Source organism: Schistocerca cancellata, chromosome 8 (genome assembly GCF_023864275.1).
Source record: "Schistocerca cancellata isolate TAMUIC-IGC-003103 chromosome 8, iqSchCanc2.1, whole genome shotgun sequence".
Classification (NCBI taxonomy): Eukaryota; Metazoa; Arthropoda; class Insecta; order Orthoptera; family Acrididae; genus Schistocerca; species Schistocerca cancellata.
The window spans coordinates 273,035,760-273,179,938 of NC_064633.1; positions in this window are offsets into that span (position 1 = coordinate 273,035,760).

Sequence of the window (144,179 nt, forward strand, 5' to 3'; positions counted from 1 at the left end):
TCACAAATAAAAAGTGATTCTTATTAACGTTTAAAATCCCTCGAAGCGATGTAGATGACGCTGAGACAAGTAATTTAATATGAAAGACATGGGCGGTAAATGTCGGGAAATACCCCAAAAGTGGGTGACAAATGTTGAACATGTGACGTCACGAAATGACGTGCTTCTCCGCACGTGCAAACGGTTGGGCTTGTCGATCCTACCCTCGCCGGAGGGGGCAGTGCTACACATCAGTCCATTGGAGCCTCTGTTTTCGTTCTTGCATTATTCGATGTGACACGCTTGTGTTTGCGGTAATGGTAATACAAGACTACAATGAATTTGTTTACATTTACGAAAACAAAGCACCTACCGGAGTGATGTCTAGCGCTGCCTCCTACCAGCGAGAGTAGACTGACAAGCCACGTACGGCGAGGTAAGTTTTCTGATGGCGTCACATGTCTAACATTTTTCATATACTTCTGGCGTTTTTCCCGACATTTGCAGCCCCGTGTATTTTACATTAAATTACTTGTCTCAGCGTGATCTGTGTCGCTTCAGGACTTTTCAAACGTTAGTAAGAATCACCCTGCATATAAGGAACAGGTGTGGACCCGATCGCTTCCCACGCCCGGGTTCCCGGGTTCGATTCCCGGCGGGGTCAGGGATTTTCTCTGCCTCGTGATGACTGGGTGTTGTGTGATGTCCTTAGGTTAGTTAGGTTTAAGTAGTTCTAAGTTCTATGGGACTGGTGGCCATAGATGTTAAGTCCCATATTGCTCAGAGCCATTTGAACCACTTTTTGTGGACCCGACATTGACCCCTGTGGGACTCGTTTTGTGGTTTCCCCCTAATCACTGTAGGCTGAAACAGGTGTGACCAGGATACGATGTCCCTCTCGGTTTCAAAGACGAATGAAACATGGAAGGCTGCTTTTCAGAAACAGAGTGCGCACGCTAGCCTGCTGAGCTGGTCGTGAAGAGGCCAGACGACGAAATCCGGGGGCCACCGTGCTAGCAGTCCTCTTTGTTGCCGAGGGCAGGCGGGGATGGGCCGGGCCGGGCGGTCGACTCTATTTTTACGACACGGCGGCCACCGCGCCGCTCCTCCAGCGCCCCTCCAGCTTTCAGCCTCCAGCGTCACACTACTGCTGCACGGCCGGCCGGCAGGAAGCTCCGCTGGAGACCGACGCCACTGCCATCAGCCTGACCTACTGACCCCTCTACCCATTCCTGCTGGACACTCCAAACGCCAAAGTCAGCCTGCGTGGTCAATTAAAATTTGTCCGAAATAAATAAGAATTATTCTTAATTTCACTCATCGTAATCTATGTTTTTAGAAATCTTGCAAGTGTGTCGTTAATGATTTAAATAATAACACGCTGCACTATTTTCGTTATTCCATGCACCAGCAGACTTCCTATTCTTCAACGAATGAACTCGCGCATATAAAACAGCTTCGAAAATATAATTACATTACAAATGAATTAATCTATTAAATATCCGACCTTAACCATGTCAGCGAGAAAAAATTTGGTAGGTCTGAAATTATGCTTAAAGTTTTTTGAGAGTCTCATTCTCAAATACTAGATTAATAAAGTCCGAGTATTTGCGCGCGGTCAGTTACGCTGACTAAAGACAAATTCATAGTTTCTAACTGTGTTAATCTTTGACAAAACAGAATACATCTTAAAGTGTATATTATAACAGTACTTTAAATTTTTAAATTGGTTCAATAATTACGCGGAATATTTAAAATCAAATTTGATGCCCCTGGATGCCGTAAGATAGGCAACCTGCACTAGCTTTGGGTTCCGTGTTCCGGGATAGTGGCCTAGTGTAAGTGGCAGTCAAATGAAAACGAGACAGATGGAAAAACAAGTAAACTATTCCTTACATCAAAAATGAACGCCATAACCGTTAATATATTTATCCCACTGTGAGAGAAGATGGTGCCTTTACAGTAAACTATTTCCGGTTGCCTACGGAACTATGATTGTTCTCAGGTGTGAACCTTTTCATCAGAAGCAAATCGACGGCCACAAATGTCTTTCTTCAGGTCTCCAAAATACAGAAATTGGCTGGGAACAGATGACGACTGTAGAGACGATGTGTAACACCTTCCCAGGGCTCGAACGACCTTGGCAAAATGTGGGAGGGTCCACATTTTGGCAGGGTTGTTTCGTCTACACGGCAGAAGTTTCCCTGGGCAGCCATCACACGTCCTCCATACAGCACCGATCTTTCCCCATTCGATTTTTCGATTTCCATATTTTTGGAGACCCGAAAAAAAACATGGGTGGCCGTTCATTTGCTTCGGACGAAGAGGTGCACACTTGGATACAATCGTGCAGTCCTGTTTACGTAGGCAATCGCAACCATTTCTCCATGAAAGTAGTGGTCGTCTTGTGTCACAGAGGACCAAATGTGTTAACAGGTATGGCAGTACTTTTGAAATAATGAACTGGACTGGACTGATTTGGGGGAAGAGACCAAACAGTGAGGGCATCAGTCTCATTGGATTAGGGAAGGGAGTCGGCCGCGCCCTGTCAAAGGAACCACCCCGGTATTTGCTTGAAGCGATTTAGGGAAATCACGGAAAACCTAAATCAGGATGGCCGGACGCGGGATTGAACCGTCGTCCTCCCTAATGCGAGTCCAGTGTTCTAACCACTGCGCCACCTCGCTCGGTGAAATAATGAACTGTTTACTTACTTTTTTCCATATGCCAAGTTTTCATTTGACTAGCCTTATTATATAGATAACACGCCGTTATGAAGTATTTATTTCCCTTTTCAAATGCTGTCGTTTACCGTCTAGTATACTCGTCAGAAGATCAGTACAAATTTCAAAACTATACACGCAAGATATCAACATGGTGCGAAAACTGAAATCTACAGTGTAGTGATTCAGTTAAAGGCATAAGGATTACAATTACGAACAACTTGAACTGGAACCATCACACCGTCCTCTTGTGGAATACTGCTTTGCGAAGTGGGATTTGAATCAGATAGGATCGACGGAGAACATCTAAAAGTTCAAGGCTGGCAGCTCGCTTTGTACTATCACGAAATAAAGGAGAGAGCTCCACGGATAAGATATGTGAACTGCTGAGGCAATCATTAAAACAAAGGTGGTTTTCGTTGGGGCAGGATCTTCTTATGAAACTTAATCACCGACAGTCTCCTCAGAGTGTGAAAATATCTTGTTGGCGCCCACCTACATAGGGTGGAATGATCATCGTAATAAAATAAAAGAAATTAGAGCTCGCACAGAAAGATTTAAGTGTTCGTTTCTGGCCGGCCGGTGTGGTCGTGCGGTTCTAGGCGCTTCAGTCTAGAACCGCGTGACCGCTGCGGTCGCAGGTTCGAATCCTGCCTCGGGCATGTATGTGTGTGATGTCCTTAGGTTAGTTAGGTTTAAGTAGTTCTAAGTTCTAGGGGACTGATGACCACAGATGTTAAGTCCCATAGTGCTCAGAGCCATTTGAACCTTTTTTTTTTCGTTTCTCCGCGCGTTATTCGAGAGTGGAACGGTAGAGAAATTGCTTGAAGGTGGCTCGATGGACCCTTTGCCAGGCAGAATAATCATGTAGATGTAAACGTAGATACAGAAAATCTTGTGCGAGAGGGAAATCATAGACTGAGTTTTATTGGCAGAATACTTAGGAGGTACAACAATTCCACTAACGAGGTGGTCTGCACTACCCTTGTCCCTTCTATTCTGGAGTACTGCTGCGCGGTGTGGGATCCTTAACACGTAGGACTGACGGAGGACGTCGAAAAAGTTCAAAGAAAGGAAACTAGTTTCGTACTATCGCAAACTAGGGGAGAGAGTGCCACGGAAATTATAAGTGAGTTGAGGTGACAGTCATTGAAAAACTAGCGTTTTTAATTGCGACGCGACCTTTTCACGATATTTCATCCATCAACTTTCTCCTCCGAATAAGAAAATAGTTTGGTGACTACAATCTACACTAGGAGAAGTCACCATCAAGATAAAATAAAAGAAATCAGAACTAGCACTTGAAGATTTCGGTGTTAATTTTAACCACTTAGTATTCACGAGTGGAACGAACGAGAAATAATCCACGTATGATTGTAGAAACCCTCTGCCATACACTTAAGTGTGAATCGCAGAGTAGTAGTATAATATTTTCATTCAACTTTAGATTGTAAAAAAAAATTAAAAAAGTCTCTGTGACATTTAAAAACAAAAAATTACTGATTTGCTCGCGGATCTGAAAATTATTTGGACAACTTGTCATACGGCTGCGCTTCATGACAAAAGTTAAAGAAGGATATTTGCATACCGTCCCTTTTTGAAGTTTCGTACCTCAATTGGTGAAATCGGAACCCCTATAGGGTCACTTCATCGATAAATTTGTTTTTCCTGGCTCAGAAGTCAAATATCATTGAAACCTATCGAAAGAAGCAAAGCGATATCTTTGCGTTTTTAATGCACAAATCGAAATCAGTAGTCCGTATATCCTAGCTAAGTACGTTCGATGTTAGTTTGTATTCGTAAAGAAAATATTTTTTTATTCGCTTTCGGAACGTGCTCATATAGCCATGTCAATAATGAAATGTCAACTATGACGATACGAACAGAAGGACAATACAACACTCAGGCCCCGAAGGGAGAAAATCTCCGACTCGAACGGGAATCAAACCCGGGCCGCTGCCGTCAACAATACGCCGCGCAGACCGCGCAGCTATCGGGGCGAATGAAAGATAAGACTGAAGCGCTTAATTCCGTCACTGACATAAACATCGCCACAGAGATAAATTGTGACATTGTTATCCGTTGTTTCCTTTTTGCACTACGAAACTAACAGCACCATCTGTTTCTTTGGTATACTAAGCTGTCAGTAACGTAAACATCCGAACTACCAACCTAAGCAGCCTTGAAAAACTTTAAGCTACTACATCCTTTTTTTTTTCCTGATCTGATTTTGATGAAGTAAAGCCTGTATGCTGCCCCAAGCTGCGCTTCACTTACCAATGAAGATCCAATGAAAATTCGTCTAATAGTTGTGGAGATTAGAGTGTTCAAATATATGGAGAGACAGTTTTATTATTGGTACAAATATGGTAGATATAGTTTTGTTGACCCATGACATTAAAATGTATTTTCTGCGAAAAGCTGTTCCTGGAATTGAAATTTTGTTGCGATGGATTTTCGTGATTTATTTAATGTTCCAATACAAATGTATTAATTAATTCAAAATTAAGTCAAACACGGTTTTTTCTTGATTAGACGTCTATATCGGTATACGTCACACAATGCGCCCTCTGAAACAGCACAGCCCACTCCGACATGTTATCAAAATAATGCAATACAGCTTCTGCAGATCACCACGTTTAATGTGCTAATTCGATTTAATGAAACTATCCTCGGAAAGCATATTATGTCTCTTTAAACTACGACTACACCTTTCTTACAGTAAATGTTAGAACAGTGTTGCGTGTACTCAACACAGAGAACTGAACGTGTATATTGGAAACACCCTCTGAGAGCCAGGAGCATAAATATCTGCAGGTAATAGGGACCACACCTTCAGGTTGTTTTGTGGATTGTAATTTATTTGACTTTGGTGTAACATTATGTCGTCTTCAGCCCCTCCATGACAGCAAGTAAACATGGAGATATCGCATAATTGTCATTATTGATCTCATCTATCTATATCCGAATCCCGCTCCAGCTACCACCGTGTCTGGGTGTTGACGAGTCCTCTCAATTTGGCTCGGTCCTCCCACCACTTGCTGCCAGGTCACACCTCTCCTTTCTACAGATATTCTCACTCTCATTTTCCACCGTGTTCTTGGGCGCCCGCTATGTCTTTTCCCATCCATCTTTAGTTGTTCCATAATTTTGGGGAGTCTCTGCCCATGCATCCTCTTAACATGCCCATACCATTTTAATCTCTTTCTTTCAATTTCTTCTCTCATACTTTCTTGTTTAATGTCCTTTCTAATCTCTACATTCCTTACTCTGTCCATTCTTGTTTTTCCCTTAACTGCTCTGAGAAATTTCATTTCCCCAGCTTGCAGTCTGCTCCAGTCCCTTTCTGTCATTGTCCATGTTTCTCCACCATAGGTGACAATAGGGATGTAATAATTCTTGTACATAAGGAGTTTTGCTGTTTCTGAAACTTCATTATTCCAAATCCGGTGTTTTATTGTTTGGTAGAAATTGCCTCCCTTCTGTAACCTCCTATTAATTTCGTTACTTATTCTTCCATCCCTAGATATTTCACTCCCTAAATAATCACTTTGAGGGGTTCTCCATTCAAGGTAATATTTCCGTTGATCCCTTTCTCTCTTCCAAATATCATTACTTCACTCTTATCTTTATTTATTTGTAATCCATACCTTTTCATTATTTTCTTCCACGCATCAAGCTGTAACTGCACATCTACCTCTTTATCACCCCATATTACCATATCATCTGCAAAAATCATCTTTTTGTCTTTTTCTTTTACTATATCTTTAACTGCCCTATTGATTCCCTCCATCACAACATTACAAAAGTGCAGAATACTTCCTTGATTAAGTCCTTGTCTTATTTCGAAGTAAAAAAATGTAGTCATCTCATACATGGTAAAACTATCGATGACCGCTATTATGAATTTTCTTTCCTGTCTATGATGTGAATGGCGGCAGCGCATCGATTCTGGCGTATCCACACGAACACCTGGTAATAAAATGAGACCCCAGCTGTCGCCCCATGATCTACTTGAAGATGAGTGTATAGAGGTAGGAGACTAAAAATGTTCCGGCATAACCACAAGCGCCGGCAAGAAGATGAAGAATCCAAGAGTAGAAGAGCAGTGACATTAACGATAGCAGTGACTTTTGAGCGAGTGTGAATGCCTACATGGTCATTGTATGCAGTTAAGGACACTGACTGCTTGCATGTCACCCATCGCTTGCGACAACTCGTTGTAAATCCAAAGTTAAGTATTGTCAGTCTCCTTTATTGTAATAAAAACTATTAATGTGATTTGCTTGAATTGTTGAATCGCTATCCGAGAAGGCAGCATCCTTCAGGTACCCTGTAAGAGACGATTGGGCAGGACCCCACAATAAATGTATTTAATGCATCTGGTATCAAACTAACCAAAAAATTACAGGCAAAATAAAAATGTTGTCAGAACAATATGTCATGTGAAATTGAAATTTAACTGCAGCCTTTAGCAAATTTCGATTTTCAGCCACAGACATCGCAGTGTATAGGATGTCCCAGAAATGTTGTGGCCAACTTCGAAACTTGGATGGGTTGTAGAGAGTGTCTGGCTGAACAAATCGAGGATAGGAACACGTGGCCAGGAACGTCATTCAACGATACTACAGAACGTCGGAGCTATAGGCGCCGGCGCCATCTACCAGGCCACCCCTTCGGGAGCACACACGATTTTATCCGTCGGCGGAGCGTAAGCGGAACATCTCGCAATGCTGTTTCGTTAATCAGTGATCGCGATTGATTGCTGCTATCGCCATAGGAGAACATGGAGCTTGCTGCTGCTTCTATAAATGCGATGCTATGTTGCCTTGGTGGATGGCAGTTTTGGACAGTTTCTATCTACAGTTGATTTCTCCCTTGGAAACCTCTAAGAGTTCCAATGTTTTTCAGTACGCAGTTGAAAAACTGCTGACGGAAACCCTCCTCCGAAACTGTCATCCAACAAAGCAACAGAACATCGCATTCAAAGGAGACAAGGTCTGTCTACGCAGCAGCTAGCTCCAATTTCTCCACTGGTGAACGTGGCAATCAGTCCCAACCACTAAAAAACAACATTGCGAGACTTTCCGCCTACGACCTGTCAGCGTACAAGGTTCGTTTGCTGCCGAAGGGGTTGCCTAGCAGCAAGCACCGACGTCTGTAACTTCAACGCTCTGTAGCGTCGTTGGGTAACGTTTCCGGGCACGGATTCCCATCCTCGATTTGTTCAGCAAGACCCCGAAGTTTGTCCCATCGTTACTGGGACAACCTGTACAGGACTGAATAAGTTTTCCATTTCGTACATGCAATCAGTGAATGGAAATCGGGAGATAGCTGGATGACGTCACAGCGTACAGAGTATTAGTGCACAACTCACTAACATCGCTCGCTCACACATTTCATACACTGTTGACTGCAGGGACGATTATGTAGCTCTTTTTCCGTAGTGGTGGTGGTGGTGGCGGCGGAGGTAGTTGTAGTAATTTTAGTGGCGTATGTATACCCTTACGTTACGGGGCCATGTATTTTATTCTCAGTGCTCCAATGAGAGCCAGTGTATATTAGTACAGTGGGTGTCGACCCAAACCAACATTCATAGAGTCTTGAAAGCTCGATCTGCTAGATGGATCACCCCGCCGATGTTCAACAAGAAACCTGTTCGTTCGCATTAGAGGCATATCGCGCATCACGTGGGTTGTTTTCATTAGCTGGCGGGACGACAAAAGTCGTCACGTTTGTTTGCCAGCGCAGGCAGCATGGGAGATAAGTCGAGCGGCCACTTGGGCTGTTGATACAGCTGAGTAGCCAAATATTTGCGGTGCGGCGGGTGCCCGCCGTGTTCTTACAGCCCGCCTGTCGCCCTTTCGCTGGCCGCTGCCAGTCGGCAAGAACAATATTTGTTTCCTGCGTCGCCTCCGCCAGAACGCAGTACGTCACTATGCCTGCATCCGCAACGCCGCTTTCAACTGATAGGTTTCTGTTTGCTGGATGGGCGAGTGCAGAGTGTTATACAACCCACAACTTGGTGTACCACAGTGCCTTTGACACTTAACGATACGCATAAATTATCATTCGCGTGTATAGTGAGAAAATGCAAGTTTTGCCCTTTTTGTAAATGATAGGGGTATATGAATGAAAAATAGTAGCTGTCCTCTTACTGAGGAAGAGCGAACAATAAATACTGACGGGGAAAAAATCGCAACACAAAAAACTAATTAATGTACTGGAAAGGAATTTCGGGAATACATCTCTAAGCGATTAACACTGCAAGACCACAGATTAATGTAAGCACCATTGGATTGCGAACAGCTGGTACATTAATAACAGATGTAACTGCCAAAACGGTGAATGCATGCATGCAAACGTGCATGTTTACTGTCGTACAGGTAGCTGATGCCAGTTTGTGGGATGGAGTACCATGCCTGTTGGACTTGGTCTGTCAGTACAGAGACGGTCAATTCTGTTTGTGGATGTCGCTCAGGTCAAGGCAACATGTCGACACTGTACAGCATGCTGGGTTACAACAGCGGTATGTGGGCAAGCGTTATCGTGTTGGAAACATCCCCTGGAATGCTGTTCATCAATGGCAGCACATCAGGTCGAATCATGTCTGACGTACGGATTTGCGGTCAGAGTGAGCGGTATAACCACGAAGATGCTCCCTCTGTCGTACAAAATCGCACCTCAGATGATAACTCCAGGTGTAAGTCCAGTGTGTCTAGCAGGCAGACAGGTTGGTTGAAAGTTCCTTAACTGGACTCTTTTTTACCAACACATGGCCATCACTAGCACCGAGGCAGAAACAGTTTTCATCAGAAGACACAACATACCTCCACCCTGTCCTCCACTGAGCTCTCGCTTGACGCCTCTGACGCCGCAAATGGAAGTGGTCTGGAGTCAATGGAATGCACGCTACAGGTCATCTGGCCCCAAACTGTTCTTGAAGGAACCGATGTGTAACAGTTGTGTCGCCGTGGTGCCAATAGCGGTTCAAGTTGCTGCTGCAGATGCAGTAAGATGCACCTCAGCCATAAGCCGAACTCGACGATCTTCCATCACGGTACTGAAGCGCGGTCGTCCGGAACCCGGTCTTCTTGCGACAGTACATTCCCGTGACCACCTCTGACGGCAGTCATCTACAGTGACTAAATTCCTGCCAAGTCTTTTTGCAATATCTCAGAATGAACTTGCAACTTCTCGTAGTCCTATTACAACGTTAAAACACAGTGAAGTGTTGATAAATGCGTCTTTGTCGCCTTAAAGGCATTGTTGAGTAATATCAACTGACCACGTCCAATCTCAAAGGTAACCTACGCTCACGACCTTTACAGCATGTGTTTAAAGCAAATCTGATCTGCGACCCCAGAGTGGCGCTACTGGCGCCATTCTAATGAAACTGGCACGAAATCTGAACAGACATGATCTTGCAGATGTAGAAAAATGCCTACAAACTTTCGTTTATGTAGCACAACTCCTTCTTGGTGTTACAATTTTTTCCGGCAGTAGATTCTGGAACAACGCCATATGATTCATGGCAAATTCATTGTTGTTAAATTTGACAACAGAATTCAGTAATTCAAAAATAATTCCATAAGGTATAAAAACAGTATGCTTGAGCAATAAAATAAAAAAATATGTAGAAAGTGTTACGTTCTTGGTACTATAGAAACATCTCAGACAACCCATTGCCATGAACTAATGAAATACCTTAGTTTAGTCAAGTATGCAGTACGTATGATTACCGCTATAGGCGATTTAAAAATGAAGACAGTAAATTATATTCCATGTTTACAATTATTGAGGAGTTACATATTAACTTTTTTAGGGCGTGGTAAAATCAGCGTTCACACACTACTTTACATGCACGGCATCCGCAGCTGCTGAAGATCATGGTGAATGAAAGCGCCACCGACAGCTGGTAAAACGTGATTTTAATTTAACACGCTATTCGTCTCACCATTCACAGACGCATCTTCAGCTGCAACCCACGTATTTAAGAACTGAAATATAATCATAAACTGTGTTCCTACTTTGTGCTATTATATACAGATTATTTGAAAACCTACACTCACAAGAACTGTTACATTAGTCCATCATAGATAAACCCAAATTTCTCTGTCAAAGCACTGCCATTCTGAGAATACCGTCAGTATCTAAAAAACGTACACGAACGAAGGACAGTTGAGAAAATGGTCCATACACTATTCTCTAATAATGTTGCCGGGTGGATCGAATCGATACATTGGCTATTCATTACGTGTGCAAAATATGCAACAGCACAAATTTGCAGTACGGTTCATAATTATATTTCATTTCTTAAATATGTAGGTTGCACTTGAAGATGCGGCTGTGAGCCGTGAAACCGGTAGTCTGGTCAGTTACAACCACGTTTTATCAGATGCCAGCGGTTTTTCCATTCATCATCAACAAAACTAACAGTATTTTCAGAATTACGGAAAGCATGAATATAACGCTAGAAGCGAATCAGCATCTAGAAATATTTCAAGGGGTTAACGGCAGTAGAGAAAGAGTCTGATAAACAACTGCAAATCCATTTTAAGCGTACATGTCAAATATTAAATGTTGGTAATTTAGTGGACATTAAGACGGAAGTAAGTAACTTTCCCTGTTTGGCAACTCCTCAGTCACCAAAAACAATCTTCACAGAAAATCTTAATATTTTTTTGATATTTTATAATCAACTTTAGCACTGTGGCATAATAAACTCTCATCATATTAAGTAGTTTCCCTGCATCGCACTTAGGTGAAATTTCCTTCTTGTACGATTTTCCTCATCCTACACAAGTCAATCGAATAAGACTAATGTAATACAGCACAAGGTAACGTCAGTGTTTGTTCACGAGATTCTGAACACAGTAGATTGCGAAGAGCAAACTGACAATCGTGTATCATGACTTTCCGAAAGTTCTGCACCGTCACCTATTAACCAAAGATACATGATTTGCGCAGTATCGGAACCAGTACTTCATTCTCTATCACGATGACATCGAAAACTTTAGTGGTGTGTGGCGCACAGTGTGATAAATAACGCTCTTAGATTTTTCAGGCTGCTCGTAGATATTTTAGCTGAGTACAGCGAGATCAGGTTATTGGAAAATGCTTACGAAATACAGTAAGAGGTAATATCGGTAAATAGACGAATAGTTCAAAACGATGGGCGATTGGTCGCAGTAGCCACAACTATCAAGTTCAGCAGTACTAGACTGTAGTTATGTGAGGTGGAATGAGAAGAAGCATGTAGCCTTGTGGAAAGCGGAATGGAGAATTTTGAAGGAAATGTTAGTCACTCAAGAAAGAGTTTGCTTACAACGCCGATTGACTATTGTTTCTAACTCGTTCTGAATTTTCCTGCAGTTATAAGAAGAACGATACCTTTTCTGTGTACATAAATACCTAAGTATGCTGTTCACACTATTCGAAATATCATTTATACATTATTTCTAACAATAACATCAGTCATTTTAGAGTTTGTTGAGGAACTTTAAAACCTTTTAACTTTTTCATGATTTGCGTCCACTTTCTAGAAAAACACACTAGTTTCTGTCAGTTGAGAACTGTTTGACTCAAATTTTGCTGAGGAACCCAGGCCCTTTAAACAACCCCTTTGACCAAAATGTTGGTCCTGTTACTATTCCTTGAGAAACTCTTGACGTTATCTTTCTTTTTCTAATGTGGAGCCACCGTCTACAATAGCATATTAACTTCTGTTAGTTGAAACTTATTTGATCTGATTTTGGAAAGAAAAGTTTGGGCTAAGCTGTAAGTCTCATTGTCATATTAAGGCTAATTAAGTTAGTTGTAATATAATTTATTACTTACACAGTTAGATCGTAAATGCTATTTTTCAAATAGCGTGTAATTTTCTTTTGTTACCTTCCTACTTGGCCGTTATATTGACGATCTATATGTCAAGGATATGGTTTGTTTTTTAAATTTTTATCTTTGATGATAATTGGTTCACATCGTACATAAAATTTAAGGTTGTGTTTTGTTCTCAATTATCTGTTATCAATAAAAAATAAATTGAAAACTTGAACAAAATTCTTATTGGTGGCAGACAATTCAGAAGAAAACATAATCGAAAATTTTATGTACTATACAAACCTATTTTCATGAAAGACGAAAGTTTAAAAAGAAATCGTAAATCTGGCACACAGACTGATAAAATAATGACCATGTACAAATGTTATGTAATCAAAAAATTATATTATAACTAAACTGTACACTCACTCACGCACACACACACACACACACACACACACACACACACACACACACACACACAAATGGTTCAAATGGCTCTGAGTACTATGGGACTTAATATTTGAGGTCATCAGTCCCCTAGAACGTAGAACTACTTAAACCTAACTAACCTAAGCACATCACCAACATCCGTGCCCGAGGCAGGATTCCAACCTGCGACCGTAGCGGTCGAGCGGGTTTTCCAGACTGAAGCGCCTAGAACCACTCGGCACACACTATATATAGTGTGGTATATATATATATATATATATATATATATATATATATACTGGTGACAGCTTGATTATATTTCTTTACCACTTGAAAAGGAGCCATGCTCGAAACTAGTAGCAATAAATTAAAAAAGTTACATAAAAGGCAGCCCTGGTGGAATATCATTACAACGTATTTTATGTAATTTATAGCTGTATAACATTATGCACTAGATATACTAAAACAGGATTGTTCAGAGAGTCGGGAGCTGAAGGAATAGGGGCTAGCGGTGCAGTTGCGAAATTGGGCCACGCCGTGGGAATTCTGGCAGCCGGGCCAGCGGCGCACCCCCACAGTAGGTGTCCGAACGGACCCGGAATGGGAAACGGCGAAGTCATTATCAGCGGACTAATCCCGTCATTCAGCTGGAATGATCGATGGAAATCACCTCGAGCATTAATCAGGATTAGGGAGACGCTACCTAATTGAGATCTCCGGAGTGGCAACCGGGCAAGGCGGGATTCAGCAGGGACTGGGGGCGGAGCCGCTGCCGGCGCTGGGTCGCCACAATCAATTACGCCACATCTGGCACCTCCGTCCCAGGCGCAACACTACACTACACTAAACTATTCTGCGCTCCACTACCTGTCGTGTGCGGGGTGAGGGAAGAGGAGTTCACCAACCCGTGGCAGTAGGCAAAAGATAGCTTCGACTTGAGTGTAAAAATGACGTTAATGGCCTTTTAGCAAGGTATGCTTAGGAGGAAGATTCAGCCGGCCCTAGAGATGACGTTTTATGCAACTTGCAATGTTGTATCTGGCCTTCTAAAACAACATTTTCATATTATATCGCTCGCTACGCCCAGTCATTTGTCTTACAAAAAAAAAAAAAAAAAAAATACCACTATACAGAAATTCTCGACTGCACGAATTATTTCCCACATTCGACTTTCTTCGGTTGACACTGGCTGTCCTCATTATACTACCGGCTTCTTAGAGCACTTAAAAACTGTAAAATTAACGTTTGTTTAAATTTTACTGAACAATTTTGTGAGTTTTAACAGCATAAAATGAAGAATTACATCGCCGTATACGTCCAGACTTCTAACTGCGAAACCGCTGTTTGCAATGGTTAAGTTTGTATCGATTTGTCGGTGTAATTAGTTTAAGCGTAGATTTTACAGAGTCATTTTCTCTTTCACGTCCCTCAGTGGGAACATAAAAATGAATAATGTTAATAGAATACCCGCTCATGCTGGTGGAGTAATAGCGAAATCACCAAAAGAGGTCGACTATCTCGAATAGTTCGTATAGTGGGAAACTTTTGTAAATTTGTGAGAGCGAGTGCCACGAACAACATATTAAATTTCTGAACGACGAGGGATGCGTTTGAAGGTTACTTATGTGCGTCTTTAATGAATAACTTATATACAGCGACCTCCAGCGAAAACTTATCCCAGTACAAAATTTAAATACACTACTGGCCATTAAAATTGCTACACCACGAAGATAACGTGCTACAGACGCAAAATTTAACCGACAAGAAGAAAATGATTTGATATGCAAATGATTAGCTTTTCAGAGCGTTCACACAAGGTTGGCGCCGGTGGCGACACCTACAACGTGCTGACATGAGGAAAGTTTCCTACCGATTTCTCATACACAAACAGCAGTTGACCGGCGTTGTCTGGTGAAACGTTGTTGTGATGACTCGTGTAAGGAGGAGAAATGTGTACCATCACGTTTCCGACTTTTATCAAAGTCGGATTGTAGCCTATCGCGATTGCGGTTTATTGTATCGCGACATTGCTGCTCGCGTTGGTCGAGATCCAATGACTGTTAGCAGAATATGGAATCGGTGGGTTCAGGAGGGTAATGCGGAACGCCGTGCTGGATCCCAACGGCCTCGTATCACTAGCAGTCGAAATTACAGGCATCTTATCCGCATGGTTGTAACGGATCGTGCAGCCACGTCTCGATCCCTGAGTCAACAGATGGCGACGTTTGCAAGACAACAGCCATCTGCACGAACAGTTCGACGACGTCTGCAGCAGCATGGACTGTCAGCTCTTAGACCATGGCTGCGGTTACCCTTGATGCTGCATCACAGACAGGAGCGCCTGCGATGGTGTACTCAACGACGAACCTGGGTGCACGAATGGCAAAAGGTCATTTTTTCGGATGAATCCAGGTTCTGTTTACAGCATCATGATGGTCGCATCCGTGTTTGGCGATATCGCGGTGAACGCACATTGGAAGCGTGTATTCTTTATCGCCTTACTGGCGTATCACCCAGCGTGATGGTGTGTGGTGCCATTGGTGACGCGTCTCGATCACCTCTTGTACGCACTGACTGCACTTTGAACAGTGGACGTTACATTTCAGATGTGTTACGACCCGTGGTTCCACCGTGCATTGTATCCCTGCGAAACCCTACATTTCAGCAGGATACTGCACGACCGCATGTTGCAGGTCCTGTACGGGCCTTTCTGGATACAAAAAATGGTCGACTGCTGCCCTGGCCAGCACATTGTCCAGATCTCTCACCAATTGAAAACGTCTGGTCAATGGTGGCCGAGCAACTGGCTGGTCACAATACGCCAGTCACTATTGTTGATGAACTGTGGTGTCGTGTTGAAGCTGCATGGGCAGCTGTACCTGTACACGCCATTGAAACTCTGTTTGACTCAATGCCCAGGCGTATCAAGGCCGTTATTACGGCCAGAGGTGCTTGTTCTGGGTACTGATTTCTCAGAATCTATGCACTCAAATTGCGTGAAAATGTAATCACATGTCAGTTCTAGTATAATATATTTGTCCAATAAGTACCCGTTTATCATCTGCATTTCTTCTTGGTGTAGCAATTTTAATGGCCAGTAGTGTACACTACATTTGATACTTAAGGTCCCATTCGGTTTCTTTCTGTAGGACTAACATTTGAGCGTAGCGTGTGAGAGATTATGAAAATCTCGCGGGTGTTTTTTGAAGGCCAGATATAACATTGCGCTTTGTATAAAACGACACTGGTAGGGGCAGCTGAATCAGCCTGTGTACTGGACGTCACATCTGGTGAAGCACGCTCTAGGAATTTTAACAGTAAATCACACTGTGATGCGGAACGCCTCTCTTGTAGCGTCTGCCACTGGGGTTGGCTGAGCATTTCCGTGACGTTTTCAGGCTTACTAAACGAAACTGTTACGAAACGCGCTGCTCTTCGTTGGATCTTCATTATTTTTCATACCCTTTCTGGTAGAAGTCCCAACCTGACGAGCAACACTCAAGAATTGGTCGAGCGAGGGTTTTGTAAGATACCTCCTTCGTGGGTAGGGTACACATTGTGAAAATTATTACGATGAATTTCAGCGTGCTATCTGTCTTACATGCGATTGGTTTTATACGGTCCTTCCAATTTAAATCACTCCGCACACATACTCGTAGATATTTTACGGATATGACTGCTTCGAGTAATTGTGCTGCAATCGTATTATCATACAGTACGCATTTATGCGCAACACTTTTGACTTTGATCATCAGCTGTCAATCCCTGCACCAAGCGTCTGCACGTTTTCGTGCATTTCGCTACAATTTTCTAGCGTTGTGACTTCTCATTTATATACAGGATGAATCAAGAACCCAACAGACAAACTTCCAGAGGCGGTAATATGGAGCAAAACAAGAAAAAAATCTCTAGTCAACACGGGCTCTAAAATGCATACGTTAAGAGATAAGAACAGTTGCTCATCTTCGCTACTGTGAAACATCTCTCTTCTATTAGACAAGCTCTTAAGGTATGCACTTCAGAGTTTATATTTACCGATCATCTCTTTCTTGTTTTGGACCATATTAGCACTTCTGAAAATCTGTCGTTGGATTTCTTATTCTCCCTGTGTATTGTGAAGCGTAATAGTCCTGTAATATTAATTTGGATTACACACGAAGTTACTTTTACTTCTCTCCGTTGAGTGTGACTATCGTGTTCTGTTTGCTACCTCTTCTTAAATCTAATCACACAGGTGGTCTCTTATTCCACACATTAGTATTTTATTCGTTAAGACGTAGTGCGGAAGTGTATCTTGTAACTTAGCTGCGAAATTTGTACGTCGGTAAGAACATCATCACCTCCTTTTCGCCGGCCGCAGTGACCGAGAGGTTCTAGGCGCTACATTATGGAACCGCGCGACCGCTACGGTCGCAGGTTCGAATGCTGCCTCGGGCATGGATGTGTGTGATGTCCTTAGGTTAGTTAGGTTTAAGTAGTTCTAAGTTCAAGGGACTGATGAGCTCAGAAGTTAAGTCCCATGGTGCTCAGAGCCATTTTGAACCTCCTCTTCTCTTCCCCAGAAGAGCCCTGTATGTAGAACTGATGATACAGAGAAAGCGTCTAATGAACAACAAACGCTCAGAAAAAAAAGAGTCATTCTCCATCTAACATTACAAGCAACCCCTACCTTTAGATGGCTTGAGTAAAAAGCGAACATATGTACATACCAGTTGGTTATAAATAAAGGGCATCTATCCACAGAGCTGCAGTATGGGCTGCAATTATCGTATGGCAGCGAAACTTGGTAGATATATTAATGCAATTTACGGTCGAAAAAAATTAGTTCCAATTTTGACCATCAGGAGCAAATATGGCGTTGTTAATCACGTCGCTTTAGGGATGTAGAATCGACGTCTCCGGTGCTTATACTGAACAAATTGTGTAAGTGGCTGTTAATAATAAAATCAACATTATGTTTTTCTGACTTGTTTGACCTTTTCTGCCCACGTCCCGTTCCCAATCCATTATGTACGGAGATATTTTTATATGTCAAAAAATTGTCAGTGGGAATCGAGATTGAAACCGACGTAGCATTCCTAAGTGCACTGGGGACTCCTTCCAAAAGGCTTTCAGGGCTTTGCGTCAATCGGGTTATGAACCGCTAGAGTACGGTACGGGAGAGTGGTATTTCAAGTCTGCTGTAACAACTAGACGGACAGTTACCGCATGTTAATGACCGCCCTCAAATCCTGGCATAACACGAGAGAAAGCGTAAATATTTCCATTTTCTAGTAACGCGGCGCTGTACCGCTCCCATCCGTCACTGGCAACACAACCTGCAGCGCGTTCTCTTTATTGCCCGTCAGCTGCGTGTTAGGGGGTCATCAAGTACTCTATAATGTCAGCTCGCGCAGCACAAGTGACAAGCCGTTAAGGGCGGAGGGGGAGTGGGGGGAGGTACATGTAAACAAGTACAGACAACTAACTGCGCTACACCTGCTGCACTGGCCGCGCGCCAGCAGCCAGCCAAAATACCACCGCGTTTCTCCCTCCCCCACTCCCTTCCCACCACCATCCCAGCCCAATGCGCATATCAAAGAGCAGCAGCCAAGCGAAGGTGAAGCGTGGACATAAATTGTGAAATAAGTAAGAGCGATGTTCCATGCGATATGGAATGTAACTGCCTGTCGACCCATTAGGCACGGCGGTGCGAAATATAGTGGAAGCAAATTACTTTAGCCAAGCCACAGCGGCGGAGCGCTACCGCGGTTCCCTTACTCCGCATCACCCACCCATCCTCGCGCCAGTACTGCAGCGCTGGTAACTGCACATCGCTGCAGGCGCCGTGTGTCATCCGTGACACAATTTCGGAGCGGCCTCGGGGCGACATCGGGCCATTCGGAACCCACTCCCTCCCGTTCGCTTCTCCAATGTCCCGCGTTGGCCACTTGCAGCGCAGGCGTCACGCATCCTATACAATATGCAATTCTGCCTGCAGCGGCAGAGCCTCGTTTTCGATGGCGGTGGTCTCATTTCGGCGACTGATGCGATATTAACAGCAACGTGTCGCTGTGCAGCGTATCGCCGTTGTGCCCTAATGGCTCTGGGGACTCTGTGTGTGAACAGCAGCGGCATATATTCTCACCGCTTCACTGTCTTGCAGTGAAAGTGTCGCCCAACAGGTCAGGACAAAATGGAGGTATTACAAGTATAAAGGAAATGAAGTTAGCGTTTAGGTAAAACTGCATGGCAGATATCGTTCTGGGTTTCGAACCCGGAAACGGAAGCCCCTTTTACAATAGCGAATTTACTGTCTGCATAGTATTCAAATGGTTCAAATGGCTCTAAGCATTATGGGACTTAACATCGGAGGTCATCAGTCCCCTAGCCTTAGAACTATTTAAACCTAACCATCCTAAGGACATCACACACATGCATGCCCTAAGCAGGATTCGAAACTGCGACCGCAGCAACAGCGCCGTTCCGAACTCAAGCGCCTAGAACCACTCGGCCACAGCGGCCGGCGAATAGTCTTCTCGGGCAAATGATATTGCAGCGGTTCTGGGGATTCTTTTCTGTACGTTTCTGTACTGAGTCTCACCTGTCATCAGTGGACTGTTTTGTGTACACATCAGCGCCAAAATTGTGCGTGAAGTGACGAAACTGAGGTTACGAGCGGCCATCTCGTTTATGCAAAAACTGAAGCCGGCCACGGTGGCCGTGCGGCTCTAGGCGCTGCAGTCCGAGCCGCGGGACTGCTACGGTCGGAGGTTCGAATCCTGCCTCGGGCATGGATGTGTGTGATGTCCTTAGGTTAGTAAGTTTTATGTAGTTCTACGTTCTAGGGGACTGATGACCTCATAAGTTAAGTCCCATAGTCCTCAGAGCCATTTGAACCATTTGAGATGTCGTTCTGGGTTTCATATCCGGAAATTGAAGCCCCTTTTAGAATAGCGAATTTACTGTCTGAATAGTCTTCAAATGGTTCAAATGGCTCTAAGCACTATGGGACTTAACATCGGAGGTCATCAGTCCCCTAGACTTAGAATTATTTAAACCTAACTAACCTAAGGACATCACACATATTCATGCCCGAGGCAGGATTCGAACCTGCGACTGTAGCAGTAACGCGGTTTCGGACTGCAGGGCCTAGAACCACTCGGCCACAGCGGCCGCTGAATAGTCTTCTCGGGCAAATGATATTGCAGCGCTTCTGGGGATTTTTTTCTGTTCGTTTCTGTACTGAGTCTCACTTGTCATCAGTAGACGGTTTTGTCTACACATCAGCGCCAAAACTGTACGTGAAATGACGAAAGTGAGGTTACGAACGACCATCCTTTTTAAACAAAAACTGAAATGTACTGGGTATATTTCCTATGGATAATAGGGCATATTTTATCTTATATTTCGACAGATATTTTTAGTTTCGTCTTTGCAACATTTAATTGGTGTCATCCCAAACAGATTCTGCTCATCACGTCTTTCATACGACGCCAAGCGCCGACGGAAAATGTCAGTATGTTTCCCGTTCCAAACTAAATGATTATTTAATCATAGTTTTACGTGACTATTCGATAGAGCGCTACCAGATTTGTCTAGTGCGATGTTTGTTTTACTGATACGTATCAACAGGAACAGTAAAAGACGAAATATAACTAGTAGTCCAGTAGCGACTGAGCAGCGCGCTGCTCCATTGCGGTAACAGTCAGCGCGGACCAGGCGGTTCTGTTGCTGCTGCAGTACTGGTTATTCTTGGTGTTTTGCCGTCCCTCTTAATACATATAAGTAAAACGAATATTGCGCTAGACTAATTTGGGACCGCTCTGTCGAATGGGCATGTAAAATTCCGTTTTAAAAATCATTTTATTCTTAACGGGAAAAACAGAGCCTTTCTATTGACTTTGAGCATTGCATGAAAGATATGAGGAGCGGTATATGTTTGAAATGACTCCAGCTACACGGTGCAAAAACAAAATTACAAATATCTGCCGGAATACCGGAAAAATTGCGCCTGGCGACTCTAATGAGAGATACCATGTACAGACAGTATGAAGGAACAAGAAATGATAATAGAGTTTATTAATGACCAAAGCAAAATTCAGAGTGGACGCTTTTGACAGAGGTCTTCTCCCCGTTCCTGAGAACTGGAAGCACAGATAATGTCTTCAAAGCATTTCAAATTACCCACGTTTATCTGTTCGGAAAAATATAAACTCGCAAACACGTCGAACAATATTTTAAAAAAGCACCATTTTACTTTATCCCTTGCCACCTTATTTTCTTTGTAAGTGGCAAATCACATTTCAAACTATATTTCTCGTCAAATAGATCTAACTGTTTAAACAGTTTCCATTAAAAACCGCTTATGTATTTGCTTTCTAATTTACGTACTGCTTAGATTTCTTCTTTGTACAGTTATTGTGAAACGTAATTATGTTTTTGTCTTTACGAGTTTTGTCTTTCTAATGGCAAACCACACTAAGCAAAGCACCACGACCAAGTACAACCTTTGCATTGGGTCGCGAAAACAAAGCAAGCAATAAAATTAAGATTGAGAAGACAGAAAATGACAAAATTCATTACTATAGCAGGAACGAGCAGGGCGATAATCGTCTAACTCTCGATGTTAGAGGGTGACGCCACAGTCCTGTGTTTCAGCACAATATCCCCTGCCTGCAGCATACTGATGACCATAGATGTTAAGTCACATAGTGCTCAGAGCCATTTGAGCCTCAGTTCAAATTCCACACTCGTCACAATCAACTGGGCAGTGACATTACCGTCTCAGTTGCGATATGAATGGCGCCTGATTTGCGTACAAATACGTGAACACGCACACACGAGTAGTCAGTTTTCACAAGAAAGTCGTTTGGTAAAATGATATTTATCTTACGCAGGGAATGACGTTACGGCTGACCTATCAAGGCACGAATTGCGAACCGCTCTCAAATTTTTAGCTCTGCTAGTCCATCTCTCCTACTTCACTGAAGCTCTCCCGCATACCTTCATGGGTTGGCTCTCGTGGGAGAATAGAGTGCCAGACCAGTGATGTAAGTAAAAGAGATGCTATGTCCTTTGAACAGCAGGAGAGAGCCAAAAGATAAGAGTAAATCGTTGCAAATAATGTCTAATGTCCCTGACCAGAACAGGAAGAACGTTATTCACGAGAAAAGCGCTACTAAGGACTTAACAGCTTTTCAAATTGTAAGTCACAACAGGATACTTCATCTGTTCGCAACAGTACGATTTCAAGACGGTGTTCCAGGCTGAATATCTTTGTATATATATAATTCTACTGTACGTGTGTATGTCACTGAACTCCTCTTAAGCGGCTGGACCGATTTGAATGAATTTTTTTGTATGCGTTTGGGCGGCGCCCTGGTTGGTTTAGATTCACAAATCAGCCCGGCAGATAGCGCTACAGTCGGTACCTAGGTTATTTATCTATACTGCAACTAAACGGCTGGATCGACATGAATGAATTTTTGTGTATGCATTCAAGTGGGGGCCTGGAAAATTTATATTCTTAAATCAGCACTGTAGGTGGCGTTGCATTTTTGAGTGCAATATTGAGCGTACTGCGCGCCACAGGCTAACCAGCCAATCAGAAGCGACGCGGTAGCCGGCGCAGCGGCTAAGTCCGCTTCAGGGTCACATTCCTAGCGAGCAAGCAAGTGAGGCCTAGCCACCAAGTTATAAGTGAATAGTGTTTTTAGTCTTTAAAAAAAAAATCTCACGGGATAGATAAGGATGGTTCTCGGGTAAATGGATCAATCTTTATTGTCTATAATACAACATACAATCACCAATTATTCTTATTTTACAGTTTCCATTGCCAACTTTAGCCCATATAAACAGGTACTCGTCAGCATTTAATTTCTTCTTTCTTCTTGTACTCAACACAAATGGCATACTGGGAGCAAGCGTACCATATGGAACTTTAGCCAAGAGTCCTGTTGTCTCTGCTATACTCCACGTTCTCCAACAGAGAATATTTGCATCTGGAAATGCTTCAAGGCCACCATAATCACAGTGATTGCCCCACACTACAGCAAGTGTGAGCCATGTACTACCTCCAAACAGAGCCTGTACATCACATGTAAAGTTCAGACGGAGGCCTCGAAACACATTCGGACCTCCAATTAATTGTTGCTTATTGAACTGTCCAGCCAGATCAATGTCTATTGCCTTCAAAGCACGATACACAGGAACGCTGTGCCGCAAGCGACGTCGCCAAGCACGTCGCCGAGGCATTGAGATATAAGTTACGTGCATAGGATTTCGTTTATTTTTCGACATTTTAATTTGAGTGTACTATATTATGTGTGTTTCGTTATTTTGACATTTTAATTTTTTTGTATGGTGTCTTTTGATATTTCAGGTGTCGCATTTCAGTGAATATTAAGTGTATTATATCTACATATAGGTTACGTATATAAAGCAATGCCACGTCTTCGTGGACGAGGAGGAAATATTGGTCGACGGACTCGGCATTCACAATTAGTCCAGAGCCATCGGTTAAGTAGATCAGCAGAAGATCAATTGACGGACAGTGAAAATTTAAAAAAACAGGCTGCAATTAGACGTGCTAATGAAAGTCAAAAGCAACGCAACGAACGCCTTCGAGCTAATGCATTGTGACAAAGACTGGCCCGTTAACGAGTCACCGACACATTCAGAACACGTGAACAACAGCGTTTGCAAGTGTATCGCGCATTGACACATGCATCACTTCTTCATTTTGCGTTTGAATATGAGTCGGACATCGACTATTCGTGACATTCACAAATTGTAATCCGTCCTATGAACAAACAATGCCAACACTGTCATGCCCTCAAATACAAAGGTGAATCGGCCGATTTCTGCTGCGCGTCTGGAAAAGTTACATTGCCACCATTGAATTCGCCGCCAGAACTATTGAAAACACTGTTGGCTAGAGCTACATCTCAGTCTAAATTGTTTTTGCGTAAAATTTGCAAGTTCAATTCGTGGTTTCAAGTGACATCATTTGGAACAACAAAAATCGTTCAGAATGAGGATGGTCGCAATTTTCATTCAACGTTTAATATTCAGGGTCAAGTGTATCAACAAATTGGTTCTTTAATGCCGATGCCTGATACCGATTCTAAATTTCTGCAAATCTACTTCATGGGTGATGAGGAGCAGCAAATAAACGCACGCTGCCAGTACAACCATATCGAGCAGATGGAGGAGCGAGAAATTGTGGTTATTTTAGAACGGTTTTTACAGAATCACAACCAGTTGATCCAGTTGTTCAATACTGTTTCAAACAGATTGCAAAACGACAACTACACAGCAAAGTACCATCTGGATAGCACGCAGGCCGATATAATGCACCGACCATTAATGAAGTTGCCGTTGTTATGTTTGGCGACACATTTGAAAGTCGAGATATACGAATCCTTCTCTGCCTCGTGATGACTGGGTGTTGTGTGATGTCCTTAGGTTAGTTAGGTTTAAGTAGTTCTAAGTTCTAGGGGACTGATGACCATAGATGTTAAGTCCCATAGTGCTCAGAGCCATTTGAACCATTTTGAACACTTCAGTTTAACATGTTGCTGGGCGCTGATGACCACGCTGTTGAGCGCCCGTAAACCTTAAACACACACATACAACATGTTGCATGTCTGTACAGCAATCTGTTCACGGGGTGAACCAAAGCACAACCAAAAAAGTTTGAGTGGCTGTTCAGGGTACTGTTGAGTACTTTGGTATATGCGACTGTCTCACTGGGCACATTTTCTTTACTAAATAACTTCTGTAAACGTAAAAAGAAGTGACGAGAGGCAAGAAACACAAAATAAGAACAGCTTTTGTTTAGTTACCGTGAGGACAGTAACTTCTACACTCTGACAACAGATCACATTTACAGAAGGTATTCGACATTTGCCGCGATATGTAGCACTGCCACCTACCGGCGTGTGTAGAATCGACAAGCTCAACAGCTGCACGTGCGCCGAGGTACGTCATCTGATGACGTCACATGTTCGACATTTGTCATCCACTCTTGGTGTATTTCCCGACATTTGCGGCCTAATGGGTCTTAAATTACTTGTCGCAGCGGCATCAACGTCGCTTCAGGTATTTTTAGACTTTGATACGAATCACCTTGTATGTTAAGATCCTTATGTTTTCATATTGTATTACAAATGTGGAATAAAATGAGGATGAGATACAATAAAGACTGTATAAGTTACACCAATTGTTGTTGTTGTTGTTGTTGTGGTTTTCAGTCCAGAGACTGGTTTGATGCAGCTCTCCATGCTACTCTGTCCTGTGCAAGCTTCTTCGTCACCCAGTACCTACTGCAATCTACATCCTTCTGAATCTCCCTCTACGATGTTTACCCTCCACACTGCCCTCCAATACTAAATTGGCGATCCCCTGATGCCTCAGAATATGCCCTACCAAACGATCCCTTCTTCTAGTCAACTTGTGCCACAAATTTCTCTTCTCTCCAATTCTATTCAATAGCTCCTCAGTAGTTATGTGATCTACCCATCTAATCATCAGCATTCTTCTGCAGCACCACATTTCGAAAGCTTTTTATCTCTTCTTGTCTAAAGTATTTATCGTCCACGTCTCACTGCCACACTTGGCCACACTCCATACAAATACTTTCAGAAATGACTTCCTGAGACTTAAATCTATGCTCGATGTTAACAATTTTCTCTTCTTCAGAAACGCATTCCTTGCCATCCTCTCTACTTCGACCATCAGCAGTTATTTTGCTCTCCAAACAGAAAAACTCATTTACTACTTTAAGGGTCTCATTTACTACTTTAAGGGTCTCTCTAACCTAATTCCCGCAGCATCGACCGGCTTAATTCAACTACATTCCATTATCCTCGTTTTGCTTTTGTTGACGTTCGTCTCATATCCTCCTTTCAAGACACTGTCCATTCCGTTCAAGTGCTCTCCCAAGTCCTTTGCTGTCTCTGACAGAATTACAATGTTATCGGCGAACCTTTAAGATTTTATTTCTTCTCCATGTATTTTAATTCCTATTCCGAATTTTTCTTTTGTTTCCTTTACTGTTTGCTCAATGTACAGATTGAATAACACCAATTATGGAAAAGAAATTTTGACCGCATATCAGTGAAGTAAATTAAGATGTTGGTTCATGATGAGAAACTCCTCACCCACTCTAAAATAATAACAGACATTTCTCCACTTGCACAGGATTCGAGGATTACTATTTTAGGGATGTGATATAAGTTGTAACGTGGACGAGGATGTATGATAAGTAAAACATTCCGAAACAGAATGCGTAAGGAAACAAAAATTTTATAAACCAAGTATACACCTGTATTGCTGTATATTATAGGAGTGAGTCATGGATACCTGAAGACGTGATATAAGGAAACTATCTCTTACCAGAGAAGTATATATAAGAAATGTGGATACTAGGTATCAGCTAGATATCTAATGGTGGAACTCCGAAATCGGTGCCACTGTGTGACCCTCGCGGCCGAGACGCAGGCGTCACCAACGGTTTCCCTGGCATCTGCTCCACGCTGCTACCTTCCCTTCAGCCTGTGCCTTCCTTGAAAAGAAGCAGAGCGGAGGAAGGAGGAGCTGGCTGCGAAGGAAAGGGTGGGAGCCGCAGAGGCCGCGGCGGGGGACGCGCCGGAAATGAGATGACATCTAAAGGAGGCGTGCCGAGCCCGGGGTCTGCCCGCGCCCGCTAAATGATGTGCCCTTCCCGGCAGACGTCGCGGACACGCCGCGCTTCCTCCAGCCCCTGGGTCGGCCTAAAGAAGCGGAGATACGCGCGCCGTCGAAAATACCAGCGCCGAGACGCGCAAAAAGTCTCCACTGAAAACAGCGTCAGTAATACGAATGCAGTGGAACAGTTCTCCTACTACTAACATCAGTGAAAACTGATAGTAAACTAAGGGTTTATAAATTAACTAGACTTTTCCCCACGGCGTCGTCCGCCTATGGGTTTTACACATGCACTTAACACCCGTTGAACTGCCGGCCGGAGTGGCCGAGTTGTTCTAGGCGCTTCAGTCCGGAACCGCGCAACTGCTACGGTCGCAGGTTCGAATCCTGCCTCAGGCATGGATGTGTGTGATGTCCTTAGGTTAGTTAGGCTGAAGTAGTTCTAAGCTCTAGGGGACTGATGATCTCAGATGTTAAGTCCCATAGTGCTCAGAACCATTTTTGAACACCTCGATCTCCCCCCCCCCCCCCCCTACACTCTGTGTCCACGTCTTCCTCCTCCTGTCTGTCCCCCTCATCCTCCCACATCTATCTCTTCCTCCACACTCCCTCCACCTCTTCATCTCTCCCTCCTTTACTCTTTGCCCATTTGCTTAAACCTCTCTCTCTGTTCATACGCCGGTCGTTGTGGCCGAGTGGTTCTAGGCGCTTCAGTCCGGAACCGCGCTGCTGCTAGGGTCGCAGGTTCGAATCCTGCCTTGGGCATGGATGTGTGTGATGTGCATAGGTTAGTTAGGTTAGTTAGGTTTAAGTTGTCTAGGGGACTGATGACCTCAGGGGACTGATGACCTCAGATGTTAAGTCCCATAGTGCTTAGAGCCCTTTGAACCATTTTTCTGTTCGTTCCTTCGTCCTCCCTCTGTCTGACAATATCCTTCTCCCCACACTCCCTTTCAGTCTTGGCCTTCCCCTCTTCCTTTTCCACTTGCCCACTACCCCTCTACAACTTCCACCTGCCTCATGCATCTTCCCCTCCTCCTTCTCTCTCTCTCTCTCTCTCTCTCTTTCTATTTCCTCCTCCTTTCAGTTCAGCATGTCCCCAGCCATACTCATTGTAGCCTCTGCAAGGCAGTTCAATAAAGCAGGCCAATATCACTCCCCGAACATGCCCACCTCAGGGGCCCGAAAATCATTTATTTGCACCTTGCTTACAGGCCCCCACAGTGCTGATGATACTCTTGAGGCTTGCTGTTTCTGTGCCATATTTCGTTTGGATTGGAAGGAGATCTCAGACAGATGTACACTCCTTTCCTCTCTCTCTCTCTCTCTCTCTCTCTGCTTTATGTGCACGTTACAGACATTAACAAAGTAACTCATGGGTGATGGAGTGTAGTCAAATTAAATTAGGTGATGCTGAGGGAGTTTCATAGTGAATGAGACACTAAAATTAGTAGATGAGTCTTGCTATTTTAGCAGCTCCAGTGCGCTTGTTAGTCATATTTGCATAATCAAGTCCTCTGTCATTCAATGATGTTTCAGTAGAGGACATGAGCAAGTGGCCCAGATCTTGAGTTGTTTCGCACTTTCAGGACATGTCTCCACCAGCTCAAATGATGTCCTACTTTTGCATGCTGGTGCCGGCCGTTGTGACCGAGCAGTTCTAGGCGCTCAGTCTAGAACCGCGCGACTGCTACTGTCGCAGGTTCGAATCCTGCCTCGGGCATGGATGTGTGTGATGTCCTTAGATTAGTTAGGCTGAAGTAGTTCTAAGTTCTAGGCTACTGATGACCTCAGATGTTAAGTCCCGTAGTGCTCAGAGCCATTTGAACCATTTTTTTGCGTGTTGGTCTTGCAGTGGGGCCACGCCCCCTACGACGACTGAGTTATTCTAGATCAGGACAATACAGGTTGTTTTTTGGATCTAGCTCTTCCTTTGCAGCAATATCAGGTGGCAGATTTCTTTTCTGTTTGGTGATGTAGTTGGATTCTGGTGTTCCCTAGAGGATGCCTCCTAACAATTTAGCTCTTTTTAGATTTCAGTCGACAGGCTACAGCTTGATGATCCTCCGGTGGATAATCTGAATTATTGACCTGTTTGCTCTTCCTGCATCAGCAGCAACCACTTTTATGGTAATGAGGGGAGCTATTTCAGCAGTCAGGTAGAGATTGTTGGCTTCATACGTCGTGACAGGATTCAGAAGACAGTCCCACTGACTGCAATGTTAACCAGCATGGTTTGAGCAGAGGCACCCCACATAGCGGGGCATACTCTGAAGCTGCCACAATGAAAGCAACAGTAGAAGTTCTCAGAAGGTGGTTCCATCCACTGACCTTCATCCTGGTGTTATGGAAATATTTATGAAGGACAGTGTACAGTCAAGAGTAATACACATATATACTGATGTTGGACAATGTTGAAGTTGTTTGCCTTGATAGGTGACGATCTTTCCACATCGATCTTCCCTGTTTTGGAACTAAAACGCACTTACCTAAATGTTACTGGTATTTGGCTATACATGATTAACTTCATACTGAAGACCAAGCGATCATATTTCGTTCCACCTATTCAAATGTCTTCCCTCGGACAACCACTGCTCTATAATCAACAAAAGTGAAATACCTAGAGTGTTCTGAAATGGACAGACCATTGGACTAAATATTAAAACGCACTGGAGCGATCACACTGACTTGAGGTTGGCCTTTCTTTTGCATGCGTCATCTGCTCTCCTTCCTGTGAATAAAAACGAATTAAATCGTTTTGCTTGTCTGGCATTCTTAGTACGAAATTACTGTGCTTGCAGGGATTAAGTTGAGATCTAATATTAAAAGTAATTAGTTTAAACTTAACATTTGCAAAAGTCTTTTTTTCCCCTTCAGTGCGCTTAAATTAATGATGTTAAGGAAACAGCCGACCTAGTGAGTGCTATAATAGCCCAGCCAATGACGAGCAAAACAGATCGAATATGGGAAATAATTCCTGTAATCGCAAATATTTGTACACTGGTAGGAGGGAAGCCATGAACAACATAGTAACAATTCTGACGTGTGGGGGTGAGTGTGGGGGTGGAGGGACGTTTGTAACCCACATTTGACGTTTTTCTTGAATAACTGGAAAATGGCGGCTTCTAACGGAAACGTTTTGCAATACAAAATTGATCTACATTTAATATTTAATATGCTAAAAAATAATATGATTAATTTTTTCTCTCTAGGACCAAAAGTTTGCACACAGAATATTGAAAGTCTAATATTGAAAGTCTTGTTTACCACGCATGTGCCGTAGCTTAGGTGGCTTTCGTACTCCACTTTGTTGTAGTTTCCCGACTTCATGGACAAGTGTCCTGTGTCAAACTGTGTATCTTGATTTTGTCTATACGTACAGGACGATACAGCTGCCCCTAACTATGGGTCTTATGCAACACTCAACACCTCCAAATGTCGTGTGCACGATTTTCACATTCTCTCCCTCGTTATGTGCATCCTACAATACCACCCAACAGAAACAATGCATGGGACCTTTTTGTAGGGAATTTAATGTAGTTAAATGTTGTACTGGGACATATTTTTGCAAGAGGCCTTAGTTTTAGAGTTACTACCGGAAAATGCACAAAAGAGACCTTCAAACACGTGTTTCTTGAATAACCTGAAAACTAGCCTCTAACGAATATGTGATTGCAAAATTTGACTACCTTAAATTTTCTACAAAAGGGTCCTGTACACTTTTTTTTCTGTAGGACTAATGTTTTGCATTTAGCGAGCAGGAGAATATGCAAATGCCGGCCGGGATGGTTCTAGGCGCTACAGCCTGGAACCGCGCGACCGCCACGGTCGCAGGTTCGAATCCTGCCTTGGGCATGGATGTGTGTGATGTCCTTAGGTTAGTTAGCTTTAAGTAGCTCTAAGTTCTACGGGACTGATGACCTCAGAAGTTAAGTCCCATAGTGCTCAGAGCCATTTGAAAACTAGAAACAGTAAATCGATAACACATTACTACAGAGAATTTTATTTTTTTTCTTAATACGAGCAGTTACATTTCGTTTTTGACAGGCTTGATATTCTCAGTTGGTCAACATGTCTTTGATTAATCTGTGTGTTCGATCTCGATTTCCACTAAGGAACGTCGAAGTCCACATAACTGTGCTACATATGAAAATGGGAGTATGTCAAGAAAAGTCCGAAATGGAGTTAATTGCACCACTGCGTGCCGAAGCAAGCCAACTTTTTTCCAGTAAATAAAGCTAGGTAATTCGTATCTTCACTCCAAGTGCGGTCATGCAACTACGTAAAACGATGTATAATACAATGTTGCAGACGATGTTTGGGTAACTTCAAAATTTAAGCTTATTCTTTTCCTCTGGCATCGCAGAAACATTTTCTGTCCAAGGGTACGTTTCACTGGATAGTTTCTGCGATCGCAGTAGATGAATAGAAAAGAACCGATTAACTATTTTCAGGTGTAAATTATTATTTAGAGAAACCTTAAGAAAGCGAATATGATTAGTTTTGAAAGGCTGTTGGCTTACCGCATCACCCATGTACGCTCATCTCTCCCACGGTCTTCCCTCACCCCCTCCCTTTCCCTCTTTCCTTTCTTCCAATTCACGGAGCCTCCCACCCCCTCATCCTCGCCACGCCTCCTTCCGGCGGTTGCCCACTGCGAACAATGAACTGACTGGATAATTTCGACAGCCGATGGGCGTTGGAGAGAACTCCTGTAATTATTGCTCCTGTGGTAACAGCTGTTGTTTCGCCGCTCCACGTAAATTCAAAAGGCCTTTACTACAGTCAGCATCGCGCATTCGAAACGGTTGTTCAGTTTTCTCAATTCCGTAGTTATAATTCAGTCTCTCTTCATCTATCGACGATTAATTACGACGCCAAAAGCATTAAACACGCTTATTGCAACAAAGATATAGTGTGTCGTCTAACCAGCACTACAGGGTTATTACCAATGATTGAAGCGATTTCACAGCTCTACAATAACTTTATTATTTGAGATATTTTCACAATGCTTTGCACTCGCATACAAAAACTCAAAAAGTTTTTTTAGGCCTTCACAAATGTTCGATATGTGCCCCTTTAGTGATTCGGCAGACATCAAGCCGATAATCAAGTTCCTACCACAGTCAGCGCAGCATGTCCCCATCAATGAGTTCGAAAGCGCTGTTGATGCGAGCTCGCAGTTCTGGCACGTTTCTTCGTAGAGGAGGTTTAAACACTGAATCTTTCACATCAGTATGCGTGAAACTTGCCCTCACGCGTTCAACCGTTTCTTCACTCACTGCAGGCCGACCCGTTGATTTCCCCTTACAGAGGCATCCAGAAGCTTTAAACTGCGCTTAACATCGCCGAATGGAGTTAGCAGTTGGTGGATCTTTGTTGAACTTCGTCCTGAAGTGTCGTTGCACTGTTACGACTGACTGATGTGAGTGCATTTCAAGCACGACATACGCTTTCTCGGCTCCTGTCGCCATTTTGTCTCACTGCGCTCTCGAGCGCTCTGGCGGCAGAAACCTGAAGTGCGGCTTCAGCCGAACAAAACTTTATGAGTTTTTCTACGTATCTGTAGTGTGTCGTGACCATATGTCAATGAATGGAGCTACAGTGAATTTATGAAATCGCTTCAATCATTTGTAATAGCCCTGTAGATTTTCGGATATAAAGGGCGTTGTTTCCGTACATTTTCGTTTGTTACTGTTTCCATTTCTTACTGAGACGGGAGTTAATCCTACAATTTAAACGTAGCTGCATTAATATTTGTCATTGTAACCTACAATTTAATGGAAGACTCTGACATGAATCTTATGGTTTACAAGTGTTTCTATGATGGTATAACGTGGGAATGAAGGTTGAGACAGTTTCCAGCAAGTATTGTTGAAGCATGAAACGCTGTTCAAATAAAACAATTATTTCATGAAACCAGTGAAACTTGAACTGGTGTTTAAAAAAAAGTAATGCTAGAAAACCGCAGATAGCTGCTGATACAATAATTTCTTAATTACTATCTGTTTCAGTCTTATGATTATCTTCAGGTAATAAAAACATTTGCAACAGTCCATATGGCAACGTTCTTACTGTGGCGTCAAATGAAAGACATTTTTGTTTACGTGCAGTAAATGCTAAAATAAATTATGCATTCAATAGTAAATATGTACTAACACAAGCGAAAAATCATTGCATACGCTCACAATCAGGTTTCAGTTTTTCGTGCGAATACGCTCGACCATAGCATGCATTATGACACATGAAGGTTATCATAAAACTGAAACTGGTAATAAATAAAGCATTATTTGATCAGCAACTCATTTTAAAACTCTTTTGTCAACTTCTTGCTAGCTGTGTGCCACCACATGCACAAAAATGTTTCGACTGGTAGCCACTTTAAATGTAAGTCGCTCCACATTTTTGTCGAAATAATTACGTCGACGCTAATGAACCTTGAAAGATATTGGTGTGTGTGTGTGTGAGGCAAAGGCGTCTGGTATAGCAACAAACTAACTTTTTGTGGTGCAATATGTAGGTACTTCTATGTACAAAAATGTAAAATTCAGTCCAGTTGCCGTAATGGTGACTTGTGTGACACATGTGTCACCTGAATGTATGCTGGAATTGTAATTCTTCTTCGGCATGTAATAACTACGTCACAATGTATGTCATATGCTGATTAAGGTGTTCGTTCGTTCCAGTGGATAAAAATGAAAAACGAAGGAGAATTCCGCAGTACGTTAAACGTTAAGCGAGCAGTAAACATAAATTTATAATTTGACCATTACTGGAAGATCTATGAAATCTATCGATAACCATCGACCATAATGCTGAGATGTCGATGCTGAAATAAAAATCGGCACGGATGATTTATCAACGAAGCAAATCCTTAATTCAGATCCCTAATACAAGCATTCTCGTGTGGTACTTTCTGCCGTTTTATACCCTTTCACTCGGGTGGAGATCATGCGCTTTCGTCGAGATTATGGTATAACTGACTAGTGGATATGCTTAGAGTCCACAGTGGAAAATCACAGATAGTCACTTTACCACAGAAAAGCGAAAAATTTATTAATTCTCTTGGGACATTACAGCTGGTGGTTTTTCCAACAGTGAGGTGTAAGGAAGGGACCTCTAGACGTACGTATCTCCTATTTTTTCTACACGAGTAACACATGTTATGACTCTTGCATTCCGTTTCGGAAGTTTTTACTTTTGAATTCCTTTGTTGTAACATAGTTCACACCCGTTTATTTGTTCTTTTCATTCCTGTGAGAGGTATTTGCAGCATCTCGCCTGCCCTCACTATTCACTAAGTTTACATTCGACGATAACACATTCTTATCACATGACTCATAATTTATGACCAATGTATAGCATGACAACTGCCAAGACTACAGAAGGAGAACAGGGATGTGAGTGACCGGAAGGAAAGTTCATAACTTTGTGAAAAAAAAGTGGAGCACGAATATCCCGCTTTGCAGTCCAACATCGTGACCACACAATCACGAAGCCATGGTTCGTCCAATGCGGGTCGATCTTGCACATATTTAGCTTGGACAGTTCACTGTTGCTATTTTGCTTTTTTTCACAGTTCAGTTGAAAGGGTACAGTACCGCTCGACATTGAAAATAGGTACAACATTCTTCGTTATTCTTGTCAGTACAACACATTTTTTCTAATAATAACTCAATTTCAATTAATACAGCGAAGCCGGATACCAGTGTGGGAAAGAATGACAATTTATTTATTTAATTGATCACATGTGCACTCCCACAAAATAAATCCCTACATCCAGTTTGGTGAGATCTGTGAAATGAATGAATGTATGGTCGTCTGCTAACCGCAGATAGTGAATGTGAATATATGATCATCTTTGAGACGATCCTTTGGTCACCTTTGGTGGAAGCAATGAGATGAAATTTACCTGAGCTTTGAGCGCCTGAAATGTGGCTGACCAATATGGTAGCAAGGTGCTCCCCCACGTCGGCAGAGGTGAGAGAGGACCTGAAGAACGGCCATATTTCAGCACTCTGCCGCTAGATCTAGTGTTGGTAAGACCTGTCTTAGGTGTGCTCCGTAAAGACAAAAGAGTGGAGACGTGGTATGCATGTGAAATACTTAAGAGTAGTTTAGAATAATGATTTCTCTATTTCAGGAACTTTTGTGGGGAGAATTAAATGTCAGGCAGGTAATATTAAGGGGATCGTAGTAATCTTCGGAAGTGACCAACGGTCACAATGAAACCACGTGTAGCAATAAGTTGAAATACTTCCGAGTGCTTAAGTTAAGCTGAATTACTAGCGTGTGTACTATAAGTTGGAAATATTTAAGAAATGGCGTATGCAGGACTTGAAATTAGAGACGAGTACTTCCACGTGATGAGTACTGTGTGAGTCTCAATTTGTGTATGAGACAAAGAATAGTGAGAAGTACTCGTCCATGGTATCAGTTGAGGACTCGCGTGTGTGATGAATATGTTCTTAATATTACTTTGCGTGTTATGTTTCTGTGTGACGCTTGATTCAAACTATAATACTCTGAGAGAGAAGCAAGGTGAGTCAGCTGTCTAGCCAGCAACGCCACTTGGCTTGCATTGCACAGGAAGACGTACATATATCCTCCAGAGTTCGTAGAAGGAAAGAAAAGTTACGAAGTGGGGCAGTGTCGTGTGAAACTGGTATGAATACTAATTGAAGTGGGAAAGCTGAAAGTGATAATGTTGTGACTATTCCTTGTGTTGTATTCCATGTTGCAGTGTAATGTATTTCATGAAATTTAAGTATGTGTGGTTGGCATGGGAGAGTGACAAGATAGTTTCAGAGGCAGTGGGTTATGCATGTTCTTTTTTGTACCGCTCGGTCTGGAGGGAATTTTCGTAATGATGGGTGTGAGAGTCGAAGTGTGAGATATAGCAAAAGATCCACCATCCTATCCAGAAAGTGCACTGTAGCGTTAAATAATTACGAGATTATAAGATAGAGAATCATCAATGTAAATCCATGCCCACTGGGCGGAAGTTTTCATGTGTTATTATTGTAGGTTATAGAATTTGTGTGTTTATGTTATAGAATTTATTAGAATAAATAAGATAGTGAAAAGAAAAAGATTGGTGGCCTTTTCCTTCGAATTGTATGTTGTGATGATAGCCAGAATTTATAATGTGTGCGCCATTCATATTCAGTGCGATGGCCACGTGTTGATCAAAGCCGTTAAATAAGGAAGAAAATGAGGTATTGCCAGTGCGTAGTGAACAGAGTTCTGTAAATTACTAATAGTCAGATGTGCGTTTCCGTTGCGTAATATTCAAACAGGAGAATAACTTGTAACTTAATTGTGAGTACTAGAGTTCATGTTACTCGATAAATAAGAATGAATCCACTCGCTTGGCAGACCACTCATCTTGCAGGCCTGAATGCTTGATGCCACAGTATGAGCAAGGCATGTGGGTGCCTCTCGCAGTAAACCTTTTCCCATTTTTCATGCTCGACGTGTGTTCAATTTTTGATGGACTATCAAAATGGTTGAAATAGCTCTAAGCACTATGGGACTAAACATCTGAGGTCATCAGTCCCCTAGACTTAGAACTATTTAAACCTAACTAACCTCGGCCACCGCGGCCGGCGATGAGCTATCCACTGGGCCATTTTACCACTAAATCTGAGGAGAGTGTGATGGGGAGTTTCAATTGTCAGATTTATCAACGTGTTTTGTCATCGATATTTGAACAACTTCAAGTGGGTTCCCTTCGCCGTGTGTACAGTATTAACAGTGTTCAACTAAACCCTAATATTTGTATGAATGTTATCTGTTCTTTTCCACATGCCCGAAAGAACAGACATGATGCATCCATGTAATTCATGCGCCTTGATGGGCAATGGGTCCACCACAGTCAATGCGGATGCACAATTAAGTTCAACCTCATGCAGGTATGTCAAAGCATGAAAGACAAGGACGGGAACTGTGGGTATGTGGCGCTAGGTGGGAGTGTGGGTCGGCCAGTAGGCGTTTAGAGATAGGCTGCGCAGTTATGGTAAACAATGTGGCCGTATGGCGCAATAGTTAACGCGACTGCCTAGAAAGCAGGAAGTCTCGGGTTCGAATCCCGGTCCAACACCCATTATCGCTCATCGCTGCTAATGCTGCATGAAGTCCTAAAGCACCTAATATTAATAATCCCTTCCATTCCCTTCCATTCTCCACCCTATCCTTTTCCTTCAGATTACATAATGTGAATCCCAGTAGTGTCTGAATGAACCCTATGGACGTTAAGATGACATAATAAGTAACCCACACTTAAAAAAAAAAAGTGGGTAGTCTGTCAGTTGAACGTCTACTTTCAATATGCGCTTGTATCACAAAAAGCACAAACTGAATCGTACTTATTTAGGACAGAACTCATCCTGCTTCAATGTATACCTAGCATGAGGTATGCATACAATAACTGTGAACGTCTTTTTCCACTCATTTCTTATTTCGGAAAATTATTCGAATACTGAAGTACACTTTACTACCTTACAGCATCAAAAGCGTAACGTCTATTTTGTTTTAACTTCAGAGTGAGTTTATAGATCTCGCGTCCCATTTGGTTTAGTTTATATTTATGTGCAAAAACCAGGAAGACGGATCTTAAAGGATGATTAGCACATGTAATTTCGTACAAAAATGCATAGTAGACAAGTAGGTAAAACTTTTCAAGGTTCATGCTTTTGAGTATCTTAGTCATACAGAATACAAACGGAACTTGGATACTGTGTGTTTGAAGGCACTGCAGTGATATGTGAAATTTTTCATATAATCTTATCACAATACATAACAAATGTTCTTCGCTTCGTTTTGGAATAGTTGCTTCCGTAAGAGATTGCATCTTTCATGTCGCCAGCATTACTGCTAAGCATGGGCAAGGCATTACAATTACAGTCGTGTCTTGTAAGACGACTCAGAATAAGAGAGAACTACAGAAGCCATTAGTAACGAATTTCTTTGTACACTGCGTCGCGAGAAACCGAGCACATAAGCTTTCATCTAACTTTCTCGTTCTTCGGTGACGTCAGCTGGCCGTTTTAGGCAAGCAGGTTGGACAGCCAACGCACGGACAGTCCTGTTTCTGTTCTCAGCGACCGCACAGCCATTGCAGTTCTGCTCCGTATTCTGCAGGTGCATTATGTTACAAAGGTCACTTTAGGTTTCTTTAGCCTGTAAGTGTAGTAGTAGCAGCAGCATTTGTTTTTGTTGTTTTATTCATTCTTGAACAATTTCCCCAAGGATGCTGGACATGTCGTGGGGTTAAGCATAAAGCACACAATTCTTAGACATAGCAATTTACGTACTTACAGACAGCTGGTCGCGGCCCTATAGTAGGAACCAGTCTAGTGTTTGCTCGAAGTAATTTATAAGAATCACAGGAAATCTAAATCTCGACAGCTAGATGCCCGGTCTGCACTAGAAGACTGTTTAGAGTATAAGTCTGCCGAGAGAGCGGTCTCCACGGCTTCCTGAATGAAATCCGATATTCTCACATCTTTCTAACTTAGAGTTACAGGTAAACTTTTCCGCTATCCTTTTTTCGGAATACTGTTACCTTCGCCCATGCTGTGATGTGAACTTCACATGCACAGTTGTATTAATTAAACTTTCACTACTTGAGCTAGTATGGACGGGAAGATATTTAGCGTGTTGGTACCCAACTTTATAGAATTGATATTCAGACTGTGCACTGAAGGATTTGCGTTGTTTTTAGTGTTAGTGTCACGATTTGCCGTTAAGCGCCCGACATAGGGTTGAAACACAAGCATCAGTGTGCACTGCAGTTGCAGACAGTCAACATGCGTCTGGACTAGGCGAGCGGGCCTTTACTCGTGAAGCTGCTCCATCAAAACAACACCGATAGTGCTGCTGCTCATGGCGAGTATCGACACTAAATGGAATACGGAGAGGTCTTCTTTCCGCACCGGGGTTGAAGAACATGATTCCGAAGTTCGAATTAATTGATGATTTGGGTATTACTACTGGTAAAGGCCGACGTCCAATAGCGTCACAAATTGTTGAGAATGCCTGCCGCAATGTGCGATATTTAATCAGTACAATACTTGTGTCCGGCGTTCGAAATCTGCTGCGAACATTTATGAAATGGAAATGGAGTTTCTAGTGAGGGTTCTCGCTGTTGTAGATTCTGATGGTGGTCACAACGAGCAACGTTTGTATCCTGGAACGTAAATATGGTGCCCAATTAGAAAAAGTTACCCTCACATATAGAAATTAAATTGAATTTCTTTCAATAGCTTGTTCGGTATTTCCCTTCTGCATGTGCTTTGAAATGTATCCCCAAAATGAAAGGCCTCTGAAGTAGCGAAAGGGTAATTACAATGAACTGACAAAGAAACTGGTATAGGCATGCGTATTCAAATACACAGATATGTAACAGGCAGAATACGGCACTGCGGTCGGTAACGCCTATAGAAACAACAAGTGTCAGGCGCAGTTGTAACACCGGTTACTGCTACTACAATGGCAGCTTATCAAGATTTAAGTGAAGTTGACATGGTGTTATAGTCGGCGAACGAGCGATGAGACACAGCACCTCCGAGGTAGCGATGAAGTGGGGATTTTCCCTTACGAACATTTCACGAGTGTACCGTGAGTATAAGGAATCTGGTAAAACATCAAACCTCAGACATCGCTGCGGCCTGAAAAAGATCCTGCAAGAACGGAACAAGCGACGACTGAAGAGAATCGTTAAAAGTGACAGAAGTGCAACACTTCCGCAAATTGCTGCAGATTTCAATGCTGGGCCATCAACAAGCGTCAGCGTGCTAACCATTCAATCAAAAATTGTCGATATGGGCTTTGTGAGCCGAAGGCCGACTCGTGTACCCTTGATGACTGCACGACACAAAGCTATACGCCTCGCCTGGGCCCATAAACACCTTTATTGGACTGTTGATGACTGGAAACATGATGCCTGGTCGAAAGAGTCTCGTTTCAAATTGTATCGATCGGATGGACGCGTATGGGTATGGAGAGAACCTCATGAATTCATGGACCCTGTATGCGAGCAGGGGACTGTTCAAGCTGGTTGAGGATCTGTAATGGTGAGGGGCGTGTGCAGCTGGAATGATATGGGCCCCTGATACGTCTAGATACGACTCTGACAGGTGACACGTACGTAAGCATCATGTCTGATCACCTCGATCCATTCACGTCTGTTGTGCATTCCGGCGGACTTGAGCAATTCCAGCAGGACAATGCGACAACCCACACGTCCATAATTGCTACAGAGAGGCTCCAAGAACACTCTTCTGAGTTTAAACACTTCCGGTGGCCACCAAACTCCCCAGACACGAACATTATTGAGCATATCTGGGATGCCTTGCAATGTGCTGTTCAGAAGAGATCTTCACCCCCCACCCTGTAGTCTTACGGGTTTATTGAGTCATGGTGTCAATTCCCTCCAGCAATACTTCAGACATTAGTCGATTCCGTGCCACGTCGTGATGCGGCACTTCTGCGTGCTAGCGGGGGCCCTACACGATATTAGGCAGGCGTACCAGTTTCTTTGGCTCTTCAGTGCACACAGGGACATTTCAACTCTTCTAAAGCTTCTCAAGTCGACTGTTGGCTTAGACTCTTCGGGAAGGATGAGCTGCCGTTTCTGCACATTCAGAAACCTCATTGAGGGCGTCGCCAGCAGAGTTCAAGTCATCGTAAAGGCGAAGGGTGGACTCATCTCATATTAATGTCTACGAATAGATGTCCAGATGCCTTCGATCAGATATTGTAGGCACTGGCCCAAAAACATGATTTTTTCGACATTATCCACTAAAACGAACGAACACGGAAAGAAGCATGTGACATAGATTGTGACGTAGTTATTCCATGCGCTAAGATGTGTTACAATTACATTACAGATTCGTGTGAAACGTATCATACCCAAGTCGTCATTGCTGCAACTGGACTGAATTTTGCATTCGTCTACACAGGAATACGTAGATACTGCAGCACAAAAACTTAGTATTTTGTTATACCAGACTGCTTTGCCTCACATTCAAGCACACCAATGTCTGCCATGGTTCACTCACGTGGACTTAAATATTTCGATTCACAATAACGTAAGTGTTAAAAATAACAATGAATGAAGTATCATCAATCCCTAACACACCTCATCAGTGAAAACTACCTTCCTACACTGCCCCGATGGCCGTGCGGTTCTAGGCGCTACAGTCTGGAACCGAGCGACCGCTACGGTCGCAGATTCGAATCCTGCCTCGGGCATGGATGTGTGTGATGTCCTTAGGTTACTTATGTTTAAGTAGTTCTAAGTGCTAGGCGACTGATGACCTCAGAAGTTATGTCCCATAGTGCTCAGAGCCATTTGAACCATTTTTACACTGCCCCGACTTTTCTTAATCACCTTTATTGTTAATACAGACCGTTTGAAAAATATTTGCAAGCGTTTATTATTATTCTTAATAACTGACTTTCCAGTAAAAAAGGAAAAGAATAAAATTACTGGAGAACTGACAAAACACAAACATGTGTAAAGCTTAGTTGTGGATATGTTGGTTTCTTTTGTATAAATACTTATATTTAGGTGCATCAGAAGTACTCTGACATATGATAAATGAAATAACATATTTACATAATTTGAAATACAATTTTTAGCAGTTTAAACAAATCATTCAAAATAATACGTTTTCACACATGTAAACCACGAAAGCATGAACGGAATGACCAACGAAAGGCATTAGTCCACACTTAGCTACAATAATAGCCAATATTTGCTCCCCACCCAATCCACGACTACCTCTGACAGTTTGCAGATTTGTTGCACTGGCGTGGTTATGGGACATGTTTAAAGAACGGCTGGTAAATTATTCACAGTTGTAACACGTAGCCTGTTAACTCTTTTTGCAACATCAAATGTCGATATTTTGTCTTTAACGATGTTGAAATATCACTTTTAAATCACCAACATCTATATTTGGTAAATACCGATGATCGTCGAATATCGCTAGCCTAAATGCTAGGGTAGTCCAGCTAAGGAAAACAATCCTGGAAGAACGTTTGGAAGTCCATCTGAGCAGTCAAAGTCAGCTAAACATCACCTCCGATGCGAGTGTTACACTATTTGTAGAATTGTGTGAAACACCACATATTTCACATATTTTCATCAGCCGCAATTTACAGGTTTCGGAGTTATGAAGGAGAAATTTTCAGAAGAGCAATTAACGTCTGTGGCTCCATGGTGCCTGCTACTTCACCGCTACCGCCTACAGGCACGGTGTTATATGGTCTGATGGTTGTCACATTTTGACTGAGAACAGTTACCATTGTCTAACTATTTTATTGCGGTCAAGACAGTTCTTAATTCAATTTTAAGAAATTTTCAAAATTCACTTCAACGACTTTAAAATACAACGATGTGAGTGTTGGTCGGTACCTACTTGCATAAACCGTAACGGAGACGGCCAACTGACCGCTAGGCTACTCAGGGCTCGACAGTTCTCGACACACGGGATGGGTAAAAGGAAATGCTTTCAGGGTGTTGGACCACGTTCAAAGTGGTGACGTGGCTCTCACTGAGTGACGACCAAAGAAATTAATTCGCTCTGGGTCACGGACTGTAACAGGAAACAGCTTTTAGTCGCCGCGTGGAACGGAGCAGAGCGGAGAGGGAGGCTGGAAGCAGGCGCCTTAGCGCAGCACCTGCAGAAATAGACGCGCTCAGCCGTTGCCCTGCCGTTACCCTCGGGACTGGCGTGTAAATAAAAAAAACACGCGTAAACAGAGTCTGGCGAGCCCGCAGCAGCGGTTCCTGTCTCACTGCCCGCCTCAGAATAACGACCGGCCAGGCCCTCGTCGGCGACAACAAGCGCGGGCCCTGTCAACGAGGGATGTCTGACCGCTCGTCTGGCACTCTCTCAAGTGCAGTTACGCGGCCAGGGCACACCACGTAGGGTGGGAATGTTCACGTCTCAGCGGTGTCGACGACATTAAAGACGAGACAACGGCTCCTTTGTGTACAAATGAGGGAGCAGACCCGTCACCACAAGCTTAACTGTAGCACAAAACGAAAAAAATCAAATTTTTGTATGCTCAGACGCGAAATAAATCTCACTTCTATCTCAGTTAATGGACATGCGTCGATCTGCGTCTGGCACTATGTCCTTTTTCTTTTACAATGGGTGCTTTACGAAATTAATAAAAATGTTCTCATGTGTGCTTTCAATAGTTGAAACATACAATGTCACCATTCGGAACACATTCTTGTTTGCTGCAGACATCACACACATCCATGATGCCCGAGGCAGGATTCGAACCTGCGACCGTAGAGGTCATGCGATTCCAGACTGACGCGCGTACAACCGCTCGGCCACACTGGCCGGCAGTTAGCAAAATCTGCTGACTACTAGTCGCTGGGAACAGCCAAACATCATACGAAAGACAGCAAGGCGGTTGAGGTGCCCGGAGGGAGTTGAGAGCTGGTAGAAGTACGTGAGCAGCTGACAGTATACGCAGTAGGAGATATCATCTTCTGTCAACATAGCTGCTGAAACCTCCGGTGACATAACACGGGCCGCTATAATTCGATTTTTGACCAGTCCAACATACGCGTTTTCAGTATGCTCACGGAAAGTACATAAACAAATGGCCAAGTTGGCACCCAGGAGTGCAGTAATTGGAGCTAGTGGGGCGGCTGGGCATATCGGCTGAACGGCCGGTTGCGGGCAGCGAGGCGGCACCAAACAAGGCGGCCTGGGTAATGAGGTGTGCGCCGCCGGCCGTAATGAATTCATTAGCCGCGTGAGCCTGCGACCGGCCACCAGCGGCCACCAGCTACCGGCCGCCGGCTCCCCAAGCGCCGCCCACGGGGCGCGTGCGACCGGGCCATTCCGGGGGCCCGCCAGCACACGTCATACTCGCCTCCCCCTCACTCGACACACGCAATGACACAACACTTCTCAACCGGTCGGAACTGAGCCCGAAAGGCGAACGTACACCGCCACTTCTACTGCATGCAACCAGCAAAACTGCTACCAACAATATGTGAGTGTGGGATTGATCTGAGATGTACCCTTTACCCTGTGGCTCCTGCAAGATGCAATTTACACTCCCACACTACTAGAGAAGTCAGACAGACGCTCCTAACGTTCTAAAGAGAAATGCCTGAAAAACTTTCAGCAATAAATATCTTCTGGAGTCGTCTGCTGTAAGGAAATGACACAAAAATTCACAAAATTTATTACGTAACTGGTGGGATACTTTGGGTACTGAAGTAGTGCTAGTTAGTGTAAGAAAAACATGAAACTAACGAAAGTTATTATTTATTTTGCAAAAATTCTGAGGAATCACAATGGCACTTTTGGTTATGAACTTAACACATTATTTCCAGGTTCTTTTCGGAATGTGAAGTTTCCTCTGAAGGATAGGATTCGCTAATGAAATTTCTATACAAAGTTTAAGATTGTTATTGACTTGGCAAAATAGCTGAGAGCCGCACCTACTCAACTTGAATAATTATCTGTTAGAATGTTGCTAGGTACAGTCGAGGCTGTCACGTGTGAAATGCAGTGAAGGGTACTGTTGTGGAGGAAATATGGGACTCGCAATAGCTTTAGCGCACAATACTGTAAGCTGCGATGACTGCTGACTGCGCAGCTCGCTGCTGACAAATAAGATAACTCTCGTTCTATCTGGATTGACCTTCGCCAATCAAACTCTCCCTATGCCATGATGAAGTCAAGGACTCCTATTCGCCCCTAGTCTAACTATTGGTGTGGTACACCGGTCAGATAACCAGTCCACCGCGATGCCACTCAAAAATTCGCTCGCAGGTGTTTAACTATAACTCTGTCCGTTCACACCGCACAATAAGTGTGGTGGCCAACACAGTGAACAACGCTTAATCACACGGACTCAATATAGAGTCGCACTTCGATTCGCTCTCGACATAGGTGCTCTCCCAGTGAAGTACTGAGGAGAGACTTGTTTCTCGCTCTTTGAGTACACGTACGAGCGCTCACACTCTCGTTACGTGTTCTCGCTCCAAGAGCGACAACGGAACGGCCCCTCTCCACGCCATTACTCCTTCAGCTCAAGGCGTCAGAAATATCATCTGCCAATCAGCATCGCTCTTCTAAAACAGGAGAATGGCGTTTCGTTTAAGGCGACCAATCCGGAAAAATGTAGTATCGGCGTTTGGCGTTTGCTGTCTCCCTGTGAAAATCTCTGAAACTGCGTGCTATGTGTAAAGAATGAGTAGGATGGCCGCTCCCACACAATGTAGCGGAATTTGCTTTTAAGCCGAACACAGGGTCGTTCTTTCACTCGGGCAAACGCTGTCTGCTCTATGGGCGGTCACCGGCCGACGTAGATGGGTTGGGACCGGCCTCCTGGCGTGCGGTTGCCTCTCTCGAACTAAAAGCTCCCGTGACGGTCGTGTCTGGAATGTATGTGTGTACGCCAGCCTCGAGTATTTCAACCACGGTGCGCACTTGCGATTTATTAGTTATTTGCATATTGTTTACATGAATTCATGCAACATTGACTTTATCTTATCGAGTTTGGGTTCGAATGAAGCGTCTTGATGTGCGGAATATGATTATGGGGGCGAAATATGTAAGCAATGAAGGTCAGGAGACCAGACGTCTTACAAATATTGGGACACGGATGATTTGGTCGCTCCACCGTGCATATGCCATCAGAAAGTGAGCAAGATGATATAGTGGTGGGTCTGAAAAGGAATGAATAAAATATAATACTGTTGAGTGGATGTATACAGTTAATCGCCTAGAACTTGCTCCCATTTTACACTGACGAAAAGTTCGCCCCTGGTTGCTGAGTGGTCAGCGCGACAGAGTGTCAATCCTAAGGGCCCGGATTCGATTCCCGGCTGGGTCAGAGATTTTCTCCGCTCAGGGACTGGGTGTTGTGTTATCTTTATCATCAGTATTTCATCCCCATCGACGCGAAAGTCGCCGAAGTGGCGTCAAGACGAAAGACTTGCACCCGGCGAACGATCTACCCGACGGGAGGCCCTAGTCACATGCCATTTATATTTCACTGACGAAAAAAAAATCTCAACACCAAAAAACAAATAACGTAGAGTAATGAAATTTCAGGAATACATTTGTCTTGGTAACGTCCTTGAGCGAGTAACGTCGTAGGATCACAGGCGCGAGATAGGCCACTGCAAATGTGAAATGCGGGTACTTTAACAGCTGCCAAAATGTCGAACGCAAGCATGCATACGTGCATACATTTTCTTGTACAGTTGCCGGATGTCAGTTTGGGGAGTTCGATACCAATTGCCCTTTGTTGCTCAGCAGAGAGACGCTTAATGCCGGTTGTTGATAGTGCTGGAGTTATCGTCCGATGATGTCGCATATGTGCTCATTTGGAGACGGATCTGGTGATCGAGGAGGCCAAAACATCCTGTCCACACTCCGTAGAGCATGTTGGGCTACAAAAGCGGTAGGTGAGCGAGCGTTATCCTGTTGGAAAACATCTGCTGGAATGCTGTTCATGAATGGCAGCGAGCAGGTCGAATCACCAGACTGACGTACAAATTAGCAGTCAAGTTGTGTGGGATAACCACGAGAGCACACAAAATCGCATCCCACACAGTAACCCCAAATACAGGTCTGGTGTGACCACGCTGTAGACAGGCTGGATGCAGGTGGTCACCTGGCGTCCTTCTAACCAACAAATGGCCATAAATGCCAACGAGGCAGAACCGGCTTTCGTTAGGAGGCACAACAGACCTCAACTTCCAATGAGCTCTCGCTTGACACCACTACAGTCGCAAAATCCGGTGGTTTGGGGTCAGCGGAATTCGAGCTACGGGGCGTCTGGCTCTGAGCTGTCCTTGAAGTAACAATTGTAACAGTTCGTTCCGTCACTGTGGTGCCAGCTGCTGCTCGTATTGCTACTGCAGACATAGGACGATGCGCTACGGCCATTCACCGGACATGATGGTCTTAAAGTAGTACTACACCGCCATCCGGAGCACAGTCTTCTTGCTACCTTACCTTCCCGTGCTCACCGCTGCCAGCAGTCACTTACAGTGGTCACGTTCCCGCCAAGACTTTCTGCAACATCGCGGAAGGGACACACAGCTTCTCGTAACCCTATTACAAAACACTGTTCAAAGTCAGTGATTCGTTGATGACGGCGTAATAGTTGGCTTAAAGGTATTCTTGACCAACATCTACTCACTACCTCCTATCTCACAAGTAACAAACGGTCATGGCCGGTACAGCGCGTATTTAAAGCCAACGTGACTTGTATCCTCGTAGTGGTGCCACTAACCTTACTCTTAACCGATTGGCGCAAAATTTCAACAAGTATCATCCTTTTGATATACAAACATTTCTACCAACTTTCGTTTATCTCGCACAGCTCCTTCTTGGCGTTACAATTCTTTTTCCCGTCAGTATGTTTCGGGAACGGCTCACTACACCATAATAAGGTTCTTGGTAAACAATAGTCTTCAATCTCACAAGGAGATCACATGGAAATCGGATTTTTGTATTTTTTTATGTTTATGGTACGTGAAGTTCAGAACTCGAGTATAAAACTCCCAAAGCCGTTCGATACAACTTTCAAATGCTTTTACAAAATCGACTTCGAAGTTTTCCGATCGTCTTCAGTACTCTAAAGCACGATCTTTCTTTCGGTGGACCGCTTGCATCTGTAGTAGAATGCTCCCCTGCCCTGAGTGTGGCCTGGGTTCGATTCCCAGCTGTGGTAATTTTTTAAACAGAGGGGCATTTCCAAGAAGAGTAAAAATACATAAAGATAAAACTTTATTCATTTTTCGTAAATTGTAAACTACCTTTACCAACAATCTTTCATAAAAGATCAGTAAGTAAGATTTTTCGATGAATACTGGATTGTGTGTGCAATACATAAGTAGAAAAAAGATGTGCATCTTTCATAATAATGGCAGTTAGGTATGTGTTCTGTGGCATATACTTAGTGATGTTCACATTTCAATAACGTAAGCATTCGAACCGAACGGGAAAAATCGAAAAGAAGAATAAAGACCAAAATTAGATTCGAACGAGCAATTATCAGTGAATGTTACCACATTTTCTTTATCTTTATATATTTTACTCTTCATGGAAAAGCTCTCAGCTTTATATATTTTACTCTTCATGGAAAAGCTCGCTCAACATGCACCTTTGTCTAAAAATTTGAATCAGATAGGTTTGTAGATCAGACCACCCACCTGGCAGGCGAGCACTCTACCACAATTACTTTTTGTTTACACAGTTTTAATTATTATTCAGTGTAACTTACATAATTATTATGTAACATAAAGCATCCTGGTCTTTAACAGGACATTTATAGGACATTTCTTCCTCCATTCCCCGTCAGGGATCCGTCCCTGTAGTTTGTCGGCTTTACTGATTTTCACCCCGTACAAACTGATTTGCGTACGAGGAAAATAAAATACTCTTTATTGCCGCCTAGGATTTCATATATTGGCCAACAATCGAAAGCTGCACGTAACTGACTGCAGTTGCTGTCGTAGCTCGAAATTACATGGCGAGCGAACTACTGAACCATCGATCAGAACAATATTACATGTAGTACATTCTCAGACTGCGTCTAATAAGCACGCATGCTTGCTCGTGGATCCGATTACCCTCTAAGTAGGCGCTGCACAGTAGAGTTGTGGCCACGCCACAAGTTCACCGCTCCACCGCGTGTTTCTGGAGCGCAGCCTCAGTGGCTGAGCTGCCGCCCGCCTCCGGCTGTTTGGGTTATGGCGGCGTCGCGGCGGCCGCCGGCGCCGGAAGCTCGACGCCCACTTCCGGTCTGCCGCCCACCCCACGCACCCCGGCAGTGGCAGAGGTGGCTCCCAGGGAAGCCGTGTTCACCACCAGTCAACCACAAGAAGACAGCTCCGCGAGTATGGCTCAGTAATAAAATATCTTACGAAAATACCAAGCGTGTCCTAAAACGAAGCACCCATGGGCTACAAGATATAATTTTACTGAGTGGTTATAATTAAACTTTCCCTATTTAACGCTTTATGACACAGAAACTAATTACCGTACGAGTACCAAACTTGATAGCATTAATGCCCAGAGTGTGGGGTGCATGCTTTCCATGTGTCACAGCGCCACTATCCAGTTCCAATTATGAAACCAGTACAGTGATCAGCCATCGTGATTCATAATCTCACACTCCTCACCAGTAGTAGTGCACTTGCTGACGTGTCAACATGAGCGTGGACAAAAGGAGCAAGGCATTACTGGTGAAGCTCTACTATAAAAACAATAGTAATGCTGCAGCTGCACTTCGAGAATATCACCGACTGAAAGTATTACGGAACTTTCCTCTTCCTTCACCCGCTGTGCGGAGCATGATAAGAAGTACTGGAGAACTGGGCGTCGCTCCGGGAAGATACCGACGATCGGGTGCACCACAGTGGTGGATGAAATCGCTTTTGCTACGGCAGGCAACCCTGTGCGCAATTTTCGATCGTCAGGCAGTGCGCGTGATGTGTCACGACAGTTGAACAACCCGTGGTCCATTGTACGGAAGGTGCTTCAAAACATACTCAAATGCTATCCGTACAAGATCCATATCGTACAGCAGCTTGCACCGTAGGACACACAACGACGTGTTGACTTCGCTCTCCGCTTTCTAGCAAGGACTAAAGTTGACGAGGGCTTGCCCTGGACCATCCTATTTACAGACGAAGCTCATTTTTCAGTGACGGGTGAGATGAACAAACAGAATTGCCGAGTGTGGGGATCTTCACCTCCAGTCACTGTGCACGAAGTTCCTCTGTAATGTCTGGCTTCATGGCTGCGTACATCATTGGCCCATTCTCTTTTGAACATGTTTGTGCTCAAGGACTAAAGACGGGCAGTGTGGCTGCTCAGAGTTACTGCGATATGCATCGTCAGCACATACCCATCCTGATAGAGAGAGACGCACTAAACTCAACATTTTTCATGCAAAGTGAGCCCCCAACGCACCTCGCTCGTGAAGTTCACCTGCTTCTCCAAAACACATTTGAAAACGGTCGAATTATAAGATGATCGTTTCCAAATGCTTGGCAGGCAAGATCAACTGATCTCACTCCCTGTGATTTCTAGTTGCGGGGCTACTTGAAGGACAGGATTTACCAGGGAAACACATACACATGTGCTGATCTGAAGCGCAGCATATCAGGCAAGGTTGCCAGCATACCTACAGACATGCTTCGTTCTGCTGCGCAGAATGCAATCGTGCGATTTCAAACCTTCTGGACACCGGTGCGCGCCATATTGAGACCCTTTTGTAGCAGTAATGGTGCCGGTATGTAATGGTATGATTTATCGTAGCAGCACATTAAAAGTGTTTCAACTGGATTCATTCTGCATTATTTCTCTTCCCCATGTCCTTGACATTAGTGTTACCAAGTTTGGTGCTCGTACAGTAATTACTATCCGCGTTATAACTTGTTAAATAGGGAAAGTTTAATTACGACTACCAGTATAAAATTCTCTCGAACTTCCATTGGCTAAAAGAACACAAGCTTTCGGCCGAGTACTCCTTGTCCACTGTCGACTGACTTGACAATGGCCGAGGAGCACTCGGCCGAAACCTAGTGAAGTTTTAACCACTCGGCGGAAATGGAAACTCGACTGAATTTTGACAGCATATATCACCATGGAAACACGCATTTGCGGATATTAAAAATGATGGTAATGTTAATACCAGTAATAATCAATCTCTCTTCTTTTTAACCAGATGACAGTCGCAAGTTTTACTCACACAGTTGCCGATTTCAGTCACAAACTTCAAATCTAATGTTGCGGTACAAGATCATATATAATCTCACACGTCCATCAGTCTTACGTAGTTTCTTATTCTGCAACACTAGAGCTGAAAGATGACTGTAGACTGTGGTTCAAACCGACAGGTGGTTGATTGATGAATGTACTAGAAGTTGCCGTAATGACGTTTGGCTTAAACCTCCTGTTGCTCCAATAATACTTATAGGTTAATAATAGGTCAAATGAATGTTCTTAGTTGTGTACAGTATGACAGTATCATTATTGGAGCAATATTATGTTGACCTGTGGTTGCCTTGTGGCTACGTAAAAGAAGGAAACGAAGAATTGCATCAGTTACTATATAATCCAAAATGCAGTTATGTCGTAGCTCACAAAACTGTTAATCAGTTTCACTACATGTGAATACTGCATCATTCGACAAAAACGCGTGAGTTGTAAACAGCTAATATTCACAGATCTGACTTAGAAACTATTGAAAACTTATTTTTTTTGTGACTTCAGATCTTCATCGATTCATCTAACATCTAACATACACACATCAAAAAAAGTTTTGCATCATCCTGGTTCCCAGAACTGCTGAAGATAGATGTTGACTGTGGATATTGTATCACATACAAAGTCCTTTTGACTGTTCAGAGATGTCACTGAACCCGTCCACAGATGTAAGCAACCATGCATGAGCAGCGCCTGTTAGACAGAGGGGGTCCGACAGGTTGGTGGAATTGGTACGTTGGGACGTTCCTCTCGAAACAACTGGATTCTCATAGTGCTTTAATAAAAACTTTTTGATGGTTGAAACTAGCTTATTTAAGTGTGGGAATTCGAGACGTATCATCTCAGGTACACGATTCACGGCATGGGCAAGACATGTGATATGAAGCAAGGCTGGGTAAAATACTTTCAACAATTTAACAGCAGCAATAATGTATGCGGCTGCAGCAGTGTAGGTTACAAGTACTTTACTTTCATCTAGATTATTGGGGAAATGTAATTTGAGGGCTTTACTAACAAAGTGAGCAACTGTTTACTGGTTAGTCATTTTACCTGCTGGCTGCAGTTAAGATGAGGTACACAGCGATTGTCATTAAAATTTACGTACACAGCATGTTGTTCTCAATGGAGAGACGTCTACAGACGTTAAAGTAACATGTGGCGTGCCACAGGGAAGTGTTATGGGACCATTGCTTTTCACAATATATATAAATGACCTAGTAGATAGTGTCGAAAGTTCCAAGTGGCTTTTCGCGGATGATGCTGTAGTATACAGAGAAGTTGCAGCATTAAAAAATTGTAGCGAAATACAGGAAGATTTGCAGCGGATAGGCACTTGGTGCAGGGAGTGGCAACTGACCCTTAACATAGATAAATGTAATGTATTGCGAATACATAGGAAGAAGGATTCTTTATTGTATGATTATATGATAGTGAAACACACACTGATAGCAGTTACTTCTGTAAAATACCTGGGAGTATGCGTGCGGAACGATTTGAAGTGGAATGATCATATAAAATTAACTGTTGGTAAGGCGGGTACCAGGTTGAGATTCATTGGGATAGTCCTTAGAAAATGTAGTCCATCAACAAAGGAGGTGGCTTACAAAACACTCGTTCGACCTATACTTGAGTATTGCTAATCAGTGTGGGATCCGTACCAGATCGGGTTGATAGAGAAGATCCAAAGAAGAGCGGCGCGTTTCGTGACAGGGTTATTTGGTAACCTTGATAGCGTTACGGAGATGTTTACCAAACTCAAGTGGCAGACTCTGCAAGACAGGCGCTCTGCATCGCGGTGTAGCTTGCTGGCCAGGTTTCGAGAGGGTGCGTTTCTCGATGAGGTATCGAATATATTGCTTCCCCCTACTTATACCTCCCGAGGAGATCACGAATGTAAAATTAGAGAGATTCGAGCGCGCACGGAGGCTTTCCGGCAGTCGTTCTTCCGGCGAACCATACGCGACTGAAACAAAAAAGGGAGGTAATGACAGTGGCACGTAAAGTGCCCTTCGCCACACACCGTTGGGTGGCTTTCGTAGTATAAATGTAGATGTAGATGTTCTAACCTGAAATTAGGTATTTTTAGAGGCTATAAAACTAGCGTTTTCCATCATAAATTGGCGCAATTCATTTACGTGCAACTGATATTGCCTTTATTTAATGAGGAACAATTTAGGTTTTTATCTAAAATCCGAGGTCTAATCATTACATTTCACTGACTGATTACTGCTTACTCACTGGCTGCAACTGACACACAATGTTTATTACACAACTGTTCACACAAATGTGTAACTAGGCGTTTCGTAGGGCGCAGGTGCTACCAGTCTGCGATTACAATCTTTCACATTCCCCTGTGATTGAGCCGTAAATTTCATTTGATTCGCACGATCCGTTTACGGCCTGAGGCGGGCGAGCACGTTTGGACTGCAGTGCCGCTGTGTCCACCGCCGGGCGGCAGCGCGGGCAGCTTGTGTGCGCAGTAGCCGCCGCATGGCGCCAGGTGCTGCCATTTCTCACCTACCCTGGCCAGCCCAGCACGAGCTGCTTGATCGCCGATTTGTCACGCCCAACGGAACTGCGCCACCTGCGTCCGGACAGCCACCGTGCACGGTCGCAGCTCGTACCACGGAACTTGTCCCACAAGGATTTTAGCAGGTCGACAGTGCAAAGTCGCATCGCCAATACTCCTGATGGTGTTCTCTGCACACGCTAACCACCAAATCGTCAACGCTAATCCTTGTACCGCGTAGGTAAAGTACTCTACAGGGTGAAAAGTATTTGAACCGACAAACTCTGGGAGGTTGTAGGGGACAACAAAACAAATATTTTTCCCTATTGTCATTTTTTCGCCGGCCGGTGTGGCCGTGCGGTTCTAAGCGCTTCAGTTTGGAACCGCGTGACCGCTACGGTCGCAGGTTCGAATCCTGCCTCGGGCATGGATGTGTGTGATGTCCTTAGGTTAGTTAGGTTTAAGTAGTTCTAAGTTATAGGGGACTGATGACCTCAGTAGTTAAGAGCCATTTGAACCATTTTGTCATTTTTTCCTATGAGGAGTAGTTAAACCGTTAGAGATAGATTTCTCTGGCAGCAAATTAATTAAACCAACAAACACTTTTCCATTTTTTTATGACCAAGAGAAAACACATTAACACAACCCAATTTGAATTACAGTAGATTTTCCAAAATGCCTCCATTGACATGTAAACAAAATTTACACCGTCGGATCATGTTCTGTCTGACACGGGCAAAAGCCCCAGGAGTATCTTGATTGTTCCTGCTGCTGCTACTATTCGGGTTACCAGATCCTCTTCTGATGCAACAGGAGTTGTGTAAACAAGGTTGCGCATCTGTCCCCACACAAAAAAGTCCAGAGGGGACATATCTGGGGATCGAGCAGTTCACGGTACAGGACCACCTCTGCCAATCCACGTTTTTGGGAACCGTCGGTCCAGGAATCGACGCACACGACGACTGAAATGTGCTGGCGCCCCGTCATGTTGGAGCCACATGCGTTGTCTTGTAGGGAGCGGGACATCTTCCAGCAAGTCTGGAAATGCTCTGTCGAGAAAATTGTACTAGTGCCTGCCATTTAATGGTCTAGGTAGCGGATGCGGCCCAATTGAACAGTCTCCAACAACACCGACTCACACATTAACGAAGAACCGCACTTGTTGTTGTACAATCCGCTGTGCGGCTCGTCCGTTGTGGTGTGCTACGTAGTACGCACCAACCGCATCAGTGTACTCACTCCAGGCGCATCGCTCCATTAGTAAACAGAGACAATGCACTACTACACTGGTGGACAGCAGTTGCCAACAACTGAAGAGCATAATGCGCCCTCTAACAACTAAAGATCGTAATACGGCCTCTAACAACTAACGAGCGTAATACAGCCTCCACCGGTTTAAATAATCCTTATAGGAAAAAATGACATTAGGGAACATATTTGTTTTGATGTCCCCTACAACCTCCCAGAGTTTGTCGGTTTAATTACTTTTCACCCTGTATATTTAACAAATGAGCGCAGAAAACTGTGCTTAGTAACGAAGCACAAGACTGGAGGAAAAAACTACTGCAAACTCGAGAGAAAAAGAGAAAAGAATGACCTTCCTCAGAGTTCATTCCTGGGTCGGCTGTTACTACTCATTAATATTGTGTCCTTAAATATTTTATTTTTTGTGTGAATGATTTCCTCCCCCTCAACTTTGGGGACAAACACAGTCTACCCACAACATGCATGTGATCGCGCTAGTCCTGTTCGGTACAAATCCGCTCGAACTAAAAAATGTGGTTATCACTTTTAATGGTTCATGTAGACTCATTACTGGATGTCTGAAGCTTATATCGCCCGATCATCTCCACAATTTAGCTGGAATTGCTCCTCAAAACATTATGTATGAGCTAGCTGCATGCAGAGAAAGGTATACACTATTTCCAATAAGCACCTATTATGTGATCATCATCATTCTCCACTACTGACATAGTGAAAAGTTTCATTAGGGCAACAGATAACGCTGGCCAACAGATGTGGTCCTCATCATCTACGTGGAAAATGAGTTCTGGGCACCCGTGCATGACACCATCGGAAAATCTAGCTGCTGGTTTCACTGAAGAATGACCCATGTGGAAAACTCTGAACAGCTCAAAGCAGAGGTTACAAAGTAAAACGACAATCTGTGGAAAGGGATTATTCAGCATCATCAGCCCTTTCTGGTTAAGGAGCTCATTAAGATACGGAGCACTTACATCAATCTGCACTATGTCCTGCGAGATACATCATCAATGATGACCTGATGTCTGCAAGTTCTGAAACCGTAGAGATTGCCAAATACTGGACTACAGGTGCTTAGGTTATCATCTTTGTATTTATTGCTGTTGTTTTTACTTTCCTTTACTGTATTCGTCAAATTTCAAATCAGAATTACTTTATAAGTGACCGATACACAGGAGTTTACCAATGTACACTACGTACTGCAATACGTAACATTTCCTTCAAATTTTTACACTAAATATTAGTTTTAACTGATATTATGTGTTTACGAGTATATGTTTATATCTTGTATGCTGAAGTTCTGTGCCTTTGATAGCATCAAATAAATAAATAAATAAATAAGTTTTCTCACAATGGACTCAACACTAATACTAAATGTATTAATATGTCGAACATCATATTCAAATCGCTAAGGTCAACGACACGGGATTCGACAACGTTTACATACCATCCCACCTTGAGAATATAAAAGCAATATAATACTGCCTGATGAAGTAGATTTCAAATAGTCAATAGCAGTTCCGAAGTTAACTTGTATATTTGTAGTACAAAAGCAGTCAGTGCCTTTTTTTTCCAAAGGAAACTTGGAGGTAACGTTATTGGTTTGCCAAAACTCGATTCAGTTACGTATCCAATGACAGAAACTGCCAGACACTTACAAAACGCTGGCTTTAAAAGCAAGCTGAAAATGTTCGTTCATAAGCGGGATCAAGTGTGAGAAATAAATATTTATGCAAAGAGATGTAGAAGCAAACTTCATAATTATTTTTTATTTGACACCGTACAGAAAACCATTGTTTTTATGCAAGAATCGTGATACTTTGTTGCCGCCCTTTAGGATACAATGGGTATTGTTTCAGTGCCTGGCTACGAACACTTGTCACATCCTTAACGCGGTCACTTCTGCACTTGAAAATCAGTCTGGAGTTTGCATTTAATGTGTTAAGAGGTCTCTACCTGGAGAAAACATTTTCATTCAAGGGACTAATTGACCTACTTTGATAGTTATCTGTAGTGATTAATGCTATACTGTTCCCGTGTCAGCATCGGAATACGATCATGACAAAATATCAGGAAACGACATTTTTATTTATACCACCAAAAAAAGCTGCTAAAACTTTTACTATGTGCAACTACACGCATCAAAAAAAGTTTTACATCACCCTGGTTCCCAGAACTTCTGAAGATAGACGTTGACTGAGGATATTGTATATGGACACAGTCTCTTTGATTGTTCAGAGATTTCACCAAACCCGCCCAGAGACGTAAACAACCACGCATGACCAGAGCCTATTATATGGAGGGAGTCAGACAGCCGATCAATTCCAGTCATTCCACCAGGAAGGAGGTACACGGCTCGTGTTGTCTATAGTTCAGCCATGCTTATACGGTCAATAGCGCGGTTCGATGGCGTCCGCATTGTTACTTTGTGTCAAGAAGGGCTCTCAACGAGGGAAGTGTCCAGGTGTCTCGGAGTGAACCGAAGCTATGTTGTTCGAACATGGAGGAGATACAGATAGACAGGAACTGTCGATGATATGCCTCGCTCAGGGCAAGGGCTGCTATTGCAGTGGATGACCGCTACCTACGAAATATGGCTCGGAGGAACCCTGACAGCAACGCCACCATGTTGAATAATGCTTTTCGTGCAGTCACAGGACGTCGTGTTACAACTCAAACTGCGCACAATAGGCTGCATGATGCGCAACTTCATTCCCGACATCCATGGCGAAGTCCATCTTTGCAACCACGACACAATGCAGCGCAGTACAGATGGGCCCAACAACATGCCGAATGGGCCGCTCAGGAATAGCATTACGTTCTATTCACCGATGAGTGTCGCATATGCCTTCATCCAGATAATCGTCGGAGACGTGTTTGGAGGCAACTCGGTCAGGCTGAACGCCTTAGACACACTGGCCAGCGAGTGCAACAAGGTGGAGGTTCCCTGCTGTTTTTGGGGTGCATTATGTGGGGCCGACGTGCGCCGCTGGTGAATGGAAGGCACCATAACGACTGTACGATATGTGAATCCCATCCTGCGACCGATAGTGCAACCGTATCGGCAGCATATTGGCGAGGCATTCGTCTTCATGGACGACAATTCGCGCCCCCATCGTGCACATCTTGTGAATAACTTCCTACAGGATAACGACATCGCTCGAATAGAATGGCTAGCATGTTCTCCAGATATGAACCCTATCGAACACGCCTGGGATAGATTGAAAAGGGCTGTTTATGGTGGACGTGACTCACCAACCACTCGAAGGGATCTTCACCAAATCGCCGTTGAGGAGGGGACAATCTGGATCAACAGCGCTTTGATGAGCTTTCAGATAGTATGCCACGACGAATACAGGCTTGCATCAATGCTAGAGGATGTGCTTCTGGGTATTAGAGGTACCAGTGTGTACAGCAACCTGGACCACCATCTCTGAAGGTCTCACTGTTCGGTGGTACAACACGCAATGTGTGGTTTTCCTGAGCAAAAAAAGAGATTGGAAATGATGTTTATTTTGATCTCTATTCCAGTTTTCTGTACAGGTTTCCAAACTGTTTTTTGATGCATGTAGTATGGACAATTTATGTCATTATATATCAGACAGTTTGTATCATTTAACAATTATACACCGTTCCATATTTTAAAGTTTGCTAGATGATGAGATGAACTGTCCAAACTGGTTGTAACACAGGTTTTGTTGGTGTACGTGAAGTGTCATTTACCAAAGCAGTGGGACGTCAGGTAAGGGAAACCTGCAAATATTCATGGCTGTAGGATTCTACCCCTCTCCCCTCTCGCTCCCTCCCACTCCCTTTCTCTCTCTCTCTCTCTCTCTCTCTCTCTCTCACACACACACACACAACACACACACAAGCCGGCCGGTGTGGCCGTGCGGTTTAGACGCTTCAGTCTGGAGCCGCGTGACCGCTACGGTCGCAGGTTCGAATCCTGCCTCGGGCATGGATGTGTGTGATGTGCTTAGGTTTAATTAGTTCTAAGTTCTAGGCGACTGATGACCTCAGAAGTTAAGTCGCATAGTGCTCAGAACCATTTGAACCACACACACAATGCACCGCAACACAAAAAAATGTTGCAGTCTTATGAAGTCACTGGCGGTTTTCCAAGTAAAAATGAAGTGGATATGGAACAAATGATGTCTACTGAAAGTCATTATTTATTTTATTGTTACTTGGTGACACTGCAAACTACGAGAAACGGTTATAAAACAGCAGCTTCTATTACACATCTTTCCAAGTGCTCCCATCAAGAAACTGGAGCACGATTAAACCACTGGCACTCTTCGTTTTGGGATGCTTCCGCTTCAGCATCACTAACCTTACCATGAACCTACTATCACGGTTCAACACGGAGCAAAATAGGTGCTGTTTTTTTCTAAAGTGAATTCAGGGGCAACTTCATGCAACTAGCAATGAACAACAATAATGTTCTTTACATTATTTTTGAGTATCATTTCCTTAAAGCGCACTAAAAAACTTCTTTGTTATTCTGTTTCGTAACCATACAAACGAAATAAATACCTTCATACCTCATCTCTCATCCCTAGAAACGTAAATATTCGAATTTAGAATGTTTACAAGACGCTGGATTTCATAGAAAACTAATGATACATAAACCCCAGAAGAAAAATAAAACGAAAATCGCCAATGCAAACAGCCAGTGAATCATAAAGCACTACGCCAATAAATGCAAAAAAAGGCATTATTAAAGCCGTTAATTCGTTCGTCGTAACACTAGACAGGATATTACCACGGAAGTCAATTGCACAAGCAGTAATACGACCTTGTCCCCTTTGATCTTTCCACTGAACGTGCGGGGGCGAGCATTCCGGACAATAGGCATAAATTATTTAATGGGAGGCCTAACGGCTTTGCTAACGACCTGGAACGCCCTCGCTGCTCCCTGCTCGCATGTTGAGGAATCGTAGAGGCAGAAGACGGGAAATGCGAATCAAATCACGCCACTGGTGTTTGGAGGAGAGGTTATTGGCAACGTTTTTCATTGTGATGAGATTTCGGACTTCCTGCAGGTGATCTAATAGTGTTTGTTGAACCTCCAATATTGGAGACAAAAAGGGAAAGAGAGTTGTTATAAGTCTTTCTCAACCGAACTGCACTGCAAATACAGTAAGAAAATCATGTATCGTAGTTTACTTGACGAAATTACCTTTCGGAATCTGAAAACGAAGAATTAGAACACATGTAACGAAGCGCATTAAGTGAAGGGAACAATTTCGCTCTTTCCCATCTCCGTATTCTGCTCCTCACCTCTGTAGTGACTGATTATAACCTATACTATATTACTCACGCTGGATCTTGTCAAACCCCGTCGCCGTCAAGTATTGTTGGTGATGAACGTAAACAGCCACCAAAATTCTGAAAAGTTTTACTCTAATGCGATTACCGAATTCGGGCCATTATGATCTTCAGATGACTAACTTTTTTCATTACAGTATCGCATTCACCAGCAGCTTAGCATCCGATCCCGTGCTGCTTAATAATGTTTGAGTATTTAGTGTAACTGTTGTGTACATAGTTCCGCGTAGTCAGCGCGTACACAACTTTCCCACTAGAGCACGCCCCGCTGGGCACAACAGCGCAGGCGCAGCGCTCGTCCGTCTCCGCACTACGAGATGGCGCTGCCATAGAGACGGACCAAATTCTGCTTCCGCCGATCCGCGTATTCATATGTAACGCAGCCAGTGAGATTGCTGCTAACGTAGAACCTTTTCTCCTCGCGGATCACACTCGCGCAGTGATACATGAACGCGCAAGGTATTATAACGAGTGTACAGACCTCCGATTAGTCAGCCTGCATTTGTCTGCCCCAGTCTGCATTAGTCTGTACCAGTCTGTACGAGTTCTAAAATTGTCTGTAGCAGTCTATAGTCAAGTTTCAGTCAGCGCCTAATAAGATTACCATATTACTGTATATAGCCATGAAGATAAATGTATAGACACTTTTGTCAAGTATCAGAGATATATGTGAGAACAAGATTATCGTACCAGTACCAAAGGAGCTTCAGATTGTCAATTGTAAATAGCGTCCAGAACCAAGTTAAGTAATTTTTATGCTTGTTATTATTTTAATAAATGTGTGTGAAAATTAATCAAGTTCTGTTTAAATTTGGTCACCGTCAATCTGCTACTCTAAGCGTGCCAGTGGAATCTCTATCGTCTAGCCTAACGGCAGAAGGTAAACACGCCACGATAAGAACACGAGACATATTGCTGACACTCGCCTACTACGTTAGAGCGACAAGTCAAATAATCTGATAGTGTTTGTACTGAAGGTCTTACAGTACGCACACCACAGTAACTTTATATGTTATGTGGAGAGCAAAAACTTATTTAATAGCCTGTACTTGCTAAGAGATAAATGAAAGAGTTCTATAGCCTTCCATACGTTTTGGTGGATGGCGCTCGTCTTGTCATTTTCGTTATCCACTTTCAGGATTACGAAGAAAGTAGTGAAGCGTAAACAGCACATGGAACAGGAATACTTATACCTCAAATCAGTTGCAGCCTCAAAGGTGGGTTTTTAAATGCAATGTCCGTGAATCAAAAGTTTCACAAATTTCCGAACAATAAAATTGTCAACTAGTTTAAGCTAAGCAAAGAATACATGTGGAAGGCGCAGCAGGTTAATAACAGAAAAAAGGCTTTTTTTAATAACTAGTGTTGGAGTTTTGAGAAAACATGGTACAGTCAACATACTCCTAGGAGTCACGAGTAACACTGCTGCAAGGCGGTAGCAGTCAGCGCGGGCCAGGGCGGTGCTGTCTCTGCTGGAGGAATGGTTATTCTTCGTGTTTTACCGTCCCTGTTTATACATATCGATTACACGAATATCGCTGTAGGCGTATTTTGCACCGGTCTATAGAATAAGAACGTAAAATTCCGCTTTAAAAATCATTTTGTTTGTAACGGGGAAACAAACCGATGCTTTCCGTTGGCACCTGACGTCACACGAAATACGTTTTGAGCAGTGTGTTGTTGATCTGAATCCAGATACACAATGAAAAAGCGAAATTACGAACATCTGTAGAAACACCGGAGAAAGTGGCTCTTAAGGGAGACTTCCGGTATATATACATGGACGGTTCAAATGGCTCTGAGCACTATGGGACTTAACATCTGTGGTCATCAGTCCCCTAGATCTTAGAACTACTTAAACCTAACTAACCTAAGGACGTCACACACATCCATGCCCGAGGCAGGATTCGAACCCGCGACCGTAGCAGTCGCGCGGCTCCGGACTGCGCGCCTAGAACCGCTAGACCACAGCGGCCGGCACATGGACGGTGAACCACAACTCCATCTGCAAGTTTTCATACGTGATTCTCTTTCAAATTCTGAAGGTGGCAGGGGTAAAATACAGGGAGCGAAAGGCTATTTACAATTTGTACAGAAAACAGATGGTAGTTATAAGAGTCGAGGGAAATGAAAGGGAAGCAGTAGTTGGGAAGGGAGTGAGACAGTGTTGTAGCCTCTCCCCGATGCTATTCATTCTATATATTGAGCAAGCAGTAAAGGAAACGAAAGAAAAGTTCGGAGTAGGTATTAGAATCCATGGAGAAGAAATAAAAACTTCGAGGTTCCCCGATGACATTGTAATTCTGTCAGAGACAGCAAAGGACTTGGAATAGCAGTTGAACGGAATGGACAGGGTTTTGAAAGGAAAGTATAAGATGAACATCAACAAGAGCAAAACGAGGATAATGGAATGTAGTCGAATTAAGTCGGGTGATGCCGAGGGAATTAGATTAGGAAATGAGACACTTAAAGTAGTAAAGGAGTTTTGCTATTTGGGGAGCAAAATAACTGATGATGGTCGAAGTAGAGAGCATATAAAATGTAGACTGGCAATGGCAAGGAAAGCGTTTCTGAAGAAGAGAAATTTGTTAACATCGAGTATAGATTTAAGTGTCAGGAATTCGTTTCTGAAAGTATTTGTATGGAGTGTAGCCATGTATGGAAGTGAAACATGGACGATAAATAGTTTGGAGAAGAAGAGCATAGAAGCTTTCGAAATGTGGCGCTACAGAAGAATGCTGAAGATTAGATGGATAGATCACATAACTAATGAGGAGGTATTGAATAGAATTGGAGAGAAGAGGAGTTTGTGGCACAACTTGACTAGAAGAAGGGATCGGTTGGTAGGACATGTTCTGAGGCATCAAGGCATCACCAATTTAGTGCTGGAGGGCAGCGTGGAGGGTAAAAATCGTAGAGGGTGACCAAGAGATGAATGCGCTAAGCAGACTCAGAAGGATGTAGGCTGCAGTAGGTACTGGGAGATGAAGAGGCTTGCACAGGATAGAGTAGCATGGAGAGCTTCATCAAACCAGTCTCAGGACTGAAGACCACAACAAACAAACTTAGGGAGAAAACAACAACAAAATTGCATAGTGAACATGAACTCTAAGACACATATGTTAGTACCCATGAGCTCCTGTTCGTATTCGATCTTCGCTTTCCATGTTTTCAGAGGAGGTAGTACTGGCAAGGAAAAAAAAATCAGTATACATGGGTTCTACATTCAAGCGCCAAAGGAACTGGTATAGGCTTGCGTATTCAAATACAGAGATCTGTAAACAGGCAGAATACGACACTGCGGTCGGCTACGCCTGTATAAGACAACAAATGTCTGGGGAAGTTGTTAGACCGGTTACTGCTGCTACAATGGCAGGTTCAAGATTTAAGTGAGTTTGAACGTGGTGCTATAGTCGTCACACGAGCGATGGGACACAGCATCTACGGGGTAGCGATGAAGTGGGCATTTTGCTGTACGGCCAATTCACGAATGTGCCGTGAATATCAGCAATCCGGTAAAAAAAAACCAAATCTCTGACATCGCTGCGGCCGGAAAACGATCCTACTAGAACGGGACAAACGATGACTGAAGACGTGACGGAAGTGCAACCCTTCCGCAAATTGCTGCAGATTTCAATGTTGGGCCATCAACAAGCGTCAGTGTGCGAACCATTCAACGAAACATCATCGATGTGGGCTTTCGGAGCCGAAGGCCCACTTGTGTACCTTTCTTGAGTGCTCGACACAAAGCTTTACGCCCCGCCTGGGCCCATCATCACCGATATTGGACTGTTGACGACTGGAAACATGCTGTCTGGTCGGACGAGTCTCGTTTCAAATTGTATCTAGAGGATAGACGTGTACGGGTATGGAGACAACCTCATGAATCCATGGACCCTGCGTGTCATCAGGGTATGGGTCAAGCTGGAGGAGGCTCTGTAATGGTGTGGGACGTGTGTAGTTGGAGTGGTACGGAGCCCCTGATACGTCTAGATGCGACTCTGACAGGGGACACGTACGTTAGCATCCCGTCTGACCACCTGCATCCATTCGTGCGTATCGTGCATTCTGACGGACTTGGCCAATTCCAGCAAGACAACGCGATATCCCACACGTCCAGAATTGCTACAAAGTGGCTCCAGGAACACTGTTCTGAGTTTAAACATTTCCGATGGCCACCAAACTCCCCAGACAAGAACATTATTGTGTACATCTGGGATGCCTTGCAACGTGCTGTTCAGAAGAGATCTCCACCCCATCGTACACTTACGGATTTATGAACAGCCCTGTAGGATTCATGGTGTCAGTTCCCTCCAGCACTACTTCAGACATTACTAGAATACATGCCATGTTGTGTTGCGGCACTTCTACGTGCTAGCGCGGGCCCTACAAGATGTTAGGCAGGTGTACCAGTTTCTTTGGCTCTTCAGTGTAAAACGCATAGCTTAAGACCTATAAGAACTAGTTCAATAAACGCAATGTGTTTCACAGTAGCGAAGATGAACAAATGCTTATGGTTCTTCAGCCCGTGTTTACCAGACATCATCTTGTTTTGTTTCATACTACGACCTCTCAAAATATGGAGAACAAAGAGCTTTCAACAGAAGAGATGAGTGTCACAAAAGCGAAGATAAAAAAGTTGTCACATCTCTCTCAAGTTATGCGTCTTAAAGCCAGTATTTAACGTACTTTTTTCCTTGTTTGGGTCCTCACCTCCATCTACGAAAGTTTGTCGCTGGAATTCTCATTCGCTGTGTATACGCATTTGCAGTTTATTAGGTTTTGTACCGCTGTCGGTTGTCCATCCGCGTGCAGTCGTTTACGTATCTCGACCTCGCCGTGATCTTCAGGTGACAGCTGTACAATTCGTCAGTCAAGACGACAGTATGTTTCTTTCTTGAAGAGTTGTGATATGCAAGCGTCTGCGCCCGGCTAGACACACGAGAGCAACACAAGCAGCTGTTTCGCCGGGAAAGCTTAAGATCGTACAATTTAAGAGTTAGTTGAGGGCATTAAAGTACTAAAAACTGTGAGGAGTATGGACGAAATACACTGGCTCACTATGAGAGTATAGACTTAATAACTTAAGATTATAAACTGTTGAAATGCCCATATATGCCATTGTTGTAATACTAGTAATGTATTTTGCGTTTTAGACACGAGTTTCCGCATATTACATTCACATGCTATAGCGGAAAACGCCATGGGCTGTTTCCATCCGTTCGCATGGGGCGTTACATTAAATAATAAGTTTCCGCTTAACGTCTGATGAATTTGGCTTTTCTTCTAAATCAATTACGTGTAGAGTTACAGAAGATACACTTGTCAGCCGGCCGCTCTGGTCGAGCGGTTCTAGGCGCTTCATTACGAAATCGCGCTGCTGCTACAGTCGCAGGTTCGAATCCTGCCTCGGGCGTGGATGTGTGTGATGTCCTTAGGTTAGTGAGGTTTAAGTAGTTCTAAGACCAGGGGACTGATAACCTCAGTTGTTAAGTTCCATAGTACTTACAAGGGAACCTCCCCATCGCACCCCCCTCAGATTTAGTTATAAGTTGGCACAGTGGATAGGCCTTGAAAAACTGAACACAGATCAATCGAGAAAACAGGAAGAAGTTGTGTGGAACTATGAAAAAAATAAGCAAAATATAGAAACGAAGTAGCCCATGCGCAAGATAAGCAACATCAAGGGTAATATGAGCGCAGGAGCGCCGTGGTCCCGTGGTTAGCGCGAGCAGCTGCGGAACGAGAGGTCCTTGGTTCAAGTCTTCCCTCGAGTGAAACGTTTCCTATCTTTATTTTCGCAAAGTTATGATCTGTCCGTTCGTTCATTGACGTCTTTGTTCACTGTAATAAGTTTAGTGTTTGTGTTTTGCGACCGCACCACAAAACCGTGCGATTAGTAGACGAAAGGACGTGCCTCTCCAATGGGAACCGAAAACATTTGACCGCAAGGTCATAGGTCAACTGATTCCTCCACAGGACAAAACGTCTGATATATCCTATACGACATTGGTGACGGCATGTGCGTCACATGACAGGAATATGTTGTTGACCCACCTAACTTGTACACTTGGCGAATGGCTAAAAATATTCTTCTACCTTGCCCGATTTAGGTTTTCTTGTGGATGTGATAATTACTCCCGAAAAAGTGATGAAAACATAAGAGTTTGTCTCACAAACTGCAACAAATGAATGCAACTGCCAGACAGGGAGCCTCTTTAGCAGGAATACTCTCTCTTCCGTGCGCTGTCGTGTGTTTCGATGTTTGCTTAGGTGTAGCGTCCCCATACTACGGCGCAGTTACCTCGCATCGGACGGACGGACGGGCAGATAATAATTGTCTGAAAATAAAAAATTAAAATTTACACGTGACGGAAGACTTGAACCAAGGACCTCTTACTCCGCAGCTTCTCACTCTAACCACGGGACTACGGCGCCCCTCTGCCCATACGGTCCTTGATGTTGCTTATGTTGCGCATGGACTACTCCGTTTGTATATTTTGCTTATTTTTTTCATAGTTCCACACAATTCTTCCTGTTTTCTCGATTGGTCTGTGTTCAGTTTTTCAAGGCCTATCCACTGTGCCAACTTATAACTAAATCTGAGGGGGGTGCGATGGGGAGGTTCCCTTGTTAGGGCCATTTTGAACACTTGTCAGATGTAGCATAAAACATGTAAATAGTGATATCTGCGATATGAGCCGTATCAGTGGCTGCTCCACAGTAGAGACGGGTGACCAGCTTCTAGAGATGTACAGGCAGTGGAACCGTAGCCACTACGCGCTACAGCGGCTATCAGACTAGGCACTCGGGCCGTTCAATTAACTATTCGCTGTGGTATCCGAAGCATGTCGCCTCACTAAATCGCGCAGGGGCGGTCTAGATTGCACCGTCCTAATTTCCCACAAACAAACGCAAATTGGTCACGGTGATTAGCTCTACTGGTCGTTTAGAGCTATGCAGGTAACTCGTCGAATAATAATGCTTCAAACCGCAGTAAACCTGGGGGATTTCCCATCAGTCACAGGGTTTGAAGGAAAGGGAAGAGAAGTCAACAGCAACACTAATTACACAAAAGCTTAACTGAACAAATGTCGTTGTCATTAACGTGCCTAAATCGTCGGATGCAAAAGTAATTTCATGAGAATAGGAATAAAAGTTTTCACGGTGTGTGTGAATGAACAGATGGACATCGTCGGAAGTTCCGTAAAGGCTGGATCTTCGTGGCAGATTAACTCTGTCTCTTGAGACATTCGTCTTTCGTAGGCAGGTGCACTACCGACAGAGCTATCCGAGCACGACTCACACAAAAGGTCCGGGATTCGATTCCCACCCAACATGCAGTTTTAGTCCGCCATGAAGCTTCAAATGAGCGCATGTTTCACTCCAGAGTGGAAATTAGGGCTGGTTCGGTACGTTCCTTCACGGACAATGCTGATGTGTGTAGGAAGATTGATACACTAGGAGATTGTAGCGTAAGGCAGTACGCGCGTTTGATGCAGAACCAATTTCAAAATAAATGAGTGTAATGTGCAGTGAAATAAACAGGGGAAAAGTTCCATTATTTTTGATCACGGTACTGGCGATAAAGACGTTGGAAGCAGCAGCAGTCCTCAAATATCTGTGAGAATTACTTCAAAGGTATCTAAGGTGGAATGTCCATGTAATATTAGCTACAGGAAAAGATGCCAGACACTGACCCGCTAGAAAATTCTTAAGAAAACATTTTTCAGTGGTAGAAGAGGTAGATTATGAATCCTGATTCGGCTGAATATTGAGCACACTTCGTCATTCTACGATCCTTATCCGTCAAGGTTAATAGAGGAGATTAGAGTAAGATTAGTGCGATTCGGCACGGGTTAGTTTAATAAGCGCCAGAGCTTTACGGAATCTCTCATTCAACTTTAGCGGCAGACGCTAGAAGAGAGGCGTTGAGCGTGGGTTGTGCCTCACGGAGGTAATAAAAAGTTGAAATTCTGAGAGCTCATCATCCAAGAAGAATCAAGGAACGTATTGCTCTCTCCGACGTATTCACTGATGAATAAGTATGACGAAAAAATAATAGAAATTCGGGTTCATGCGTGGGCTGACAGTCTCTTCCAACGCAATTCTCGCGATTGCAACAAGAACTGGTGCAATCATAATGCTATCAGGAGAGACATCCGCTTCACACGGAAAGGCTACCTCCAGAAGACAGAAATAGATGACACAAGTAAAAAGTTTTTTTAAAGTAAATGGAAACATTTAAGTCATTTTTTGTTCTAATTTTGTCTAAATCAGGCAGCAATAGTATTTCTTTTTCTAAATTTCGCCCACACTTTTGGTTAATAGAAAAGAAAGATATTTTACCTCCCAATATTTGTTGTTGTTCTCGCAAATTATGTTTTAACATCACAGAAACCGACAATCGACCTCACATATTTAGATTTCTATTTACTTTATACAAAAGTTAAACCTTTTCTGCCAACATTTATTACATTTTATTTGTATATTTTATAAACATGTATTAAATTAAAAAAAAATTAAATGTCAATGATTCTCTGTGAATAAAGTTCTAAACCCATTCAGATCGAGAAAGAAGAAACGACCAGAATAAAGTTACATGTGTCTGTTATTACTGTTGCATGTTCAGAGGACATACATTTGGCCGAGCCATGTAAATAATTATTGTCAGCTACAACGTGCAAACGTCCTTGGGATGGAAGACATATTTTACCGGTTCTCTGATCAAGCCATTTCCGAGTAGAACGTTTGGTGACCGGTGATTAACAGATTCTAGTGAACTGCAATTTGTAATTTTTAAGTGGGATTTACAGCTGCAGTTGTCAGCTTGTTTTGCATACGTAGAATTCTCGCATAGGAGGGTAAGCTTATCTATACGTACCTAATACTTCTCCGGAACGGCCCCGAATAGCAAAATGAGTTCAGGGCTAACTTTGCATAGGTGTAAAGTTAAAAATCAGGACAATCAGGATAGTTCAGAACGGATTAATCTCGTTGTATAAAAGTTTAATGCCAGTTCTGGAAGTATTAGTCTGTATTCGTGGAAACTTATCGAATGGTTCGGCACAATGTATTTTGTACTTGGCAGTGAATCTTTAGTCGTGTTTAAGGAAAGAAAGTCAATAGAAACTTGACGGCGGTACTTGGCTGTGTGCTCTTCGCTGATTTGGTTTTCAGAGTGCAGCGTAATGAGGACTATAAACGACGTTTCTTGGAGTACGACTATAGGAGTTTCCTGACCATGAAAGTATCAAATGAATGGCATTTCAACAGCGGCTACGTTGACCTTAGACTATTACGAGGAAAGAAAATCTAGGAATGCTTCAGTCTGACACAATTACTGACTCTAAACCAACTACAATTATTACTGTTGATCAATTAATTCACAGGTGCATAACAGGAAAAAGGAATGCCTCATGCGGAGAAAGATAAAAATACAGCCGTATTCTGTCATTTCAACCTACTTAGCGAGCGAGAAGCATGTATGACATCGTTACCTCATCTAGAACACCCGAACGTAAATTCACTTTGACAGGTTAGATTGTAAAAAATAACAGGATAGAGTCTTTGCGTGAATGAATTTAACCGCGCAAATATCTAACAAAACAACGTGTCGTATCACTGCAGAGCGTTGTATGATCAGCATGACGTATTAAAGACTGTGCTTAAGATAAATTTTTATTTTATATTTTTACAATGCTGCAGTATATTAGGACTAAGCACAAAAACAAAAAAATAATGAAAGTTTTAATTTTACCTGCTATGAGGTCTTAGTTATTTCAATGGTTATGTAAGTTAGCTTCAATCGCAGTTTTAGTTAATGCTCTAAGACTTAATAAACATAAGGGTCGTTTCGGAATCTGGTGCCCAATCTACAGGCAAACACCATATTCCACGCCATAGTCCATAAAATGAATATAAAGGCAGTCCAGTTATTATTATTATTATTATAGTATTTATCTTCGTCTTACTTGACAGTACCAGTACGCAAACAAGCTAGATGAAGAAAGTTGCACTGATTGCTCTGATATGTGATGGAATAAACGAAATATTTTCATTCATTTTCCTGTAACGTGCGAGGCTTGAAATGAATTTGCCTGAGTGTATGAAGTATATCCCAAAACGCAGTTTTCGTTTCATGATATGAAGAGCATTAAAAAACATTATGGTTGAAAGTAAAACAGATGTTCATTTCACTGGATCCTAAGTCAATTACAAGCATTCACAGCTAAAGCATTTGTGCGAAATAGAAAAAAAAACCTTCACTGTTTCATCTGAATTTGGTAAAATCACTCAAAATAGATTACTTAAATCGATGCACAGTTTAGTTTTGTCGTCTTGACAGTTGAGGTGAAAAAAAGATTCCAACTAACTCCGACACCCGTTGTAATTTTTACTGTACTAATCCCACAACTTCTTTTAAACACATATATCAATAGTCAGAAATAATGGCACCCATAGTGCTTGGCACTACAATTAGCAATTTGATGGCAGCATATTCTGACCGATGTCATCGTTAATTATGAGAAAGGTAAGATCAAATTTACACAAACATTATCATGTTAAAGAACAAAAGACGAGAAACATTAACAGCTCTTGAGTCAAAAATTAAGGTCTTCCAACAAGCTGACGAAGACTACTTGTTTACCTCCTTGAAAAACTACACAGTATTACGCAAAACTGATGTTGGCTTTGGTAGTCTAGTTAAGAGCATAATATTAGGCGAATTTATCTAACATAATTCCTTCAGAGATTTTATGTTGCTCTTGGAGTACCGCTCGTTTCGTCATGGTACGCGTGATCTCAGAAACACTCTATCAGTCTGATCTGAAGTCGTAATGAATGCTGTTGAAAGTAGCAATGGCCAGAGCGATCTTCTGCTCTAACCCAACATTATCTCACGCTCAGTAAACATTCCATGTCTTGTGTCCGTACTATTTAGAGTTCTGCTTCTTGAGTGCTTACTGATTAGGTCGTTCTGACTAACGGAGTGTGATGAACAGAACGGATGTGCCACACATGTTACCAGCTATTCACGGTCTGGTTGTCTTCAGCCGCGACCACAAAGCAGGTCGCTGCGGTTGTGGAGGCTTGGAGTGTGTACGCTGCACTGAATCACCGAGAAAAGCGTCACTGCGCGTGATTAACCGCCACGCAGGCAGGAAGTTGCTGTGAATCAGCCCTTTGATGTCTGAATTCAAAACGAGACCTCGTTCGTAGAGGACAAAGACATTTTGTTTCTGAGCTCACGGAGATTTCCGTCACAGTTTTACATCCCTGTTCGTTTGCTGCACGTGCCATAAACACAAAGTATTTACTTTAAGAGATTCAAGAATAAAACAGTCACGTGTTTAGCGTCAGAAATCAAAATTAGCACCTACATCAATTTTCCATGTACACTACTAATCAAGTCTGAAGCTTGTATTGCTACGATTTGGATTTATTTAACAAAAAGCGTATCATATATGTAGAGGTCGTCGGTAGAAAGTGTTAACTCCTAAATTTGTAAGAATTAGTGGGACCACGTCATTTGTCGTTTTTCCGAATGCATCACTTTCTGGTAACAAACAGTTGCTTGTATACCTCAAGACACTGTCTACTATATGAGTGGTTTCGCCTTTTCGAATGTGTGTTCTTGATTTTCAGTTTAATCAAACAGAAGACATGCAGTTGCTCAAGAAACTTTTTCCGTCCTCTACTTCATACGGCCAACTGAAAAGGATGAGATTGTAAAAAGAGTTTGGTGGAGTTAAAAACAAATACATAATGCAGTTGAGATGATTTTATGGAGACAATGATACATTCGTAAATGTATATAGACATGCACCCAAGAACCACCGCAAACAAATTAACGCAAAATGATACATACGATATGGTTTGGCGTTCTGAGTTGCGTTTTTCAACGGTTGACATAGCCGATAGAACAGCTTCCTAATCAAGGACATGGCGTTTTGCTTCTGCAGTTCTCTCGCACTCGTGGTACTTCTGCATCCCTCCTGATACTGAGTGACTTCGCTCAATGATTTAGACACGATGTCTCTGAAGCAGCAGTATGTAAACTGCCGTGCATTCACACTGGTACGGTTTTCTTAGAACTTCCTCGTTGACATTAACAGCAGACTGCAGGCTATTTCTATCGCCACCAATATAAATTTCACTTAAGGCCCGCGAAGAAAAGACATGAGAAACTAGGGCTCGTATAGAGGCACATAGAAAGTCGTTTATCCCTCACTCCACTTGCAAGACGGACATGAAAGGGAACGACTACTAATAGTGTAAGGTACCATTCGCCATGCACCATGCGATATCTAGTACAGATGTAGAAGGAAAAGCAGGGATGGATGGTTCCTTAAACAAATAATGCTCCAAGCTGACTTTGTACTACATTTCTAACGACATCGACTTTAACGAGAAGTAAAACTGTAAACTGACTCATATTTCCATTCAGAAAATTTCTTTTAATTACTTCGGGTTATCTTTCAGCATATAAATTGAACAGCAGTCATAATAAAGTGCAGTGCTGTCCTACACACATGCCCTCGAATTTCTACATGTATTACAAACACATGCAGGTATTTCCATTCTTTTGACAGTTTTAACAATCTCGTTTCACCACACATTGAAAAATACACTCTTAAGTGATCAATGTAAACTGTATTCATCTTTTTAAATTCTCTCAAGTAATAAGTGCACAAGCAAACCTGCTCTCGATACTCAAGTGATGATATTGGACGCGTTATGAATGTTTGTTCCTTTTTATTTATTTTTCGTTGGTTAGCCTGCTTTATCGTAATAAGCGTTAAAATATGGCAATATTTGTCACTGCCCCTTATGCAAGGAAAAGGTACCTGTAGTATTTTAAAGCAGCTGAAAAGACAGGTCTACAAATATCGTTTGAAACATAGAATAAATGACCAATGAAAGTAACTCACCAAAAATTATAAAAACGAAGTATCAATTTTAAATGTATCCCAGAAATCCTCTATGGGTCGGAAGCACTACTTTATCTGGATGCAAAACGCTTCAGAAGATTTGGTAAAGACAGAATGAAAAATATTGCAAGAAATATTACGTCCATTGTAGAACAGAGATGACAGTGGAGTCTTGAGGCCAGATAATGAAATACACTCATTCTGCCTTAAAGTAACAGAAGAGATCAGGAAAAGATGTGTTGCACTCTATGCCTATCTATATATAATGAAGACAGATTACCAAAGAAGATGCACACTTTCTCCCAAAAGAAATGGGTGGGGAAGGGTGGGAGAGGAAGACAAAATAGGACTTAGGTGAACTGCGTATTGAGCAGAAGACCCTACTTAACAGAGATAAATTTAGACTAGAGGTCAAGAAATTCAAAGGTTTGCAAGGAAGATACAGCAAACACAAACAAATTGAGTGAAATGATCAGATGAGACGAAAAGAGCTCATTGTGAGAAAAGAATTTTGTACAAGATGAAGGAAATAAGAAATAAATAATGATCTGTGTGTAGTCCTCAGATAGACCAAATAAACAAAGAAAAAATCTTCTGAATGAGACTGAATGTAAAAATTCCCATGAACATTTTTAAGATTTTTTGATTTGCTATCTGTTGCATCTTTTGATGTCTTAGGGACTCAAATCACATTAGATAGAAGAAATGAATGACTGTTCCCAGCACTATGAAACATTCAGATATGCATGAGAAACAGGAAAATATGTGCTAATGACAATATGTACATAATAATACCATCTGGTAGCTGAATACTATAGCTACAAGTCTATTTACTGCTCGCTAACAAGAGGCAGCAGTAAGCAATAAGAGCCACAAAAAGAAATAATAGGCCTTTCAAAGATGTGTAGATAACATGTGTTTATGTTAATGGCATTTTATGTATTTTTTGGTTATTTAACATAAATATATTTGGCAAACATAATGAATTATCTAACAATTTGAGCATATCGTTTTTAATTCGAGAGAGAGAGTTTTGTGAAAAAATCTAGTTTCGTTAATGTACCAGTAGTCTATATTCTTAGCAAGACAGCCAAGAATGATTAGGATAAAATGTGACTTTGAGTTTGTTTTTGGAATACAGAGACCTGATACCGTTCTTATAAGACAATGTGACGCCACGTGACGGGACATATCATAACTAGTTGGCTTTTCTAACAATAGAATTAATTTGTGTGTGTGTAAATCATTCTTACAAGCTTTTGTGCCAGATATCCAAAGCTGTCAGTCATAAACAACAACAAGGATTCTATGGAAGCTGTGAGTGTTGGAGAACAAATAAACGAAACTGGAAAATGAGAAACACAGTGATGCAGTAGATGAAGTAACAGAAAAGGAGAACGGCCTGTAATAGACAATGTTGCTAACAAAACTAAAGTAGAAATAAATGATGAGAAAACTGATTTGACGACCCAAATTAACAATGTGTGTAGGTTATTGTTGACAGGGGAGGCTAAAATGAAAATAGGGCCGAAAAATTTGGAGTAAGGGTAAGCCGTTTAGAGGCAGAGTTAAAGAATTGGGAAATCGGGCAGAAAAATTTGGAAAAGACCATGAAATGAGCGAAGATTACTGTAAGCAAAATCTGAGGTAAGTGAGGGAATAATTTGCTGTCAGGAACGAGGTATTAAAATGATGTATCTCTGGAAAGTTAGAAACTTCTAAAAATGAAGATATACTCTATTTTGAAGCTTGTGGCGAGAGGAAGAATGAAACTACAGAAAAATGTAATGAACTTATCAGGGAACACACATGTACAGAAAATTAGAATGTAAAAGAGGTCGAAGAATTAAAGCAAGTCATAATAAAATGTAAGGCAGAATGGAGAATCTGGAAAGAAAATCACAGGAAGAGGTTAGTCAGATAACTGCAATTACAGAAATCAAATTTAACAACCTAGACTTTGATCCAAAAGGTAATTTACACCTACAGCTTTTGCAAATGGCTTGCAGAATAGACTTACTTCAGAATGTACTGGAAGGGACAAAATAAGACGAACAGGTATTTCACTGAAAGGTGGTAGTGTAGAATGATGATACAATATACTGGAAATATGTGATATTTTCAGGAATTTTCAGTGGTTTATCTAGAAAAGTTGTGGTCCGAGGAGAAGCAAATAAATATAAAGAAAAATTTTATGAGGGCACCTGGGTACGTTAGACAAAGGGAAATGAATATGAAAAAAAAATTTTTTTGAGGATTTGACTAATGGTTTGAAGTATTTAGATCGGTCCCTTTAGGAAAGTGATGTTATTGATACCCTAACGGCAAAGTTTCGTAGAAGTAAAACGTATTTCATGTTAATTAACAATTTCTCAAAACAGTAGATGAAGTTGATAAATGGGACATTGATAACACCAGTTATGACTATACACCAAGTGGGGCAAATCAAGACAATAGAAAACAGAGGCAACAAATGGGATGTGTTGTTTATGAAGGTAGAGGTAGAGGAATAGGGAGAGTATCTTCTTGGTGGACTGAATCAGCATGGGGGCGAGGGCTCACTTTAGGAAAACAAAACTCAGTGAAGAGAGCCTGTGCTGAGGTGGGTTCTAACACAGGTATAATTACAGGCATTATGTCAGGCCTTATGATGGATGAGTGAATTATATGACATAAAACAGCAACAAAAAAGTGAAAGAAAATCTTTTGATAGATAAAGAGGGTTAAAAATATATGAAAATCTTTGTAAAGAACACCTTATTGAGGGAAAGGAAGAGAACAGTGATCATGAATATGACAGGAGAGAGAAAAGTAGTAGTATAGTGAAAATAGTAAAAGAATACAGAAGGCCGTGATAGTGAGGGTAGTTTGGCAAAGGTACTTTACACAAAAGATAACTGTAAGTTACAAGAGCACGGCACGGCAGAAGGACCAGACTAGAAGAAAAGAACTACATAGAGACCAAAAAGACCTAACGTATAGTTATGGCCAACATTAACGTATTTGTTTCCAGTATAAATAGTAATAAAATCTTTTTCCTCCATTTCCCAGAATTTTTATTTTTCAGTGTACAGAGACCATTTTCTGCTGATTTGTAGATAAGAAGATGAAATCTGCTACAGACTTTGCAAATACTGTACCATAACTTCCTGTGGTTCATAATTTTTCAAAGTGCATTATTGTCGAATTTATTTAAATTTTTGTGAAATATAAATTGCTATGTAGCATGCACAAAAATTTAAAAAAATTGTTGCTAGCGTTCTAAGACTGATATTAAAAAAGTGGTTATAATGGCTCTGAGCACTATGGAACTTAACATCTGAGGTCATCAGTGCCCTAAAACTTAGAACTACTTAAACCTAACTAACCTAAGGACATCACACACATTCATGCCCGCGGCAAGATTCGAACCTGCGACCGTAGCAGCAGCGCCTAGAACCGCTCGGCCACAGCGGCCGGTGACTGATATTAAAAAGCTGGTACGCGGATTAGGTTATGTAATTCCTGAGAATAACCCACCAAATTTTGAAAGTCGTAAGCGTAATTATCTTTGAGATAATGTTCCTCAAGTGATAGCATGTGTACCCAGCGACTTACTGATCAAATTAACTGACAATAAAACCTGAAAAATTCAGATTATAGACAGTAACATAATTACAACAAGTGTTAGGTTTGGTACAATTATTTCTCAAACAGTAAAAGTTACATTAGCTCATATGTACCCGTGTATTTTCTCGCACGTCCCTCCGCAACTGCTCCTAATATTTTCTGAACAGCCGGGATTCCAACCTCAGACTTTGTATTGTGGCCTGACGTGTACCTGCAAAGCCAGCGACGTAACCCAATAACCGCATGCCCCATGGAACAGGACTGTGTCGGGCGCAGTGCCGTATTAGTCCGCGCGGGATGACCGTCCACCGCTGTCACAGTGGTGGGGCAGAGCCACGTACCCTACGCCCCCCGCCGCTGTTTTGTATGCGGCGCCTGGGACACTGTGAACCCGCCCGACGGCCACGCCAGACCTGGCAACGCGACAGCCGCCCCCGCCTAATGAATCGGCCCCAAATCGCGGGGGCGGAGCCGACTTTCCAAAGAATTTATTTCGGACGTGTCTGGCATGTATACGAGCACCGCCGGCCACTTCTGCCGCTGCCGATGTTCGTGGCTGCCACGCTGATAACACGCGCCGTGCGAAATCGAACACGCTTCCGGTGGAGTTTTTTTAAATTGTTTTCTCCGTGGTGGCCGGCACCAAGAAATGAATAACAGTCTGAACTTCTATTTGGTAAGCTACTGTGGCCTCCGCTGTAGTATAGTTGCTTTATCGGATCCTGTTGCGACAATACGTACCTAGCCACGCAGAAACTCTCCGATAATGTCTCGGCGCCAGCAATGCTTGGGTAATCGATTCGGCAAAGGACAATTAAGGCCACTTAAAGACATCAAGACACCAGGCTCGTCGGAATTCCAGTTAAATTTTACACCGAACGCGCCACATATTTATCGAGAATTTGCTGCCCAACGAATAGCTCCGTGAGACTGGAATAGCGGCAGGTCACTCCTGTTTACAAAAATGGTAATGGATCGGATGCACACAATTACAGAAAAATATCATTGATGTCCATTGTTACAAAATTCTACGGCGTATTCTAACCCCACACATCTACCCCTACATCTATATCCATACTCCGCAAGCCACCTGACGGTGTGCGGCGGAGGGTACCTTAAGTACCTCTATCGGTTCTCCCTTCTATTCCAGTCTTGTATTGTTCGTGGAAAGAAGGCTTGTCGGTATGCCTCTGTGTGGGCTCTAATCTCTCTGATTTTATCCTCATGGTCTCTACATTGATATTCAATTACCATTCCCTGCACCATGCGTCAATTCGCTGCAGATCCTCCTGCATTTCAGTACAATTTTCCATTGTTACAATCTCTCGATATACCACAGCAACATCCGCAAAAAGCCTCAGTGAACTTCCGATGTCATCCACAAGGTCATTTATGTATATTGTGAATAGCAACGGTCCTACGACACTCCCCTGCGGCACACCTGATATCACTCTTACTTCAGAAGACTTCTCTCCTTTGAGAATGACATGCTGCGTTCTGTTATCTAGGAATTCTTCAATCCAATCACACAATTGGTCTGATAGTCCATATGCTCTTACTTTGTTCATTAAACGACTGTGGGGAACTGTATCGAACGCGTGGTTCAATAATAAAACTAGTGTTTATGAAAGAATCAGGAGAAAACGCTCTTGCGATACACACTTCCCAAGTGGTAGATACACGTGAGGAGGTAGCCTACATTCTGCCTTCCTCGATTTCCTTAAGGCGTTCGACACTATACTACATCGTCGCCTTCTAACCAAAGTACCATCGTACAAAGTATCTCTTCAAATGTATGTATGCCTCGAGCAGAATATGACTGATACAACGAGTAAGTTATACTGCTCGTTAAAAGTTCCACAGAAACGAAAGCTCTCTCGAAATGTGCTCCAAAGAAGTGAAAGAGAACTTCGAAAGACTTTGCCATACATTATCAATGCATCATACAAAATCAGCAGCATTGTAACATTGAAATTTCCTGGCAGATTAAAACTGTGTTCCGGACCGACACTCGAACTCCCGAATTTTGCCTTTCATAGTGAAGTTCTGTACCGACCGATCTTCTCAAGCACGACTAACTACCCGTCCTCACAGCTTTACTTCCGCCAGTACCTCACCTCCCGCTTGGATAGTCTGTAGAACAATTCTCCACAAAAGGCAAACGCCCCGACTTCGAATCTCGGTCCAGCTCACAAGCGCAACGGTCGGCTACCGCAGCAGAGTTAAGCGGCGCCTGCAACTTAGTGCCGGCGCGTTCCGCCAGCCGGCGCTAGAGACGGTCCCGCCAAAAATTCAATCAGCCGCGAAACACGCACGCGCACGAGCCTTTTTCCGGCGCGGATGGTCACACTACGATATCACCTTCCACCAGTCAGGGATCGCCAACGGCCGCCAATCATCACTCCGGAATCAGCGGAGGGAGACTGGAGCCGCCGTGTTAAATAGACACAGTCCCTTTGACTATTCAGAGATGTCACTAAACCCGCCCAAATATGTAAGCAACCATGCATGAGCAGCGCCTATTAGACGGAGGGGGTCCGACAGCCGATCACTTACAGTCATTCCACCAGGAGCCGGTCGTAGTGGCCGTGCGGTTCTAGGCGTTACAGTCTGGAGCCGAGCGACCGCTACGGTCGCAGGTTCGAATCCTGCCTCCGGCATGGATGTGCGTGATGTCCTTAGGTTAATTAGGTTTAATTAGTTCTAAGTTCTAGGCGAGTGATGACCTCAGAAGTTAAGTCGCATAGTGCTCAGAGCCATTTGAGCCAAGCCATTCCACCAGGAAGGTGGTACACGGCTCCTGTTGTCTGAAATTCAACCATGCCTAGACAGTCAATGCCGCAGTTCGATCGGGTCCACACTGTTACTTTGTGCCAGGAAAGACTCTCGCAAGGGAAATGTCCAGGCTTCTCGGAGTGCACCAAAGCGATGTTGTTCGAACATGGAGGAGATACAGAGAGACAGCAACTGTCGATGACATGCCTCACACAGGTCGCCCAAGCGCCACTACTGCAGTGTATGACAGCCACCTACAGATTATGGCTCGGAGGAACCCTGTCAGCAACGCTACCATATTGAATAATGCTTTTCGTGCAGTCACAGCACGTTGTGTTACGACTCAGCCTATGATGCGCAACTGACACTCCTGACTTCCATGGCGAGGTACATCTTGGCAGCCACGACACCATGCAGGGCAGTAGAGATGGGCCCAACAACATGCCCAATGAACCGCATCACGTCCACTTCACCGATGAGTGTCTCATATGCCTTCAAGCAGACAACCGTCGGAGACGTGTTTGGAGGTAACCCCGTCAGGCTGAACGTCTTAGACACACAGTCTAGCGAATGCAGTAAGGTAGAGATTTCCTGCTATTTTGAGATGGCATTAAGTGGGGCCGACGTACGCCGCTAGTGGTCATGGAAGGCGCCGTAACGGCTGTACTATACGTGAATGACATCCGATAGCGCAACCAAATCGGCAGCATACTGGCGAGGCATGCGTCTTCATGGACGACAATTCGTGGCCCATCGTGCACGTCTTGTGAATGACTTCCTCCAGGATAACGATATCGCTCGACTAGAGTGGCCAGCATGTTCTCCAAACATGAACCCTGTCGAACATGCCTGGGATAGATTGAAAAGGGCTGTTAATGGACGACGTGACCCACCAACCACTCTGAGGGATCTACGCCGAATCGCCGTTGAGGAGTGGGACAATCTGGACCAACAGTGTCTTGATGAACTTGTGGATAGTATCCTACGACGAATACAGGCATGCATCAATGCTAGAGGACGTGCTACTGGGTATTTGAGGTCGCGGTGTACAGCAATCTGAACCACCACCTCTGAAGGTCTCGCTGATGGCGGTACAACATGCAATGTGTGGTTTTCATGGACAATAAAAAGGACGGAAACGTGTTTATGTTGATATCTATTCCAATTTTCTGCACAGGTTCCGGAACTCTCGGAACTGAAGTGATGCAATTTTTTTTTCTATGTTTGTATAAAGAGCAGGAAAATCGAAACAGAACAGATTACGGTAAGCCAAGAATGCCTACAATGGCACTCATTTTCACATAAATAGCCAATTCTAACTGGAAACCGTGCACCAGAGACGTATCTGTGACGTAGACAAAGTTCTGTTTCGTTTAGGCGTCTTTCCGCGCAGCCAGCTTGATAGCTGCCACGCGATGGGTGCTAATCGCATTATTACACTGTAACTATCCAGCGCAGTTCACGAGCCGGTGATTCGCGCCAAACAGACACAGTGAACGCAGCGCTGATGACAGCACCGGTGTTGACGGATTAATCTCAAGTCAACACGTTCCCACCGCGCCCTGTTCTGTTTGTTCCGTAGAGTAGCGACAAGCGCTGAAGCGATTTGTCCACACACGAGAGAAGAGACAAGCGTCACGCACCGTACAAACACTGGTACAGGTGTTCTTGCAAAAGCAATTTGCCAAAGGTGGTAACGTTGACTCGTCACAAGCTGGTTCACACCATCAAAGCGGATGAAAGCTTGTCACGTTTGAAAACTACTCTGATTACTATTAAAATGACACAGTTACCGTTTGTTATGTTTTAGACACGATACTTCAAGAAGCTATGCAGCCTTCGAAAATTTACCCCGCTACGAAACATTCATCTTCTACGAATGCTTTATATTTGAGGAATGTTCGAACATATCATAGTAGAACACTCATGAAGCCTACCGACACTACAAAGTACATCAATCTCTTTTATCATGCTCCTGGCTTACAAAATACTGAAACAAGGTGATTATGGTAAGGGAGTTCTAAATAAGATTACTGAAACGATGTGATGTTCCCTAGTTACCGCTATGAGAAGATCAGATAGTTCAGTATGTTATTTAATCAAATTTTATTTAGGTAAGTCTCAGTATTATCATGGGAACGACAACAAACAGATTTTGGCGTCGTTTCCTCTCAGTAGCTGCACGAAGCAGTGTTTCCGATAAGCTCACACTATCTGGTATTCGTAAGTTCCAAAAACATGAAATATTGTATTGCTTGAGATATGAATTTTTACCTACAGAGGAAGAAAAAGTGACGAATATCACGAAACAAAAGTATCGCATCTAGTGACCAAGCGAAATATTAACAGTGCTGAACATAATTACTCAGGCCTTCAAAAATAAGGGCATTCAGATGACAACTCTGTCATCATTCAGATGATCGCAAGTTTCAGTAAATGCTCGACATTAAAAATCTCAGAAAATGCTCGTGTTCATTTCTGCCACGGACCGAGCAAAAGGTTAGGAAACGGTGGCTTAACTGAGAGCAACCCGGTTCGCATGATGGCTTAAAAGTAGACTGGCTGTCCCGATTTCGGCTCACGGAAGTCACAGTTTTAATGTTTTGATTCTGCGACGCTGATAGTCCAGCGAGTAACTGGAATGGAAAACTGCGCCTTGTCACGAATGAAAATCGTCAATCAAACAGCCTTTAATGATTAGACCAGAATAAATGTCAGGAAGCTTCCGTCGCTGCGGAATTTACTTCTGTTCCGAGGACTTGGCGCTGTTTTTTGCTGGGAGTTTCGTTCTCATTCTCCTACGGACTGCGGCAGTTACCTGCACAAGCATGGACTACGATTTAACGAGAGAACGTCGCCTGATGAATTCTACAGCACACAGCTCACCAGATTGCTGGCGTACATCACGTTAACATCAACATCCTGCGAAGTATTGTGTTACGTCAGTGTCGGAGTAGTAGCTCCCGTTTGTCAATGTATTCAACGAAGATTTAATAATTGTCACAATGCGACAACACACGATTAGGTGATACTTCCCTGGAGTACTTACACACAACGTAACATGAGGTTCTTAAAATCAACCAGGGTAGCTGGTAGGGTTAAGCTTTGCGTCGCCTCTGAGGCTACTTGTGCGTATGTCAGACATGTGAAAATAACATGTTCAGGACTGTCTACCTCTCCTTCACAATCACAAACTGGAGTAGACCTAATCCACATACGGTGCAGATTTATGTGGTAGGGTCCATGGCCTGTCAAACGTGCTCCACGCCTCTTCTAGGTTTCAAATATTTAAGCTGCATTCTCTCTTTGACTGATGGTAAATAGTCATATACTCTACGTGCTATATTGACAAATCCCTATCTGATTGCCAGATTTATAAGGTAACTACTCATTTTCTCTTATATTCAGACAGACAATTCCCTTGATTGTTTATCCACTCTCATTAAGTCCTGTTTCCTAAGCCAGTAGAAGCGGCCTTCACCTTCCAATTAACCCTTTCAGATCCTCTGGCTACAATTGTGTACATTAACTTTTATTGTGTCTTAGCTGTAAAGAAAAGTATTTTTACCAACGGACACCTGAGGTACACGTTTGTGAACGTTCAACCTTTTCATCATACACAAGTGCTGCCAACTGTTGGGCGTAACCATGAAAATATCAGCATGTCGTTGTATCAGTGTTCAGCAGCTCGTGAACACCGGAATGAACTGACGTGTTTGGTTCGCTATATTATAATTGAATACTGTTATTTTACATGGTAAATATTGAATGATCATTTTGCTGTTTATTACAATAGATAATACCTCGTAATTAGTTATTTTACTCCATAAAACGAAGACAAGTGTACGGACTATGTTTTGAAAACTGGAATATATTTTGATATACATCTTGCATTTAAAGTCACTAAAAAATAAACAAACAGCATTACCACATAAAGAAAAAATATCCTTCCTCTAGAAAAAAATTCAGGCCTGAAAAGGTTAAAATAAATTGCACATAAACCCATTATTAGCACCAAACGACCAGTCGGAGTGGTGCCAAACGCTCCATCGGATCTGACGACTATGTTTCTTTGCACAATTTTAAAAGGGTGCATACAGTTACCGCACAAAAAATTGAGGATACATTTTGTCCCTTAAAAAATATAAAAAATAATTCGATGAAACGTGTTGTGTAAAGAAATATGCATTCAGGTGACGAGAAAGTCTGACGCGTGGATAAATAACTAACTTGTAAAAGTTTTAATTAACAAGTGAAATTTATCCTTACAATAATGATTATATTAATGGTTTCCTTGAAAACTCAACAAGTAAGTAATTTCTTGAATTTATTCAATGTGAGTTTTATAGCTCTATAATACATAGGTAGAAAATTCATTGCCAACGAGCTCGCCCCAGTGGTAACACATGTTCCCGTCAGATACCCAGAGATAAGCACTGTCGGGCTTGGCTAGCACACGGATGGGTAACCGTCCGGTCTGCCGAGTTCTGTTGGCAAGCGGGGTGCACTCAGCCCTTGTGAAGCAAATTGAGGAGCTCCTTGACTGAGAAACAGCGGCTATGGTCACGAAAACTGACAACGGTCAGGAGGGCGGTGTGCTGACCACACGCCCTTCCATATCCACATACAATGATGCCTACACGCTGAGGATGACACTGTAATCGGACAGAACAGTTAGTGTCCTCCGAGACCTGTTAGTACGGAGTTTAGTTTAGTCTCTAGAGCATTCAAATACGATTTGTAATCATTAGCATAAATTCTTGTGTATATTGTAGATCGTAATAACTAGAGTATCCTCTGAAAATTACATGATGGTTCGTGCATTAGACAAAAAGCTAACAGGGAAACCATTTTGCAAATATAAGAACGGAGAAAATCAGCTACGAAACTTGAAAAAAGCTTTCCTGTGCCTTATGGTGGCCTTTGTAAACTAAAACTGCCCACGTGAGTAGTATACGACTCATTTTTCTTCTGTTCTTGCTTCATTTTGCGTTTTCAGCCTCTCTCCTGCTTTACTTTTTTCTCTGCTCGATCATTCTATCCTTTTTAGGAATATTTTATTCTCCACGTTTCTTCTTTCTTCGAACAATTCATCATAATTCGACTCATTAGTATTTTAAAGCTCTCGTTAACTTTCAGTCTGCCATCCATTCCATCATCGAAAGTAGTCATTTCATCAAAAGTCCCTATTTCAAAAATTCTTTCATAGCAGATATCCTTTGAATATATCCTCCAAATTTTGGAATGGAACGACTCATTGGCATTTTCAGTGAATCCCCCCAAACAAATAAGTTTAAATCTGTACCATAAATAACATTTGCACTATTTGCTACAGATTCTGTAGGACGAAAATACGTTTTCACTTTTTTCGTCGTAGAACTTGATGTATGGGGTCGATTATCATGATTTTTCTGTAAACTATCTTTTTTTTGTCGGTTTATAAGACGTTTTGAACTTTCATGTTTCAAAATAAAAAACGGTTGCTCGGAAACTGCACCAAAACAGCCGTAGAAACTAGTGTGCCCACTCAACAACACAACAAAACACAATGAAGCGACAAACAGTTCTAAGGTGAACACTTGAAGGATTGGACAAATATAAGACCGCTATTACAGTGCCGTTCTGTAACACAGAACTATGAAAAATGCATGCCAAAGTACACATGACAAAAAACTAACTAACTAATTAGTAACTAATGGATGAAATGGGTATTTAACTTTCAAATGTCACAGGTTCACCAGCATACATATACCTCTGTAAGTCGGTGACGTATAAAGATTTTGTGTTGAAACGTTCACATATCTAAAAGAATGTAAAATTTTGGACAGCAAATTTTGGAAGCTGAACTTTTTGGGCGCACATAAGGGATAGTGAAAGGGCGTTTACAGCTGGTACAAACACCAGACGGCAGTTATAAGAATCTAGAGGCAAGAAAGGGAGGCAGTGGTTGAGATGGGAGTGAGATAGTGTTCTAGCCTATCCTCGATGTGGTTCATTCTGTACACTGAACAAGCAGTAAAGGAAACCAAAGAAAAATTTGGTATAGGAGTTAAAGTTCAGGGAGTAGAAGTAAAAACTTTGAGTTTTGTCGGTAACACTGAAATTCTGTCAGAGACAGCAATGAATTGGAAGAGCAGTTGAACGAAATGGGTAATGTCTTAAAACGAGGATATAAGATGGAGGTCAACAAAAGCAAAACAAGGGTAACGGAATGTCAGAGAATTAAATAGCGCGATGCTGAGGGTTAGATTATGAAACGAGACACTTAAAGTACTAGATGAGTTTTGCTGTTTCGGCGGTAAAGTAACTGATTAAGGGCGAAGTAGAGAGGATGTAAACTGTAGATTGGGAACGGCAAGAAAAGCGCTTCTAAAGAAGAGAAATTTGTTACCATTGTGTATAGATTCAGTTGTTAGGAAGTCTTTTCTGAAGGTATTTGTCTGGATTGTAGCCACGCATGGATGTGAAACATGGACGATGAACAGTTCAGACAATAGTCAAATAAAGGTTTTTAAAATGCGGTATTGTAGAACAATGCTGAAGATTCGACGGGTAGATGCGTAACTAATGGAGAGATACTGAATAGAATTGGGAAGAAAAAAAAAAAATGTGGCACAACTTGACTAAAGGAATCGATCAGTTGATAGGACACTTTCTGAGACATGAAGTGATCAACAGTTTTGTACTGAAGTGTGGGGGGAGGGGGGTGGAAGGTAAAAATCGTACAGGGAGAACAAGAGATGAATACAGGGCCGGCCGGAGTGGCCGAGTGGTTCTAGGCGCTACAGTCTGGAACCGCGCGACCGCTACGGTCGCAAGTTCGAATCCTGCCTCGGGCATGGAGGTGTGATGCCCTTAGGTTAGTTCGGTTTAAGTAGTTCTAAGTTCTAGGGGACCGATGACCTCAGAAGTTAGATCCCATAGTGCTCAGAGCCATTTGAACAATAAAAATGGTTCAAATGGCTCTGAGCACTATGGGACTTAACATATATGCTCATCAGTCCCCTAGAACTTAGAACTACTTAAACCTAACTAACCTAAGGACATCACACAACACCCAGTCATCACGAGGCAGAGAAAATCCCTGATCCCGCCGGGAATCGAACCCGGGCGTGGGAAGCGAGAACGCTACCGCACGACCACGAGCTGCGGACATTTGAACAATACAGTAAGCAGATTCAGAAGGATGTAAGTTGTAGTAATTATTCGGAGATGAGGCTTGCACAAGCTAGAATAGCATGGAGATCAACATCAAACTAGTCTCCGGAATGAAGACCGCAACAACAACAACAACAACAACAAATACTACTACTACTACTACTGTATTTGCTCTTTGGAGGGCCGCGGACGGCCTTACCAGTTTAAGTTTGTGGGACTACGCTCTGGTCGCGTATCCCAGAACTTAAGCAAGTGAGTTATTGTGGTAGGTGCTTTAAGCTGGAGATGAAACAGTCATAAAGTATCCCAGACCAATCTCTGTAAACCTGTCGGTTTAGTGGTTTTTCGTCGTGTGCAGGCAAGGTGTTGTCCTGTTTACTATGTAATACCAACGATTTCACCGTTATAGCGAACGATTACGAACAAAAGCTCGCGGACGGGGCGCAGCGAGTGAATAAGCCTCCGCGGAGATTCCAGCGCCGCCGCGGCAGCCTCGCACCGCACAGCGCTGGCGCCGGTGGCGCCGCGACGCCTTGCGCCCCCACCGGATATCCGTGCAATTAGGTCGCCGCGCCTCGCCTCAGACGCCGCCTTCCCAGCCGACTCCTGCCCAAGGGACGCCACCGCCAGAACAACGCCGGCCTGTCCCGCAGTCCCGCCTTGGCGTTAATTAAAATCTCAAACAGCGCGCGCGTCCAGATCAAAGGCCAGGAACTGGCGTAATAAGGACGGACACCGCCAGGACGTGGCTCCCGCCAGTTACCGACTGGAGTCGCCCCCGTTCGCGTGTATGTTGTGTGGGAGGGTGAGAGGCGTGGCACGTGGCAATACGAGAGGGGGTGGAGCTATAATTTTCAGCCCATCAGGCGAAAATGCCGATAGCTTTCAACAAGACGGCGCGAAACAGTGCCGTCAAGTGGGATGAAGCTGACCGATTTTGGACTTCGAACTTAAATAATTCCGAAACAAATGAAAGTCATATACAGTGTGTCCCAGTTAGCCGTGCCACCTCATATATCTACATCTAAATTCATATTTATACTCCGCAAGCCACCCAACGGTGTGTGGCGGAGACCACTTTACGTGTCACTGTCATTACCTTTTTCCTGTTCCAGTTGCGTATGGTTCGCGGGAAGAACGACTGCCGCAAAGCCTCCGTACGCGCTCGAATCTCTTCTCGGGATGTATAAGTTGGGGGAAGCAATATATTCGATACCTCATCGAGAAACGCACCCTCTCGAAACCTGGCGAGCAAGCTACACCGCGATGCAGAGCGCCTCTCTTGCAGAGTCTGCCACTTGAGTTTGCAAAACGTCTCCGTATCGCTATCACACTTACCAAATAACCCTGTGATGAAACGCGCCGCTCTTCTCTGGATCTCCGTCAACCCGACCTGGTACGGATCCCATACTGATGAGCTATACTCAAGTATAGGTCGAACGAGTGTCTTGTAAGCCACCTCCTTTGTTGATGGATTACATTTTCTAAGAACTCTCCCAATGAATCACAATCTGGCACCCGCCTTACCAACAGTTAATTTTATATGATCATTCCACTTCAAATCGTTCCGTAGGCATACTCCAAGATATTTTACAGAAGTAACTGCTACGAGTGTTTGTTCCGCTATCATATAATCGTACAATAAAGGATACAGGGTGTTCGGAAATTCCCGTTACAAACTCCTAAGATTTGTAAAGGGGAGTAAGTACATAACATTTTAAACAGGAACCCATGTTCAGAATCGTGTATTTCCCATGCAATAGCCGTTTAATAACACGTTTGCTAAAAGGTTTTCAACAAGTTAGTCATGGTGAGGGGTGCTTGCGTCGGACTGGCTGATGTCAATTCACGTCTGTCCTATCTCTCTGCCCTGATTCTAGCCTCATTCACATGTCTGTGAGTGTTAGAGCAACATGGCTGAGCACACTTTTCTAGAATACACCGACATGATCATTTATGTGTCGAATCTCACGGTAATGGAAGAGCTGCTTTCGCCTTTGTCAAGATCGTCCGACTCATCGCATACTCTTTTCGCCACGGTTACTCAACGGCTTCGAGAAAGGAGTACCTTCACAGTCAACAGGCGTAACCGTGGTAGTTCGCAATTGCGCGTGCAATGGTTGTTGCTCGCAGCACCATCAGGTATACTGTGGGTGAACAACTATATCCACACAATCTCCAACACTCCATACCACTTCTGACACTAACAGACATATGAATGAGACTAGAACTAGGTGAGAGACATAGGATGGACGTCAAATGGCATCAACCAATCAGACATAAGCACCCCCCCCCCCCCCGACCCCACGTGGCCTCCTGAAAAGCCAACCTAAGAAACATGTTTTCAAACGGCTTCAGCACGGAAACAGATCGATTACAGTTACAACTTCATATTTAAAAAATCATCTACTGAGCAGAAGGAGTTGTCACTCAGAAATTCTTTTAATTTGTTTTTAAATGCTGGTTGGCTATCTGTCAGACTTTTAATGCTATTTGACAAATGACCAAAGATTTTTGTGGCAGAATAATCCAGTCTTCTCCGTCCAAAGTCAGATATAACACAGAATAGTGAAGATCATTCTTTCTTCTAATTTGTAACTACGCACTTAGCTATTATTTCTGAATTGGAATGGGTTATTAATAACAAATTTCATATATGTATTGCGAAGGTACGGTGGATATTCCGAGTTCCTTAAAAAAGTGTCTGCAAGGTGATCTTGGGCTCCAGTTATTATTCTGGTTACACGCTTTTGTGCAATGAATACTTTCTGTCTTAGTGATGAATTACCCCAAAATATGATGCCATGTGGAAGCAGTGAATGAAGATAGGCGTAGTAGGCTAATGTAGTGATATATTTATCATCAAAGTTTGCAATAACCGTAACAGCAGGAAAATCAATAACTGACATCCAGTTGAAAGAACCACGTAATACTACACATAAACACGCACACACACACACACACACACACACACACACACACACACACACACACACACACACACACCCGCGCGCGCGCGCGTGTGTGTTTTTGAGTTTCTAAATTTTTCTCACTATGATAAATTTTAAAATATATGGCAATTCTTACTCTCTCCATAGTCGTCTCTACTTACAAGTGCTGAAAGCTTATATGCACCTACATTTACCTTTTCCATATCTGCGACTATATGGTGTTCAGACAGTCATCGAATATCTATAACACCCTTAGTTTCTAAATCTTCTAAACAAGAAAGAAGGTCATCTACTTTGTTTTCTAAACCCCTGATAAATGGCTCTGAGCACTATGCGACTTAACTTCTGAGGTCATCAGTCGCCTAGAACTTAGAACTAATTAAACCTAACTAACCTAAGGACATCACACACATCCATGCCCGAGGCAGGATTCGAACCTGCGACCGTAGCGGTCACGCGGTTCTAGACTGAAGCGCCTTTAACCGCACGGCCACACCGGCCGGCAAACCCCTGATATCCTGATGCGATATATTAACATTATTTTTCAATGTGCTTTTACGAGAATTTTGTAATTTACGAATGTTATTTTTAAGTGTTCTCGTATCAGAATCATGTGATATTTTAACATCTCTAGTACGTGCCTGTCTGAGCTACTCATTAAGCTTAATTTGATTCAAAGTCGAATCACTGGACACTGATCTTAGCCTAAAGAATAGATTCCATGAGTTTCAGTGGGCTCTCCCCCCCCCTTAAATATTTTGCTGTCACCTCGACGAATTTAACTTTCCCTTCCCCACTGAGATGCAGGAAATCTCTTGTGAAGTCCCACCTACCAATAGGATTGACGGGAACCAAACCTATAGATGCCACAGTGACCTCCCGAAGCAGGTGATCTAGCTCCATATTGACCCTCCTAGCAGAACTGTTCAATTGAGGTCGATCATACCACATGAAAGCAGGAACCAAGTCAACATTTGTATGGTTCGTTGCAGATGCTATTATTACTAGGTCAAACTCAATATTGTTGCCCTGATCCCTGTCAATACTGTTTCCTGATCCACCCACTTTTCACAACATAAACCTGCTTTGTACTGCTCCATGATCCTGCACGGGTTGCTATTCAAACTATTATGTGCTCATTCGCCTGTACAAGTCCTAGAAGTTTGTTATGGGAATTTCCGAACGCCCTGTATTTCCCATAAGAAAGAAAATGTGAAAAATGCAGTTGGCCTTGAATGCACCGACGTCATGGTCTCACACAATGGGCAGAAATTCACAATCCCTACAAATAAACAAACATCAGAATCAACACAAAGTACTTTTATTTCAACGGCACATGTATGTCTTTTGTATGGACATGAAAACTACGAGCATGATTAGTGACGGCAGACTTTATTTCACTGTATTAAACCTCATATCTTACGGAAAACGTACACTTTCAAAGGTGGCAAGAGCGCCACTGTTTCTGCTGTTATGCGCAGAGCAAGGTTTGCCTACCAGCAGTGTTCAAGACTGTGCAGGCAACCCTCATTACGGCAATACAATGTTAAGACGGCACGGTTTCCATGATTAAAGTCTAAGTATTTCACAAGGTATACGGTTCAGAACAGTGAAATGAAGTCTGCCATCGCTAACTGTACCTCTAGTTTTGATTCGGTAGGAAAAGCATATCTGTCAGAGAAATGTAAATTTGTGTTGAAAATGATGGTTCTTTACTGCAGGGAATGTGCATTCCTGCCGACTGTGTGAGCCCTTGATGTAGATGCAACCCTGATCAATTGTACTTTTCATATACTTTTTTTTTCGGAAGTATGTGAGATTACAAAGTTAGGTGGGACACTCTATACTATTTTGCAAACATTCGATATGCGAACCATGGGTCACCCGGCAAACGTCAATACGGTAATCGAATTCTTGCCACACCTGTCCCAGAATGGCATCGTCGACTGTGTCAGTCGCTTCCCGTGTTCTTCCCCGCAGCTCTGCTGTATCACATGGTATAGGCGGTTTTGTGGCGGGGTTCGTAGCGACAAACACTTCGCTGTGAAACGGCTTACGAAGTCACCGCCACACTTTTAATAGCGGGCCGACCGGTCCGCTGGAACAGTGAACAGAAAGATGAAAACCCAAACACTCTGATTAAATAAAAGTCGGTACTTATCTTTATTAACGAAGATACAGAAAAACAGTAGTGAACTCCGTGTCTACAGAAATCTGTCTAGTTAGAGTCGGAGCGGCTAGGTCAGCGTCGGCTGACGACAAACAACAACTCTGCTGCGATGAACACACTACTGACTAGCAAGTACACAAATCGGTGGCGAGTATACCACTGAGCGGCGAATACAGAACTGTCCTAGCGCTCGCGACTCCAGCGCTTAAGAAGCCAGAAGCCAGCGGTGGCGCGCGCAGACTTGCGGCGATTTCCTGTATCGCTGGCGCTGCTTATGCGGACGGCGTCCGGACTTTGATGCTGCCAAACTTTTGGCAGCGGGCTCGGTTGGCATTATTGGCTAGGATATAACAGGCGGTATTTACACCAGATCTTTTGTGTTTCCTCACAGAAGAAAGTCACACGGAGTGAGATCTGGTGATCGCGGAGGCCATTTCATGAAACAGCTGTTTCCCTTTGTAGCACGGCCGTCATGTTTGCGACTAGCGCTAACTATCGGCCGATTGCGAAACTACGCTGTGGCGGTATACACGAAAAAAAAAACCTTTAAGGTGTCTCTTCAAAGTGACATATGTATGATATCTATACAATAAATGGTTCCTGTGTAATAAATACTTGAAAGTGTTCCGGACTTGATGTATACCTATATAACTGTGGTCTTCACCCGGGTGTAAAGTAAACCGTTTATCCGTTATGTGATAACGGTGGATAGTTTATGACTGTATGGTTACTTAAATTGTTCCGTAACGTTATCAGTAAATGAATCAAAAACTGGTATAATAATTGAATTGTAATACTAATTTCAGAGTAACATACAAATAAAATTTGAAGACGGTTAAATGTGATCATAAATTTGCTTTATGAAATTCTGAAGAAACACACACACTCCTTCTTTAGCAATAAAAACTGGCTGACCACATTGTGTTTTAGCACGACGACCACGAATCCTGTTTATCAGGTTTCCTTTGGGGATATTATCGACTTGGCTGGTCTCGTTGATGCTTATTTTCCCATTTAAAAATTCTGTGAATCACACTTCCAAAACATTCAGGCCATATTCCTTTATTTCCACCGATTAGCATAAGTAAACATGCTCCATTTTCACACAGACAACTCTCACCATCTCAGCTGTATGATACAAAAAATCGAAGTGCGACCTACCTCACAAATTCATAAGTTAACAGACAGATACTTGCAACAACGACTTCGATCACGCCACCACTAGATTATTGAAGGCAATTGTAGCCGCATGAATCGTGTCACATTGTTTCTGCGTTCATTAGGCCATATTCTTGCGGCATTCACGAATTTTTAGTCATAAAAGAACCGTTCTAGAAAAGACCGTCAGAGCCATCTAGGTTCCATCAAGAATTGTATAAATTAATTTTTGGTATTGCTCTTGTGTGTTGTGAAGGATCAATGCACAATATATATAAGACTTACAAACATGAGTGTTTTTGTCAGTCACAGGAATGAAGATTATAGTTCATAAAAGACTTAAGAAATTCAGTCCTCCTCAAACGATCAGTATTAAGACACAGGTTCCTAATACTGTACATTTAGCCACTGCCATGAATTATGAACTTTCGAACAATAAATTTAATAATTCAAATGAAAGAACTTTCATTTTCAATGTGTAGGTATTTTTTTTTTAATTTTTCGGTCACCCTCATCCCACCAGTCAACATTACTCCATTTGACGGTACCCTAAATATGGTCAGACTAACCGCCATTTTTTTTTTTAAATTTAAAATGTGACCCCATCTTTAATGGCAGAGCACACCGAGAAGGTATGCAGCGCCAAACCACGGTTGTTATTGCACATGCGAACTATTTTTGATCGTTTCAGAGATTTTCACTAGCTCTCAAAAAAGAACAGGAGAGAAAGAAAAACCAGGCCTTCAAATATCTCACTGAAAAGTAAAACATAGCGGGTATTTCCCAATTACGATTAACGCGGTTGTCACTGGGTCGGTACGATCCATGATGCGATTAGCAATAAGACGCACAAGCAACGCGCACTGGTGTAGCGCATAGAAACGCAGCTGAAGCAACGTAACTGCTTCACGCTGGAACGATGACGGTACAACGCCAATACGATCCTTTGTCGTATCGACAGGCGCAACGCAGAGTGCTGGTTGCTTCTTGCAATTATATCGTACGATGCAAATGTTAATTCATCTGATTTGCCTAAAAAATGGATGTACATGCAGTAATGCTACATCCCTATATGAAGTTAATTTCTCAGTGAAACTTTCACTTTTCGCATAAAAAACCGGGAGTCACTGTTTTGAGATTCGTGGATATTCTCTGCTAAGCAATCTCTCTCATTCGATTTTGAGGAAAATATTTGGGAAGAAATTTACTTATTTGCATCTTATAGTCTGATATCATAGCTACTAATGAACTCGTTTTCTTTTCGCTACTGCCTATAGTTACTGTGAAACTTCGAAATTATGTGAAACACCATGGAAAGTTTGCAGCAAAAAATTTAGTCGCTGGTCAGTTTACGTTGGTGCATTACAGGTCATGCAAAGTTGTGTACCAGACGTAGCTAACATACAGGATTTGTTTCTAATGTTGGAAGGACAGTAAATACGCGAAACATTTGGAAGCTGGCCACGAAGGGGTAGGCAGTGCGGCGCCAGGCATGAGACTGGTGCCGCCTGCTGTGTCTTCTTTTTTTTTTTTTTTTTTTTTTTTTTTTTTTTTTTTTTTTTTTTTTTTTTTGTCGCTCCTGCAGGAACACTAGAGTCGCACGGGCAACGGTCGCATCGCACGACTTTTGTAGCAACGTATAGTGTCGTATATCGCATCGACTCTGGGAGAACCACTCCTTGCAGGGTTGTAGGTGGGTACTTAGTAGGTAAGATTTTGATAAGGAACGCATATCCGGAACTGTAAAGTGTGAAGATCGGATCACTTTCAAATCTCGCGCTTCACGGCACGCACACAGGGGAGACAATGAGTTCTGACTTGTTTCGAGTACTTGCGGTCGGTTTCTCAGGTGACAAAAGACGTCCTCTTTAAAGTTGAGAGTGTGGCGCGCCCACAGTCAACCCTCCCCGCTGCGAAGGTGACAGTTCCTCGCGGCCGTTGCTGTAGTCAGACCGAAATGGTATGTGATGGACTGACGCGATCCAGAAAAAGCTCTCGATACATGCGTTGTGTGTCTCTACCATTTCCGTAAATTATCAATATATCTGTGTACTCTTCAAACGTGTGTGACGCCGTCCTGTACTGTTTTTGACGTCCTCACTGCACAGTGACGGACCGACAAGTGAGCAAACGCTAAGGCAATGGTTGTACGTAGAGGGTACAGTACGTCAGGAGCTGGCGGCGGAATCCTCTTCACACTTCGTGTGCGTACCACGAAGAGGAAGATTTGAAAGCGATTCGAATTTCAAACTTATTTTATATGATAACGGTACTTTTTCGGATGTGAGTTCCTCTTAAAAACGTTACCTACTGACTACCCTCCACAGGCCCTGGAAGCAGGTAATAGGAACTGTGAAAAGGCCTTTATAACAAATAAATTACGTGAACAGTTTGTGAGTAAAAATAACAACCTTACAGATAAGTAGTCGCGTTGAGTAGTTGTCATTCACAAAAACTTGAGTGAAAGCTACTAGTTGTCGGACGAACAGTAGACCAGCTCTGCTGCAATTTCTACAGACATTCAGCCGGAGCTATGTAAAATTACAGAGGGGTGCGCAAATGTGTGTTTGTGTGTGTGTGTGTGTGTGTGTGTGTGTGTGTGTGGTGTGTGGGTGGGTGTCTGCACTCTAGTTGGTCGGTTGAGGGTTCCCCACAGTCGTTTAATGAACAAAGTAAGAGCATACGGACTATCAGACCAATTGTATGATTGGATTGAAGAGTTCCTAGATAACAGAACGCAGCATGTCATTCTCAATGGAGAGAAGTCTTCCGAAGTAAGAGTGATTTCAGGTGTGCCGCAGGCGAGTGTCGTAGGACCGTTGCTATTCAAAATATATATAAATGACCTTGTGGATGACATCGGAAGTTCACTGAGGCTTTTTGCGGATGATGCAATGGTATATCGAGAGGTTGTAACAATGGAAAATTGTACTGAAATGCAGGAGGATCTGCAACGAATTGACGCATGGTGCAGGGAATGGCAATTGAATCTCAATGTAGACAAGTGTAATGTTCTGTGAATACATAGGAAGAAAGATCCCTTATCATCTAGCTATAATATAGCAGGTCAGCAACTGGAAGCAGTTAATTCCATAAACTATCTGGGAGTACGCATTAGGAGTGATTTAAAATGGAATGATCATATAAAGTTGATCGTCGGTAAAGCAGATGTCAGACAGATTCATTGAAGAATCCTAAGGAAATGCAATCCGAAAACAAAGAAAGTAGGTTACAGTACGCTTGTTCGCCCACTGCTTGAATACTGCTCAGCAGTGTGGGATCCGTATCAGATAGGGTTGATAGAAGAGAGAGAGAAGATCCAACGGAGAGCAGCGCGCTTCGTTACAGGATCATTTAATAATCGCGAAGGCGTTACGGAGATGATAGATAAACTCCAGTCGAAGACTCTGCAGGAGAGACGCTCAGTAGCTAGGCACGGCCTTTTGTTGAAGTTTCGAGAACATACCTTCACCGAGAAGTCAAGCAGTATATTGCTCCCTCCTACGTATATCTCGGGAAGAGACCATGAGGATAAAGTCAGAGAGATTGGAGCCCACACAGAGGCATACCGACAATCCTTCTTTCCACGAACAATACGAGACTGGAATAGAAGGGATAACCGATAGAGGTACTCAAGGTACCCTCCGCCACACACCGTCAGGTGGCTTGCGGAGTATGGATGTAGATGTAGATGTAGAAGGGAGCAAATAGCGAGGTCGTCGGTTCCAGTGGATTAGGGAAGGATGGGAAGGGAGTCGGCTGTGTCCTTCCAAAGCAACCGCCCCGGCATATATTTGAAGATATTTACGAAAATCACGGAAAACCTAAATCAGGATGGCCGGACGCGGGTTTGAGCCGTCGTCCTCCCGAATGCGAGTCAAGTCTGCTAACCACTGCGCCACCTCGCTCGGTAATCTAGTTCGAAAAAAGATTCGTCCGAAAACTAGCAAAGTTTTCAGACTTCCTTAACTGCTTGTCGAAGAGTCAACGCCCCTGCCAATAGACGAATCATTATTTCTACTCCCAAACTACTCATATCCTTCCAGAGCTTTCAATCGTCATGAAATGTAAAAAACATACTCCAAATTTAATTAATGTACGTAAAGGAAAAATTTAAAAGCTTCAGTAAATTTAAATATCTTGTTAAGGTAAAACAGAAGAACAGCAAATGCTAAGAAACTCAGCGCAAGGGAGATATAAATGGACTTTTAATAGACAAAAGATGTGTACACTAAGAAATAGTGTCTCAATCAAAGTTACAGAACTATCTTACAATAACAAAACTAGAACCTTTTGAGCATCCGAATGACTGTATATCACTAAAGGAGGAGAAATGGAAAACATACGAAGGAAAGTCCTAAGAATAATATTGGATTCAGTAAAATACAACGGTGAACACTTAAACAGAAGTAATGAACATCTGTTCAAGAAAACTAAACGTAATGATGAGAAACAGTAGAATAATGTTTTATGGCCGTCTGATTTGTACGAATGAAAACAAGATACGCAAGAAAATTTCTGAACCTGTCAAACGGACAAGAAATCAGAAGTGATTCGAAAAGAGGTTAAACAGAGGAAAATGAAATGCAGAACAGAGTTACGTTTCCAAACTAGGTTTCTTATTCCTATGTTCAGAGAAAGCCAAAAGAGAAAACTCGTGCAATGTCGTGAGAAGTTTGGGAACAACAGCACTCAAATTAATGGAAAAACTGTTTTTATTAGACGTAGGCGTTTGTGTACTCAATAGGAGGCGAAGATTGAGTAAAAAATATCTGTACTACAAAAAACTATAATTGTGCTTTCGCAATAGCTTAAGCACCCGAGTCAAACTCAACGCCTCTGAGAAATCGGGGGTTATGCACATTTTTGTGATGGGGTAATTTGCTTACACATCACAAGCTTCACATAATATTACAGGTTGGAACATCTACGACTGTACTCTCATATTATTGTTGAATACCAACAAGTGACTTCTTATCATCTGCTAGTTACTATAACAAAATTCAACATTTCCAGATTTTGTCCTAGTGCTGTATACCACTCGGAGAGGGGGGGGGGATGCAAACTAACAAAATAAAGATACATATTTGAACAGCAACATGACCTTTTGAAAAGCTACAACAATGAGCAGAGGCAGGAACAGTCAATGCGATACAATCGATGTTATTTGCTATCTGTCCGGTGTATGAATTTACTATAGAATAGCATCACGTCCTTGTTAACGACCCTTTACAGTTAGGGGCGATAAGACTGCCATAATGTGGAATGAGATATATAAAACAACCGTTTAAAAATAACACGCTATTGGCTACTACGTCGTACAGTTACCTCATTACCTTTCAAAAATTGCCCTGTGGTTAAGGCCTTGAGTTTACCTTTGGGAGAAGTGGGGTTCAGATACCTGCCTGGGTATCCAGATTTTGTTTTTTCCGCAGTTTACCGGAGATGACTAAAGAAACGTAGCGGAATGGTTCCTCTGAAGAGGGCATACTCTATCCTATTTCTCACTCATGTCCTATACAAGTGAGTGCTCCCTCTCCAACTAACTCGTCAGCAACGAGACATTAAGCCCTTATATATCTTTCTTTCTTAAGGTACTCATCACACATTAATTTTACTCTCATTCTTTACAATCAATCAATCAATCTCTCTCTCTCTCTCTCTCTCTCTCTCTCTTGTGCACGCACACACACACACACACACACACACACACGCGCGCGCGCGCGTGCGAACATTTTCGAAACTGGTTTCTCCAATTATGCGCACGCACTAACAGCACATTCAGTATTTACATCAATCTTCAAGGGGGGGGGGGGGGGGGGTAGACTGCGTCAACCTGCAGCTTTTCAGTTCACAGTGGTAGCGACGCTTCACCAAAATCAAAAGAGATATGCAAATGCAGAACGATTCAAAGCTGTAGGTGTATCGTCGAAAGTAAAATGAAACTTTCGTTGTTTGATGATTGACGATCTGCACACTTCGAGTATGAGCTACTTTACCCACTTTCGTGTTTTCCGATCAAAATGATTAAAGGAGATAACGCACTAAGTGATTTGTACCCTAACCCTCTTTTCCGATATCGCAAGGCACGTTTCAGTTATAATAAATTAGATCAACCGAAAGGGGTAAATGCAGTGCTAAACGTCTGCCCGATATCTAACCTTGACCTAACAACCATATATCGATCACAAAACATGAGAAAGAAACGAATGTGTATTAACGTGGCACGAAATTAGGACCACAAGCTTTTCAGACAATGCGACAAAGATAACGGGCTCCACACAGGGAATGAAAAAGCCCGCTCGGCAACGGACATAATCAGTAAACCCGACAGAGATTAATATCTTTGAATGAATGTCATACACAACGGTGGCTTCCAAAAGAGAATGAAGCATGAAAACTAGGAACTATCTGAAACCTGCAGGAATTAATGACAGTTCTAGAACTAAGATAAGGAAATCAGATTTATGGGGCAAGCACACGCAGTTTACGAGCAATAGAGACGACCAACTACAACTTGGAGCGAGACAAAATACTCGGCAGTGTATCTCTGTGGCATACACTGAAGTACTTTTAGAGCAGAGAGGAAGCATATATAGACAAAATATAATTGCTCATACGTGAATAAGTGCTATAAGTACTGTTTCTATGCGTCGTCTTCCAGAGGAAAGGAGATAATTGTTCCTGGCTGTATTAATATATCATTCGTAATTCACACTGCTGACTCAGTTCCGAAATCGTTAGCAGCATCAACTAAATTTGCAGAATACTTTTATGCAGTAAGATGCAACACTTGCGTCTTAAATATCTCGTTGGGCTTTAAGTGTTTCGCCGAAAGAGCTGCAACATCAGAGGCTCTGCCTTACATTGAAATATCGACAATTTCACCTCTTAATTGTAGAATAATAAGTACGTTCACACGCGATTATCAGTACACTCTAGTGATTTCCGCTACTCAAACTATGGAACTGATTGATGACGTTTTGTCCGTGCTCGTTTAACCTCAGAGCAGCTATAATTAGTACAAAAATAGAACTGATTGTAATTAGTACGAAAACGTCAATAATGTGGGTGAACACCCAATGTACTCCTGAATTTAGCCTTTGACAAGTGGAAATCACTTATTGTCGGACTGAAAGAGAATCTCAATAAACATACATCTCGTCATAATCCTCCTCGTTTAATAATGTCCTAGCTAGACAATTAATACACCATTCTTTTAGTAATCCTTTCTTTCCAAGCAAAGAGTGCATTAAATTGGTAACAATCCATATCCGTTTATAGATGTAACTGCAATGCCAGCGATATAATTGAATATGCTTTCTTTGAGCATTTTGTAACTGCGTTTGGAAAAAATATGTATCTCTTTTCAAAGTGGGTGACGCAATCTGAGCGTATTTTCGAAATAAATACAAAAGGAGAAAATAACAGAACATAACGGCTCCTTGACGACGATCCCATTAATGACGTAGCACACACTCTCAGCAGGGGAGAAAATCGGCTGTGCCCCTCCAAAGCCATCATCTGGCTTATACGGCAGAGCGAACTCATCTGAGTCTATGAACAGGAATTTGAACGGCGGTCATCTCGAATACAAGTCCAGTGTCGTAACACTCAGCCACTTCGCTCTGTCAACTAGTTCGAGATATCACTGACCCATATCGGGATTAAAAACCTGTGGAGTCCCGCGATTATTCGAGTTCTTGTTATCAAACAGATTTTAGGACTGGGATGTAACAGTACGACTGACTTAACGAGACAAATCTGCTAAGTGGTCTGTAACTGCGCAAGAGAAAGAAAGCCATTCATGGTTCGATTACCTATAATAGCCTACATTTCTTGTTGCCCATGTTTAATAAATGCATAATGTAACATTTTATCCCTAAGTCGGAATCTCTGTAAGATGAAGCCTCATTAGGCTATTATTAGGAATGCGACGAATATAACAACAGCAACTCCCATCAATAAGCTAGAAACTGACATGTTAATGCGTACGACACAGGTACATTTATCCGGATACGTTATACTTTTATAAGCTAATTTAAATTGGTCTTGAGTATTGGAGAACGACTCTTGATAAGGGAGATCAAATGTTACGTAAGAACCGACTCTTTTCTCCTTAAATTCATGACTTATTTCCGTGTTTTTCTAAGGGTGTTATACAAGAAGGTATGAGATCACAGCTATAATGTCACGGCTATTCTTACACACTGGGTACAAAAGCGAAACACGTAACGGTTGATGCAATCGTTGCATTCGCTTCGTAGTCCAAACTACAGAGTTGAAAGGCCATGAATACGGGCAAACTTATCTTTCAGTTTAATCAGATTAATTATAATATATGTGGACACATACTTCGTCTTTTCCTTCTGAAGCAATTACTCACTAGTGTAAGAAGTATACGAGACTCATCATCTGCAGTCTTTGAAGAATGTAGTTGCATAAAACGGAATGTTGCGCACACGTACCACACCTTCGATTACATAAATATGTACCTAAAGCATACAGAATATTCTCTTACTTAGCACTAATACAATTCCAAAATTGTGCGCATCGCATCCACAACGTATCACTTGGATCATGTGCTCCAGGAAGCTCTAATTTGTTTCTGTCCATAGATACGAAACGAAAAAGTTTCACTTAGAGTGAACCTGCGCCTCGTGCTCCACATCGAACGTAAATGTATTTTCTGTTTGGTAAAAGCTAGGGCTTCTGTAGATATGATAAAAATTGTGTTCTGGTTGCAGTGTATAGTATTTCGAAACTGCATTCATCAAGAAAGGTCACCAAATTTGTTTCACCAAACCGATATGTCGCAAAGTTTAAGGTACTTGGAATTTTAGGTAGATTGTAACAAACAGGAGCTACAAGAATGAGTTCACAGAAAGTAAAACCGTATTTTAATAGATATTTCGAAATTTCACTGATAAAGAAAGGTAAGAAAATTCGCTCAATAGAGAGATGTGCCGCAGTGGTCTAGACACTTAACATTTTGCTCCGTTCTGTTACACCAATGAGAAGCACACAAAGGACTACCACTGCCTAATGAATACCAGTAATGATAACATAAACGCGCCTGGAGATACAGCAGTTCATAGGCCGGTAGTTTTTTTTCCCCCTGCAAACCAGAACGTTCTTCTTCATCTACATGTCATGCGAAGTATTCAAGCTGATTTTCTTAAACAACAAAATTTCACCTCATTATGCTGGTCATGCTCTGTAATCATGCCTAGCTCGAGACATGAACTACATCATGAACTGGCCACGTCGACCTACAAAAGCGCCACATCATTAACCCCATCCACAAAACTGTGGAAAGAATAAAATTTACAGGTCTGTCGACATTTTCGAAATGAACCGGCAGTACTAATGAACAAGAACGATAGATAATCACGGAACATGCAAAATGAGCAACGCAACAGCGAATCGCGACAACCTGCTGATGCCACGTAAACAAACAGCGTTCGCAAGCGGTTCCCTTATATTCCCTCACAGACGATTAGCATTCCAAACCGGCACTCGACTACAGTTCGGGTGGAGCGCAGCCGCCAGTTGAGAACGCCAGCGCTGCTCCCCGCGTGCTTAATTCTTGAACAGCGGAGGCCCGGCGGCTGGGTGCCGGGCGGCGAGGCGGTGCTCTTTGAGTCATCAGCCAGCGCCGACTGGGAACGTTACGCGCGCCCCCTGGCTGGCTGCTGCCGCTCCGAGTCCGACGTCGGCGGCAGCCAGACGCCGCGCCACCAACGAGGCGGCTCCGTACGCGGAAACAGAAGCGAAATTTAACGGCCTACGTGACAAGAAATGAAAGCCAGGAGGGCAGAAAGAACCTGTCGCCTAATGTATCAACAACACAATGCCTGTCCTGTACGAAGGGAAGAACACAAGTTTACAATGTGAATGAGAGCACGTAGCTGGCTTACGTTACCACCTACATGTAACAAAACTTCCGTTGTAACATGAATCAAAACATGAGCGTTGTTCTCGCCAGATCACAGTGAAAACAATAAGGAAGAACGAACAAATATTATAATGTGTGAAGAGGACTGTCTGCTGAGCAAGTGCACTACTTTTAGCAGGCGACGTAATTCAGAAAAAAGCTCATGAACTCCCTACTGGACTAACAGAAATGATGTAGTGAAAAAAGTCGAAAAACAATTACAATAACGACTTTTCCTTACGTCACCGAGAAAGAAATGCAAGGACAAATGATACTGACTGATCGAAACACTCAAGCACCCAATCGCTGTCAACAAGACGGACGCAACTATATAAAAAAAAGAGCAAAATATTCCCAACAAAAAGTAAATTATTCGATTCTAGCTTTTGGAAGAGTACACCAACGATGGCTAGCTAACCCAGCAAGATTCGGAGAAAATAAACCTTCTTATTGATTACGGTATCTGTGCGAGCTAAGTAAACATCTTTTACAGAAAGTGCGCTAATATTTGACGAATAAATGCACCAAAGTGTCAGGTTTACAGCAACTGTATCAAATAAACGTGCCCGCATAAGGCCACTATTGACAACGTGGCAACATAGTTCTCCCGCCACATTTTACGCCAGGGTATGTTGGAGTTCAGTGGTGATAGGTCTATTTCAAAATGGTACGTCTTTTTGGGAATGACACTTAAAACATGCAGAGACGACCAGACAAAGTTCTTTGCTCCGTTTTCTACTTCCTTTTTTGTGTTGTTACCGTATCATAACTTTTGAGCAAAACATGCAATTTTTTTATAAAACAAGCATGTTCACTCCCATATTAGTGATAAAACAAAATAATACTGCCCTGCGTCTCTTCATCTTTGGACGACTTTTGAGAGTGAAGAGTAGAAGACATCTTATACACAATGCGATTAGGACAGTGCCTACGGCGATGCTGCACAGTGCAGCGTCATCTTAATCCTTTTAGAGTTCCAATGAAACACAAGAGGTACCAGCTAACTGCTACCTTAACAAAATTCGTAGGTCGTCAGTTAGTAACTCTAGCAATTCACGCCTGCAAAGCTAGAAGTAGGAGAAAAAGAAATCACAGATTTCATAAATACGGAAAGACGTTCACCAACATACCTTGGCAGATCATTTCCATTTCCAGCCACTCCACTGTGTTAAAATTCTCCGAACGGCAACAAGCACATTTCTGTCGGGCCACCAAAGATCTTCTTTCTTATATCAACATTGCACGAAGTAAAGTTGCGACACAAAAACACATGGCATTATAGTTAAGAATTTTGTCTTTTTAATTTCCTTCACTTGCACACGTGATATCGGCTACAAAAATACGGCAACGTTATCCCCTAGCAACGCATATAAAAAAAATATCGCAAAGAACGCACGCACACACAGACGAAGACAGCTCACTGTCACACTGCATCCCGGAGAAGAGACGCATTCGCTGCTACTGTTTCGCCGGCGGCCGTAGGCGGACGCATCGTGGTGCCGGTCCCCGGCGCCTGCTCTAACAATGTGTCGGCGGCCACTGGATCGGTCACTTGCTACGACTCCGCACGCCTCCCAGCCTCAGCGTTCACTTGCGCTCTCGGTGGAAGCCGGAGCGCGACTGAGGATCGCCGGCTGCGCGCACCCGATGGCTCTTCCCCCCCCCTCCCCCCCCACCCTTACCCCTTCGCTGCCCCTCCCGAGCTTATTCCCCACCACGCCTCCGCCACCCCACGCCGGCGGCACCAGCGCTCCAGCCCCCACCGACGCCTATACCAATAGCTCGCCCTTCGGTGCCGCCGTCCGGTCGGCGGCAGCGGCGGCGGCGTCTCGCCAGTAACTGCTGTGACCACTGACGAATACATCTACATGACTACTCTGCAATTCACATTTAAGTGCTTGGCAGAGGGTTCATCGAACCACAATCATACTATCTCTCTACCATTCCACTCCCGAACAGCGCGCGGGAAAAACGAACACATAAACCTTTCTGTTCGAGCTCTGATTTCTCTTATTTTATTTTGATGATCATTCCTACCTATATAGGTTGGGCTCAACAAAATATTTTCGCATTCGGAAGAGAAAGTTGGTGACTGAAATTTCGTAAATATATCTCGCCGCGACAAAAAACGTCTTTGCTTTAATGACTTCCATCTCAACTCGCGTATCATATCTGCCACACTCTCTCCCCTATTACGTGATAATACAAAACGAGCTGCCCTTTTTTCACCCTTTCGATGTCCTCCGTCAATCCCACCTGGTAAGGATCCCACACCGCGCAGCAATATTCTAACAGAGGACGAACGAGTGTAGTGTAAGCTGTCTCTTTAGTGGACTTGTTGCATCTTCTAAGTGTCCTGCCAATGAAACGCAACCTTTGGCTCGCCTTCCCCACAATATTATCTATGTGGTCTTTCCAACTGAAATTGTTCGTAATTTTAACACCCAGGTATTTAGTTGAATTGACAGCCTTGAGAATTGTACTAATTATCGAGTAATCGAATTCCAACGGATTTCTTTTGGGACTCACACTTTTCGTTATTTAGCGCCAACTGCCACCTGCCACACCGTACAGCAATCTTTTCTAAATCGCTTTGCAACTGATACTGGTCTTCGGATGACCTTACTAGACGGTAAATTACAGCATCATCTGCGAACAACCTAAGAGAAATGCTCACATTGTCACCCAGGTCATTTATATAGATCAGGAACAGCAGAGGTCCCAGGACGCTTCCCTGGGGAACACCTGATATCACTTCAGTTTTACTCGATGATTTGCCGTCAATTACTACGAACTGCGAGCTTCCTGACAGGAAATCACGAATCCAGTCCACAACTGAGACGATACCCCATAGGCCCGCAGCTTGATTAGAAATCACTTGTGAGGAACGGTGTCAAAAGCCTTCCGGAAATCCAGAAATACGGAATCAACCTGAGATCCCCTGTCGATAGCGGCCATTACTTCGTGCGAATAAAGAGCTAGCTGCGAAAAGATCTTGCTACGAATGGAACAACTTCTAGCAGAGCTAGCTGCGATTGTTGGAGAGTAAAACAACACAATCGATTGATGGATTAGTTTATTCACTTCTCGCTACTGGTGTACGAGCACGCCATCCGGGGGAAGCTAGTTCAAATTCTGGTAGTCGGTCATCGGAATTTGCCCAGCATGCTTTTGGTGGCGGCGCATACTTCCTGTTCATTACACTATATGCCAGTATATATGGGTACTAGAGGTTAGAAGTTATCTCTCCATACTCGTACTAAACTTGCCAGTGTTCTTGGGACGTCATCTCCGAACACGCCGTCTTCATACGCTCGGAGGGTTGATTCTATAGAGCTGCGCTGTATCAAAACTTCGATTCGGTAGTTTTGACACAGTACATAAACGACGAAGCGAATGGCAGAATTACTAGTGGTATTGGTAGCATTATCTGGGAAAGAATCATAAATGATTGTGTGAGCGAGGAACAGGGAGCCAGAGAATTCCCTTTGTTTTACGTTTGCTTGTTTTGCATGTAATTACAACCGCACATCGTTCATTGTCAGTGCATTTTATAAGTAATAAAAATTAGCTGATCGCTTAACTTCTGCTCGTTTATGTAACAAAAGCAGTCACTGCTGATGGAATTACAGCTTACATGCACTACCAGAACAAAGGTCTACATAATTATTGTTGTTATTTTGTGATCAAAGGCAAGAGTTTCCAGTAATTACTGATATCTGCGAAAGTTGTTTAGCAATAACAAAAACATGTTTCATATAAGCTCGACTAAGTACGATCAATTTTTCACATAATGAGATTTTCACTCTGCAACGTAGTGTGCGCTGATATGAAACTTCCTGTTAGATTAAAACTGTATGCCGGACCGAGACTCGAACTCGGAGCCTTTGCCTTTCGCGGGCAAGGGCTCTACCAACTGAGCTACCGAACCACGACTCACGCCCGGTCTCACAGCTTTACTTCTGCCAGTACCTCGTCTCCTACCTTCCAAACTTAACAGAAGCTCTCCTGATGACCTTGCAGAACTGTGAGGACGGGGCGTGAGTCGTGCTTGGGTAGCTCTGTTGGCAGAGAACTTGCCAGCGAAAGGCAAATGTCCCGAGTTCGAGTCTCGGTCCGGCACACAGTTTTAATCTGCCAGGAAGTTTCAATTTTTCACACGTTTCTGTTTTACATTTTGTTTCTAATTTTACCTTTTTTAGCAAATTGCGTTTTCTCGCACTGTATGATAAATCTGTGATGTTTTATTTTTACAATATCCCTCTGTTTCAGGTCAGAAATCTACAATTATTGAATAAAACCGGAATTGTACACTGACAGTTTAAATATGGTCATAAATACTGTTTACTTTTTAGTAGTCCGCCTACGGTAGCTGAATGGTCAGTGCGACAGAATGTCAGTCCTACGGGCCCAGCTTCGATTCCCGGCTGGGTCGGAGATTTTCTCCGCTCAGGGATTGGGTATTGTGTTGTCCTAATCATCATCATTTCATCCCCATCTAGACGCAAGTCGCTGAACTGGCATCAAATCGAAAGACTTGCACCCGGCGAACGGTCTACCAGACTGGATGCCCTAGCCACACGACATTTTCATCTTACTTTTTTGTAACAGAGAGAAGGATAACTATAGAGAACAAAAATTTTCCACAGTTTAAATGGTCCTTTATAAATCCTCATTCAATTTTTATACAGTTCACCTCTTCCGGTTTGTAGGAGGATCTAATGAGGCCCTGATCGCATGCACAAACAAACCGCTTGAAACGAGTTAATGTCTACTGGAATACAACACAACTAACGCACAATTAACGCGGTAACGACGGTAACTGAGCGCAGCCACTACAAAAACTATCTTAGTCACGCTTACTTACGGCAGTCTACGGTAGTTTTACAACACTAGTCGACTCACCAGTCGCCGGCCGAGGCGGCCGAGCTGTTCTAGGCGCTTCAGTCTGGTACGCGCGACCGCTAAGGTCGCAGGTTCGAATCCTGCCTCGGGCATGGATGTGTGTGATGTCCTTAGGTTAGTTACGTTTAAGTAGTTCTAAGTTCTAGTGGACTGATGACCTCAGCTGTTAAGTCTCATAGTGCTCAGAGCCATTTGAGCTGACTCTCCAGTCCGCCGCTGCCCATTTAACTGGAAACTCGTCACTTGAGTCTGTTATTGCGTACAACGAACTGTATCAGCATCGAAAGGAGAGCGAGTACACTAATTTCCAATTACAGCCAATAACTCGCGACATTGGCGCTACATATGCAACTGTGGGTCACGATGATTATTGTATGCTAGTCTGTATAATTCGTTCTAAGACATTTATTTTACTATTTAATGTCTACTGAGATAATGTCTAACAATTACGTTGACATACAAACATTTTCGAAACATTAACGAGGCTGCGACGGCAGTAGCAGAAGAAAATAGGACACGAGGATGTAGCGTGTTCTCTAAATGATTATTTGCAATAAATTTACAGAGGTATTGAGAAAAGTTAGAGAAATGAGCGATAAGCTACACAGTTCGCTATTAGCCCGTGTACAGTAACTCACATGGCCAAAAGAAAATATAAATACTATGTTATTTGGGCACAGGGACATAATAATGACGTTATTCTGTGCCTTGTTTTCATTTGACGTAGCACGTATATTTTTTCTAGTGGAGTAGTGTAATAAAGAAAAATAGTAACACCGAACTTTCACAGGCATCATTCTTCACCTTTGAACCGCATTTGGAACTGTGTACACTGCATTCTCTGAATTTTAATCTTAAGCTTTCCATAGGCTCTCAAAATAAAGCTTCGTTAGACGCCGTCTGATTCCGACAATCGGTCATTTTCGCTTTGTCAGTGTAACACTACAATCGTAAGATCGCGCACTCAAAATCCGTAATAAGTTAGGACTAGCTTTACACTCCTGCAGATTTCAGTAAGAGATAAGGCGTCGACAAATAGGAAGCAACGCGAGTGCCATCGTTCTCAGCTTCGTCGTACTCGCGAAACTGCAGGGGGATGCAAGTAGCCAGAACAGCACTGACGTAAAAGCGGCGCCTTGATTTCTTATGTATGCAACCCTCAATAACCGAGTCGCACGCGCTCCTTTTCAGATCTCTTGTTGAGTACTGGAATGAACGCTTCTATGTCTAAAGTAAAGTAAAGCTGTCCTCAATCCAACGATTGGTTTGAATACCTCTGTGCTTTACTAGGTCGGGTCTTCGCCCCATCCCCCTCCCTAAACGAACTGACTTCCCGATCCACTTGTGAACTGACCTACAGTTAACAGGAGAGTCTGAATCACGAAGCGTTTATCAGATATCAGAATACAAACAGTCATCGGAACAGAAAGAAGTGCTGGAAAGAAGAAAAGAACCCAGGAAACTTGGTACTGCCCCCAAAATGTTTAAGTTTGCAATCTGACAGTTACTCATTCACCTAGTAAGAAAGTTTTGTAAACCACTGGAGAGGGTGCTTTTTTCTATCCCACTGTATTTTGAAGATCCTTCTGGAGGGATAGAGTCTGGATTGTTGCTTCTGGACTGCTTTAGCAGCTGTAGGGTGATGGTTGGGGATCGAATCAGGCGTGATACTGTACTGTACATGTATCATATCGACATGCACCGGAAAAGATGTTATATGAGGATAACTGAACCTGAAACAGAACCTCACAACTACTCAAAAAAAAAAAAAAAATACAGTAACAAAACATTTTTGTGCAACAACATTAGTTTTAAAGTTTATCTAAAATGGTCTGCTAACTTGACAAGCAAGCTAACAAAAACATCGTTCCAGATGAAAACCTAAATAATGTAAAGAAAAAAATGGTTCAAATGGCTCTGAGCACTATGGGACTTAACATCTATGGTCATCAGTCCCCTAGAACTTAGAACTACTTAAACCTAACTAACCTAAGGACAGCACACAACACCCAGCCATCACGAGGCAGAGAAAATCCCTGACCCCGCCGGGAATCGAACCCGGGAACCCGGGCGTGGGAAGCGAGAACGCTACCGCACGACCACGAGATACGGGCTAAATAACGTAAAGAAAGTCCTACAAATGTAACGATCAGCGAAGGTAACAGTCACAATGGAATCCGAATGTTTTTAAGCCTAATTTTCCTTCCAATATTTATTCTTAAAATTTGTTTCTATTTTAAAAAACGTAAATAAACATAGCTATTTATGATGAAATAAATGTACCGGATCTTACTTCGGCAATAAAAAGATTATTTCAGTTCCGGCAACTATAGACATAATTTATTTCAGAACACGAATGAATCGTATATAGAACAGAAAATTTCACGCGTTTTGCTGTTGCGTTCTAGAGGCAAGGCTCAAATACGCATATTGCGTGGAAACGGTTGTGCGTGCTGGCACTTAAATCGTGCGTCGGTGTCGACGGTTTTGTTTGACGGCTGCTTAGGTGCCGGAACCTCAGGTCAGAGTTGACGGCTCGACCTTAGCTGAGCAAGCACGAAAGAGGGTTTCCGCCTGTTGTATGTGCACAGAAAACCGTGAACACGACATCCTGAACGCTATTCTGAAATCCCGACCGACGAATAGGAAAGCTGCTTGTACGCCAGAACGGGTTTCGTGATCGCATGTCTACCAGGCAGAGAGAAAGAGAGAGAGAGAGAGAGAGAGAGAGAGAGAGAGGGAAGATGGCCAAACTTTGGAACCCTAGTGGAGCTCCTAATCCAATTACGGCGTTTCGTGTTTTCTTTAACGCAGCTACACAGAGGCAGGATGTGCTGCTACCTGAAGGGAAATTGCACAAAAACTTACTTCGTTCACTCGAGTCTTGAAAGAGAGCGGTTGAAAGGTAGCGAGAAATTAATGTATAGCGAGGACAAGAGAAACAACTTGGGCGAGGGGGTGAGGTGATGCGGGGAGGAGGGGCGGGGGAGGGGGAGGGACAGACAGAAGGTTCCGTTCTGTCGTCGAACTTAATAGCGAGGGGTCGATGACGCAGCAGTGAGCAAGCTATTAATATCTTACGCCGCTCGGAACTAGGCTACAGAAAGTTTTCAGATGGAACTTTGGTTTATTTATAGCAAAGACGAAGAGCATCAGATTCTTCTTAACCTTCCCAAAATGGCGACAGACTGATTGGAATGGCATGTTTCTTCTCTACATGTAATCTCTTGTGTAAGGCGACACACAAGCTCAGGAACAGATCTGAAATTGAGAAACTTTTTCCATCTCCTTCTAAGCTGCAGGGAGCCAACAGTTTGCAGCTTTGTAAAATGTATATGTCGATCCATATGTCCATGCTCTACTCCATGGAGGTATTTTTAAACATTGCGTTTTTATATAACACAATAACAGAGATGTAATTAACAATGAAACGGAGATGTCGCTTACTCTACAATTGCATGAGGTAATTGGTGCTATTCAAATTCCTGTCAGAATTATTTAAACACTTTTTTTGTCAATATTTCGATTCTTCAATGAGCTGCCAAACCAGGAAGAACTAAATTATTATAATACTTGTTCAGAAAATCGATAATAGCTTAATGTAAAATGTACTGCGGCCTTTGAAGATTATTCCGTGAATTCAATGTTTCTCTTTTTTTGGGATTGCAGCATGGTCATCATTAGTTTCTCCTTACAATATTTCATCCTTTAGTCTTCCACTCGCTTTAAAGTCGAACCAGTAACTATACTCTTAGATTGTGATTAATTATTCGAGGGACCTTTATATGGAGTACATTGCATATTAATCATCAAGTTTTATAGACAGCTGACAGGATACATGTTACGGCCACGAACATTTATAATGAGTAAATAATTCATACGTACTTCATAGTAAAATACACTACTGGCCATTAAAATTGCTACACCACGAAGATGACGTGCTACAGACCCGAAATTTAACCCCCAGGAAGAATATGCTGTGACATGCAAATGATTAGCTTTTCAGAGCATTCATACAAGGTTGGCGCCGGTGGCGACATCTACAACATGCTAACATGAGGAAAGTTTCCAACTGATTGCACATACAGAAACAGCACTTGACCGGCGTTGCCTGATGAAACGTTGTTGTGATGCCTCGTGTAAGGAGGAGAAATGTGTACCATCACGTTTCCGACTTTGATTAAGGTCGGAATTTAGCCTATCGCAATTGCTGTTTATCGTATGGCGACATTGCTGCTCGCGTTGGTCGAGATCCAATGACTGTTAGCAGAATATGGAAGCGGTGGGTTCAGGAGGGTAATACGGAACGCCGTGCTGGATCCAAACGGCCTCGTATCGCTAGCAAACGAGATGACAGGCATCTTATCCGCATGGTTGTAACGGATCGTGCAGCAACGTCTCGATCCCAGAGTCAACAGATGGGGACGTTTGCAAGACAACAGCCATCTGCACGAACAGTTTGACGACGTCTGCAGCAGCATGGACTATGAGCTCGGAGACCATGGCTGCGGTTACCCTTGATGCTGCATTACAGACAGGAGCGCCTGCGATGGTGTACTCAACGACGAACCTGGGTGCACGAATAGCAAAACGTCATTTTTTCGGATGAATCCAGGTTCTGTTTACAGCATAATAATGGTCGCATCCATGTTTGGCGACATCGCGGTGAACGCACATTGGAAGCGTGTATTCGTCACAGCCATACTGGCGTATCACCTGGCATGATGGTATGGGGTGCCATTGGTTACACGTCTCGGTCACCTCTTGTTCGCATTGACGGCACTTTGAACAGTGGACGTTACGGCCCGTGGCTCTACCCTTCATTCGATCCTTGTGAAACCCTGCATTTCAGCACGATAATGCACGACCACATGTCGCAGGTCCTGTACGCGCCTCTCTGGATACAGAAAATGTTCGACTGATGCCCTGGCCAGCACATTCTCCAGATCTCCCACCAATTGAAAACGTCCGGTCAATGATGGCCGAGCAATTGGCTTGTCACAATACGCCAGTCACTACTCTTGATGAACTGTGGTATCGTGTTGAAGCTGCATGGGCAGCTATACCAGTACACGCCATCCAAGCTCTGTTCGACTCAATGCCCAGGCGTATCAAGGCCGTTTTTACTGCCAGAGGTGGTTGTTCTGGGTACTGATTTCTCAGGATCTATGCACCCAACTTGCGTGAAAATGTAATAACATGTCAGTTCTAGTATAATATATTTGTCCAATGAATGCCCGTTTATAATCTGCATTTCTTCTTGGTGTACCAGTTTTAATGGCCAGTAGTGTATATTCTCAGTAATTTCTTCCTCAAATGAAGGTCGATGATTCGATTTGTGAGGGTGCGCTGAAAAGTAATGCCTCTGAATTTTTCATTGTGTTCTCAGTATCGATTGATGTATTACATTTCATGCATGTTACTCACTCGACTTTCCCACTTTCCTGGTGTACGTTGCAGTCCTCTGCCGCTAGAGGGCTCCGAATTGTGTCGTGTAACACGGCAATGTGTAACGTAACTATGTCGGTGCGTGAGAAACAGCGTGCTATAATTGAGTTTATAAATGCAGAAAACGTGCCTTCAACTGAAATCCATAGAAGAACGAAAGTTCTGTACGGTGATAAATGTATCGACATCAGTAATGTGTGACGTTGGTTTTTCATGGTCACAATGAAGGAAACAGGGGTACCAATGTGTGTGACAGATCTCGGAGTGGACGATCGCGTACGGCAATCGTCGAGAGTAATCGAAAACGTGTTGAGGAACTCAGCGGAAAAAAATCGTCGGATAACATTGACATAGCTGTCATGTAAGTGTGACATAGCGCGAGAGCGTGTATGGGCCATTATTGTAGATCTGTGATACAGCAAATTACGCTCACAGTGGATGTCTCGAAAGCTCACTCCAGACTTAAAACAGAGAAGATTGGGCGTCTGTAAAGAATTTATTTTGAGTTTCGAACGTGAGGGTGATGTATTCCTTATCAACACTGTGACAGGCGATGTACGCAGGGGTCACCACTTCGACCCAGTAAACAAGAGAGCATCAATGGAGTTCCGCCACAAAGGATCATAGACGCCAAAGAAGTTCAATACAATACGATCAACAGGCAATGGCATGCTCACAGTCTTCTGGGATGCTCAAGATGTGGTGCTTTTGTATTTCATGGTTCAAATGGCTCTGAGCACTATGGGACTTAACATCTGAGGTCATCAGTCCCCTAGACTTAGAACTACTTGAACCAAACTAATTTAAGGACATCACACACATCCATGCCCGAGGCAGGATTCGAGCCTGCGACCGTAGCAGCAGCGCGGCTCCGGACTGAAGCGCCTAGAACCGCTCGGCCAGAGTGGCTGGCTTGGAATTCATGCCTAATGGATCGGCCATAAACTTTGAAAAGTAATGCGAGACCCTCAACACTGAAAGCGCGAAGTCGAAGAGTTCGTCTACAGATGAAGCACCCTCTCCTCCAGACAATGCCAGACCACACACAAGCGCTGCCGCATCTGCAACTGTCCGATGCCTTGGGTTCACCGTCATCGATCATCCTCCGTTCAGTCCCGACTTTACCCCATCCGATTTTCATAAATTTCCAAATCTTAAAGCATACCTTCAAGATTTCACTTTGATAGTGTCGATGCGGTGCAAGCAGAAGTGAGGTTCTGGTCTAGTCAACAAAGTGAAACATTTTACAGCGACAGTATAAAGCAACTGGTCTTTCATTGGAAGAAATGTGTTCGTCGCACGGTGACTACCTTGAGAAATAAACACGTAGACTTGAAGAACGAGGGAACATAATTTTAATAAAGTTTGGTTTATTTAAGAAGCTTTAAGGGTTTTCACATTAAAAAAAATCGGAGGCGTTGAGGCGTTTGCTTTCATCACGTCTTGGAAGTAGACTTCTTTTGCAAGGAATGCTCACTTTGCCTGTGATGCCTGTTTTTATGGTCTCTTTGCTTCACCCGTCACGAGAAGTACCTGAAATAATTCTAACAAATAATGGGAGAACGTGGGATTTTTGTGTTGCTATTAGATGAAGAAGAGGGACTGAAGCAGAGGAAGTTGTTCAAAGCCGCATCAAACCAGTCTGAAGACTGGTGACTAGAAAAGCAATCCGGATAAATGCGAAAGGCACTCTCGCACCCACAGTTCCGTAGAAACTTAATTATGTATGCAGATAGTTCATATATCCGCGGAATCGAGAATCACGATGATTTTTGCACGTTACCAAGATCTCTCTCCTGGGAATTCCAAGACTTTAGAGTAGTCACATAACAAAAGACGAAAGGATATTTTTTGTGGTATGATTACAGATTTTTAGGATTCTTTCCTTTACTTTACAATGTGACATAAATTTCAGCTTTATACGTTTACCCACTCCCGAGAAAAAGGGATCTTAATAGGCAGACAGACAAAGCCAGATAACAAATAAAAAACATTTTTTTCTTGTGATATACTTACAAGTTAACAGTTTTCAGATTTTCTTGCTTAGTTTCACTGTGAAATCTTGCTGCTTTCCAAATTTCATGGTTAGGTGAAGGCGGAGTATTTTACAGGTTTCGATGAGTGATAATCATTTTGCGGTTAAAGTTCTTTCCTTGTCCCTGTGCTGCAAATACCAAAGAAACTTGTGAACAAATGGTTCAAATGGCTCTGAGCACTATGGGACTTAACTTCTGAGGTCATCAGTCCCCTAGAACTTAGAACTACTTAAACCTAACTAACTTAAGGACATCACGCACATCCATGCCCGAGGCAGGATTCGAACCTGCGACCGTAGCGGTCGCGTGGTTCCAGACTTTATCGCCTAGAACCGCTCCGACGTTCCGGCCGGCAAAACTTGTGAACACCAGAAGGTAATAATTAGGTAATAAATAAAACCCACTTAACTTGCGGAAACTTCTCCGAAACATGTATAGGTAGTAAAACAAGAAAAATCGTGTTTGCGCAGCGCAGAACCACATTTCCTTGCTTGATGAGTGCGTTTGCGAGCATCGAAATATGTAACGTAAATGGCCGTATATTTTTATAGCATTGACGTAGAAGCTTAAATGTTTTATACCGATAAGGGACCGTAGATCGTAGTACGTGGCACAAATTTAAACAGATTAGCTCGATCAGCAAGGCATTGCAGTAGGTTTATATCCACACTGACACACTTGTAACGCTGCATGCAGTTAGGATTACTAATAAGTAGGTAGTAATGTATGATGTTGTTGTTGTTGTTGTTGTGGTCTTCAGTCCTGAGACTGGTTCGATGAAGCTCTCCATGCTACTCTATCCTGTGCAACCTTCTTCATCTCCCAGTACCTACTGCAGCCTATATCCTTCTGAATCTGCTTAGTGTCTTCATTTCTTGGTCTCCCTCTACGATTTTTACCGTACACGCTGCCCCTAAGTACCAAATTGGTGATCCCTTGATGCCTCAGAACATGTCCTACCAACCGATCCCTTCTTCTAGTCAAGTTGTGCCACAAACTCCTGTTCTCCCCTATTCTATTCAATACCTCCTCATTAGTTATGTGATCTGCCCATCTAATCTTCAGCATTCTTCTGTAGCACCACATTCCGAAAGCTTCTATTCTCTTCTTGTCTAAACTATTTATCGTCCATATTTCACTTCCATACATGGCTACACTCCATACAAATATTTTCAGAAACGACTTCCTGACACTTAAATCAATACTCGATGCTAACAAATTTCCTTTCTCCATAAACGCTTTCCTTGCCATTGCCAGTCTACGTTTTATATCCTCTCTACACCGACCACGTTTTATATCCTCTCTACATCGACCATCATCAGTTATTTTGCTCCCCAAATAGCAAAACTTCTTTACTACTTTAAGTGTCTCATTTCCTAATCTAATTCCCTCAGCATCACCCGACTTAATTCGACTACATTCCATTATCCTCGTTTTGCTTTTGTTGATGTTCATCTTATACCCTCCTTTCAAGACAGTGTCCATTCCGTTCAACTGCTCTTCCAAGTCCTTTGCTGTCTCTGACAAAATTACAATGTCATCGGCAAACCTCGAAGTTTTTATTTCTTCTCCATGGATTTTAATACCTACTCCGAACTTCTCTTTTGTTTCCTTTACTGCTTGCTCAATATACAGATTGAATAACATCGGGGAGAGGCTACAACCCTGTCTCACTCCCTTCCCAACCACTGCTTCCTTTTCATGCCCCTCGACTCTTATAACTGCCATCTGCTTTCTGTACAAATTGTAAATAGCCTTTCGCCCCATGTATTTTACCCCTGCCACCTTCAGAATTTGAAAGAGAGTATTCCAGTCAACATTGTCAAAAGCTGTCTCTAAGTCTACAAGTGCTAGAAACGTAGGTTTGGATTTCCTTAATCTTTCTTCTAAAATAAGTCCTAGGGTCAGTATTGCCTCACGTGTTCCAACATTTCTACGGAATCCAAACTGAACTTCCCCGAGGTCGGCTTATACTAGTTTTTTCATTCGTCTGTAAAGAATTCGCTTTAGTATTTTGCAGCTGTCACTTATTAAACTGATAGTTCGGTAACTTTCACATCTGTCAACACCTGCTTTCTTTGGGATTGGAATTATTATATTCTTCTTGAAGTCTGAGGGAATTTCGCCTGTCTCATACATCTTGCTCACCAGATGGTAGAGTTTTGTCAGGACTGACTCTCCCAAGGCTCTCTGTAGTTCTAATGGAATGTTGTCTATTCCAGGGGCCTTGTTTCGACTTAGGTCTTTCAGTGTTCTGTCAAACTCTTCATGCAGTATCATATCTCCCATTTCATCTTCATCTACCTCCTCTTTCATTTCCATAATATTGTCCTCAAGAACATCGCCCCTGTATAGACCCTCTATATACTTCTTTCACCTTTCTGCTTTCTCTTCTTTGCTTAGAACTGGGTTTCCATCTGTGCTCTTGATATTCATGCAAGTGGTTCTCTTTTCTCCAAAGGTCTCTTTAATTTTCCTATAGACAGTATCTATCTTACCCCTCCTGAGATAAGTCTCTACATCACGGCCGGCTAGAAATTTTGCACGCGTGCGGTCCTCTTGCACATGTGCAACTTCCGGGTCACAGCGTTCACGCCGCAGCCGTCAGCGTTCATGTAGTGCATGTTTCTACCCACAGATGTCGCTTTATCCACTTGCTGGGATACTCTGTACTGGCGCATTCTAGTGCTCTTTCCACAGCTTGCAAGCCGACCGTGGGAAGGTATTTCGCGTATTAAACATTTAAAATAATGTCACAGTCTACTCATTGAGACGTCTACTTTTATGTTAACAGTTTAACCCAGTAAGACAAGTAATACAGTTAACAACCGTGGTTTATTATTAAGGCAGTTTCACTGACGGCACGTAAATACGAGTAATGTTTTTGATCTAGTATTTAAGAAAGAGAGCACTTAGCGACTTCCAACGAACCTTATTCATGATTTCAAATAACATTAAACTAATGCAAGGTTTCCTATAACTAATTCTCGGTGCCCTCAGTTACACCCACGTAATTTCTGTCTCACTGACCACTGAACAGAATGATAACCGCAGACCTCTCGATGATCACCTGTTATTTCAATACCATTATTGCTACATCTTTCATCAGTTCCGTCTGAAATCTGCATAATAACCGACAATTAGATGAATGTTACGTTTTATCGACTTAAGATGAGTGTAGCCCTTCAGACATTAAAAACAAAACGGTAAATGTAAGTACACATTGGAACAATCGGTTTAATGACCAACTTCCCTGATAATAATATAACATGGAGCAGAATGAGGCACTAATGTACAGTTAGTAAACAATAATGTTTAATTATGGAAGGAATAAATCCAAACACGTTTATCACTGGTCATGAGAAATGATAATCGAGTTGATGTGTCTCATCCATTTTCTTAAGGACATTTAATTTTGCTTGCCGTTCTTCACTGTTGAGTACACTACACTCGTCTTTGTGATATGTATTGTAGTGTCTTTCAATTGAAAACTTACGCTGGCCGCCTATTATTCGTCGCCACAGCAAACACTGAGTTTTCGCCAACGGCTACAAAAAAGAATTGCAGTTCCCAGTCATCTTTAAACGACTGAGAACATAGATCTCCCGTCCTTTGCTTTTTCACAGTACCTGCCATTTCTCAGTACTTCTCGGTTAAGGTTACGGTTACCAGGGTAAACGAGACTGGGTATGTTGTGCTCTTTCTTGTACCACATAAACAGGGAAGTGGAGCCGCCACCGTTCATTTAGGACACATGTCTGATAACAGATGTCGCTGTCGCACACGTGCGCACATGTGGAGCACTTCCGCACGTCTGCACACTGTGCAGCGTTTGGCCGGCCCTGCTCTACATCCTTACATTTGTCCTCTAGCCATCCCTGCTTAGCCACTTTGCTCTTCCTGTCGATCTCATTTTTGCCTGCTTCACTTACTGCATTTTTGTATTTTCTCCTTTCATCAATTAAATTCAGTATCTCTTCTGTTACCCAAGGATTTGTACTAGCCCTCGTCTTTTTACCTACTCGATCCTCTGCTGCCTTCACTAGTTCATTCCTCAAAGCTACCCATTCGTCTTCTACTGTATTTCTTTCGCCCATTCCTGTCAATATTTCCCTGTCTGTAGCCTACAAATTTACAAATTAACTGTAATAGCTGCAAATAACATGCACCATTGGATCACTTAGGACCCACTAATCATTAAGGTGGTGGGTTATATTGCATAAGTATTACGTATTGGAAATAAAGATTTTTCGTTAAAGAAATCATACGTCTACCGATTCCTGAGAAAAGGGAGAAAGGGTTTTTAACGGACGGGCAGACAGACGGGCGGACAAGGGTTCCGTTTTTACCGATTGAGGTGGAAGTTGAGCAGAGAACTGCTTTGGAGTCACTCGCAGCGCGGTGGGAGGATGAAACGGTGCATGCGAGATGCGAGCAGGAGACCGTGCGGGTACGCCGGCTAGGGGAGCGCCGATGCTACGGGCCGGCGCGCCGACTGGACCTTGAAACCTGAGGATACGGGGACCCAGACGAGCCCAGATTCCTCGTGCCGCCACAATGGGAGACGGGGCGGCGCGGGGCACACAAAGCGGCCTGGCTGCAGGGGAGAGAGCTGGGTCCGGCCTGCTGGCGAGCTTTCAATGCCGCCAGAACGCTACACGCGTCCTCCCGCGCCGTGATTCCGATAAAAAGGAGCAAGCGGGCGGCGCAACGGCACGGCGTGGCACGGCCGCTACACCTCCTCCCACCCCTCCCCCCCTCTCCTGCTCCTTGGCAAGCTGTAGGGTGGCGGGGGGAGGGGGAGAGGAAGGGGAGAGTGGCGGTGTTGTTGCACGCCGGCACCCTGAATGGATGTTTTCTTTAGCCGGAGGCAGCACCCTCTTAAGAGGTGGCGTTCGCGGTGCCCTTCGATCGAATATCGCCGCTGCGCCTCCGCGATCTCGCCACTTTGCCGTACCGGCTCGGGGGAGGTCGCGCCCGCAGAATAAATCTACATCTACATCTGTACTCCGAACACCACTATCAATTGGGAACTACACATCATAATACGCGTCAGGATTTCTTTCCATTCGCTTATAGAGAGCGAGAAGAACGACTGCTGTAATTACTTTATGCGTCCTGCACTGCAAAAGTGCCAGAAATAAAAGAACACTCTACATCTAATATACAGCGTGAGTCACCTAACATTACCGCTGGATATATTTCGTAAACCACGTCACATACTGACGAATCGATTCCACAGACCGAACGTGAGGAGAGGGGCTAGTGTAATTGGTTAATACAAACCATAAAATAAAATGCACGGAAGTATGTTTTTTAACACAAACCTACGTTTTTTTTAAATGGAACTCCGTTAGTTTTGTTAGCACATCTGAACATATAAACAAATACGTAATCAGTGCCGTTTGTTGCATTGTAAAATGTTAATTACGTCCGGAGATATTGTAACCTAAAGTTGAAGCTTGAGTACCACTCCTCCGCTGTTCGATCGTGTGTATCGGAGAGCACCAAATTACGTAGGGATCCAAAGGGAACGGTGATGGACCTTAGGGTACAGAAGAGACTGGAACAGCACATTACGTCCACATACTAACACCTTTTTATTGGTCTTTTTCACTGACGCACATGTACATTACCATGAGGGATGATGTACACGTACACTCGTGGTATCCGCTTTCAATTACGGAGTGGAATAGAGTGTGTCCCGACATGTCAGGCCAATAGATGTTCAATGTGGTGGCCATCATTTGCTGCACACAATTGCAATCTCTGGCTTAATGAATGTCGTACACGCCACAGTACATCTGGTGTAATGTCGCCGCAGGCTGCCACAATACGTTGTTTCATATCCTCTGGGGTAGTAGGCACATCACGGTACACATTCTCCTTTAACGTACTCCACAGGAAGAAGTCCAGAGGTGTAAGATCAGGAGAACGGGCTGGCCAATTTATGCGTCCTCCACGTCCTATGAAACGCCCGTCGAACATCCTGTCAAGGGTCAGCCTAGTGTTAATCGGGAATGTGCAGATGCACCATCATGCCGATACCACATACGTCGACGCGTTTCCAGTGGGACATTTTCGAGCAACGTTGGCAGATCATTCTGTAGAAACGCGGTGTATGTTGCAGCTGATTGGGCCCCTGCAATGAAGTGAGGACCAATGAGGTGGTCGCCAATGATTCCGCACCATACATTTACAGTCCACGGTCGCTGTCGCTCTGCCTGTCTGAGCCAGCGAGGATTGTCCACGGACCAGTAATGCATGTTCCGTAGATTCACTGCCCCGTGGTTTGTGAAACCCGCTTCATCGGTAAACAGGTAGAACTGCAACGCATTCTCTGTTAATGCCCATTGACAGAATTGCACTCGATGATTAAAGTCATCACCATGTAATTGCTGATGTAGCGACACATGAAACGGGTGAAAGCGGTGACGATGCAGTATGCGCATGACACTACTTTGACCCAGTCCACCGGCTCTCGCAATGTCCCGTTTACTCATGTGTGGGTTCATGGCAACAGCAGCTAACACGCAAACTGCACCCGCTTCTCCTCTGACGGGCTTGTTACGGACCCGTTTGCGTGCTACGACCATACCTGTTGCATACAGTTGGCGGTAGATGTTTTGCAATGTGCGGCACATTGGACGCTCTCTGTCCGGGTACCGTTCTGCATACACTCTGCAGGCTTCAGCTGCATTTCGTCGACACTCGCCATAGATGAGCATCATCTTTTCAGAGTTCGAATACACCATGGTCACAGTTCCTACAACACTACACTATCACAGACGTCTGGTAACAAGGTGTACTACAGTTGGTCTGCGTGCGGAGACGAATGCAGAATAACAATAGCAGCAAGCGCTACATGCGGACACTGCGACAGCTAGACCAAACCACAACAGTGCACTACAGCCACACTCGTAAACACGGTCGTCATCGTAAACATGTCCCTGCAGATGCTGCTCGCCGACCGTGGCCCGTGTTTGTTACAACACGCAACTGAACGTCGGAGGTTTCAAGCGTCAACTTTAGGTTACAATATCTCCGGATGTAATTAACATTTTACAATGCAACAAACGGAACTGATTACGTATTTGTTTATATGTTCAGATGTGCTAACAAAACTAACGTGGTTTCATTTAAAAAAAACGTTGGTTTGTGTTAAAAAACATACTTCCGTGCATTTTTGTATGGTTTGTATTAAACAATTACACTAGCCCCTCTCCTCACGTTCGATCTGTGGAATCGGTTCGTCAGTATTGGATGTGGTTTACGAAATATATCCAGCGGTAACGTTAGGTGACTCACCCTGTATACTCTGCAATCCACCATACGGTGCGTGGCGGAGGGTACGTCGTACCACAATTAGCATCTTCTCTCCCTGTTCCACTCCCAAACAGAACGAGGGAAAAATGACTGCCTATATGCCTCTGTTCGAGCCCTAATCTCTCTTATCTTATCTTTGTGGTCTTTCCGCGAAATTTAAGTTGTCGGCAGTAAAATTGTACTGCAGTCAGCCTCAAATGCTGGTTCTCTAAATTTCCTATTGTAAGTAATTGTTTATGTTTTCTTATTGGCAACGTTACATAGCGTTCTGTATGAAAATCGCTGGCTGTGCTGTGTGCAATCTGTGGCTAGTTTGCATTGTTGTCTGCCATTGTAGTGTTGGGCAGCGGCAGCTGGATGTGAACAGCGCGTAGCGTTGCGCAGTGGTGGTGGTGGTTAGTGTTTAACGTCTCGTCGACAACGAGGTCATGAGAGACGGAGCGCAAGCTCGGGTTAGGGAAGGATTGGGAAGGAAATCGGCCGTGTCCTTTCAAAGGAACCATCCCGGCATTTGCCTGAAACGATTTAGGGAAATCACGGAAAACCTAAATCAGGATGGCCGGAGACGGGATTGAACCGTCGTCCTCCCGAATCCGAGTCCAGTGTGCTAACCACTGCGCCACCTCGCTCGGTGGTTGCGCAGTTGGAGGTGAGCTGCCAGCAGTGGTGGATGTGGGGAGAGAGATGGCGGAGTTTTGAAATTTGTAAAACTGGATGTCATGAACTACTATATATATTATGATGTTAAGATAAATACATTGTTTGTTCTCTATTAACATCTTTCAATTGCTAACTATGCCTATCAGTAGTTAGTGCCTTCTGTAGTTTGAATCTTTTATTTAGCTGGCAGTAGTGGCGCTCGCTGTATTGCAGTAGCTTGAGTAACGAAGATTTTTGTGAGGTAAGTGATTTGTGAAAGGTACAGGTTAATGTTAGTCAGGGCCATTCCTTTGTAGGGATATCTGAAAGTCAGATTGCGTTGCGCTAAAAAAATATTGTGTGTCAGTTTAAGCACAGTCCTGTATAAATTGTTCTAAGGGGAAGTTTCATACTCTGTAGCGATTCACGAAAAGAACGCTTCCTTTCCTCCAGAGACTCCCACCCGAGTTCTTGAAGCATTTCCGTAACACTCGCGTGATGATCAAACCTACCAGTAACAAATCTAGCAGCCCGCCTCTGAATTCCTTCTAGGTCCTCCCTCAATCCGACCTGATAGGGATCCCAAACGCTCGAGCAGTACTCAAGAATAGGTCGTATCAGGGTTTTATAAGCGGTCTCCTTTACAGATGAACCACATCTTCCCAAAATTCTACCAATGAACCGAAGACGACTATCCGCCTTCCCCACAACTGCCATTACTTGCTTGTCCCACTTTATATCGCTCTGCAATGTTACGCCCAAATATTTAATCGACGTGACTGTGTCAAGCGCTACACTACTAATGGAGTATTCAAACATTACGGGAGTCTTTTTCCTATTCGTCTGTTTTAATTTACATTTATCTATATTTAGAGTTAGCTGTCATTCTTTACACCAATCAAAAATCCTGTCCAAGCCATCTTGTATCCTCCTACAGTCACTCAACGACGACACCTTCCCGTACACCACAGCATCATCAGCAAACAGCCGCACATTGCTATCCACCCTATCCAAAAGGTCATTTATGTAGATAGAAAACGACAGCGAACCCACCACACTTCCCTGAAGCACTCCAGATGATACCCTCACCTCACTGGCCATTGATAAACACCAATCAAAGTCTCCTCACCACGTCCTTAATGACCAAACACAAGCCCATTGCTCACCCTTACTAAAGGAAGCAGCAGTGTGTTAATAAGAGGGGCGTTCAATTGGTAAGGAAATTTCGGTTGAAAAAAAAAATGAAATGAAATGCGGAATTTCTTGTGGGGCACTGCAGAACTTCAGCTCCTATAGTTTCATGGAGATTCGACAAGTGGCGTCTCTAGTGATGGTGCGTTCCAAGCAGAGAGTTGTTATTGAGTTTTCTTTGGCGGAGCACCGTATCATCGCACACATTTATAGGCGCTTGCAGAATTTTTAAGGAGACCTGGTAGGAACAAAAGCACGGTGAGTCGCTGGGCGAGGTGTCTGTCATAACTGCAACAAGGTCGCACAAACCTTTCCAATCTCCCGCGTGCTGTCTGGCCACACACAGCTGCGACTTCTGAATTGTTGGATCTCGAAGAAACGACTTTAGTATGTTCGTCGCCACAAAAATGCAAGCGCACTGCTCCATAACAACGCAAGGCCTCACACAATTCCGCGTAGCCGACATGATCTTACAAAATTTGAACTGACTGTTCTGCCTCACCCACCCTGCAGCTCCGATCTCACACCTTCCGACTTCCACCTGTTCGGCCCAATTGAGGATGCACTCCACAGGGTGCAACGTGGATCATGGGGAGGTTATTGGTGCAGCAATATATTGACTCCGACGTCGACTAATAGAATGGTACCACGCGGCATACAGGCTCCCCAGTAAGGTGGTGTAAGACCGTCGCACTGAACAGAGATTATGTTAAAAAATAGAGTTTTTTAGCCAAAGGAGTAGGGAAGAACTTGTATTGGAAACCTGAATAAAACGACCCAGAAAAAAAGTTATGCATTACTTATTCAACGCTGCTCTTATTTCTCTCAGCATTAGCTAATGCGCTTACTATAACTGTTCCACACCATTATTCCATCAACTCGTTTCTTCCTTCTGCGCTTTTTCAGCCTGTTCATCACATTCGCCAGTTTGTCCTTATACTGTGCCGTTTATAGGCGCCTCCAGAATTTTTACGGAGACCTGGCAGTCAGAATTTGGCTGATACAGTCATTTACTTTCAACGTTTGAATATACTGTAATGGCCGGCCGGAGTGGCCGAGCGGTTCTAAGCGCTACAGTCTGGAACCGCGAGACCGCTACGGTCGCAGCTTAGGATCCTGCCTGGGGCGTGGATGTGTGTTATGTCCTTAGGTTAGTTAGGTTTAAGTAGTTCTAAGTTCTAGGGGACTGATGACCTCAGCAGTTAAGTTCCATAGTGCTCAGAGCCATTTATACTGTAAAATTTATTTGCTCAGAGCCTCTTGGGGAATTTCATAATGCTTGTGTTGTATCGATACAACCGTCAAATGTCACACATCTCTGAAAAACAATCTTCGTACGGCTATGAAATGTCACTGAAGTTTTGTGGACTATCTGTTTAGTAACGATAGCCTAGGAATCGCAAGCCCTGTTCATAACAAACTATAACATAAGTACTATTGCGGCATATTAATACAGTGTATTCAAGTTTATAATACGCCCGTCTACACCGGTCAGCCAAAAAATTATGACCACCTAACTAATAGCTACTGTATCCACTTTTGGCACGGATAACAGCGGCGATGAGTTCAAAAAATGTTCAAATGTATGTGAAATCTTATGGGACTTAAATTCTAAGGTCATCAATCCCTAATCTTACACACTACTTAACCTAAATTATCCTAAGGACAAACATACACACCCATGCCCGAGGGAGGACTCGGACCTCCGCCGGGGCCAGCCGCACAGTCCGTGACTGCAGCGCCTTAGACCACTAGCGGCGATGTGTCGTGGCATGGAAGCAATAGGGCCTTGGTAGGTAGCTGGAGGGAGTAGGCACCAAATCTACACGTACAAGTCACCTGATTCCCTTAAAATCCAAGGATAGGGCCGATGAGCTCTGATGCAATGTTCAGTAACATTCAAGATGCATCAGATTGGGTTCAGATCTGGCGAGTTGGGGGCCAGCACATCAACTGGAACTCGCTGCTGTCTTTCTCGAATCCTCGAATTACTCCATCACACTCCTGGCCTTGTAACATAGCGCATTATATTGCTGAAAAACGCCACTGCCGTCGGGAAACATGACCCGCCCTTCCCCATCGGCATAATGAAACAGGTATTGAGATTCGCCATCCCATGCAACGCTCTGCCACTGTGCCAACGTCCATTGCCGATGGTCATGTTCCCAATTCAGTCATTGTTGCCGATGTCGTGATGTTAACATTGGCACTTGCATGAGGCGTCGGCTGCGGAGACCTCTACTTAGAAGTGTTCGGTGCACTGTGTGTTCAGCCACACTTGTACACTGCCCAGCATTTAAGTCTGATGTTAGTTCCGCTCCAGTTCGGCGCCTGTCCTGTTTTACCAGTCTGCCTGGCCTACGACTTTTTTTTTTCTTTATTGATTTTCAATTACTACGCTGCTCTACAGCCTACAGACTTTTTGTAAATAAAGGGAGAAGAAAAAAACAAGGAAAAAACAGGCGATAAAATGGCGATTTAAAGTGAAAAATGGCGTAAAATTGCGGAAAGTTAAAACAGAAAGCAAAGGTGGTTGGCAATGTAGATAAAAGACAAAGGAATCAGATAAGTAACACAGTAGACACACAATTAAAAAACATGGCGATAGTCTGGTTTCTGTTCGCAAGTAATAAAAAGCACACCCAGCGACAGTATGATGGCTGTTCGCTACACTTCCCAAAAGACACAACACGGAGCACGCACTGGAAAAACACACTGTAAAACACTGCACGAAAAAGGCGGCACAAAGATGGCACTCCAGACCCAAGGCAGTTAGGGGCGGGGGGGGGGGGGGACCTGGAGTAGGGCGAAAAACAAGGAGGGAGGAGAGGAAAAAACGAAAAGGGGTGGGGAACCAAGGAGGGAGAGGACGAATAAAGGGGGAGAAGGGCAGACGCGAGAGGGAATGAGAGGAGGCAGAGGAGGGAAATGTAAAAGGACGCAGGGGAGAGAAATGGGCAAAGAGAGGGGAGGTGGGGAAGAAAGAGGATGGAAGGGGGGAGAGGGAGCCCGAGAAAAGGACAGAGGAAAGGAGGGGGAGTGAGGATCAGAGTTGATAGGAGGGATAAATGGAGGGAGAGAGGGCATCATCCGGGAGAGGGAGTTGATGGAAGCCACCTTGGGAAAGGAGATGTAGGGCATAGAGATGGAGGGTAGGGGGGACACAACAGTGAAGACGCGGCAGGGGGCGGGGATGGGAGAGGAGAGGAGCAACCAGGGGGTGAGGGGGTTCAAGACGGCGGGAGGTGTAGAGGATGCGGATATGTTCGAGGAATAGGAGCAGATGGGGGAAAGGAATGAGATCATAGAAGATCCGCGTGGGGGACGGGAGGCTTATATGGAAGGCGAGGCGGAGTGCATGACGCTCAAGGATTTGGAGGGACTTATAGAATTTGGGGGGAGGCAGATATCCAGGCAGGACTGGCATAATAGAGGATGGGACGGATTAAGGATTTGTAGGTGTGGAGGATGGTAGAGGGGTGCAACCCCCACGTCTGGCCAGAGAGGAGTTTGAGGAGTCGGAGGCGGTTGTGGGCTTTGGATTGGATGGAGCGGAGATGAGGGATCCAGGTGAGGTGACGGTCAATGGTGAGCCCAAGGTAGGTGAGGGTGGGGGTGAGGCGGGCAGGACGTGCACAGACAGTAAGGGAGAAATCCAGGAGCCGGAAGGAGCGAGTGGTACGACCTACGATGATTGCCTGTGTCTTGGAAGGATTGAGTTTCAGGAGCCACTGGTTACACCATGCAGCAAAAAGGTCAAGGTGATTCTGGAGAAGGCGTTGGGACCGTTGGAGGGTCGGAGCGAGGGCGAGGAATGCGGTGTCATCAGCATATTGCAAGAGGTGTACTGGACGGGGGGGGGGGGGGGGCTGGGGCATATCTGCCATGTACAGGAGGTAGAGGAGAGGGGAGAGGACAGAGCCCTGGGGCACACCTGCAGAGGGGTAGAAGGTGTGGGAATTGGCATTATGGATGGTAACACAGGAGGGGCGGTGGGAGAGGAAGGAGGCCATCAGACGGATGTAGTTGTTAGGAAGGGCGTAGGTTTGGAGTTTAAACAGGAGACCGGGATGCCAGACACGGTCGTAGGCCTTTTCGAGGTCAAGTGAGACGAAAATGGCGGAGCGACGGGAGTTAAGCTGGAGGGAGAGGAGATGAGTGAGGCGGCGGAGTTGGTCATCAGCAGAGAAGGAAGGTCGAAAGCCACATTGGGTGTTTGGGAGGAGGTGGTTTTGGTGGAGGTGGAGATGGATGCGCCGGGAAAGGATGGATTCCAAGAGCTTGCTGAACACCGATGTGAGACAGATAGGACGGTAGGAAGAGGCATCAGATGGAGGCTTGTTGGGTTTGGAGAACATCAGGATACGGGAGGTTTTCCACAGGTCGGGATAGAAGCCAGTGGCAAGGATGACATTGTAGAGGGTGGCAAGGAGGGAAAGGAAGGAGGGAGGGCAGTGTTTGAGGTGGCGGTAGGTAACGCAGTCGTGGCCGGGAGCAGTGTTGCGTTTAGTGCGGAGAGTGAGGCTGATGTCCTGTGTTGTGATGGGAGTGTTAAGTGCAGATGGTGGGGTATGGCCCAAGTACTGGAAGCTAGGAGCAAGGGGAGGAACAGAGGTATTCGTACGGTCTATGACATCAGGGAAGAGGGAATAATCAGAGTGGGGATCATCTGGGATGGAAAAAACATCAGAGAGGTGGGAGGTGGCCTACGACGTTCGACATCTGTAATGAGGGGTGGCCGCCCTACCCCACGACGTGTGGACATGATTTCACCTTCGTTTCATTACGTGTTGAAGACACTCACCGCACCAATCTACGAACGCCCGAAAAAGTCGTGCAGTTTCCGAAATACTGGCGCCGAGTCTCCGGGCCATCACAATCTGCGCTTGGTCAAATTCAAATGAAAGCACGCCTTCCTCATATGCATACGGACAGCACGCTCACTGGTACCACATGCATCGTGCGTGTGTATGATTAGCACTCCTCGCCAGGTGACGCTGCTATCGCCTGGACGGGTTTATAACGATAGTAGGTCGGTGGTCGTAATTTTCAGGCTGATCAGTGTAGGATCCTCCAAAAACCGACTAAATTTTCCATAAATATTCAGAAGTGGAATTGAAATTAAGGTTAAAATGATATCAGTAACGAGAATCGCCCAAGACTTTGGTATCTTACTCGACCATTTACTTAGTAGCGTCGTTTTGAAGAAGCACAGAAATCTGACGCTGTTTGAGAAATGAATATACTCTCATAATCTTTTATTGATACTGATGCATACAAGAAACATTTACTCTTTGTAACCCAGAGATATTTAGTTCAAATGGCTCTGAGCACTATGGGACTTAACATCTGACGTCATCAGTCTCTTAGAACTTAGAACTACTTAAACTTATCTAACCTAAGGACATCACACACACTCATCCCCGAGGCAGGATTCGAACTTTCGACCGTAGCTGTCGCGCGGTTCCAGACTTTAGCGCCTAGAACTGCTCGGCCACACCGGCCGGCCACGAGAGATTCCTGAGCCGTGACATCATACGGAAGTTAATAACGTACTGTCGGAGATGTTGAGAAGAAGAGAAGTGAAGCGTTTGAAATATGGAGTTGTTAGGTGTAATGATAAAAAAATGAGGAGATTCTTCCCACAATTGACCAGGAACGAAGCATATAAGAAATTAACAAGAAGAAGGGACAGGATAATAACACGTATGTTAAGATATCATCGATCTGATTCCATGTTACTTGAAGAAGCTGCAGAAAGGAAAGTCTGTAGGTAAAAGTAGATATTGGAATATCTCCAACAAATAATGAATGACGTCGTGTGTAAGTGCTACTCTGAGATGAAGAGGTTAGCACAGGATAATTCGTGCAGGGCCGCATCAACCAGTCGGAAGACTGATAACAAAATAAAGAAATATATAACTTAATAATATATGCAAAATAATATATGCAAAGTTTCCTCAGTCAACAGTGGTTCAAAGAACGGCGTCTTAGAACAACGAGTTATACAGCACATTTAAGATTCTGACAATGAATCGCGAAAATCGAAATAAATAATTATATCCAATGAAGAGTGAGTGATTTTTAACCAATCGACTCGACAATCACAATGGAAGCTGCTAGGTGGATACTAGTGACTAACTAATTACAAATCCATCCGTACTTGGTCTAGCCAGTACTCAGCATTACGCTACAAAATAGTCATGTAACTTCCATGTGTACCATGTGAAGTCTGAAAAGGTTCGAAAATCAATTTATGAAACTAACAAGTATTTTTTAAAAAATGTGACTGGTTGCAATTTTATGAATTTATAACTATTTTCTTGCTACTGTACTTTATATATTCTCTACTTTGGTCATCGTCAATCTCTCTCTCACAATCTTTCCTTTTCTTGCCAAAATAGCAAGCTTTATCTAGCACTTTTATTGTCTCATTTCCTAATCTACTTTCCATAGCATCCTTCGATTTCATTCAACTGCTTTCCATCCCCTTTGTTCATTTTAGTTGACATTATTCCTGTAATCTCTTTTAAAGACCGTACCTATCCGTCTGAACTCACCCCCAAGTCCTCTAGTGTTTGTGGCAGAATTACAATGTCATCAGCAAACCTCAAAATTTTTATATCTTATCTCCGAAATTCAATTACCTTCCCAAATTTTCTTCATGAAACTTATAATCAAAACGAACATAACTAATCAGCCCTACCATACCTCTACTTCCACGAGAAGGTAACTGACAGATGTTTTACACTCACGTTGAAAAACACACAAGAGACAGATGGGAGAGAAGAACGCTGTTGTCTGTTGTGTGGTGCGTCACACGGTACTGCCTCTCGCTGTTGCGAATCGTCCCACAATCCGCCTACATATCCCACCACTTTGGAGAACAGGTAAGAGGGAAGACAGCCCCTTGCTGTCACCAGCCCTCACGGCGGGAGGTCGTGCGCGGCAGCTTCGACCTGGGGAACACACAAGTTGGCCTGCTTTTGCCTGCGCAGTTAGCTTTCCATACGCACTGTGTTCCTGGAGCGGTCAAGAATCTTGTCGCAACGCAAGCATTCGACTGCTGAACACAAAGACTGCAAACACTTAAAAAAATTATTCTATAATATCATCTGTTACAATACTTTAAAAATCCCCAATCCATCCCTTTACTGCATTAGCTGAAGTCGCAATCATATTAATTGATCTCGGACGGTACAAAAAATGGCTCTGAGCACTATGGGACTTAACAGCCGAGGTCATCAGTCCCCTAGAACTTAGAACTACTTAAACCTAACTAACCTAAGGACATCACACACATCCATGCCCGAGGCAGGATTCGAACCTGCGACCGTCGCGCGGTTCCGGACTGAAGCACTTAGAACCGCTCGGAAACCGCGGCCGGCTCGGACGGTACACTCTCCGCTTTGCTTGAAGTGGACAGAAACACGGAAACACCATGGGAAATGCGTACTTGAACATAAAATCAGATGCTAACCAAGCCTGTAAGTTGCGCTAGTGAACCAGGTGGTGATAATTGAAGTACAGCTCCTCACGAAGGTTTAGTGTGGGCTGTAATTACTTTTTGGCAACGAAACTTGGCGGATATGCTAATGCATTAATGCGGAACCGATTTACGCAGGAAAACAAATTAGTTATAATTGTGACCACCAGGTGCAAATCTGGTATGACGGTTGGATATTTACTCTGTCGTTTGACAAGCCGTAACGTGGGTGAATAGTATGGCTATCGAGAAGAGAGACCTTGTGCTGTTAATGAATCTGTTTTGTGTGAAATGCAGCAAGCCGGCCGGGGTGGCCGAGTGGTTCTAGGTGCTACAGTCTGGAACCGCGCGACCGCTACGGTCGCAGGTTCGAATCCTGCCTCGGGCATGGATGTGTGTGATGTCCTTAGATTAGTTAGGTTTAAATAGTTCTAAGTTCTATGGGACTGATGACCTCAGATGTTAAGTCCCATAGTGCTCAGAGCCATTTGAAAGGCAGCAATTACGGTGCTCGGTGCTGCATTGAGAGATTGCCGAGATTGCCTGCGAACCTTGCAAAACTAGCACTACTGAAAGAAGTGCAGGAGTGCTAGTTCTGCAAGGTTCGCAGGAGAGCTTCTGTAAAGTTTGGAAAGTAGGAGACGAGATACTGGCAGAAGTAAAGCTGTGAGACCGGGCGTGAGTCGTGCTTCGGTAGCTCAGATGGTAGAGCGCTTGCCCGCGAAAGGCAAAGGTCCCGAGTTCGAGTCTCGGTCGGGCACACAGTTTTAATCTGCCAGTAAGTTTAATGAGGAGGTGTTGAATAGGACTGGGGAGAAGAGAAGTTTGTGGCATAACTTGACTAGAAGAAGGGATCGGTTGGTAGGACATGTTCTGAGGCATCAAGGGATTACCTATTTAGCTTTGGAGGGTCGCGTGGAGGGTAAAAATCGTAGAGGGAGACCAAGAGGTGAATACACCAAGCAGATTCAGAAGTATGTAGGTTGCAGTAGGTACTGGGAGAGCTTGCACAGGATAGAGTAGCATGGAGAGCTGCATCAAACCAGTCTCAGAACTGAAGACCACAACAACAACACGACAATTACACCCCACATTGGATCTCTTTGAGTAATTGCACTTTAATTGAGCCACCTGACATTTGTCCACGAGCAGCGCCTGCCCAATGTCATCAATACGTTGCAAACGTCAGTCGTGTTGAGAACAGTGCTTTGTGTATTTGTGAGTGCATTATGTAGGAGCACAAAGCATTTGTTGATGCTCGTATGGAGGGGAGTTTCCATAATCAAGGTAGCTGAAGTGTTTGGTGTTTCAAGAGACATCGTATTCAGGCAAAGAGGAAAAAAAAATCATTGTTAAGTCAGAATGCGAACGAAAGTGGGTGCTGAGTGATCGTGGCACATGTTCATTGAAGAGGATTGTGACGAAAATGAAGAGGACAACAGCTGCAAAGTCACAGCAGAACTGATGCCGAAGCCATGGTAAAAAAAATGGTTCAAATGCTCTAACCACTATGGGACTTAACATCTTAGGTCATCAGTACCCTAGACTTAGAACTACTTAAACCTAACTAACCTAAGGACAACACACACATCCATGCCCGAGACAGGATTCGAACCTGCGACCCGTTCCGGACTGAAGAGCCTAGAACCTCTCGGTCACAGTGGCCGGCGCCGAAGCCATAAAACCTTGGCTGTAGAGGAATGGAAGAGTGTCCTTTGGTCGGACGAGTGTTGCATCACATTGTTTCCAACTTCTAGCCGAGTTTATATTCGAAGAGTGAACATGGCGCGGGTTCGGTGATGAAATGGTTCAAATGGCTCTGAGCACTATGGGACTTAACATCTATGGTCATCAGTCCCCTAGAACTTAGAACTACTTAAACCTAACTAACCGAAAGACATCACACAACACCCAGCCATCACAAGGCAGAGAAAATCCCTAACCCCGCCGGGAATCGAACCCGGGATCCCGGGCGTGGGAAGCGAGAACGCTACCGCACGACCACGAGCTGCGGGCGGTTCGGTGATGATTTGCGCAGCCGTATCGTGGTATTCCGTGAGCCCCATTGTGACTTACAGTGTCACATTACGACCAAGGATTATGTGACCGTATTGGCTGATCAGTACTCCCACAGTGCAGTTATTGTTTTCAAATGGTGGTGCTGTGTTCCAAGACGAAAGAGCCCCAGTTCACACGGCTCACCCCGTACAAAAATGATTTTGCGTGCATGAGGGTGAATTCTGCATCTCTCACGTCCACCTCCGTCACCAAGTCTCAATATTCAGAATCTTTGTAGTCTATTTTGAAGAGAATGGTGCGCTATAGCTATCCAATTCGAGCACCGTTACCTGAACTTTTCTGGAAGAAGACGTATTTCGGAGGAAGAATACTATAAGACTCCTTGAAAATCAAATTGGACCTGTATTTATCCGCTCCGAAACGATTGGAAGCTGTTTTGAATGCCAACGGTTTCGGTACACGGCATTAGGCATAGTAATGTATTGTGATTTTTTTTGTTACTTCCACGTTTTTCTCCAGATCCACTTACTATTCGTATTATTCATTTCATGTCTTAAATTGTCACTTTAGCTCTATAACATCTATGCACAGTATGTCACCAAGCGAGCGCTAGATACCTGTGACGGTGAAATTTCAACTGGTGCCCGGAAAATCAACAATTGCAGGAAACGAGGAAGAACGAAGGGATCTTGTCTGCAGGGTGACAACTGCTAGTTTAAGTTTCGGTCTAGATACAAACATAAAAATACGAAACTAATGATTGGTAATCGTCAAGCTTTAGGGCAAAGTCTACATACAGGACGATTAAAGGATCTTGAGGTGACTACAAAAGAAAAATATGCTTTTAGAAGTTTTCGATCCAATCTGTGTGGTGTTATCATAACAACTAGAAGATCTCTTTCATCCGCAGTAGCACCGAGATTGTCAAGAAATGACGTCTTCCACCAGAAGAATGACCTTCACTTGGGCGTCATTTCCCTGTCTCATCCACCCGCCTTCTCACACCCTTAATATTCTAAACGGCAGCACTCAGGGCGTATAAACGATACAGGAACAGCGACGCGTGTGTTAATTGCGCTAGGGGCCCACACACGCATTATACGTAGGAGGCGGCTGTGAAAGCGACCACCAGGTCCCACACATGTTCACGGGTGCATGTTAAGTTGGCGGACAGCATTCCGCTTGGTAGGAAAAGTTGGAGGGGGAAGGAAAAACGTAGACCAACACCAAGAGAAAGAAAGTAGAAATATCCAGTAGCAATGGATTTTTGTGTAAAGAATGTGAATTGGGTAAGAGTTCATATAACAGCGCTCCCCACAAGAAATTAACTGGTTCCTGACAGTAGGACACTGAAGCAAAAGTCGGTGTTTTTAACATGAGGAAACTGTTGCCGATGTCTGTAATGATTCATCAAATAAAATTGTCGAAACAGAGCAATTCAGAGTATTAGAAGACCAAGTTGTTCACTAAAAATACCAAACAAAACACTTGTATAACACCTGCCTTAATGCTGCTGAAGTGTATGAGACACTCATCATTGGGGACATCAAACGTATACAAAGAAGAGCTGCTTGAATGCTCATAGGTTTGTTTGACTAAGGAGAGAGTGTAGCACAAATGTTGCAGGCTCTCGGAAGAATACACCCTAGATCTCCCTAGATCCTGCTTAGGAAACGCGAGGGAGTCCTTTTCAGGGCAGAAACTACAAGAATTCTTCAGCTCAAATACCGTAGGTCTCGTGCAGATAAAATGGAGCAAAAAGCAGCTTGCACAACCTGGAGAAACAATGATTTTCAGCACACTCCATAATGAATGGAAAGGAAACAAACTTCCGAATAGGATCCTGAAAAGGTATGGAGGTGGATTTCGGGAAAATGTGATCACAGAGGTTCTGGATATCACCGAGAAGTACGAAGAGCGCGGGAATAACATCCAACCCATAACACATACTTAATTCGAAACCCAAGGAGAATGACTGCAGGGCTTCATCTTCCCTGTCGCTTCTGGTCGAGACGGAACTGCATCCGAACGAGACAAGAGAGATGTGGTCACAGAGTGAAGAAGCGGGATTGCTGTGAACAGAGAATGAGAGACATTACGGAGAACTGGCGGTCTGAAAGATCTGCGAAGAGTCACATCTGGTGGTCAACTTGAAACATCAACTTGTAAATGCTTTGTGTTTGAATATATATCATCTGATCAGAAGTATCTGAACACCTATTAATGAACATTAATATGAGGTGTGTCCACACTTCGCCTTTTACGGCGGCTTGAACTCTGTTGGGATCACTTTGAATGAGTTGTCTAGTCCGCAGCTCGTGGTCGTGCGGTAGCGTTCTCGCTTCCCGCGCCCGGGTTCCCGGGTTCGATTCCCGGCGGGGTCAGGGATTTTCTCTGCCTCGTGATGACTGGGTGTTGTGTGATGTCCTTAGGTTAGTTAGGTTTAAGTAGTTCTAAGTTCTAGGGGACTGATGACCATAGATGTTAAGTCCCATAGTGCTCAGAGCCATTTGGACCATTTCTTTGTCTAAATATCTATGGAGGAAAGGCAGTCCGCTCTTCCTCAACAACCGAAACCTAAGAACGTTGTGATGTGGGACATTGAAGTCCGGAGGTGTTCCATGGGGTTCACGTTGGGACTCTGGCCACGCCATCTCATTTCGGAAACGTTATTGTCCACAAACAATTGCGTCACAGATGCTGACTTATGACAAAGTGCACTGTCCTGCTGAAACAGTCGTCGTCTCCGAATTGTTCTTTTACGATATGCAGTACCCAATGCTGTAAAATGTGTTCGTATCCTTCCACATTTACCGACTTTTAAGCGCAGTAGGTCTACAATATCCTAACCACGCAAAATATCTCCATACCACAAAATGACATCCTCTGTATTTCACTGTTGGGATTACATTTGTTATCAGATGAAGTTCTAGAGGTTCTTCCACTGGGTTTCTACAGGATGCAGCATCATTCGTCACTTTCAATGACTCGTTTACACTCATCCACCGTTCAGTGACGTCGCGCAAAATGGTTCAAATGGCTCTGAGCACTATGGGACTTAGCATCTGAGCTCATCAGTCCCCTAGACTTATAACTACTTAAACCTAACTAACCTAAGGACATCACACCCATCCATGCCCGGGGCAGGATTCTTACCTGCGACCGTAGCAGCAGCGCGGTTCCGGACTGATGCGCCTAGAACCGCTCGGCCACAACGACCGGCTAAGGTGCGTGGTGGAGGCTACCCTGTACCACTAATAGTCGTTTCATTTCCTGTTCCAATCGCAGATAGAGCGAGTGAAAACTGACTGCCTATATACCTCCATGTGAGACCTGACTTCTCACATCTTATCTTACTAGTCCTTTCGCGAAATGCAGTAGGATCACTCGGCAGTTTGCTTCAAACGCCGCTTCTCTAAATTTCCTCAATAGTGTTCCCTCCAGAAAATCGCAGTTGAATTCCCGAAGCAGCTCCGAGCACTAACGTGTTGTTCGAACCTACCGGTAAGAAATCTAGCAGCCCGCCTCTGAACTTCTTCGATGTCTGCCTTTAATCCGTCGTGGTACGGATCCCAGACACTCGAGCAGTACTCAAGAATAGGTCGCACTAGCGTCCTATTGCGTTCTGGTTTACAGATGAACCTCACTTTCCTAAAATTCTCCCAATATACCAATGTCAACCATTCGCCTTCTCCTACCACAATCCTCGTTCCATTTCACATCGGTTTGCTACGTTACGGCCTGATATTTAAACGTCGTGACTGTAACAATCAGGTCGTTACTAATGCTTTATCCGTACATTACAGGTTTGTTTTTCCTAGTCATCTGCATTAACTTTCACTTTTTTCTAAATTTAGAGCTAGCTGCCTTTCCTCGCACCTAATAGAATTTTTGTCTAAGTCATCTTGTATCATATATAGCAGGGCACCGCAGCTTTTAGCACACTATACTCGCATTCGGGAAGACAACAGTTCAAAACAGAGTCCAGCCATTCTGATTTAGGTTTTCCGCGATTTTCCTAAATCGCTATAGGTAAATACCGGAAGGGTTCCTTCGAAAGGACACGGCCGCTTTATACGTCCATCTTTCCCTAATCCGAGCTGGTACTCCGTATCTAATGACCTTGTACTAAACGGAACGTTGCGCACTAATCTCCTCTTCATCTTCCTCATCTTGTATCAGCCTACATTTATTGGCCAGTTCCGTATCACAAAGGAGTGCCAGATACTTTTCGTCAGTTAGTGTATATGGCATAACCATCAAGTGAAGACATACACTGTTAAGGCACAACGTTATTGCCATTGGCCAGCGTGTCTTTGGATGCCACCTGGTGGCGTTGCGAGCACGTGACACGGCAACAAAAGTATGTACGCGGAGCGGACACGGACGGAGGATCACCCTAAAGAAGACATGGGCGGCAAATGGTGAATCCATTGAAATAAGCGACTTTGACAAAGGACAGATTGTTACTACACAGAGCCTGAGAACGATCATCTCGAAAACGGCGAAGCTTGTAGAATGTGCACGTGCTACTGTCGTGAACATCTACGAAAAGAGGTAAAAGAACAGAGGAAATACCACTAGGCGCTAAATGGATGGACGTCTCAGACTCTTCACAGAACGTGGGGTCCGGAGGCTTGTCTGCTCTGTAATGTAGGACAGATGGTGATATATGGCATCTCTAACGAAAGAACACAATGCTGGTGAACGCACAAGTGTTTCGGAGCACACCGTTCATTGTACGTTGTTGAACTTGGAGCTCCTCAGCAGACCAACAACTTCACATATTGGGCCAACGATATTTCCAATTACAGCTGCAATGGGCTCGGGACCATCGGGATTCAGCCGTCGATTAATGGAAATGTGTCGGCTCTTCGGGTGAATCTCTACAGTAGATCGATGATCGTCCCCACAAACGCCACCATCGAGGCGAATGGTGGCTCGAAGCATGCAGTGCGCCACGGATGCAGACTGGTGGGAGCAGTATTATGCTATGAGAGACATTCTTCTGCGCTTGCATGGAACCTGTGATAGCAATGGAAGGCACGCTGACAGCTGCGTATCACCTGTATGCCTTCATGCTTGATGTCTTCCCCGACAGCGATGGCATCTTTCAGCAGTATTATTGTCCGTGTCTCTGAGCCAGAACCGTGATATAGTTGTTTGAGGAGCTATATAGTGAACTCTCGCAGATGTTTCGGGAACCAAATTCACCTAATGCAACTCGTGTGGAATCCACTGGGTCGCTACCTGGCGCCATCACTGCCACCCGTTATTCACGCGAATTACATAGCTTGTGCGTAGACATCTAATGCCACACACGTCCATAGGAATGCCGGGCATTTGCCGCGCCGGACATTTGCCACACTTGCCCCTTCGCCAGGTAGCGATCCCTCAGGTAAGGGACACCCTTCATCGTACTACTTCTGTCCGCTTTCAAACCGCCGTCTCCACATTGTAAAGTGTCAGGCAAATCCAACACCTTCCATGAAAACACTGACATGATTAGCAAATCCAGTAGTATGTCACATAGCTCCGAGTAAATCGTGATATTAAATTAACCAAAGTACTACGAGCAACGAGTGAGCAAATGGAATACCACAGACTAACACAAGAATGCCTAAATGCATGTCATACCTTCCCACCGTGAGACAGATGCAGTTCCGAGGGGAGAAACGAGAACAGAAGCCGAGAGCAGAACCGTGTTAAGCTGGAAGGCCCTACGATAAGGGACAGACGGACACCCACGTCGCCAGCTAACCGCTAGGACCGCACCACCCGCAAGTTTTAGCGTGAGACTTTTTCTCGTCTCTGTTACGTTAGGACCACCCCCCAGCCCATGTTAAAAGATAGAGCCCTCCAGAAGAACAGTATAGATCTTACGATAACGTTAAAAGGACCACACCAGCTGCAAGTTTTAGCGTGAGACTTTTTCGCGTCTCTGTTACGTTGCAAACGTTAAAAACATTGCCCCACCACGAAAAGTATAACGTTTCTCATTGGATAGACAGAATTTTTGTAGGCGGAGCCGGCCGTGGTGGCCAAGCGGTTAAAGGCGCTACAGTCTGGAACCGCGCGACTGCTACGGTCGCAGGTTTGAATCCTGCCTCGGGCATGGATGTGTGTGATGTCCTTAGGTTAGTTAGGTTTAAGTAGTTCTAAGTTCTAGGGGACTGATGACCTTAGAAGTTAAGTCCCATAGTGCTCAGAGCCATTTTTTTTTGTAGGCGGAGCTTAAGGTTAACATTCAGACCCTGATTGGTCAGATAAAAACACAGCTAGATAGTTTTTTTTTTAAACCAACTTCGGTATTGTAGTAAGGAGAAGTTAAGAGCGAGTTGTTTCCGAGACAGCGAGGTGAGAGTTACTTCCGAGAGGGCGAGCTGGACGGAGCTGCGCCAGCCGCCGCCCCCTGACGAACTCTGACAAGGTAATGAACGCACGCGATGCCGCATTTTTGAGTGCATAAGGCTTCACTCAGAACTGCAGAAGTCTCATCTGTTACAACCCCTTTTTGCGTAATACTAGTGTCGATCGTCAATTAAAGCTCATGGTGTTCACATTTGCCACTTGAAGTAAAAATCTGAAACGCGATGATTTTTCTGTTATATAGTTATTGAGAAGCCACATCAGCCACTGTAATTTACGACAAGTTAGATAAGTAATTAAAGATAATTGAGGGTCACTGTAGACCATTTTGATAGTTTTCTCTTTTGTGAAATTTAATTTAAACCTAGATTATAGATGTGATATGGCATAGGTCATCCTTTGATCCATTGTAGACCTTGGAAACCCATTCAGGGAATATTCGTTCACATTTTTGTTGAATGCAGTTGGTTTTTACCATCCTGTATTAAAACATTTCCTTTTATCAATAGTGCAATTTATAAACGATGTTTTGTTAGTAGAATAAAATTTCCAATGGTAAACTTAACTGCTTTTTCGACGTTATTTTACCAGCTAACTAAAAATAGGAAAGCCTTGAACCCCTTCCACTAAATTTAGTTAGTATTAAGATTCATTTACAGGGAGTGCAGTTGAGCTGACGCTGAAATAATTAAGTATTTGGTTATATCATCGCTAGTCTCACTGAATTCTTCTGAATTCTACATGTCATGTGTGGTCTGACGTCTCCTTACCAGCAACAGGTCCCAGGTTCAAACTAGTCAATTCCCTAAAAAACACGCTCAGAGCGTCGCTGCGCGAAAGTGGTAGGGAGACACGATATAGAACAAACAGACACCACGCAGAATGTTTAGAACATCTTACTCGATGCAACCAGTACGTAAGGGACTTTCTACGACATCTAGGCGAAATACAGAGCTTCTTTTCCGAAATCGAAATATTTATAAATTCTGGGAAACGAAAGCAATTCCGACGATTATGTCAGTATGTAATTAGTTCTGCCAAGTATAAATATATATCCCTCTGTCTGCATGACAGTTTCCTTTCACGATAACTGATTGCGATAGAAACAGTCCATCGCCATTGGAGCAACAAGAAAGGAACGATGTAAAGAGAATTAGAATGTACGCTAATCATTTCTTTTTGATCACTGCATCTGTGCCTTCTTTAATTACTACAACTGCATGCCCAAAAGACAATAAGGAAAGAAGAAATGGGCAAATGTTTGAAAAGAAGAACGACATACTCCATATTAATTTACTTTCTGAAATCCTATATCCCTTGCGGTGAAACATTAGTTAATAAAGTGTAGCGGGACAATGTTCGCCGGCCGGTGTGGCCGAGCGGTTCTAGGCGCTTCAGTCCGGAAACGGGCGACCGCTACGGTCGCAGGTTCGAATCCTGCTTCGGGCATGGATGTGTGTGATGTCCTTAGGTTAGTTAGGTTTAAGGAGTTATGAGTTCTAGGGGACTCATGACCTCAGATGTTAAGTCCCATAGTGCTCAGAGCCATTTGAATCATCATACAATTATAGTTGGCAGTGACTTCAATCTATCTTCCATATGTTGACAAAAATACATTTTTAGACACTATTGTAGATAGCAAACAACTTCCGTAATTGTTCTAAATGCTTTTTTAAAAATAATTTTGAACAATTAGTTCACGAGGCCATTCAAATTGTAAATAGTTACGAAAACGCACTTGACCTGTTAGCCACAAATAATCCTGAGCATCACGACAGATACGGTGTTTAGTGAACACACAGTCGTAGCGAGGCTCAATTCCGTAACAAAGAAATTCACCAAAACTAAACCCGAAATATATGTATTTATAAAGGAACTAAAAATTCGGCTGACGTCTTTCTAAGAGACAGTCTCCAATCCTTCCAAACTATGTAAGGGAAGATCATATGTGGCTTAAATTCAAAGAAATAGTATCAACAGTTCGCGAGAGATTCATACCAAATAAATTAATAACAGACGGAACTGATCCCCCATGGTACACAAAACACGACAGAAAGCTGCTGCAGGAGCACCAAAAAGGCACGTATAATTTAGACGAGCGCAAAATCTCCAAGATTGGCGAAGTTTTACTGAGGTTCGAAATTTGGTGCGGATTTCAATGCGAGATGCATTTAATAGTTTCCACATTGGAACCCTCTTGAGAAATGTGGCGGAAAATGTATAGAGATTCTGGTCCTACGTTAAGTAAACCAGCGGAAAGGCTCAATACGTACCTTTACTGCGGGTCGGGCGGCGGGTGAGGAGGAGAAGGAGGAGGATCAGGAGGGGGGGGGGGGGGGATACAAGGGACCCAACCCTTCGGAGCAGGTAAAATCGTGGCAAATTTCCGCCGTGGCAAATGCCCGCACATGTCATCTTTCAGCAGTATTATTGTCCGTGTCTCTGAGCCAGAACCGTGATACAGTTGTTTGAGGAGCTTTATAGTGAACTCACGCAGACGTTTCGCGGACCAAATTCACCCAATGAAACTCGTGTGGAATCCACTGGGTCGCTACCTAGCGCCATCAGTGACGCTTGTTATTCAAGCGAATTGCATAACTTGTGAGTAGACATCTAACGCTACACACGTCCACAGACCTACCAACCAAATTTTGGATCCGTGTTAGGCAGAATCAGTGATGTATTTCGTACCAAAGACTGACAAGTATTGTAAGACGTGTATATTTATGTTGTCTATTGTCAAACCACAATTTATGAAAGATGTTTATATTTTATTAATAGGATTAAGTAGCAATAATTAATATTTGTTATGTTGGAAATAACTGTGGTGGCAGGGAATATCTGCCCCACAATGTATTGTTGATATAATTTTAAAAAGGCCTGGAGAAATCGCATACGGATACATTTTAAGAAAAGAGCGGGAAAGACCGCTCATTGATACATTTTGTAGTGGTAGCATGGATTGTCGCACCAGAAAGCATTGTTGGCAGGAGAAACGGCACTTTAGCGTTCGTAGGAAGTCAGTAGCAAGCGAGAAGTGAAGCGAGTCGGTAGCAGGTCTGAAGCGAGAGGTTGAGAGGAGCGGTGTGTCTGCCAGCCACCAGCTATGATTTACAAGAGATTATAAACGGATGTACAGAGACATCAGCTAACTATTATATTAAGAGGAACTAATATTATTGAATTAATTTTTTTGAGAAACTCAAGACTACTGAAGATATGTTTGCGCATTGCTAGTTGAAATACACTCCTGGAAATGGAAAAAAGAACACATTGACACCGGTGTGTCAGACCCACCATACTTGCTCCGGACACTGCGAGAGGGCTGTACAAGCAATGATCACACGCACGGCACAGCGGACACACCAGGAACCGCGGTGTTGGCCGTCGAATGGCGCTAGCTGCGCAGCATTTGTGCACCGCCGCCGTCAGTGTCAGCCAGTTTGCCGTGGCATACGGAGCTCCATCGCAGTCTTTAACACTGGTAGCATGCCGCGACAGCGTGGACGTGAACCGTATGTGCAGATGACGGACTTTGAGCGAGGGCGTATAGTGGGCATGCGGGAGGCCGGGTGGACGTACCGCCGAATTGCTCAACACGTGGGGCGTAAGGTCTCCACAGTACATCGATGTTGTCGCCAGTGGTCGGCGGAAGGTGCACGTGCCCGTCGACCTGGGACCGGACCGCAGCGACGCACGGATGCACGCCAAGACCGTAGGATCCTACGCAGTGCCGTAGGGGACCGCACCGCCACTTCCCAGCAAATTAGGGACACTGTTGCTCCTGGGGTATCGGCGAGGACCATTCGCAACCGTCTCCATGAAGCTGGGCTACGGTCCCGCACACCGTTAGGCCGTCTTCCGCTCACGCCCCAACTACGCGCAGCCCGCCTCCAGTGGTGTCGCGACAGGCGTGAGTGGAGGGACGAATGGAGACGTGTCGTCTTCAGCGATGAGAGTCGCTTCTGCCTTGGTGCCAATGATGGTCGTATGCGTGTTTGGCGCCGTGCAGGTGAGCGCCACAATCAGGACTGCATACGACCGAGGCACACAGGGCCAACACCCGGCATCATGGTGTGGGGAGCGATCTCCTACACTGGCCGTACACCACTGGTGATCGTCGAGGGGACACTGAATAGTGCACGGTACATCCAAACCGTCATCGAACCCATCGTTCTACCATTCCTAGACCGGCAAGGGAACTTGCTGTTCCAACAGGACAATGCACGTCCGCATGTATCCCGTGCCACCCAACGTGCTCTAGAAGGTGTAAGTCAACTACCCTGGCCAGCAAGATCTCCGGATCTGTCCCCCATTGAGCATGTTTGGGACTGGATGAAGCGTCGTCTCACGCGGTCTGCACGTCCAGCACGAACGCTGGTCCAACTGAGGCGCCAGGTGGAAATCGCATGGCAAGCCGTTCCACAGGACTACATCCAGCATCTCTACGATCGTCTCCATGGGAGAATAGCAGCCTGCATTGCTGCGAAAGGTGGATATACACTGTGCTAGTGCCGACATTGTGCATGCTCTGTTGCCTGTGTCTATGTGCCT